We start from the raw sequence: 125,757 nt of genomic DNA, 5'->3' as shown, positions 1-125,757 counted from the left end.
AATATTTAGGTTTCATTCGCTTCACATTTTCCTTTTTGATACTCAGGGCTATAGACCATTGTGTTTCACTACAGTAAACAGTCCTGGGCAGCCTCGTCTAGGTGACCCTGCTTGAGCAGTGGGGTTGGACCAGATGATCTCCAGAGGTCCCTTCCAACCCCAACTATTTTGTGATCCAGCAAATATATTCTGGATCCTTGCTTTCAATCTTGTTTGCACTGCCTGATAATATTGTTGCACATACGGAGTTAAATATGTAACATGCTTCCACCATGGTTTAGATGGGGTTTGCCAGCAACTTGCTTCACAGAGGTTATTTATGAACAGACAGGATTATCATAGCTTTTTGAGAAAAGTATTGTTTAATCAAATCATATCCCTAGCAAACTGGTGCCTTACAACTTGCAGCTATCTAAGAGTTCAAAGCAGGACTTCCACAAGCTTTGTTGCCTAAAACAGATATTCGCCCAGTCTTACAGCAGAAGTGATCTAACTTAGCCTTATATATTTAATTTTGCACTGTGGGCAAATTAAAAAAAATCAGGTGATATTCAGTATAAACAATTACTCAAAGATATTCTTTTAAGCTTCAGTCAATAAAAACTTGGAAGTCTCTGTGAATAAGGTAATAAATACCACGGATCAGTGCTCATTCCTATTTAAAAAGTAAATAGCCAGGCTAGCTATATTAATAAAACCATAAAGAAAAACAGAGCAGCTAGCAAGAGACATATCTAATAGCCTTTACTATTTGATTTGAGGTCTCCAGTTTTTGGACAGCAGACCTAAAGAGGCATGCATGGTAGCATTGCCATGCATGCTACCATGCCAAAACTTTAAAAGATTCAGAAAAAAGCAACAAAGAATTTTAAAATTACTAGTAGAGCTAGTATGTAAGGCTAAACTACAGGAAGAAAAAACATAGTTTGAAATATGAATCATTACAAAACAATTTAAGTCTTTGCAGCTGAAAAAACAGGTAAAATATGGTCATTCTTCTTTCCCCATTTTGCAGTAAATGAAAGGAACCTGAAGAAATTAATGGCAGGCAGTTTTCAAAGGAATGAGGGGACTCATTCCCTTTGCGATGTTCACTAGACTGTTCAGTGCTTCAGAAGGTCATCGAATCAAAGGTCAGTTATTTTTGAAAGCACAGCTGGCGGCACAGCTGGTTTGGGTGCGCTGCCATGAATGGCAGACACATTAAGGGGAAACATGTGCATGTGTGTGTGTGTGTGTGTTTATATAGAAGAGACAGTAATCCAAACTTTCAAGTCTTTAATACAATTTCTTGCCAGCAGTGCTTTTATTGGACCTCCTCCCACACACTCCTCACCACAGCTAAAGGACTGAGGATGAAGGAAAATTGCATCAGATCACATGCTTTATTTTGCTCTTTTGCAGGCAATCTTCCTTGTGGAAGTGAATAGAAAGGGCAAGGTCAGCAACATACAATCACTGTACATCACATAATAGGATATAAATCTGAACCTTCAATTTTTTTCTGGTTTTGATTTGGTTTTGTTTTTAAGACAAAAATGTGGACAATGTAAGTCTGTTGCTGACTGCTATAATGCATCAAATGTAGTGCAAGAAAAGTGAGAAAAGATATGTTCATGTCTTAGTGAATTGCTCACTAGAGATGATAATCCAGTTCTTCTTTTCCTTATGCCCATGTGGCTCCATCAGTTTCGATAAAATTACTTTTGATTTGCACTGACATTAGCAAAATGTAAATGCCGTTTCTTATTGCAGATCTTCAGAAATAATTTTACAAAGTTCTGTCCTTGTTCTGCTAAGCAAAATGAAGAAAACAAGCTACCATGTGTGATAAATGTTATCAGCCAGTTGGGTTAAATGGATGGCCATATTCATGTTTTAAGCCATGGTCAGTTGGTTTGCTTTTTTAATCTTCAACTTTTAAGATTTGCTGACAACTAAACCAGAGGTGAAGGATTTGCTTGGAAGTGAAGTGGGCTAGTTTGCACAGGAATGAACTGTCTTTTAAAGGCATGTAAAAATGGAATTAGTGCTTCTAAACAGATTTGTTTTGTGACACAAGAAATTGTGCTGAAATTTGATAAAATCTAATTTTCCCATTTGTTGTTGTTGGCTTTTATTTAAACCTTAACAAAAACATAAATCTATTTTGTTGTGGTTCAGCAAATATTTTGATTTCAGTAGTTTCCTTTGTGAGCAAAAGTAGCTCTCACTATTGCACTGTGTGAAAGCACATGTTAACTTATCCATAAGTATTTAGGAGTAGTTAAATGTGATCTTTTACCTCTATTGAAGATGATTAACCTAATACAAGGATAACAGTTTTGTTAAGCTTTTGAACTATGGTCCTACTCTTGGTTCTAGTCTTCACAGTTAAGTACAAAAATATCTGACTGGTACCTGTTTCAACACTCCCTGGTGTCTATGCTGAGTTTAAAAAAATACACCACAAATTTGGCAGGAATTCAAGTATTATTAATGTCATTGAACACTCTGTGGAGAAACAAAACAAGAAACAGTAGAAATGACCAAAAATCTCTTTAAAGCTCAAGCAGGCTTATTCCACAGCCACTCTTTCAAAATCCTCTCTGATTTGTTTGAACAAGCCTATTGGACACCCTAAAATCTCATTTCTAATCACATTCACAGATAGTAGAGGTGAATATAGCAACGAACTCGGAGACTCTAGCAGCTCACAGCAGAGCCCATCACGTCAGAGGACTTTAGTGGCCTTCCTGTGTGTGGGTGCTGTGAGCAGGGCTGGGGACGGGCCTTACACCTGGCTGAGGGTGGATTGTGGTATTGCTGCATTGTACTAGGAAAACGAAGTGACTCACGGCCAATTTAGCAGCCAAGGCGGGAGGAAACCAGGATGCCAGCCCCCACTGCAGTCATTTCAGTCAGTAGGCACATCACATTGCATCAGAGAGCCTTTGTAGTTGCTTATCCTCAATTTAAATTCTGCGATATGAGCCATCCGTTTCTTTAAGCTCAACTGTAAACTTAGCTGGTGACTCCTTGCCCAAAATACACCACTGATTTGCAATGGCTGCAGTATTTTATATGTATTACTCTTAATTATTAATAAAGCTGAATGGCTGCAATAAGGAAAAAAATGTTTTTAAAGCAAACCTACTTCCCCAGGAGTGTTTTCCCGCACCGTCTTCCCTCTGCCACGTGCTGATTACAGAACAGGATTCACGCTCCTGGATAATGAGTGACTAGATCCTGGACACGTTTACTCAGAGGAGAACTGAGCATTAAAGTGATCTTTCTCACTAGCACTTTAGTCTCCATATGTTTGGAGCAGGCCCAGAAATGGGGGTGCTTTCATCATTGCCTAAATAGACTTTTCATCCTACTCGGTGACAGCCTGGCAGCTCACTGTTTTGGGTTGTTGTTACAGCATTAAGCAGTGCCACTTTGAATTCAAACTTTTCAAGGCTGCCTATCTTGATTCTCATGATGCCAGTCCAGGTCATGTGCAACTCAAAATAGCGGTGACTTACATGACAAATTTCATCAGTTATCTAAGTACCGTCCTGCCACTGTGCAATTTGTTATACACAGCCTCTGGGACCTATGGCCAGACATGGCTCAGCTACAAGGCCAATGGGTAAGTTTCTCAGACACTCAGATATACTGGGTACAAGGGTCAAAAGCAGAGCTAGAGGATGAGAAAATTACCCCAATTGCCCTTACTGAAGAAACCCCATTCCTCACACATGCAGACACAGACGCACACAAGAGTGTGAGCATGAATCAACAACCACAGATAGCAGAAAGTGAATTTTATAGGTATTATGTTTCCACGAGTGGTTGCTACACTCTCCCAGCCTTATCACACTTCCTGCCACAGCAATTCATTACACTTCCTTCCCACCCCAACTGCATCCCCTGGTCAGCCTTGAGACAGCAGGTGCCGTGTCATGCCTCTTATCACTAGCCACACTCCAGCATTTTCCTGAGACCATGGTCAGCCCACTCTGGGCTCAGCTGAGTTAGCGCATAGGAAGACAGGGGGCTTGGGCATGAACCAAACACATGAACCATGACTGCAGCACATCGTGCCTGTAGTCATGTGCCCTCCTCAATGATCCTTCATGAGTACTTGCAGCATGGGAGAAGAGCTGTCATTGTGGCTGATGCGTGGGTAGGTGCCTCTCAGGACACACAGTGGGGATGAAAACCTTGGCGGTGATCTCATCATATCAAGGACCACAAACTGCCGAGGTTGTGCTGTCATTGCAGACTCCTGTGAAGAGATAAGTTGGGGAATGGCTACACATAGCTTAAGAGAAGTCCTGCTTTCAGTGAACTTGCCAATTCCAAATTAGTTCCTGACCTAGTTGGAGATGAAGGAGAAGGGGAGGACTCAAAAAAGCAACATCTTTCTTTTTTTTGCTAGCCTGAGTTGTCGAGCACAGCAATAACAGAAACACCAGAAGCATGAGCAGGGTACAGTGATTACTGTGTATCAGACCGCATGTTGGCTTGGAGAGAGAATGAGAGAAAAAGGGGTCTACAAGCCCTCGTTGAGTATAAACAGTCATTGGGATACTGGCAGGAATCTGTATCTACCAGAAAAACAGTAAATAAAATTAGCGTAAAGGTATCGGAGCTTGGACTAAATATATTACATCACTGAATATCAGTGTCTATTATTTTTATAGTACTACTGAAAGCAATCAATTTTTTATGGTAAGATTTGCTCTTCATGATCTCTCCTTAAAGGATTTCTTCTCTTAATATATTTTCCATTAGTTTCCTAGGGATAGACTTCCTAGACTGTAATTGCCAATATTCTCTTACTTTTCATTTATGGACAGAAGATGTTTCAACAGATAGGGAAACTGTTTTTTTAAATATACACAAGCGAAGAACTCACCAAAGCAGAGGCCAACAAAGCGACTTCTCCATTGACTTCCCTATTATTCTGATAGCTCTCTACCTTGCTTGTGTTCCTTTAGCCCATCGACTTCTTTCTATAACCTGGACTTATTTAAAGCTCAAATAATTCTCTCAGCTAGACACTCCAGATGGGACTGGGGCTTTGCAAAGATGAAATTCATGAGAGAAAAAAAAAGTTTGTTTTGGAAGAAATTCAGAATAAAGCAAGTACTTCAAGAAAATGGCAGGAAACTTTATTCAAATTTTTGAGATTCACACAGACCTCACTGGCTCTAGAAATTAGAATTGTGCCCATTTCAGTGCTTGACTGAATATAAGAAATGTTACTATATCTTGGGTGGGCTGACCTGTCACATTTTGTACAATATGAATAGCATATTTGTAATATATTTGTTTATATGTATGCATCTATGTTTATATTTTTTTAAGTTTTCAGCACTTTTTTTTACATTTATCTGTATCTGTTTACTTTTATCTCCAGGAACTCTCTCTTGAACTCCCTGAAATGCTTTTCTCAATATTTTTTTTGCCATCTAGTTAGTGGGTATGGTGTCCACAATACCTATACACCTAACTTCTGTTATTTTTCTCTTGAGAGAAGACACTAATTCAAAAAAAGCAACCCTTATATGTCTATCAATCAACCTGTTATTGACACTATAAAGGATGTCCATGATTCTGTACAAAGTGAAGAATGTATATTTATCATCTATTTATGAAGACTCACTTCTAATCCTTTCTCACTGTTCCACAGTTAAATAGTTTAAATGCAGGCTGCAGTGGATTGAAATTACACTAGGTCCAACAGTACAAGAGGCTGAGTATACTAAAGAGAATTACATTTGAACCAATTTTAATTTTAATGTTTTAATTGATGATAATGTTTTATAAAGTAGTTCACATTAATTTTAATGAAAGCAGCAGCACTTCTCATTAAAATAGTAATCTTAACCTGCACCCTTAACACATAGCAGTGTGTCAGGAGGTCAAATGCTGCTGCACACCGGGACAGGACCGTGACGCACAGGTCCAGAACAAGTACCGATCCGTGGGGTGACTCACAAATTGAAAGGATCAGGGAGAAGCGAGCTGACTCATGCTCGCATAGGCAAGCAGCTCCCTCAGACTTTTACCATGTATTTTGAAAGCAAGCTGCTTAAGAACCAGGCTCAGGCAAGACTCAGTCTGTGGAGCCAGCACAGGGTCAAAAAGTTAACAGCCTGAAACGAAGAGGAAAGCGGTGATTCCTGCCCATCGGCAGCAGTAGCACCTAGCAAACCCGTCTGCGCTCACGGGTGGAATCGACACTGGCTGGCCGTTAGAAATATTGCAAGGCGGGGAAGAAGCACGGTTCATACTGATTGCTGCAGGTGGTGACACGAGTGTGGATAATTCTTTGAGTGTTTCACATGTCTGTATGACGGCAACATGTTACCAAGGTTAACAGCATGGGAACATACTGTTCCCAGGGAGGTTGCATTCATTCTCAATGATTTGAAATACGCAGAGCTAGATTTACATAAGGGAAAAAGAAAAGGGAATCACAACAAACACTTTGCAACAAAAATACACTTTATTTAATGTCAACATTTATATTATTTCTAAAGAAAATATGCTGTGTTATTCTTGGCACCTCTTAAACCAGTAAGCACTTCAAGAAACGATATATAAATATGCCACATTCGTGTGTGTATCTCTGGGGTTAATTACTCTAGTACGTATGGTTATCTCTGGAAAGAATATTTGACAGTTATGACTGCTTTGCAACTAGTATACTGGAAGCAATTTTTTTTGAAGTGGTGTGTTAAATAACATTTGTGGTGTGGATTCCATCTCAGTATAGGAAGAGGCCTCAAAATCCTTTACAGGTTTAGCTCTGGATCCTAATTCAAGGCTGCAAAAGAAGAGTTTTCACATGAATATGAGTAGTCAAGAAATAGATCAGTAAACTGTATAAATAACATGAACTTAGGTCAATTAGCTTCCATAATTTATGCAACCTGATGATCTGTCTGATAAATGTAACTTGCAGTTTCACAGAAAAAAAGGCTTGAAGAAATTTTGAGTCCCCCGTTTGTTCTATAGCCGTGAGGCAAGAGGACAGCTAGGAGACCAAACCTGCCTTGTGAGATGCCTGTCTCTCCTGGCAGCAGCCTGAGGGAGCCTGTCTGAGCACTTAACTTCCCACATAGCTGCGACTATCCTAATCTTTAAACTAAATCTCCCTTCCTGAAATTTAGACCCATTTCTTTTTCTTCTGCTCTCAGGGAAGATGGAGGGCTGACTAACATCTCCTTATAACAGCTCATTATAAAGAGGTAGAAACTGCTGTGTCTCTGCTCTGTATTTCTTTCTGTCTTTGTAAGGAAATTGAAACCATTAAATCTTTCTGAAATCTTTCACTTATTTTCCACATCCACAATCTCTTTTTCTAGAAATGTCCAAAATGGAACACGATACTGCACCTGATTCCCGACCAACACGGAACAGAGATGTGTAATTGCCTCCATCGTACTATAAGCACTCCCTTCGACATTTCCCTTAAATGGCATTTTTCTTTCTCACAAGAGCATTGCCTCTTCAACTCAGATTCAATTTGCTGTCCCCTGTAATCCTTGGAGTCTCTCCTGCAGCATTACTGCCATTCCATTTCCGTCTGTGCTTGTCATTTTTCCTTGTGCTTGTCTTCAATGAACTTTATGATATCCATTTCAAGCCATTTTTCTAATTTAACAAAATTTTTTTGAATTCTAATCCTGTCTTCCAAACTGCTAGCAAGGTCTCCCAGCTGGGCATTATTTGCAAATCTGATAAATTTACTATCCATTCTATTGAGCAAGTAACTGATAACAATGTTTTAGAGTACTAAATACTAGATAACAGCATTGTGGAAGTCTGTGGGAAATGTTCTCCCATTTTGGCAGTAAATGATTGTTCTCAGAGTCCAGCTTTCCAAGCAGCTGCACATCTACCTTATGTGAATTTCATTTAGTCCATATCTGCTCTGTTTGCTTGTAAATGTCATGTGGGACAGTGTCAGAAGATATGTTGTATCAATCACATCCCCTATATCTCTTATGCTGTCAAAGAAGGAAATGAGATCGACTTGATAGGATTTGTTTCTCGCATGTCCCTGTGCAAGTTCTGCTATCTCCTCTCTGTTTTCTAGATGCCTACAAATGGATTGTTTAATACTTTGTTCCAGTATCTTTCCTGAAAATGATATTGTGGCTGACTTGTCTGTAATTCCTTAGATCTACCTTTCCTCCTTTGTTAGACATGACATTATGTTTGCCTTTCCCCAGTTCTCTGAAAACTTACTCCTCCTGCTAATCACTAGTGTTTGGGAAATTGCTTTGGTTAAGGCATCGAAGGGTAAATTTCATTAGGCTGTGCCACCCCAAATACATCTAATATATCTCAGTATTCCTTAAGGTGTTTTTTTTTTCTTAATCCCTCCAGGCTCGTACTCTCAAATTTTTAATATTAACTGAATTAAACTTTTGGTCATAATTAACCTTTTTTTGTGGAGACTGAAATAAAAAAAGGCATTGAACATTTCAACCTTTTATATGTCAACTACTATTTGCTGAGCTCCCCTGTTAAGTGCTGCTTTGTATCTACACTCAAGTATAGTGCAGTTTGCTGTATAGTATTGTTTAACTCTAGCAAACCATTAATTTTAACGACACTATGCAGTTATGTACTCAAATATAAAATAATACTCATCTTATTTCAATGACATTGCTATACAATTTAATCCCAGACCACTCCTCAATTCCTTCTACTCTTTGATTTCCTCCCACTTGGAATTAATTCCATTTTAGTTTATTATATGATGCTGAAAAGTAGAATTATTCTATATTAGTAGTTATTAATAGAAAATCATTCCCCAAACATAGCCAGCTGATTATTCAAACCCTAAATTGTATAGCTGAAGCATCCTATCATATTTTTTTAGACAAAAATATACACAAATATTTTTTAAGGGACACTAAAGCTGTAGTTACATATTTAAAGTGTGACTGTAATGAAGTCATAAAAATAGTAATACTCACCATTATGGCTAAACAGAACCTCTTTCATTGGCAGCCTGTAGAAAAAAAGAGAAATAAAGAGTGAAAGCAAAATGAAGAGAATAAAAACTGCAGCATGCTATATAGGCATAGTTTTACAAACATTTTACTAGTGGACAACATCATACAGCACCTTTTCTTTGTCAAAAGAGAATCAAAATTTATAACTTTGCTTTACTGAACCCACTAACTTTTCATGCACTGATGTGTTTGAGGAAGCATACTGCACATAGCAAATTTCAATAGATAAAGAATTACCTCGAATTTTAAATGGCTAAATACACACTGGAGTGACATCTCATGTTGGGCTTCCAGGTCTTTTTCAGAATGCAGCCTGGAAGGAAGGAGCAGGTGCCCAACCTGGCATTCACATGGTATGTATTTTGTTTTCCTCTGCCTTAGCAAGGCTTTCGACACAGTCTCCCATAGTAGTCTGGTGCCCAAACTGAGGAGATAGTGGGCTACAGAGTGGATGCATAGCTAGCTGAACCATGGGGCTGGAGAGGTAGTAGTCCATGGTTCAAGTCTAACAGGCATCCAGTTTCAGGTGGTGCTACACAGATACCAGGGTCAAAGCCATTTAACATCTCCACCAGCGACTGGGGTGATGGAAGCGCATGCACGCTGAGCAAGTTGGTGGAGGTCACTCATTTGGAGGAGAGAGAGCGGCTGATATGCTGAGGGTAGGGCTCCCATTCAGGGGCATTTTGCAGAGCTGGAGGAATGGGCCAGCAAAGTTTATTTGCCTGATGAAAAGCTTTCATCCAGCTACAATTTTGTTCTGACTACCTGCTCAGAGCAAGCTCCTTCCCTCAAAGTATTATACATTACTTCTGCCATTATTGAAATGGAACCAAATGCAAAAGCTGTTCCTTAAAGCCAGATAGAATTAAATTAAAATGGCAGTTTAAATGGCATACGGATATTTCATACTTTCACTGTATCACATTTGCATGGCATATGCATTACTACCCTTTTAGACTTTTTAATGTAAACTTACTCTGAAGGATAAGGAATAGATTCACTGTACATTTTTTATAGAGATCACATCAGAAATAAAATCCTGTAAATCCATAAAATGCTTTTTCCTTGTTAATGCATGGTGATCTAAGAAAGTCCTTTTGTGCCCATGGGCTATAACCGAACTTTTTACTTAAAACAAGTAGTTATCACTGAAGCTGCCAAAAGTATTGTCCAAATACCTGCCCTAAGTAAAAATATCATGTTGCAAATATAAAGTATTACCAAGTATAAAGTATTATTAAAGTATGAAGTAAATATAAAGTATTTCCATTGATTCTTAAAGGATTCATTTGAGAATTTACAAGTGTGCACAGTTTGGACCTACCTTTTTATTTATAAATATCAGAAGACTTTAGGTTACTGTTCCCTTTTGGTGGCTCATCCATTTATGAGGTTAAAGAATTTGCCACAGCTAACACTTGATACTCTTATTCTTTTACTATAAGCAGTAGATGTTCTTACTTGTAGTGCTCATTTGTGGGCTCATTAAATTTTCAGTTAAATGAACTGTTCTGGTGATATGGAGAAAGCCTAGTGCTGCAGTCCTCGGCTGGGTCAAAATAAACTAAGGGCATTGAGAGTATCGCTTCAGAGAGGGACAGCTCATTTTGTTCCAAAATGTTTTGCAGAGTTAGAAGTCAGGTCTGCACAGTTCTTGTTTTGAAGGTAAGCGACATCAAAGGATTTTCTAATTTGCAATAACTCAGAGCTTTTTTTCTATGCATTACAGTTGCTTTTTGCCTCATTATTTGCTACCATATGCTACCCAAATCTCAGCCAGTGCAATGTTCTTTACGAATAACCTAATGCCTCCTACTTCCTTAGCTAATTTATAAACTCTACAAATCAGCAGTGCTGCAAAGACCATTCTGATCAAGGGGCCTGAGTATGGCAAATGAAGAGAGACTGGCTTCATCACAGCAGACTATCCTGTAACACACACATACTCTGAAGCCCGGCTAGCTACAGAGCTGGCATTGATATTCTGTCCTATTATTTTATACCAACTCTCTACTAATGGAAGGATGAGGCTGTAGTTTTAAGCAGGAGGGAAAGTGTGCATAGTGTGGCCAGGATGTGACAGGTGGAGAGCTCACATTTGTGACTCCAAGGAAAGCACAAGAAGCAGCTCAGTGTTTAGCCCCAGTATGTCCACAGGCGGGGAAAGACCTGTCAAATAGAAGGAGAAGGTGCCTGGACACAGGAGCCGACACTGGAGTCAGAGCTTACTGCAGAGCCAGTTCCTTCTAGATTCAGTATCTACCATACCCCTGTTCTTTGAGAGGGATCTTCTTTACAAGTTAAAAGGGTATTGAAAAGTACCTGAGTGTTGGATCATTACAGAATACCTAAACGTAATCAGCAGCCTGCCAAAGGCTGTAAGGATAACGGGGAGGAGAGGGTAGCCTGTATCACGCCCTCGTACCTTCCAAGCTAGGAAAGGACATCGAGCAGATCTCCATTCTGGGCGCATCATATGTTCATTATTTTTACCTTTAAGAACATCACTCTGCTTCTGAAATTGTCATTTGCTTTGGAGCTTTAGTCTAACATAAAACACCTAACATAAATTCTTTAGGACAAGGACTCTTTCATATTATAGGCACATTTTATCCTTATATGTAGAATCTATTAATGATTAACAATGTTGATCTCTGACCAGGAACACTCCTTAAGTCAATAAAGATTAAGAGCAATGTATAACAAGACTTTGGACTTGACTGACATTTTCATAGAATTTATACTTTCAAGAACTTTGGCTACTAAAGTTGATTACAGTGGTGCAGGATATATTAATTGTTTCCCTCCATAAAAAAATAGAGCTTCTTGTAATAAAAGTCTCACAAATTTACATAAAAGACTCTCAGTGAAAAATCTCTCTCCACTGAAGTCAATGAATCAGCATTTCCTCATGGGGTCTTTTTATGAATGTTTTCCTTGCATGAAAAGATGCCAGGTCTCAAATAATTATTGTAGATCTTTTAGGAATAATAAACAGATAAGACAGAGTAACAGCTGCAGCAAAAGATTAGGTGAACCTAAAGTAATTGTATAATAGACCTGGGACTTTGCAAGTTATATATGAATAAAGGTAATGAGTACATACACTTAGCACCTGCATGCAAAAGCTTTCCATGACTCTACAGGGACACATGCCCTATATTCTCTCTAAATATCCTGACTCAGTACAGTTCTGAGAGTAATTATAATGCCATTTACACACCATAACCTTGGCAAACACAAGGTTTACTTTAAAGGAAGATAATAAGTATTGGAAATTATGGATACATCTCTTGGCTAGGTTTTACAGGAGTATCTTCTAGATCTTCTCCAAGTAAAAATCACTCATTGTAGAGGGAGATTTCACAGGCAGGAAAAATTTGTATGCTTTTCTCCCCGATTTCACAGGAAAGTGGCAAATCTGATTTGCTTTGTGCTATTACAGAATGAAGCTGAAGTTGCATGAAGAACAGAATATTGTTATTCTGAATACAGAGGTAATTCCTTTTTTTCAGTGAATGTTTCTCTGTGAGGAAAACAATATAAATTAGTATGTAGAAACAAGCAACATCTTTCCTTCTTTCTCCTCTCTTCTTCCTTCCAAAAGGTCAAGGAGATGCATACTTTTCACAGAGCATCTGCCTATTAATTCTTTTTTCAACTGCACTAATCATACTAAATTTTTCTCACTGTCTTTAGCTCAGAGAGGAGCACGAGGGGAGGGGGTGGGGACAAGTTAAGTATGAGCTGACAAGTCATTTTAGATAAAGAAGAACCTGTTGGTGAGGGCAGAGACTGTGTAACAGAGAAACCTATGGTTCTCATTACAGCAGTAAGAGTAATGTTGGCCTTACCGCTTGACGGAATTTTTGCTAACCAGTTCCTCATCCAAACAGGGCTTCGCTAATAATAAAAGATATTCCAACTTAGGAGGAGCTTTGCAGGTTATGTATACATTTTGTTCAAAGAGCTTGTTTAAAATGCTTAGAAACTTTTAGAAGACAGCCCTATACATTTTAACTGCCTTGGAACACACCACATTGACCTCTGACCAAAAGAATTTCACACTTTCATTGTCATCATCATCAATCTGGTACATGACAAAACCTCACATTTTCAATAAAATGTCGGTCTTCATAAGTCTGACTTCACTATTTCACTATGCGACGCCTCACTTTCAGAACTGATCTTAACAATTCTTTAGTCAAATTATGGGTTTTATTGTTTAAAAGAGTTCTCTTAAAAAAAAATCTTTCTTTCCATTGGGCCTGCAAACATCTTTCTCAATATGTTGTTTGTAAAGAAGGATGAGAGACAGGAATCTACTTTCCTCTATCTTATTATTAAAAATAGGAAAAACAGCTGCATCAACAGAAGCCTGCAACTGCAATAAAAATATTTCAAAAAAGCTTGGCTATATATAATGTAGACTACCTATATTTGTGCTTTGTTTCTGAAAGACATTCAAGCATATGTACAGGGCAGCATGTTTTAAAAGTTTGTCTTTTAAACTGAAACATGAGCGTAAAGGTACTTAGAGGGAAATTGCAGATATTCACCTAAATATCCCAGCACTCTAAAATATATATATACTTTTTAGAATGCCTGATGTAGATACAAATCTGTTTTGTCTCAACAGCAAATTTATCCTCAAAACTGTTTATTTGTATCTTCCCTCTCATCCCCTCTAATGAAATATCATTATTGCAATAATATTTCAGAAACTTTATGGAAGACATGGGAAAAACAAACTGTTTATCTGAGAAGCTCAGCAAGGCCAAGTTGTTAATTTGCTAATTTATTTTGTGAAGGCACCTTGGTGCTTATTTTAATAACAATTGGTTTTGAGAGAATCAAGGAGTGGCTCTCGGGAGAAGGAGGAAGGGAGATAGACAGTGTAGAAACAAAATCACAGGATCGCAGAATAGCTGGGGTTGGAAAGGACCTCTGGAGATCATCTGGTCCAACCCCTCTGCTCAAACAGGGTCACCTAGAGCAGGTTGCTCAGGCCCCCGTCCAGTTGGGTTTTGAATGTCTTCAAAGATGGAGACACCACAACCTCTCCGGGCAACCTGTTCCAGTGTCCAGCCGCCCTCACAGTGAAGAAGGGTTTTCTTGTGTTCAAGTGGAATTTCCTATGTTTCAGTTTGTGCCCATTGCAAACAAGTAGAAAAGTCAAAGGCGAGGAAGAAGGAAGGGGGGCAGAAGGCTCGGGTGAAGAGTCATACAAAAAGAGTCGTTGACTCCTGGCCCATAAGGGCTGGGAATGCTCACGAAAATAAGAGGCCATGTTCGTATCTCATATGCTCCTAAGTGCAGAACAGCAGTCCACTGATCCACTGGAAGATCAGATGTCTACCTTTTTGGAACCTTTTTTCAGTGGAACCCTGTTGGCAGGGTCTGCCAACAAACTCAAAAGTCAGGCAAACCCTTTGCCTCCAACATGTGAAAGTCTTTCTCTCAAAACTCCCTCAGTATTTTTCAAAACAACAAGTCACACATTTGGTAGTAATTATTGGCAAGCACCCATTTATTTAAATACTCATTTTGCTGCTTTTAGCTAGACTAGAATATCATTTTAAAGCGATAAACAAAAAATAAGCTGTATTAATGGAAATGTAATTATCATTCATAAAAGGTCTTTTTTATATTTTTAAACCCATCTAAAACCTTGTGAAATAATTATGAGAATGTGCCTTATAATGTATGGAGGTCTCAGTAATAAAAATTCATTCTTCTGTTGTAACAGAACGCATACTGCTGTTATTGCTAGTAAGTGATGCCTTTTTATGTGAATTTCTAAAATAATGCTGAAAAATGTTCTTTAATTAAAGATTTTCTATTACATTTCAAAGCCTACCATAAAGAAAATGATAGTTAATTGAATTATATATGCTTATTTCAACATTGAGGTGATAATTCAAATTCATCTTCATGACCCTATAATAAAGAAGACTTGTCTCTGCTAGCAGAATGGTTTTAATTTCTATATGCTCTGTCTCAAGAGGAAATTAGTAACATGTAGCAGATAGCTTTAGCTCTTACTGAATGAATTGCCTAGGATGGTAACCATTTTGGTCCCAGAACTTTGAGAAGTAAAAGATGTAGGAAACTGGCCACCGAATTTAGACTTCAAGAAGATTTGATCTGTCTTCAAAGTCAAATAAAAGTGACACTGAATTTTGACACTGGGCAAATGCTGTATCTCCATGTGCGTTGTCTCATGTGTATTCAATAGTCCCTTATGAAATTCTCAGTAACTTATTAGCTTATGTCCTTTTGGTAGTTGCTGTGCCTGATAGCACAAACAGAAGCTGTTTGAACTAGTGGCTGCAAATTGTGGAATGTGTGATTTAAATGAAGCTAACTGTATAATTACCAAATACCATCTGTTAACATCCCAAACATTTCAGAAAGCACATACCAGAAACCTGAATTGTACAACATTAGTGTTTCCTCAAATCAATGCAAACTGCACAGTTTCAAAACAACACTGTTTTTTTTGTTCATTAGTCTTTAAGAATAATTAATGTTTATCTAGTCCATGCACTAGACCAAAAGCAGATCTGGGAGCTCAGTACATTTTTGTTCATCAACACTACACATGCTATGTAAATAAAAGACAAAGTTAGCTGGCATGCAAATGCTTATACCCTTTCAATGTCAACTGATTACCTCCTCAGAGCTGAGTGTTTCATTTTCTGGAATAGGCACTATGGGATGACTGGGCTGCCGAGCCAAGATGTCACAGGTTGGAGAGAGCATGAGGTTAAAAACAAGAAAAAAATCAGTTATCAGTTCAAATTTCAGTATAAAATATCACGAGCTTTAATAACAAAAGCCAATGCCCTCAGCTGTGCAACGGGTAGTGAAGCAATGACTTCCTATTTGCTTTCTACAGGATTTGCACCCTTACTAGTCCTTTTCTGTATGAAAATCTATTTCAAAGTATGGCCTGTTTTCTGTTTTACCATATACCCAAAATAAAGAGAAGGGGTAAGAAGAAATCATTCACTAATTTGAAGGAAACATCTCGAGTCAAAATCATAGCAAGGTCAAGCGAAAATCACAGCCTATATACACATACAGGAGATAATGTGCATTAAGTTATTTAAAATTGTATTTGTATTTCCACCACTTTGAATTTCTGTCTTCTTAAATCTCTCCAAAAGAGCTCTCCTTAATCTTATATTTCAGAGACACAAATCATAAAACCATTTAACTAAAAAATGCTATATAACAGTAATTAGTACGTATGGAAAGGAGTTTTACGTGTTTGTAATTTTCCAGTGTTTTTAGTATTATATGATTTGCATCTGAGTAATGAAGTTTGATGGATGTGACTCAACTGAAGAACCACACCAGTTTCAACAAGGCTTTAATCAGAACACAGGCAAATAGATAAGCGGGAGCTTAAGTAGGCAATGTTAAGATCATAGGTTGTAAGGTTTTAATATTCAAAGTGAAATAGAGACATCATCTTTTGGAGTAAATGCCTCCAAAAATATTGGGGTTTTGGTATTTTAGAGCTGTGGAAAGAGAAGGCTGGAAGGAGCCAGCGTAGCCACCAGCACAGCTCACAGACCCTGCATCACTTTGCTGCTGCGGCCCAGCCCGTCACAACAAATACAGGAGGTGTTTTACAGCCTCTGCAGGAGATAAACGCCTCATACCCCAATCCAGCATCCTGCAGCTGCTGAGGCTGGGCGATCCTTGATGAGTCACAAAGTTCTAGCAACACCCAGGGACATCTTGGCAAAGTTATTTCATGGAAATGAACTCTCGAAATGAATTATTTTTTGTCTCACTAGAACATGGCATATCCATTTTCCAGGAAGACCAATAAAGGTTAATCACAAAGAGAAGACATGATATATTAATCATTTTCTGTTTACTTTCTAAGCTCTCTAAGAACTGTCCATGGCTTGTAAGAAGGAATAGCTCGCTGGTCAGGTGGATACCTGAGAACGCAACAACTGTTTATCTCAAATTGCATACAGAGCCAAAAAATGAAAAATGTGCTTTTATTGTGTTACCTTGTCCTGGGCTTTCTTCCTGGTGCTCATTGTCTACTACATCCACCTGAAACGCCTCTCTGAGTCTTGATTCTGCCTTACCTTATTTCTTGAGTATGAGGTCTCAAGTCCCTCGCTAGACCTGACAAAAATAATGATCTTTTTTGTCCAAGACATTGCTTTGCTTCCTTTATTTTGGTAGTAGCTTATTTTCATACTAAAGAGCCATGAATTATCATGTCTTCATAGAGAGGGGGAAATATCTATATTTTTTGCACAGACAGTCTTAATACTGATTACTTTGTGGGGCTTAATTGAAAGAAGACGAGTGAGAGACAAACAAGGACTTAACTGATTAATGACAGAAAAAAGTCAATACAGGCTTAAGACAGAGGGAAAAACTGAACAATATACAGTCTTCTGAAGTCTGCTTTCACAAGGCTTTTCTCATGTAAAACCCCTAAGAATTGTCATAGAAGGCTCCCTACAGTCTACTAGTTGGATATTTGGAGACCTGATTTTGCAATGACATGCCTAACAAAGTCATTTCTGGCTAGATTTATAAAAGGCTTTAAGTAGCACTTTTGTGAATAGAGAGCACATAAGCCCAATACTGCATCCCTTCTGCTGAAATAATGCTTAGTCCCACAGGTCCCGAAATGGAGGTTGTCTTTTTTTCCTGGAATCTCAGAGCTCTGCCTCTGAGCAGGTGTGCAGGAACTGAGTGACTTGGTCCGGACATTCAGCTGAGAACATGAAGGCCTTTTCCAAGGTTTTTTTTAATCAAGAGACAAAGTACTGTGACGTGTAACTCTTGCTGTGGAAGAGGCCCCACGCCTGCCCTTCCACAGCTTAGCCAATAGGAGCTACAGGATCTTATTCCTTCCTCCCTGATTTTTCCTTACAAATATGATTTTTGTGTTCTTGAGTGCACACTACTGCAGTTCCGCAAGCAGGATGGAAAATGCTGTCTCAGTGCACTTGTCTTCTGTAGCTCAGCAGGTAAGGGCCAAACTCTTTCAGAAGAAAGGGAGAAGTCTGAACCACTGCAGGCTAAGAACGGCATTAAATCCAGGTATCTCACTGCCTGGGCAAATACTAAAGGAGGGCATCATCATCCTCTGTGCACTGTGCTCAGCTCAGGGTGTTCAGAGGACACTTAACAGAGCTTTTAGCCTAAACCACTAAGTTCAGCCTCATACCTGATTCACAGCAGAACTTAGGGACTGAAATTGAGGGGAAAGATTCCCAGAGTTTGAAGGTCATCTCTCTGCAAAGGTTTGCAATCAACCGCAGAGTAATCTGTTTAAAAGCACCAAAATAGGAAGAATGAGGTGGGATTAACAGTTCCTCACTAGACACTGTGTGACTGGTTATTGCCCCTCAGAGATGCACAGGAATGTGCCCATGTCTGCAAGATCTGAAGCATGAATGCAAGTTATTAGACTATGTACTATGTACTGATGTGTTGTCTTAGTGAGACCTCATCAAGCACAGTCACTGGCAGTCCTCCATCCTCAAGTCACAGCAGCTGGCAAGAAGCCCTATGTTTTTTCCACAAATTTAAAAGGACTGTGTCTGCTTATGGTTGAAGATGAGGACATTGTTTTTGTAATTTATATTCCTGTTTCTTTGCCAGTTATAAAATTGGGCATTACTCTTATAAGGTTAATTAATTATTCTTAGTTTTTCCAAATCTTGCCTAGTTTTCTGGTAATGTGACATTTTCTTCACTATTTCTAAGGATAGCGAAAGAGCAAACTAGGCAAATCCATATTTGTGGCTGTGAAAAATTGTACTGGGGGTGGCAGAATATGCTGACAATACATAAGTATTTTCAACAAGTAAGTTCAAAGGGTAATTATCTACTTGGCCTAAATACTCTTACAGGCTCAGCCAAGGCTCAGAAAAGAGACGGGTATGTAACATCTTAGTTAGACCTTTGTTCATTTAGCTCTGCAGAGTAATCAGCAAGACATATTTGCCTTTAAAAGGTCAGTTTATCTTTATTGTGCTGTGAATCACAGCTGCCTCTGAACTAACATAAAGCTTTCTGAAGTGTTCTCAATGTAAGACTTTTTCAAAAGTCTAAGTCACACTCCTGAGGGTCTGCAACCTTTGCTAATTAAGACACAGGTCTAAAACTCTTTGCAACCAGCGAGAGATAATGTACAGAAGAAATAACAATGTTTCAACTACAGTAATAAGAGAACATTCATGTATATACTATTCTTTTGATGAACTTCATTAAGTCTTTAATCCACTTTGAAAATAAATGAGGTACTCTAGACTGTTATGAAACATAGAGTCATTCTTCCGATGATAGGAAAAAAATACTAATTTTTCATTAGTCAAAGACTAAAAGTATTTATTTATGCAGGCATAGCAAGCAAACTTTTTGTATAAAACCATTTTACAGATAACTGCTTTTTCCAAATATAAGTTCGTGAAAGCTAGGGTATAAATGGTAAAACACCTACAGCAGCAGAACAAGAACTACCTCCAATTAAAGAGAGAAAAAATATCAAATGGAAATAGACAGTTCATAATTATGACATATGTAGTCTCTCTGAAATGACACACTAGAAAATCAACTTCAAAGATTCAGTCAGTTAAGCACCCAATTCTTCTGCACCTTTCATCTTACAATAAAACGAAATACAATGTATAAATGGTGATCACAGCAGAAATTTATATTGTGCCTTCACCAATATAACATACTCTCTGACTTGCAGATCCTTACAGATCCTACTGTTTCTGTGCAGTTTTAACCTTAAAATTTCAAAACTCTCTCCAGACATTGATAATTACCTGTACAAGAGCGATAACCCCCTCAGAGACATTATTCCCTTTCATTTTCTCATAGGACAATTCCCATCAGAAGGAGATGTGACTAAATATTTATATCTGCATATCTTGCCTCCTGTTTGCAGGAGTTACAAGGCTTTGCGGTAAGGATTCCTCATCTCAAAGGCAAGTGGGGTTGGTGGGGAGCTGGTTCAGATACACAGACCTGGCAGTACATCAGTTTTCCTCAGGCTACCCTTCCTCAGGCTGGGTTTTGCTCCTCACGCAAGGCTATGCTGAGAGGGAACTGACTGGGGATTTTCTGCCAAAATGATTTTCCAATGAAAAATATTGGTAAGAAAAAAAAATCTGAAAAGTATTTTGATTTCTCTTACATTCTCTAATTAGTTACTTAGAAAATTAAAGTGAAAAGTTTCATTGTAGGAAATTCTGCCCATAACTGGTATACTGTGTTTTCTGACCCCCCAAAATGTTTCATTTTGGATTACTTCAGTAAAATATTAAACCACATTTCACTAGCAGTCCTCTGTTTTGTGGAAATCATGGTAAGAGCCCCTATTTTCTGCTGTGGGCTAATTGAGCTCTGTAGATCTGTGTAGGACTCATGTCACTAAACGTGATTATGGGGGATGGTGGCCAACCAGGGTAACAGGCCCACAAGAAAGACTTGAGGCATGAGAATCCTACACTGCACCCAAATGGGGTAAGACGGGGGGGAGACAAATGTCTTCTAATCAAACAAATTGGAAGTATCTGCTTTGGGTTACTTTGTATAACCAAAATGATGCATTTTGATTTCAAGAGTATTTAAAAGGTTTTCAAATTTTCATTCATATTGGAAAGAAAGCAAATGTTTCAGAATTTCCAACAATGCAAAAATTTTAAATTTTTCTCAGCATATTGAGCACACACGACTTACTGATGTACTCATAGGAACTGAGTCACTGCTCAGGACAGACCTAAGCCTCCCTGCCCCAGGGTGCTGCCCTGCTCATTGACTCATAACAATCCAAGAACTTTAAAACTAATTGCTATCAAATTCCAGGTGGGAGTGTGAAATGGATTTAGTTTTCAGAGCTGAAATCTCCTCCACACATTTTCTTCCCGGATTAGCTGCAGAACGGAATGAGCCGTTTTCTGAGTAAGGTTCTAACGATTCTGATTCTTCATGAATATCCATATATAACTGTCGCCTACTATAACTCAACATTTGTATTAAGATTACATTCTGCCCAACTACTGAAATGAGAGCCAGTGTTTAAATAGCAAAAAGAGGAAGTTAGTATTATAATTTATAGCTTATAACATATGACCTCTTCATCAAAGTTCAAAACACTTTACCCCCCACACCCAAAAAAAAATCCACATGCCTTGAACATCTCTGTAATACAGGTAAATACTGTTTTCTTTAAATCAAGCTGTAAGTACATACTTGGAATTTGACCAGAATTCATTGTATTTTATACATTTTTTTTAACATAGCTGGAAGTAGAGTTAATTAAGGCCATATTTCAGAGTACACATTATATCAATACTCGCAATAAAAGTTAAGTGAATTCTAATTGCACCAATTTGTCCTTTGAAATACAGACTTTCCAAAGGTTCATCAGTTTTCAATGTTTCCTTTTCCTCAGTACCTCTGAAGAGTTAGTTACAATCTGAAAGAGCAGTGGGAAATTCTCTAGAAACATTGTGTTCAGTGAGGCCTAACATTATGAATTTTTCCTTTGGAGTCTGTGGGTTTGAATCTGCATCTTCTTTTCACTCTCAGTTCTTCAAAAAAAAAAAAAAAAGCATACAAATCTCCCTTTTTTTTTCCCACATAGGTCCACCAAATCCTGTCTGACATTTTTCACTCATTAATATATTTCTGCTTCTGCTGTTAATAGTAATCTTCAATCTGAGTGGCTTCTTCAAATATTCTCTTTTTTTATTATTACTATGTTACAAGAGATGACATTTCCCCAGCTCTCATTTGCCAAACCATTTTTATTACAGATTAATTTTAACGTTTCTATTTTCTGTGCTTTCTGATTCCCATAGAAATGAATCAATTGTACCTCTGTGGGTTAAGGATTCTAGCATCAGGAGCAACTTCCAAGCTGTGCCAAGTCTGCTCCCAGCAGCAACAGGCATCACGTGCAATCCCCTTTGTAAACTGACAGTCAGAGACATTGGAGGCCAATGTTAGGAGTGGTGTATTATTTGGGCTGCTGTGTTTCCTTTGGTTGTTCTTCTAAGATGCATGTTTACATATTAATATGAAGATATAGAAGGCTAAGATAAAGACAGTTCAGAGATAAATCATGAGCTGGGTTTGATTTTCTGTTATATTTGATATTGTTTTTTATATTAAAAATATATCTGCCTGAAATCCACTGTGTGTGATCTTCCTAGAAGACCAGACACAAGCACTGAACTGAAGTTTTAAACTAGCTAGAGACTTTTTAGCATGGACTAAAAGCATTTTAAGGCACTTTTTGATGTTTGAGTCTGTTTTAAGCTGTCCTAGCAGAGATAGCCCATATAAATGAGCAGGCAGAAAGCAAAAGCAGCAGCTGTAAATATTGTTCCAAGAGGAAATCTGGAGACTTCTGGGCACAGTGTTCACTGGAAAGCACATTTAGATTTCCAAGTTTGGAAAGTGCCTGCTGTGGTTTGCTCCTACCATGTTCAAGAAAACAACATTTTGTCTGCATGTTTTATAAATGAACAGAATTACACCAAAGAAATACCTGGCTCCCATGATCAACAGTTTCTCCTAATGGAAATAAGACTGCAAACCTCTCAAAATCACCCAACTGCCCAGGCCAAAAGGAGCAATAGAGTAGTCAATTCCTTTTTTCCTTCGGAAGAGCTGTCTCTGCATGTAGCAGAGCTCTTTCCAGGCAGTGCAAGACCTGAGATCTCTCCACGTTAAGGTACATGCTGTTGTGTCTCCTGTTGAGCCTAAGCTACCTACCTGCATGTTCTGTTGTTAACTTGATGGCCTTGAAAAACACAACTGATTACCAAGTTAAGATCCTTCTGAAGTGCTTTGGGAGAACTGCCTTTTTTTAAAAGAGGTACTAAGCAAGAACTCTCGAGGCATTTTTCTGCAGGCAATGCCAAACCACTTCCAAAGTCATAGAAATGTCATGTAAGCATGATATGATCAAAATAGCTCACTAAACCCAAGCAGTGCCATAACATCATATACAAAGGAGACATGACACTATTAAGAATTAATATTTTGCCAGCTAGGAGGTCCAGTTTGTAGCAGAGTTCTAATAATTGGAGGCCTTGTTTGCCTCCAATTTCCTCTTTCAACACTAAAGCAATTGTTCTGGATCAGAGATAGTATAAGATTGATCAATCACAATACACCTACACAAGTACAGACGTGGAAATTCAGCATTTAAATACCAAAGTTCAAAGGAGAGAAAGAAACTCTCTTCTAGAAATAAAAGCAGCTGGGATGATGTCTGGGGGAAAAGTGCTTTTCCATGGCAACCTTGAAAGGCTGCTGCATTCACAGAATGTCAATTCCCACTATGCTACTATTAATCAGAATACAAACTCCAGTGAGTGGGAGATTGGATGGTGAGGCAAACACCACTGATTCCATTTAAAAAAATAAAGATTACTTTTAAATATTCTTCATACATACGAGTCTGCAGACCCGTAAAATATTATGTAAGATTGACCCTTCTAACATGACAACACTTACTGATTTTAGCAAGACTCCGTTTAGGTACAGGAAAACAGATGAAATTGGCTTGAGCCCAAACTTGAACATTAAAGAAAACTTGTCCTCTGCAAGCCAGTCCTGTGACCTTTGTTCATATAAGTAAAATCTTATCAGGTTAAAGAAATGGATTTTTTTTTTGGCACTTTTCATACCTCTTTCAAAAGGCATATGCCCTCCAATCCATTTTCAAGACTTTGCCACTAAATATTTAACTGCCAGGGATATTTGCAGAGGGACATATCTGAACTGTGCTCAACCCTTGCTGACAGAAACAGAAAAGGTAGTTTGAAAGTCAACAGGGACTGAGTGCCTGTTGCCAGCTGTGACAGCTACTCTGTCTCATCCCCTGCCTTTTTCACTTGAATAGTTCATTCCTTTTTCCTTCTAAATGACTACGAGATTTCCAAACCTCATGCTCTTTGCCCTGACAGACATTTAAGATAATTGTGTCTGCACACACTTTAGAGCTTCTGCAACTGATCTGATGAACAGAAATAGTTGTGAAAATCTTCCTTGGCCTAACGCCTGGTACGTAGTGGATGTTTCAGGTGGAAGTTGTCAGGAGAAGGATCAAAGGCTGATCCTCTCCAGAGGCTCAACAAGAAGAATGGACACTTGCAAAAATGGAAGCCTGTGGAAGACAGCACGTTTGTCAGGTTGCATGTTTTCCTGATTTCTTGCATCACCGTGCAGTTACTCTGCACAGAAGATCAGCTGGCTGGTTACAACAGGATGTCTCTCAGGACCAGAGAGAGACAACCTGGCTTCCTTGGCACATCAGGGTATGGGCAGTGACTGTGCACTCCTGGGGCCCGTCTTCTCTCTAGGGAAGCAATACAACAAGCAAAGGCTCATTCTCCCTCTCAGGAGAAAGAAATGCGTTTTCCTTCTGGGGAAGCCCAGGAAGCACCAGAAGACACTCTCCTGCTGGGCTGTCAGCTTGTTTCAGCAGCTCTTCTGCCATGCACACAGTCCTCTGTTAAAGGTTGGAGGGATTCCCAACAGAAACATGCTTTGGGATTAACTATGGAGATAAACACTATCTCAGGCTCTGTATCACTGCAATAGTGCAAGTCCACCTTTCTGAGTTTTTTTTATCCCAATCAAAAGGATTGGGATAAAATTGTAATATAAACTTCAACTGCGAAGTAACTATGCTATTCCAGAAGACAGGAGTCCAGGACTCCTGCATGCTTAAACTGGTCTGTTGAGTGAAAGAAAAGGAAAAAGACAGATACACAAAGTCCATCATAATAGTATGACTAGTGACAGCTGTGTCAAAGGCGCAGCTTTTTAAGACCTCAGAGCGTAAATAAGATCTGCCTTGCCTGATGACAGGGAGCAGGAGGAAAATGAGGGAACAAGGGGGATGACAAGACTAGCAAGAACAGAATCAGCTCATTTGAATGAACAAGATGTTTTTATTTAGCAAGCAAATATTTTAGCGAGCAATCTATTTGCAGAGGAGAGGAGAGAGCTTTCTCCACTCTTCCACGAGCAGAAGGACAGACATGACACCTCGGTACCCGCTGCCTCCTCACATCAAAGCCGAAACCACATTGTGAAATGATCTAGGGCACAGCTTATGGAAGTCATCAGTCTGAACACTTATAATCTGTAAATGCTGCCAGTTCTATCCTTCAGCTCCATCTATGTAATTGTACCTGCGTATGAAGATCCAGGTAGCTCCAGATAGCTCAAATAAAAATAACCTGACACTGAGTCCAGTCTGCCTAAACAACACCCTTGTTTCCTTTTCAGTAAAGTATTTTGAATGGAGAGAGCTGTTATTTTCTTATGTCCTGAGTAAACAAGTTAAATGATACTGATTTTAGAAACTCACCATATCTAGTATCCCTAATGTAAGACACGGAAAGGTGATCATTCTGTTTTTTTGAAAAAAAACATTTATAATGGAATGCTTTTGTAAGGTAATTTTCAAGTGAATGTGCAGGCAAAAAGTAGCAATTCCATTCACTAAAACATCCTGTCCATTCTGAATAGTGTATTTCCAGCTTACTTCAAATGACAGAAAGAATTTATGATAGTGGGTTTTGCCCTCTAGTGGAAGATGAAGCAAAATACAATATATACCTGTATTTAGAAATTTAACTTCCTCCTTAATATTCTCTTGGACAGTTCATTGAGATGAAGCTTTGGGTACTTTGGTATACATGAATTTGACTAATATATGTATATAGATTGACCATCTTGACACTGACCATGTGTGTATTGGCTGGCTGGAGGGACTGCAAGCAAGTCGCAGCACACATTAACCCTTACTGTGGGGTAAGCAGTAGAGAGGAGGAAACCCTAGGGAATTTGCAGAGATGACAGTCCAACTTTACTAGAGATTAGACATAAATTCCCAAGATGCCAGTCCTCATTATTTATGCTGTTTACAGAGCAGGTCTAACAGTTTTAGATTTCAACACCTGATGCTGTGTCTAGTGTATTTTGTTTTCTGCTATTTCAGCTATTCTGTTTAATAATATCTGTTATTTCAACTATTTCTGTTATTTCAATCATTTATGTTAATAAACTAATTTTTTTTTAAATGAATAGCTTAATCTGTAGTTAGATGATGCAGAAGACAGGATTATAGGAGGAAATAATATACAAATCTTGACCAGGATTTTTATCAACATAAATTGACTCAAACGTTAAATATTGACCATGTGAAGAAAGCCAAAATTAATCTTCCTCTGGTCATGAAAGAATACTAGTACTATAGACCAATATAGAAACATTTGAAAAATCATTTTATGATGTGGTGAATATTTACTTCTTGGGTAAATAAAACTCCATTTCTATTAAAAGAGTGCATTGCTGTTATACGATAATTCTGTTTTGCGAAATATTGGGCTACACCTACCTACACGGTGACATTAATTTAGAAATACAATGCATTTTATTAAAGGTATTTACTTACAGTACAAGAAATGTTTAAAAATCTTACCTACCTCAGATAACTGAGTTGTCTCACTTTATATCAGCTAACCTTATCTTCATTGCCTAAGATTTTAAAATTCTTGCAAATGATTAAATCATTAAAATTATTTTAAACGGTAGAAAAAAATCAGTGATGTCAAAATGAATTATACTCAAAGTCCTCCCAAGAATTCTCAAAAAAGATATTCTTTTCAAAAATCATTCTTGTTCTTACCAATCTTGCTTTAGAAAATCTAATTATTCAATGTTTTATATTAATCATGGTTAAATTCATAGATTCCCATGGGTTTATGCTAAATCTCACTGAATGGAACATTAACTAAATTTAGGGATCTCTCTGGAGAAACAGAAGCATTATCTTTGTATGTGCTCTTAGCAGAGTCAGGAGCCTATTTCACATACACATAGAGAGAAATAATGGTGGGAAGGGAATTAGAAGCCCAAAGATGTGAACTCTTTTGCTTAAAAGACCTTAAAAGACAGTAGGTCAGTATTAGGGCCTCATCTAGAGCACAGGTGGAGACCTGTGATTAGCTCCCTGATGACCTAACTGCTTAAAAATGCTAGTACACAGTTATTTGAAGTAAAATGCAATGATCCTCTGAGCTTTCCTTCGGTAGGATACTGCACTCTGCAGTGACTAAGAATAACCTCTGGGCTACGGATGCAGCTACCCAGGCCTGGAAAGTTGCAGATTTAAATAAAGAGACTCAGTTCAAAATTAATATAGGAAGGATCTGCTTACAAATGTATGAAGCTTACAAGAAAACCATATGAAGTACTTTACCTAACAGTGGACAGCAAAAAATGACCCAAGTATGCTTTATATGGGAAATAAAAGAAATCAAAGAGATGATGTAGCTCTTGGATTTATACAATAAAGCAAGACCATGTGACATCAAAGAGGTGTGGTGATATTTATCAGTTTGCAAAGCTCACACAGATTGATTGGAGTAATGGAATTTATTTGAGATAAAAATTCTGGATGAAGAGGACTTCATAATTATCACAATGTGAAATGCAACTATGGAAGCTGGGCAATCCTATAGCCTCTCCATTCAAAGGAAGGGTTTTGGGTGCATGATGCTATGCAACAACAGAGCAGCAGCAAAGTTTCCTTATTTCAGTCATTATTCGGCAAGAATACCTCTGTTCAAGAAAATGCTAATTTAGTAAGCTAAAAAAGTTTACACTGTCTTCGCTGATTATCTTGAGATGACTTCTCCGTGCCTCATTCTCTTTCCAATGCAGATTGAAAGGACAGCATTTCTAGCAAGTTTTTGATTATCAATAGCAAATATCCATTTTCATTCCAAAGACTGGCTGCAGTGATATGATCTGTTTGTTTGTTTGTTCTTGTGAATGCCCTCCGATGAACCAGGAAACTTGCTGAAAAATACTTGATCAGAAAATCATTACTGCCTAAATAAACATGTCAGCCCAGTTAAGTAAAAATTAAAACTGAGGCGAAAAACCAGCCGAGCAGATATAAAAAGACACTTTTGTTCAGGATGCCTCAAAGACAGAATGGAAAGCTGTTTTTTTGTTATTATTATTTTGTTTCCATCCAAATAAATAAATAAAAAAGTATCATAAACGCTATAAATTCCACAGAACTGTAGGGGCTAACTTCAGACACCATTGCAGGTGCCTATTAATCTAAATTCCATTTCAAATCGATGGAGAGAGAAAGGAATTTCCAGACAGTTCTTCATAGTCTAACTACGATTAATATACGTGTTCTGAATCACTCCTTGGAGGTGCTATTTCTCTTCATAGTAGACTGGGCTCCAAATGTGCCTGAAACAAGTAATGCAAATATCACCCTGGCACTTCCTCTAACGAGGAAACTATGATAAGAAACAGCACTTAGTGCCTCTGATTTAACCTACTGCATTCCAGATGAGGTGCACCATACACCTCAGAGTGGGGTTATGTCTTGCATATATTGGTTTGAGCATTTGGAACCAGACTCTGTGTTAGGAAATGAAGATGTGGGAGGGCCGCAAGCAGTGAGGTCCAAACGGCATCTCTTTTTGTGGTCCTTCACAACAGATGCTCTGCTAACACCATACCAGGGGGCCCTCAAGGTATTGTAAAGACCTCATGCCAGCTGCTCTTTGGAAAGGGTGCAGTTAAGACCTAGGGCCCAGTTTAGGCCTTGCAGACCTCATCAGCTAGCCCTGTCAGCTGCATATTACCATGCAGATGCCTTCATATTTTTGCCATCCCTCCCTTGGACTACAGAGATTTTATCTAACTTCTTCATTATTGTTTTAAAAGAGATGGAAATGTCAATGAGGGTGTGATTCCCTTTGTATCAGCAAGAGACAGCTGTTTGTCAGGATAAAGCTACTGGGAAGAGCCCAGTTTCTGCTATATTTCTCTTAGGTTAGCCTCCCTTCAGTAAGTCCCCCAAGACAAAATGTAAATATAGCCCATTAGTGTAGGTAAATGCTAGAAGGATTTGAGCATGAGGGATGAAATAGATTATTTTTCCTTTAAAGAACAGTTTCAACAAAGAGTGATGATACCCTTGTCCTAGCCTTTATACACACCCAGTCTGGAAGAAGCAAGCCCTGACGCAAGTCCTGTGGAGCGAAGGAAAAGCAATATTATCTCCAGGGCCGCTGGAGGTGCTGGGCACGTCTGAGATACTTCCCCCAGAGCACCTGCTGGGACCTCATCTGAATGCTGCCAAGATTTAAGAGGATAAAAGCCTGACAAAAATCTTGAACTACAGCACACATTGCGCTCACCTTGTTGTACAAAGTGTTGTGGCTGTAAGGGCTATAGGAGCTGCCCTGAACGTTGCACAGGATGGAAGGGAAGCGACCAAAAGGCCAGGGGGTTAGACAGTCAGCGAGGGAGATGGACGCAGGGTGCAAGGGGGGCTTAGCTGGAGAGAACGGTTTAGTTGGATATAGAGGGTGGAGGAGAGCAGTCTCCTACGGAAAAAAAGAAAAGTATACAGAAACTTTGATTAGCGGATGTAAGAAAAGAAGCTTTGGATAGAAAGCAAAAGTCTCATCTTGGGTCTTGCTTACATTTTATAGGGTTTGATAATTAACTAGGAAAGGCACCTTACCTTCATGCCAATATAATTGCTTTACACTGAGCACTTTTATTGGCTCCTTCCTGTTAATACTTACAGACATATACACACAAAACTGCTGTAAATGTCCCATTGAAACTGTGACCCTTGGACTGGGCTGCATGTCCCTCCTGCAGCTCAAGTGATGTTGAAGTGCTGGCAAAGGAGAGCCCAAAAGGATCTTGTGCTAGAATACAATGGCCACATTTCGGGAGACTTTCTGAGAGAGTGAACTGGAAGTAGCATCTGAAAACAGCATCTGACAAATACATTACACAAAAGAAAGCCTCCATTATCTATCGTGTGGAGCATCTCAGGCTTTTTTAACAAGTTTCTATCAAGTTCTTTCAGCCATTTAAGAGTTAAATTGGAGAAGGTGCACACATCCCAAATTTTACTACTGAAAGTTGTCAGTGCTTAATAGAGTATGCCCAAAGAAAGAAATAATATTTATATGGTCTTTGCACCCAAACCAGATAAGATCCTTTAAAATAATTTATTTTAAAAAGATCTGGGATAGATTCAGGGAGGCATACCCAGCTTTTGCCACAAATCTCCTGCTTAGGTTTCAGCCAGGCCACGGATACACATCCCAGATTCGCACCAGCTTGGCCAGCTGAGTCTAGGCCAGAGCAATCCTCACTTTCCTCTGCCTTTGAACTCGAGACCCAGAAAATTTTTGACAAGAGCTGCAATTAATTCCAGCAGAAGGTAATGCATTACTCACAGAAAGAGCAGAGGCTTCAAAAAGGAAGAGCACAAGCAAACAATGGATCGGGGAGACGCAAGTGGCTGGGAGGTACCAGGGAACAGGCACTTCACAAAAGTCAGCCTTTGCCAGCTTGGCCTCCTGCAGCTCTTCACTGGACTCCCGAATCCCAGTTCCATTAGTGATAAAATCTGGCTAATTGTTCTTATGGCTTTATGCCAAGTTTAACAAATACGTCTTTAATTCATTCTTTTCTTACTTTTCCATATCCCAAAGTAGCTTATTTTTAACCACAAAGGAGCCTATGCACGTGCATGTCCATAAACATTTGTAAATGCATGAATTCTCTAGCATTCTTTATCATCTGTTTTCATGTTTTGCTATGATTTAATTCCCCAGTTTCAAATGGAAACTTTCATGAAGCCATCACGTCAGTGTTGTTAACAAATTACATATACTTCTGACTTATTTTATGGTGCTCTTTGTAACAAATTGAAGCATATTTGCAAAATTCCTGGAGCATCACTGAAATGTACTAGACAAGGGAAAAAATATTCTTTCTTCTGATGGGGTAATTATCATCTCCACTAAGGGTATCTAAAAATGTGGGAAGCTTAATTATGCCAGTTTTGAATCTCGGAAATATAAATTCTATCTGTAACAATGTTTGACAGGGGATATCCACTGAATAGGCAGTGCTACAAGTTACGTCCTTGGGAAAAGAAAAGGAAGACAGCACCAGCTATTATGCGAAAAAGCCAAAATAAAATAGGATTTTCCCCCGGTACCTAATTTTATTGGCACACTGGTGTCAGTCTATATAGAGCATGACCAAACCACAGATATAAAGAACTAGCTATTAGCTATAATTCTACATCATTTTCAGAAGATATTTACCAATTTATAAATCTCTTTTTAACTCAGCCTGGAAAAACAGTCGCACATCGTTTCTATATTGCTAACACGAAAGTTCATTCAAAGAAAAGCAATATATTATTTTCTCACTTTGCAGAGTATAATTCAAAATAAGTAGAGCAAAGGGTAACATATATTAATAATGAAAAACTATTACTACAGATGATCTGCATGAAAACAGCTGCCTGTTAAAGAAAAAAATAGTATTTTTGTTACAAGGAAAATGGCCTCTTCCACGCAGGGGGAGTTTCCAGCCAAGTGGAAAACAAACGGATTAGTCTCTGTCATGCAAAAACCTGTGTGTCCAACACAGGGTGGGAAGCTGAAGGTCAGCGGGTGCAGCTGGCTGCATCATTATGTCACCTGCATGGTCACCCGTGCTCGGTGTTAGACGGGGGGTGGGCAGGGACGGGAGGTACCGCAGAGCACTAAGGAAAGTCAGAAGAGAGAAGTTACTAAAACTAATGTCACTGGAAACCTCAGCTAATCCTCAAAGGTGTAATCTGGAAGGGGTTGTCCTAAAGAGACCTCCAGGGTGAAGGAGGGCAGCAAGCTGTCTTTGGAAGGGCAGTCTCAGGCAACACCATTAGAAAGAAAGGAAAGAAATGCAGAGAGAACAGAAATGTGAATCTTCCTAACAGCACTGGGAAGATTTCCAAGGAAAAACAGGTAAAATCAGTAACAGTATAAACAGTGTCATCCTTGGTTACATGGATGCCTGCTAAGTGCTTTCTAAGTGCTAAGGGACTAGCATCAGCCTCTGCTCAGAAAGCAGAAAACCTAACTGCTAGGTCTCCAGGTTTTAATTCACAGACAATTTACCTGACTTCTGGGCAGTCTTTGGGGGCACACCTCCCACTCTTTGGAAGTTAGCCAGTGGGCAGCCAAAAATGCAAACTACTGAGCCCAGGGGAAGGGGAAGAATGACTGTCTTTATATGCTAATAATCCAGTGGTTAGAGTTAACCACTACAATTTTCAAGCTGTTGTCTGGGCACTAAGCCCAATTTCACAGATCGGGCTGCAGCCTATTACAAGCACTAAAACCCATCAAGAGAGTTTCAGGCACGCTGGAAGATTGTCATCCTCATGTGGCACCTAACTGTCCTCCACTCACAATGAACTTGTATCAGCACCATGGATCCACTCTGAGAGGCAAGTGCTGAATGTGTAAGTATATGCTGTGATGGTCAGTACTTCAGTAAATTATTTTTTTCAGATCTAGCTATTAATTAATGTATTAGACTGCCACTAGAATCATATAATCATTACTCACACAAGCAAAATCAGTTTCTATTATGTCATTGAATCTATCTGAATGGCCTAGGTAGTGTCATGTTTCCCAGAACAGAGATCTCTTAATACAGACCTCTGAAAAATAACAAGTATTTTACAGCAATCTATGATATTTCTTGGTTTAAGATACAAACATTAATTTATCAGCACTTTAAAGTATATCAAATTGTTTCTTTAAATAAAGGAAGCAAAACTGAACATATTCATCATGAAACAAACTTTTCCTTCTAGCAAAGTCAATGAATTACTTGTTTAATTCATTTTAATTCATAGTTTCTATATAAAATAACTTTGGCTTTTGTTATAACAACCTCAGTATTCACTGTTTTATTACATCATCTGTGCTTCAGTGATGTATGCCATAAATAGTATATATCATACACGGTTATAAATTAGAGATCTGCAAAATATCAGGTTTTGTAGATATGTACAATAGCTCTGGAAAGCTGTAGAGCCAAGAGCTGATTTTTAAGTCTCAAAAATAAACCCTAGATTTGAAAAAGTGAAATGACACTATTAAGATGTATCTATTTTGAATCAAAATACAGCTCCTAAGAGAAGAAAGTGTGTACAGCTCAAAATGCACACCCTGGACTGATAGAAAGGTGGGTTGAGAGGGCTCCCTGGGGGTCATCCACTCCAAGCTTCCCCCCAGAGCAGGAGCACTGCTTGCAGGCCAGGTCAGCCATGGATATGGTGTCCCGAAACAGTTTCCCAAAGTGACATAAGTTAGACTGCTCTTCATGATTAGCTTCAAATGTCAGAAAGCTTCTGAGAATGGCAATAATATTAATAACATCATTGCCTTTGTCTGAAGGCACAAAGTTTGGCAACAGCATCATTCCCTCATCAGCAAAATTACAGCCTGTGGGATCTGTGCCCAGCCCTGATACAGGGGAGGTGTGAACTTCCACAGCCTTTACAGCGGGGCCTCGCCGAGGATGCCCGGACGGGAGCTTCTCAGGAAGTAACTCACAGCTTCTCTCCCCTCTCTCAGCCCCAGGGAACAGCAACACAGCAGCTTGGGATTGGAAGGCGTTTCTGGTTTTCAGTAAGTTTAAACATGAAAATCTCACCATGAATCCACGTATTCTCTGTAGTCATATATTCACTGTCACCCTCAAAAGCTCAGAAATAAATTGTGTTTGTTTTTATTCATTTTTCTGCTCTTACAGTAAAAAGGGCATGAAAACCTCTGACTTTGCACAAGAGGTCATCAGCCTAAAAAGACTGAAACTACTTGCTAACTGTGACCACTCCTTCTCCTCTGCCTGAGCACATTACCCCCAAGGGTCACATTTCTAACCGCCATTCAGCTGAAGCAGCTGAGGTGTAGCTTCTGAATGCGTGGAGTAATGCATGGGCTTACTGGCGCATGTGGATGGAGATCCCGGCTTTAAAAACGGCAAAAAAAGTGCTCAACATAGTGTTCAGCCCCTAAAAGCGGACAGTGAGTGAAAGTCTACAAAGTGGCTGAACAGAGCTACCATCCCTCTGCTCCGGAGAGGACTGGTCTTGCTCCTGATCCCTTCTGGACCTTCCTGAACCAGGGAGGACCCTTTCCCTGAACCAGTCCACATTCTTATATAGCCTCTCAGGAAAATTTCTCTGCTCCCTCACTCAGTCTCAGAAAATACTCTTTGGTTTGATTTGTGGCTGTTTTTTTTTTTACTGTTGTGTTGGGAGGCTGGCCTAGCTCCTAAAAACTCAGACCAGTGGAAGGGAGGATCTGAGGAGAAAGAAACCTTTCTGTCAGGAGCAGAGATGGAGTCAGGAGCACGCCTGCCACTTTGTGGGACAGTGAGCTGTCAGAGAAGCTCATCCCATTTTTGTGTCTTCTCTGCAAATATTAGATCTGTGCCTTTAGATATGGTAGAGTCTTTATATATAACTAAGATAATTCTATGGTTGGGATCAAAATAACTGGCTGAGATTCAGTATTAAAAGGGAAAAATGGTGTTTTTTATAATGCAGTAATTAAAAACTTTGCTATTTACATAATTTAATATCTAGAGAGCAACTAGAAATATTCTGGCATTACGTACAAAGATGTTCAGCACTCCAGCTGAGTTGTTATCACAAAGGCACTGGGAATGTTAATTTTCTTACAAGTGAGGATTAGGTTTTGAGTGTTTTCTCTCCCACTGAAGACTAGTTCTGGTTGCAAACACTAGCTGTAGTTAAAAATGCATATCTATATTTTACAGAAATTCTGCATTCTACAGAAAACTAATTCTGATACCACTCACACTTGTTGCTGGAACTCACTGATACTACATATAAATACTCTCCTGTTTATAACACTACAGGACTCTTGAGAAATACCAGGACTGTCCTACAGCAAGTCAGAGTAGGATTCAGCCAGTTATGGGGAGGAATAGAAAGTACTAAAATGAAAATCTATTTTAAAAAAAATTTCAATCATAAGATGGAAGAAGAGAGGACTGACATTGCTAATGTCTGTCTCTAATGTGATTGGAGAAGAATGGAAGTAAGAAAAATTCAATTAGATAGGTATCGTATTCACATTGTGTCTGGCAGGAGGACTATTGGCTTCATTTTACTACCCTTCAGAGAGAAGATTCAGAGCATATTGTGTAGGTTAACAATAAGTTCCTATAAAGGCATTCGAATTGCATATTGCAGCTAAGGATTAATTCACAATAATATACACAAGCACCTCTGTACAAGGTTATGCTGACAGAACCATTTACCCACAGTTTCTTTCAGATAATACTTTTTAGAGGTCAGCAAAGTTCAAGATTTTTTTTTGCAAAGTGATCTTGCTGCTTTATGTAGCTCTAAGTGTGCACCGTTCAGTGAATCATCTGGCCATGTATTTTCATTACAATTAACTTTCCAAAAACAAGAGATCAGGGCAAAATAAGGATCCAAGACTATTCTGTCAGCTTTACAAAAAATAGCAAAGACTAAAAAAATACTTCAAAGTGAGAGTCACTCACCTGCGCAGTATCTTGATCACTGATTTCTTCAAGGTACTTTTTAAAAGGGTTTGGTTGATAGGGCTCCTCCTTTTTCAGTGCACTCTTTCCTTTCACCAGCACTGGGCGAATGACACCAGGTTTCGTCTTGACCTATAGCACACCCAGGAAAAAAGAGATGGAAATAGAACGAAAAGCTTTAAAATCTGTGGAATATTTGTTAGACAAGTCAATTCCAGTGAGGCTATAATGACTAGATTTTTAAAATTTTATTAATATGCTATTTTACCATCCAAATTCTTCAGGTGTCATACTGCTTTTACTATAGATTGTGGACCAAAATGGCAAGAGCTGTTTTTATGCACAGCAGCCTCATCACTGGCATCTGTTTGTTTGTGATATAAAAATAGACACTAGCCTGTCAAACTATTGTTTATAGTTTTTGCTGGCTGTTTTTGCTAGCTGCTCAGCTGCATCTCGATAAGTTCATCAAGTCACACTTTATGCACAGCCATGTGTCTGCTTGCATTCTGCAAATTCCATTCTGGACACCTCAAAATGTTAACTGCAAAATAAGGAAGGTCAGTGTGTGATGCCGTTACCTTAGCTTATACTCAGACAGCAACATAATAGGGGAAAGCACTTCTGGGAAAACACCAGTTTTGGTACACTACATTTTGATAACATCTTTAAGAATACTTTCAGAAAAGTACAATTTAATAGAACTTAATCAGCATGGATGTGTGATACATCTCATTTCAGACAATATGATTATTAAATTAAGAAAAAAACTTCTTGGTTTGCTACCAGCTAACCAAAAAATTGTCAATTAACTTGTCAGTTTGGTACATCCATGATTTTAAGAATTCTTACAGCAAACTCTGACATGATGGATTGTGGCATAAACTCTAAACAGAGGTTAGAGAATGGTTTTAAAATAGACAACTTGTTTGGTAAGCAAAGAAAAGGGTGGAAAAAGTACATATTCTTGCTGGAAATTGGTAAGTACAGAAGTCCTGTGAGGGTCTATGATTGGAAGTAAGCTTTAAATAACTCAGTTATATTCTTCTCTACCATGGCTACACAGTAGAAAGTGGGCACTCTTTTGGCGCAACTGATAGATAACAGCAGGATTGCTACTGAGTTCCTGCTGTGGTTATTGCCCAGAGGGGCAATTCGCCCAAATGGAAGTGAGAAATAGGTACTGTCAGAGCTTTCCATACTCAGTGCCCAGCAGTGTATACAAATGCATAGATATATTTATGAGATTAGACAGTGTACATTTAATAGTACCTTGCTGCCTATTTACAAGCACAATGCAGCTAAGCAACTCTTTGGAACAAAGAGTTGCCACTAGGAGAATTTAGGTGTAAAACAAATGAGGCACAAGATATCCCAGTTCTCTATGCAAAGGGAGAGGGACAAAAATGACCTTATACAGCTTAAGCAGCCTGGCCATACATTCCTGCCCCATTCCTTGTGCCAGCAGTGTGGATCGTGCACAACCATCTGGATGAAAACTCTTTTCTTTGAGAATTTGGTGCTCAGCTGTGGCCCACTGCAGCTGCTGCCTGATAACTAGAGCTGGCACAAAGATGGCTTTGGAAAAAAGCAGCATGGGAAGAGCTGGAGGGAAGATGGCCCCTTGCTGTGGCAGCGTGAGCTTACATTAGCAAAAGCCAAACAGCAAAAGTGAACCTGCAAATGTAATGGAAAAATGACAGGTGATCTGACCGAGATGTTTCAGAGAGCACTATGAAATTAAGTGTAAAGTGATGCAGCTGAGATTGCTGGATGTATATGTAAACTGCATTATGGATTACCGTGAAATAAAATTTTCAGGCATCCAGAAAGGATAGGGCAAGAGGGGGGCCTGCTGGAGGGGGAGGGCACAAAAGGCAATAAATGTACCAGGTCTTGTGCTTTTGCCACTGCCTGGAAGAGAAACTGCAGAGCAGTGACAAGAGACTGAGCGGAAGACAGTAGAGGTGGGAAGGAGTGAGGATAACATGTTCCACATGTGTGGGAATAACAATGCCCAGGCAGCAAAATATCTCCCCTTAGCTTTGTGTTTTGCCTCTTCCTTCATTCCAAGTTTGGCCTTCTAATGTGTCTCATCAAATAAAAGAAAAAATATTCAATTGAAAACAAAAAACAAACCACGAGGTGATATTAATTTTGTAAAAAGAGTAATGACCGTCAAGTTGCATTAAAAACTGAGACATTTTGATTACACTATTCAGCTTAGTGAAAGATAAAATGCTCATTTAATCAACTTACATTCAGGAATTAGTGACTATTTCTTTGTATGAATCACCATAGAATATATAAATTTTTTTCCTCTTCAAGACTTCTGAGAAGAGTTTGCAAAAGTGAAAGACTCCTGACTTTCAACACAAAGGTAAATATGAAAATAAAATGAAAGCTACAGTTGTTGTCAAGTCAGCATTATGCAGACAAAGGACCTGCGGCCTTACTCCCCCACACCATGTAACTAAGCAATTAAAAGCCCACTGAGGTACCTGAAATCATCAAGGATAAGCTACTCTCTTTATGCAGGAAACCTCTTCCAAAAGCATGCTTTTAAGGAAGCATTTTCTAAACAACACTGTGCACTCAAGTGCTGAATGAGTCATACATTTAAGTCTGACTGCCAACAGAGTGACAGATACCAGCTAGCAACCAGAATCTGAAATACTTTATTAGCTACCTGCCAAGCTATGTGTATATATATATCTTTGCTCCAAAAGTAAAAATGTGAAGTCTTCCTCTGCTAGCAGATGTCACAGCTGGTAGTGCTAAGAGGCAAGCTGAGACTTAATTTTGCCAGGGAAGGTTTTGGCCTTCCAACATCAACACTGACAAATGATAAATAATTATTATTATTTAGCAATAATAATTGCTAAATTATTACCCTAGCAATGCACTGCCATGGCTATGGCCCTATTAGCAAAGTAAACACAATTTGCTAATATACACAATTTGCTAAGGCACAAGTTCAAGTACTGACTTGGAGTCAGTGTGCTCTCTGGCACCATCTTGGCCCAGGCCAGCAAGCACACAGCCGCCAGGGACAAACCAGAAGATAGGGCGGGCCAGGGCATCTCTCAGTAGGAGGTACAGATGTGGTCACCCTGCTTGGGGCTAGATAGAAGATATTTTGGCGACATGAAAATGAGCCGGGCTTGGTGTTTGTCCTGAAGGTCAGAGAACTGAGCTTCTTGCCAGCAGGTCTGTGTGCATGTTCACCTCTCATTTCCTCCAGTTATCATGGCACTAGTTGTCTCTCAGAGCTTGCTTAAAACTACTTCTTCCCAAGAGCCACGAGTGATTGAGGTCCCAGTTGCAGCCCCATTTCTCTCAGCTGAGATCTTCTGGGTCCCATGTTTCTCCTGCCTGATTCACTGTTGTTTCCCCTTATTCAGAGTAGATTCCCAAAATGTGCTGTGCCAGACACCCCTTTGGCACCTACCAATGACTGCACTGACTCTGTGTGATGCTCTGTGTCACTACACAGACATTAAGTCCCCCTGGACACCTGAGCAGCTGGCCTGTAAACAGGAAAGTTGTTTCTTTTGGCTTTATAAAGGATTGCCTTTTTAGTGTATTTTCAGTCCAGTGCTGTTCTGAAGCAGCTTGTCACCAGACAAATAATTAAGAAAAATGTGGCATGATCAGACAAAAATATTTAACAATACAGGAAAGCTAGCCTTAGGATAAAAGACATAGCTCTTTCTTTTCCATTCTACTCCAAGTCCACTGATAAATAGCAAGCACTGAGTTTGCCCGCATACCCTTTATATTCAGCTCTTCTATGCAGATGGTTTCTTACACTCTTAGCAGCCTTCTGCTTCAAAGGGAGTAGCTAAAGACTTGCCTCATGAAGAGCAACCATTTCCAGTCCTTTCCAACAAATTCATTAGGCAGTTTTGGGTAAAGGGAGCCTGGGGTGGACAGAAATGCAGGAAGCCCCAGCCGGTGCTGTCATCTTCTGTAAGTGCTGAGAAGCCCAAATCATCTGAGGAACCACCAAAGATCCTCTAAACTATCAAGATCAACTGCTTTCAGATAGTGACAAACTGGCTCCCTGGTCATGAAGGGGCATTAGTTTCCACAGTCAGCAAGAAGATGCTTTTTGCCCTTACAATGCAAACACAGATGTTTCATCTAGTTGAATTATGAATCACTTTAAAATGTTACTCTGTTATTTCTCTTGTGCCACAAACTAATCTTCACAGAAGGAAATATGTTATTGAACATATTAGTTTATATTTATGCACCATTATAAAAACTCTACATTTGTAATAATGCAATAAAACATTCCATGTAGTCACTCAGGCTACAGTAAAGTTCTCCTTTAGTGTATTTGAAGGTGTGAAGGCATACGGCTACAGTTAAAAGGATTTCATCTCCCTCTGGCTAAATTGTAAATTATTCACATCACTTTGAAAAGCCTAGGAGGGAAGGACAATTATTTTCTCCACTTCCGTGCTGAAGTAGCAGCAGGACTTGCACAAGGGCACACAGAACAAGGACGATCACCTCTTTGAAATTCAGATTGTGTTTATTTTTGTTCATATTGAAATACTTGCCTTTCAAGAAATAGAAGAATTTTTCAGCAAGGTGTCTACAGATGTATACTGTATAATGCTTTTCACTGACTCACTGTTAAACTAAATCAATATTAAAATCAAAGGCAGGTTTAGTCCCAATCCTTTTCCATTCCACTCATAGTGCAGGAACACATCTTTTCCTCTTTCAAAGAGATGGAGAAAAGGGACAGACTCACATTAACAGTCATGTGGAAGAGGGGCCCCTGCTCTCCCAGGGGAGGGACCGGCAAAGGGAGCATGTTTGTCCCTGCTCTGCTCCCTGTTCAGGCCAGTGGCAGGGACAAGGAGAAGGGCAAGCCCTTAGCTCTGATGCTGCTCTTTCTCTGCTCCCCTCTCTGCTTCCCTCCTTTCCTTTGGGAAACTTCTTCAGCATATTTAAGTTCCATTCACCTGCATTTTCCTATCAGGAATCTGCTTCATTTCCCAACTTACTGTGCGATGTTTCTGTATGGACCGCTCCTCAGCACAACTGAAACATTTCACATCAGCAATGCCTGTCTCTCTGTACTCAACAAAGTATAGATGTGGTCCCACAAAAGCAACTGCCTTCTAGAAGTCACTCACCAACGCTCAAAGCCTGTGAAATCCTGTTAGGTGGTCAGCGAAAGAAGAAATGCACCCCATGCCCTGATCATACACTGGGACTGCCAACTATATTTGATGCCATTCTGACCTTCAGCAGGTCTCAAAAAGTGCTGAATTTAGTACAATTTTACTTTAAAGCAATCATGCCATAATTCTTAGGGTTTAGTATTCTCAGCCATAGAGCCATGGAGCTTTGGGCTCAACAGCTTTAAATGTAGGAAAGACAGGGACCTCAATAATACATGCACTTCAGAATGGATGAATTGGAGAAAAATCACTTTGAGCTGTCAAGTCACATCCAAAACACCCCAGAACTGATTAAGCTGTAGAAATACATACAGATGTTAACTCAAACACTCCAGCTTTAACTCCTGGATCATGAAGATCATTACCTATTTTTCTCTCATGTTTCTCTTCCTTTTAAAACATTTAAAATCATTTTATTCCCACGCTCCGTCCAGCCTCAAGTCCCTATCTGCAATTCCTTGGCAGACAAGAAATTGCATTGTGTTCTTTCTGTTACTTTCATTTAAATCTGTTCAGAAAATACAGAAATACCATTCTGTTTCAGCTCCACATGTAAATACGACTCCTCTCCTACTATTTCTGCATATACATATCTTTTGATGCATCTTTTCATTGTGTACTCAAAACCAGAGATGACTGATGGAGCATTGTAATGAACCACAAAGGCCTGGAGAAATGGTACTGAGATATGGAAGACTGGCCCTGGGTGAATTTTGCCTTACTTGCCTGACATATACAGAAATGATAACTAGACTACTGTGTGTGGTGTTAGTGTTCTAGTATGGCCTTGCGCTTTGTTATCACGAATCACTCATAATCATGTTTTAAAAGGGTTTAGAAAATCTGTCTGTACAGATCACAATGACAAGCTCAATTACTCGTGTATAGGTTGGATGAAAGTCTCTTCAGTGAGAAATATGAAAACATTTTTAATCCCATAAATAATTGTTCCCTAGTATAGCCAATCAGAGCCTCCACAGGATGAGAAATAACTGATTGAATCATAAGCGCTGCAAAATACCTGACTCAAAATGTTACTATGGGAGAATCATCTGTTAATAGAGATCACAACATGCCCAGAGAAAAGCACTCCTACCTGAGCAATAATTCACACACAAGTGTGTGTAGTGATCTCAGTTTAAACAGTGATCTCAGTGAAACAAAATATAGGGTAAAATCATTTAAATAGTTATTAAAAATAAAAATAATTATTAATAGTTATTAATAGTTATTAAAAATAAAAGGAACATCCAAAAGGATTAAATGTTTAGGTGTGAACAGAATACTGCTTAAGACATTGGAGCTTCAGAGAAGGTGTGTATCAGTTTCTAAGAAGACTAAGAGAGAAAAAATTCTGGGATATTTAAAGAGCAGTATAAAGGAGGCAACTGGAAATGAAAAAAGGAATAATGGGTAAAAGGTTCCAAAGCCTGAAAGTTGTATTTGAATACGGTCTATGGAAAACAGAAGATCTGGCCATCTAAATGTAAAAACATAATAGATTAGGCCAAAAAAGGCTTGAGGAATACCCTGCTAAATTTCTTTAGAACTAAAAGCCTGCTACGCTGTCTGTAAGGCTGCTAGATAATCAAGACATAAAAAAATGCACTGAGAAGAAGAGACCAGGGCTGCAAATGAATTCTTCACTTCAGTCTTCTTCACAGAAGGACTTAGAGAGGTTCTCATTTTGGCAAGGAAACAACTCAGAAGAACTGTCTCAAGTATAGTACTGCACATAGGTCTATGCAAATATTGGTTTATTGCTCAATAGAAGTAAAAAGTACCAAATAAAATATTAGGAATTGTTAAGAAAGAAACAGAAATAGCGATAGAGAACTTTATCCCTCCATTGCATAAATAGGTGTTGTGTTCAGAGCTACACAAGAGCAGTTTATGGTTTTAGTCTCCCAATCCAAAAACAAAAACTTGAAAAAGATACAGAAAAAGGCACAAGGATATTCGAAGATATGAGACAGTGTCCACACCTCTCAAAGAGAGATCAAATGATTCCACCTCTTCAGCATGCAGAAGAGGTGACTGAAAGAGCATTATGGTTAATATCTAGAAAATCATGAATATCACTCAGAAAGTGAAGAAAGAACATTTAATTATTCACTGTTTTTCTCAGAACAAGAACTGAGAGCAAACAGTTGGTTTAAAACAAAGAAGGGAAGTACTATTTCACACAATGCATAATTAAAAAGTAGATCTTATTGCTACAGAATGTTGTAGAGACTAAAGTATAACAAGGTTCAGAAAGTAACTTGAAAGACAAATTGCTCAGAGATTACTTGACTGAAAAAAAATGAATCAGGAACTCCCTAAAATTCCATTAGCTGAAATCTAATGGGGAAAATCTCATATACGTTTCATTATTTCTCTATACGTTCATTAGTGGCCACGATCACTAGGACAGACTATGTGACTTCTCCTCTAACGCTTGTTTGGAAAATTTGGCCCCAAGGGGACTAAAATGTGATAAGAACTCAAATGAAAATCTAGTACATAATCTCCCTTTCTTTATTTGATTTTACTCTTGATTTTCACCAATCTTTGTATCTTTGATTTAAACCAGCTTGTATGAAAAAATAGGATGTCAGAATGTTGTTGGATAAAAACAAAATTGTAAAAAAGGGAATATTAAAAGTGGCTGATAAGCAGCAGTAGACTGTCAAGTTATCATATGTCTCAGGACTCAGCAGTGTTCTCTGGTTTGTCATTTGGTCTACTCTATTTACAAATATTCTCATTATATTAAAACAGGGCTCTATATTCAGTGCAGAGGAAAGCAATGCAACTCTGTAGGAGCAACACAACTTTATAGAAAGATATTGACTGCACCTTCCTTCAAAGGGCTAAGGAGGGAAATAATAATTACTATAGATTTTTTGCTTCTACAAATTTTGAGAAATGGCATAGCACAGCTGTGCAATACATACCTGCTGACTCTCTGTCACCATAGGTGCTGATTTGTAAAGACTGGCCTGCAAAAAGTAAATACATACAATATTACATACAATTTCATAGTGCTTATAGTAATGATGGAAGAACATAACCCAAAAGGGTAAGTGTTTTCACTGATGATTAACGGTTCCTGAATGAGAGCAAAAGCAATGTATTCAAAATTGTCATTACAATTGTAGTTTTGTGAGGCCTGTTTTAAGAGAAGGAAAAACACATAGACAACAGTATGTTTAGGTATAGAAGCTTTTATCACTGGTGCAATGACATGCAACTGGTAAGGGAAGTTAAAACATTATCATTCCCAGTGTATCTCTAAGTATAACTGAATATGAATAGATGTACTTTTTTTCAAAGTGAAACAAAATTTCACTTTTTCATCTTTAAAGAAAAAGTAAATCCTGACATTTCTGAACCCATGGTTGTTTGCTACTTTGCAACATCAATAATGTTAATACTATCCAGTCTTTTCAACCTCTGACTTTACAATATGAAAAACATAACAACCCTATTTGCATTTTCTGAGTATACATTGAACAGCAGAAGCCCTATTTTCAAAGTATAGGGAAATTTGTTGAATGCAGTGTGTTTATATGTATTTGTGAGATAGTCACACACCACATGTTAATTTTCCCTCACTGTTGTGAGGTTCAGGATTTCTGGTGCATTGATCAGCTCCCTCAAGCTCCATAGGATTCTGCTGGATAATCCAACACTTCTGTACAAATAACATGTCCTTCTTTAATGTATGATTTGGAGGCCTTGAGACTCTCAAATGTGAATATTCTCTAACACAGTGGTAAAAAAGCACTAGTTATAATGGTTAGGCTTGATGCAGCTGTAGTTGTAGTAAAGACAGGCCAGTGCAGTTACAGCCTGTGCCCTTTGTGGAAGGGCTTCTACAGTGGGATTTTGATTGACCCAGGTGTACTTTCTTCTGGTGGCTTGAAGAAGAAAAGCAGTTCTAGACAGAGAAGAACAAGCTCTTCCTTTGTTCCTCAGGGACAGAGGATTTGCAGAGATTTGGCCAAGGATTAGCCAGGCACTGCCCTTTTTCGCACCAATACTACAGAATCACAGAGCAGCTGAAGTTGGAAAGGACCTCTGGAGGATATCCAGTCCAACCCCTGCCCAGAGCAGGGGAGATCTCAATCATGTTGCTCAAGCTCTTGTCCAGTCCAGTTTTGAATATTTCCGAGGATAACATGAATTCCAGCTCTTTCAGCACCTCCTCATCTGTAATGCTCTCCATCACCCTAACTATTTTGGGGACTCTCCACTGGGCTCAAACCAGTATGTCAAAGCCTTTTCTTGTGCTGAGGGGCCCAAAACTGGACACAGAACTCCAGATGTGGCCTCACAAGTGCTAAACAGAGGTGATTAATGACTGTTTTGACCTGCAGGCTGCACTCCTGCAACCTTGATGAGAACAGTTTACCCACAAGTCATTATACTGAACTCCTCGCCGACGACACTCACATCTCCAAACACAACCACTGGTGGAGAAAAGTATCTCACTTGCACAGGGACAGCTGTAATTTAGCATTAAATCTGCAAGAAATACATCTGTCCTTGACTGGTTTCTCTTACATGCCGTCAATGAAGTATGACAGCCAATCTCCCTGTAAACTTAAAGACATCAAAGCACTTGAGAACAAACTGCAGACACAAGCTGCTGGAATTAAACTCTCTCACTTCCAATGGTGCAAATTAAGAGTAAATCTCATTTTAAAGGAGATGCCTGAAATGTATATAAGTATAGCAGACCACAGAAGAAAAAAGAGCTACTTGTTTCTGCATGTCTATGTGTATCCCTGAACCTGTTTAGCTGCTTCATGTTCACTCATTTTTCTCTTCTCAGCCTTTCATATCTATGACACTCAAAAAAAGACTTTTTTTTAGAACTGAAAAATAGAGCAAAAATTTCAATAGTATGTGTGATTCCAATTAACAGCTGGAAGCAACTTTAAAAAAACTGGAAGCAACTTCAAAAATAATTGTAAGAGGGATCGAATGACAAAATGATAAATTTTGCAGAGCTTTAAAAGTAAAGTTAAAAAAAGGCTTTTCTCGTTGACAGTAATTAAATGGAAATAAAATGACTAGATAAATATTAGGGCAATCAATACTTGTAAAAGTCATTTATCTACAGAATAATTATGTTTATATCACCACAGATCAGCAGTGTCATCACTAAAGGCAACAGATGCACCAGTATAAAATGGTGAATGGGACTGTATCAAAGACTTTCATATGGTTTAAAAATTGTTAAATGAAAACTGTAGTACTTGATTTTCAACTGGTACGTAATGCTGTAGCTTCACTAAAGTCAGGCAGCCTCTTTTGGTACTTTTCATACACTCTCTTGCAATTTTTACCGTCCTTTATGGCTATAAAAAAGACACAAAGTGGGTGTAAAGTCAAGCAGTCATTGAGCCAAAGGCAAATCAAGGCCATTTTAATTTTTCAGTGGCAAGCTATTTCAATATGTTTTTGTTGTCTACTACTCCATATAACACTTTAGCAGGATAATAGATTTTGCTGTCCCTGACTGATAAACAAATTGAACTTTTTTTCTTTTAACTAAGAACACACTCGAGGCTGCTTTTCAACAAGCACCCAATATCACACATCATACATACAAAAAGAAAGAATTATACTGATAAATTACCATATTAATCTTTTCCAGTAAAATGAATTCAGCTGAATAAACAAAAGCCTACTTCAAGAAAAAAAAAAAAAAAAAAGATTTTCTAAAAGATGACTGGCTGAAAATCATAGCTCCAAGCCAGCTCAATGACCCAGAGTGGGGTAGGAAGCTTCCTGGGGGAACTCACAGTTTGATGTTATGATAGCAGACATCCTTACAATATTCAGCTATTTCTACCACAGAAATTATTTGATTGGCTCAAAATAGACATCTTGTTTTAAAATAGACATCTTGCACTTACTATTAAGTAACATTGGCCCCTGGGCTATATCTCTGCTAATCAAGAAAAGAGAGCAAACACACAGGCTCAGGCTTTGGCCGGGATCGTCCTTTCTATTTAATTGTTAGCACACTCCCTTGCATGATTTTGGTCCACCCCTCTTCCAGAGGGTCCTCCACCATGGTACGGATGATACCAGGGAGCATACTGCTCCCCTTGGGCTGTCAGGGTGAAGCCACCAGGGGTGTTGTTTTGGAGGGTCCTTTTGAGGGGAGGGAAGAGGAAGGGAAAGGGGAGAAGACAGCGCTATAGAAAATCACTACCCTGGGCACTGACCCTCATGGCCCTCTGAGGAGGTGCCTGGCAGAGGACAACCCTGGCATGGTTTATCTTCTGGGATAGAAATAGTCTTTATGCGTTATAGCAAGGCGGCTAAGCAAGCTACAAGGGCATAAGTTAGCTAGCAGGGTGCTTTGGGTTGCCCGGCTGTCCCTCGGGCACCCCAGTGCCCTGCACAATGACAGTGGAGGCGAAGGAGTGGCAGGACCCTGGTGGGGCTTGGGGACCACCACACCATCGATGAACTGCAGCAACCTTCAGAGGAAATTACAGCTTGGGACTGAGGAAGAAAGGAAGCCACAAGGAAAGTGTCCCCTGGGCACAATACGGGCATGAAAGGCAAATTGTGTTAGAAACATCCAGAAAATCAGGCCTTTTGGCTACATAGAATTTACTGATATTCTGTTAGGCCTAAAAGCTCCCTTAATGACTGCAGCTGTTTTCCTAAAAATCATAAGTTATAGCAGTTATAGCATATATTTGTATATATGTATATGGAGACCAAACGTATGGAGACCAAACATAACATAAATGAACACAGGCAGAAAGGTTGTTCATGAGAATGGTTATCTAATGAGATGCTGGTAAAAAGCATATAAAAGATTTGAAGAGTCATCTTGTTTGCTGTTTGACATGAAAAGATTCAACGCATTTGTACAACTTATAAGAAAAGTTAGCCTGCCCACAACCCTCTCCATTATTGCTGCACAAATTTTTTAAATATTGATCTGTTTCAGTTATCTAGAAATTTCCAAGGTGGATTGGGAAGGAAAAGTTTAGGAAGGTGATTTTTGCAAGCAAAAAAACCCTAAATGTATCATTAAGCACATAAATTGGATGCCTGAATTTATGCTGTGTGGGTATATGTCAGGCAGTTCTTAGAGCTGGAGATCTGCACTAGAGTGGTAGCAGTATATATTCTCTTCTCATAGAGTAGCTTTGAAACATGATCTTTTATTTCATTAAAAAACACTCTTCCAATCTCCTTTCTAATTAATATGAGCCAGCACAATCTATCAAGTAAAAATCACAGTATGCAATAAAATATGCATATCACCACATTCAAGAAACAAAATTGAGTTGATCAGTCAAGCATTGTTCTGGCATAAAACTAGAAGGTCTCTGTTGCTTTTGCTGGCACTGCTTTGATCTGAGGTTCAATAGAAAGTCTGAACGATGAATAGGAAGCAGACATTTCTTACCAAATAACTAGGTGAGTTTTAAGTACAATATGGAACATGCAGTAACTGCTTGTGCTAGTCAGAATTAAAAAGATAACTGAGTTCAATGTTTTAATAATTGAACCGATGACTTAATATAGAGAATTTCTTTATACATTTGAATGTGTGTATATGTGACAGAACAGCTTCTATTCATGAGGCTAAACTGTGAGTTTTCAGCCAGCTCTACACCTTGGAAGGAAAAATTTGGGTCAACCTCAAATTCATATCGTCAATAACCAAAGGACTTCTGCCGAAACAAGTCCCCCGCAGTGCAGACTAATTCCCTACAATTAAGCCCTTCAGCACCTGTAATAGTCTGGCAAATATCTGAGCACTTGCCCTGAGCTCAAAGCCAAAATCAACAAAAAACTGTAAATTAATTAATTTTAACATCAAATTCACATAGGCAAAATTACTAACAGACACACACTGAAGAGATTATAGACATGATGGATTTAGAGCAGTGGTAAAACATTTCAAGTCTCAATTGCCAGTGCCTTGGCCTCCTCACTCCATACTAGAGGTATGACGTATCTCATGTCATGAGTAGATGCCAGTGTCTGTTACATATTGACTCCTCTAGTGTAGCAGCAAGATGAGGAGCCATACAAAATTAGATACTTCTGCATGCAAAACATAAAGTCATCATAAAAGTACTTACATATTTGGTTTCACGTCCAGCTGCTCTCTGCAGTGTTGTTGACACCTGCATACCAAATGACAGCAAAGAATTTAGGAGTAACTCAGAGAGATTTTCTTAATTGTGACAAATTATTAATTGCTCAAATTCCAGAAAATCTCATTTTGAAGTAGCCCAGAAAGTTTCATGAGATACATGAGAATAAGGTGATTAAAGTTTTTCCTTTAAATGTTTATAGTTGAAATTACTATCTTATTTTTACTGCTCGAAAACATGTGACAAAATTTGATCATGCTCTACTAAAGCTGACCTTTAAGTTATCTCTGAGGATGATCACAATAAAATACTTGTTAATAGACAGCCACAGGTGTGGTTGCCCCATGAGATTTAACTTACATTTGTTCACAAAATAGCCTAAAACCGACATTCTTTCAATTTCTCATTTGCAAGAAATTGCTTTCATCTGACTCTTCTCCTAATCCATGCTATTTCTAAGCATTTATATGTAACATACTTTTTTCTTCTCACCTGTGACTCTCTTTTACCCTCGGTTTAAATGCTTTAATCTCTTATTCTGAAATCTTCACAACCTTTAGTTTTGTACCTTACACTGCATTGTTAAGCTCACTTTTTTTTCCCTTTATTTGATTAACTTGTTGCTAACTGATTCCTTTCTACCCAAGGAAGTACACCCAGTGAAGAAGGTTTTGGCTGTAGCTCAAAAGTCCAACTTGCTAGTAGCATCTTAACCACATTGAATTCAGTGTGGGCCTTGGAAAACATTTCCTTAATACAAGTCTCTCTACTTTCTCAGCCACTGTCCTATATCCCTCTTTCAGCTGCCTGAAGCCTGATTCACCACTGCACACTACCTGAGAGAAGTAATTCCAAAACATGAAAATTGTTTGAAGATAAAAATAAACATACACATGTGTAAAATATACACACTCAAGAATGCCTCTTCTGCACCCTATTTTTGCATAGTGGACTGGACATTGTGTAGGAGAGGTTGAGTTTATTGACTTGGAAAGGTTTTTGATGCATTCTTCTACCAAATATTCCTTTCTTCCAATTTTCAGTTGTATTTCTGCCATTTTCACTTTCCTGTTGCTGCCCAGACCAAGTTAAATTTACCTGAGGCAAATAGAGTATAGGTCCATCCTCTCTTGGTTGGTCATCCTTCTGAACCCAGAAGTCACACCAATAGAGTTTATTTCAATGAGAAGTTTAACACCAATACAGAAAGTTGTCCCTGCCTCTCACTACCTGTTTCTGAGGTATCCAAGGTGAATCGATGTAGAAGACAGATTCTGCTGTGAGTGACCGGAGTTAAAGGGAAATCAGCACTTAACAGCTTCTATTTATTCATTTGAATGATCTCTGTATTTGAAAACTGATACCGAATATGAATAAAATTTTGTTCTGAAAGATGTTTTCAATCACTGAAGTTAGAAACCTTGCCTTCTCTGTAGTAATGACCCACAGATGGGACGAAATCTTGGCCAGACATTCTGCAATACAGAAGGCAAGGTAGGAAGCATTTCTTCCTCGTGGATCCTAGCCTCTGAAACTTTAATAGACAGCTTCTCTTTCATAATATGACTACTTCTGACTTCAGGAAAGCATCCTGCAATAGAGACCGCAGTGGGTCCAGGGTTTCAGCTCTGTCCTTCCATGTCTTTTAAAACACCAAACACTTCCACTGATGTGGCATCCTTTAACTGTAGCTTTCTGTTGTCTTTACAGTCATGATGTGATTTGCTTTGGTGACCACCTGGACAGATTTTTTTGGTGTGCAAGCAGTCTCATTCACTTACCTTGCCAACATCTGATTCTGTGGTCATCTGCAAGAAACTTGGAGAAGACTCACATCGGCGCTGAAAAACAATTTTCAATAGAGCGCAGAATTCATTAATGACGAGCAGAAAAGAGTGGAATAGAAAAAGTCAGTCTCACATACTGATGGATTACCATAGGCAATGGATCCTGTAGGACCTGATCAATGACAGCACACAACTCTTCTGTTTGTTGTCTGAGTTGGGCAGGGGAGCACATCTGACAAAGGAAGAAGCATCATTCAATTAGCCTTTGCTTTGTGTTTTCAAATAGAGATTTGGAAGAGATATAACAGTACTACCTCTGAATGAGTGTCCAAAGTGGTGCCTTCAGTCACAGTGGGTGGCTCTTCTAATGCCTACAGTCAAAAAGATTTCACTGTTACACTGAGTTCAGAATTAAAGCAAAGAAACAAACAAACACTTCTTGCAGTATTGCACTTCATATATGGACCTTTTCATTTGACCAAGGAAAGATGGGAAAAAAAAAAGAAATTGCCAATCTAGTAAGATTCTACAGGTTACCATCCTCTGATCCTGAATTAGAGGATTTTTTGCAGAGACAGTGAGAATTTTGTGGAAAGTAAAGCTGGGTCAATTTTCTCTAGGTTTAGAGATCAGAAACTACCAGGTTAGTCTGTCCTCTCCTTTGATAACACAACCCCTCCAGAGCATGTAGCACAGTGAATGTGAGCCACGTGCCATGGAGGCAGTGGGTACTGCTATGTGGTTTCGGAGGAAAGCTGCTAGCCCCAGGCAGGGGGACAAGGCAGGGGTCCAAGCACAGGGGAGGCCTCTTAGTTTCCTTCAGTAGTTGCTTTCTTTAAAAAGTGCTGACTGATAGTGATTCCATGTGTCACGAAATACAATGCTTCATGTTTTTGGATTTTAGCCTGAAATCAAATTTATATAAAGGGAAATGTGTGCTATACACTTGTTATACCCTGCTAAAACATAACTGTCCTGAGCAAGTACCTTATACAGTGTACATAAACCCTCCTAAACAAAGGTTTCTTTGTGTTTGAATGAATCTCCAGCCTTCCAACATCCATACTTGGATCAAGTTTGAGAATAGTGGGAATCAGTCTGCAGATCCCTCAGCTTTATCAGGAAATTCAGAACACCCACAATAGCCAAACTTCTCTTCAGCACTCAGGTCCCTTTTAATCTTCTTCCAGAGACTGTGAGGCACACTCTCACTGCCATCACCCATTTTTGCTTTGAAACCATTTTCAAATAGACTCTATGCCAAGACCAAACATTACTCTGGAATCCTGCTGATGCCTTAAGCTGGACTACAGTGGAGGGATTGGCAGGGTTTGTGCATTTTTTTTTTATTTAACACCTTATGTTTTTCTGAAGTTTCATTTTATTAGTTATATGCAAAAATAAATGATAATAAGAGCAAAAAAGAGTATTCCTGTAAAGCTAGGAACACTCCATTTTTTCAGGCATGTGGGATTCTGTGGCAACAAACTGATCTCAGTGTGGTGTGTATCAGGGCTGCCAATCACAGAAGGCATACACAGAGCTGAAAAGAAAACTGCAGAATCTTAACAAAAAGAAAATAAGCATGTAACGAAGCAACTCTTTTTGAATGTAATTTTACCGAGCACAGTTATTTTTCTTCTCTTCTTGCCCAGCTATTGACAGCATACCTCTAGGTATTCATAACTGAAAAGACAGTGATAGTTTACCTTTGTTATTATTTTTAATACCATCCACAAATAATTCTGCCATCACAGAAGCACATTTATGGAACATCATGTCTTATATATCAGAGAATACAGTAAGAAAAAATGATGACGTAGTTTCTTCCCAAACACATTTCTTCCATCCCCTCCAACTCTAGAGAAATCTGTGGCCCTTAGAGTAGTTGTAATTCAAAAGGAAAAAAGTGAAAGGATGATGTAGGTCCTTAAAATTATTTCTGACATGCAGAAATTAATTTTATCTCATCCTGAGACAGAAGATCTCTTTCTCATCTCTGCTATCTCATTGCTGCTATCTAGCAAAATTCACAGATCAATGAACGGATCTATAGAAGAGGACATTATGGAGGGCTCAATGCTACACTCCAATACTTTGTCCCCAGTTCAGCTCCAGCCTGAATGAAATCCTCCTGAAAAACATAAAATGACATTGTAAAATGTAAAATGAAGTGGAAGAGTCATCCCAGTTCTTATGGGCCATGGTTCTTATATGAGATGATAAGTCTGAATGTGAATGAGAACAACCAACCTATTTCGCTAAGAGGTTTTAATCAGTCACACATTCAGAATGGAGAATTTGCTAAGATTTTCAAAAAAAAACCCAAGATATCAGTAGGGTAATGAGCATAATAAATTGATCATTGAGAAAAAAATATATATTTCTCTTTATATTTGCTTCACTAAGACAATGGCAAAGGTTGAACACACTTGAAGATAGAAACAATTACCCAGAAACTACTAAGGAGTCTTTCTAGAAGAGTTATAGCCACATACACAAGTCTGTGTTAAGAACCAAGACTTTTTGGAGCCTGGATAGTTTAAGTACAAAATATCCATTGTTTTCAGTAGAAATTGGGATCCCAAATATCTTTGAAGTTTGGCGCCTACATTTACAGAACTCAGGTGAGTGCAGCAACAAGGAGTCTGAGCTCAGCAATCCCTCTGAAATGCTACCACAAAGCAGTGGCCATTCTAGAGAAATTTGCAGTGTTCTTTTTTCCTTTTTGAACCTTTAAGGGAGAAAAATTTTAAAGTTATCCACCTAGTTTCTTTCACTGTGTTTATCTCTTTCTTTCCATGTAAACAGTCTGAGTCCTCCAAAGAAAGAGAAGAAATAGAGAGAACTAGATTTCAGGTATAGCTAGTGTCTCTACAAGGAATAGTTCTGTTTAACACATTTGCAGCTTCAAAAGGCAAATCAATATTTTTTCCAACAGTGCATTCTTTTTACATTTCCACATAGAGAAAAAAGTAAGATTAAAAAAGCACTACTGGCATTTCTGAACTCATTACTGGACTTATCATACAATAATGTTATGATTAATTTAGAGTATTAGTGTTATCAGCAGTACTGTTGATTAGTGCTACCAACAGTATTCGAGCTTCGCTCCTTATGCTGATTGTCTAAGAATACCGAAAGTGGAACATTCCTGTTTAGACATTCCAATTTTTCGATTATATATGAAAAACGATAGTGGGACCACAATTTAAAAGAGTAGTGTAATTTAGAGAATAAAAATGTATTTATGATAGAATTTAAATGTGCAGATGAAATGGCCATTTGCTGAACTGTTAATTCAACCCTTGCGAAACGCAGCTTTGGGTGTGATGCATACATGCCATTGATGTCAGTGATGACTACAATGCTTCCTCCTCTTTCCCCCAAGCTATTTGATTGCTAAAGCTCTATCAGAGCAGAAATGTTACTGGTAAAAGATCTGAACACAATCTCCAATATTTTGGTAAAAGAGTGAAAGGTCTTGACAAAATGTAGAAAATGTCGAACATTGTTTTATCCACCAATGAACCACATCAGTTGTAAGGGAAAAAAAAAATATTGCAAGCCGGATCTGCCACAGCTTCCTTCTTACTGTGTGACTCACCAAAACCCTGTATTGAGCAAAGCAGAGGAAGTTTTTCTCTTTTATTTCTCTTGCATATTTTTCCCATCAAAATGTTTTCCCAAGCCCTCAGCACATGGAAAAATTCCTTCTGTATAATGGAACTTCACTTACCTTCAGTTCCCTTAACTATTTCTTAAAGATCCTGGGAAATGCTACTGAAAAAGCCTGACTACTTTTCCTGTTACAAAATAATTAATATTAAAAGCTACCACACCTTTGAAAGAAAGAGGGAGCTCCTACATTGGCAAGCTCTGCTATTATTACAGATGAACGAAGTCCAACTAAAGCCATCTAGGACTGCACAAATGATTTCTTTTCTTTCTTACCACTAGGTTCTACTCTCAAGAAGCGTTCTTTTTTTAACACAAATATGTAATCTTGATGCAAGAAATTCACCTAGTACACACACACCAGAAGTAACTGGGGGGAAAAAAATTGATGTATTTTTATCAAAAAATTCTTTACAAAATGTTGTCAGAACCTGACATACTCGACAGTCCAGCAACAGTCCAGCAGTTAGGTCTCTCACCTGAGATGGGGGAAACTTGGTGTCCAAGTTTCTGCTGTATGATTTTAAGGGGGGACTTGAATCTGCATTTGACTTGATCTATCCCTCTACCAGTGGATATTTAGTAATACAATAGATAAAAACTCCCTCAAGACAGGAACTTGAAGCTGGGTCTCCAAGGCAGTGGATCACTGCCACATTTGCTCAGCTAAATGCATTTCTATCTTTTCATGAAAAATAACTCATTTTTCTCCAGCATTAGGAGGAAAATGCATTTCAGGTCCTCTGAATTTTTGATGAGGAAAATACACTGCACTGCCAGCCAGTCTTTTATGTAGATAATGAAATGCAATTCCTAAATCTTTGGAGTTTTTCTAGAAGTGTAAAGTCATCTGGAAAGACTGTTTTAGACTTTCTTGAAGTTAGCCAAATGGCAATTTGACAAGAAAAAGGATAAAGCATAGCCACACAGAGACAAAATCAATGATGTAACATATTTCTTCATGAAGAAAGATTTCTTTTTTCTTCATTGTATATAAAACTGAAATCACAGTCATCTATTTGTATTTAGTTAATAAATACAGGCCAGATTAGTCAACAATGCTTTCATTTGCGCCTCCTCCACCCACAACCAGTTATACCTAACGCTTTTCAGACACCTTGGTACATGTGGGGTAGGTCTAGGCTGTAAGGCAGGTGTACCTCATGGCATACTATATCATCCTGGTTTCACCACAGTCCATATCTGGGTGAGCTTTGAGCAGAATACCATCAACCCCCCTCCCCAAGCCTGCATGTCCAGGTTTCCTTACCATCTAGATGAAAATACAGATGGGATGAATATCTGGACAAGGGCGGCAACCCCAGGTTCTCCTGCACAGCCCTCACACTAGCTGTTCAGAAAATACTTTTTTTATTTATAATCCCCAAAATTGTAAAATGGAGTTTTGGGGTTACACCTCAAATTTGACATAATCCTGAAGACAAAGCAGGATCTGGTTAAGGGACCATCTACTTACAGTTAGGAATCCGTCTTAGTTCCCTGAAATAGATCCTTCATCATAAACTATTATGAGTGAAAGATATTTTTATAGACATTTGATAACAAATTCTCTAAATGATACATATATTACTTTTTGAAAGGAAATAATTCCTCGTTAGGATTGGAGTTTTAAATTAGCTTGTCATTTTATATATGTATATGTAACTATATAAGACACTAAAGAGTGAATGTCAGTAGAGGAGTGACTCACTGATTCAACAATAAGCAGCCCAGAAGGAACCACAGTGATCACCTACTCTGACCTTTTATAAAAGCCACAGGACTACCTGGAATTACTGTCTGAAGTGCCAGAAAAGTGTTCTCTCTTGGTTTTCCAATGTTCGTGATAGAGGGCCTATTTCAATCTCTTAAAAAAATTTTCTGATGGTTAATTAATCCTCTATGTTAAAATTTTTTGCTTTACGCCTTGATTAAACTGTCCACCTTCCTCTTCTAGCCAGTGGATCCTATTGCCTGCAGGGCTGAAGTATTCATTATCATAATCTTATCCTTCTCTAGCCTGAGACCATAATTAGCCAAAATGGACCTTCTGGCTATGCTTCGAGATCCCCTTCACCCACAAAAACTATTGAATCTTTTCAACGACAGATTTCCAGGATAGAATTTCCTAACCTGTGAGCATAGCCTGAATTCCTTCTGAAATTACATGAACAACTATAGGCTACCCTCATTTATTGACCAAAGGCATGATATTTCTCAAGGGAGATGCACAATTTCTACTTTACACAGGAGAGAGGCATGTCCATTTATGCTGGCTTTGAGGAAGAATGGAAGTCCCTTTAATAAAGGGATCTCTTTATTAAGGAGTTAAGCTATGCTAGGGAAAGTAACTGAGAAAAAAAAAACCTACCACAATTTATTATGGCTTAACAAAATTGGATTAATAAGATTTTGTTTTGGTATCAATGTCAGTTTTCTATCATGTGATCTAATTAATACTCTGCAAGAACTGTCATCCTGAACGCTCATGTCAGAGTTCTGATCATTTCTCAAGACGAGTCAAATGAAATAGTATCATTATATAATTCATTTGACTGGTCATGAGAAACAATCAGAAACTACTTTTTCCACTTAAACAGTGGAAAAGTGCTGACTTCTGAGAATGTGCATTTCCAGTTCAATTGCATAGCACAATACTTTTCTAGCATTTAGGCAGATGATGTATTCCTAAGCACACGTTCAGTAATATCTGTGCATTGCGGAACTGCCTTCCTTGCTAGAAGAAAGGTAGTCCAAAAACTTCTCTGAATAGCCTTTATCCTAAAATTACATGTTAAGAAAACATCATTTATGTAGTTAAAATCTTGTCATCTGGAATCTCCCTCTCTTTCATCCAATGCTTGCATAAAATGGCAGCAACATAATTACTGTCATTGAGCTACAATGCGACATGATCTCCTTCCCGGTTCCTTCCCCTGATACTTCAGCAGAATACTTGGATATTAAGGCTTAGTACAACGGAGCTTGTGTGTGCGGTGTGACACTTAATGCTTCCTTTAAGAGCCATTCTATAAAGGTAAGTCAGCTAACACAATCAGGTTATCTTAGGAGTGGTCTGATTAGCTGCTGGTGTGAATCAATAGATTATCACCCATAATCCTCAAGATGAGAGAGAGCAGTAAAGGGGTTGTACACCAGAATTGTTGTAGTCTCTGTCCTGATGCCCAGAGAAATGCAGCTTATACAACAACTGTAGTCAGGCTATGCTGAAAGGTACAATTTACAAAGTAAATTAGTCAAGATCCTCACTTGGAGGCAAATTGTATTGGAAAAGCAAATTCCTACTAGTTTTGCATGACTGTGCTATCTCTACTGAAAGAAATGCCAAAGCTAGCATTTTCAGTAAAATAGTTGACAACCACAAGCCTCTCTGCAAACACAGATATCATTTGAGTCATTGCCTTCATTTTTTTTCTGGTATTGGTATTAGACTCTGATTCCATTTTTTGTATTAGGGATATGCAGCTAGTAAATGTAAACATGTAAGAGAGGGTCAGTGAGATCCTCCCTCAAATGGATTGCCTTCCTTCCAGAACTGTGCAGTCGGATGGCTGACTTTAACCCACCAGTTCGGATCACGTGTGGGCTTTCCAGTGAATCTCCTGCTCAAGCTCGCCTACCAGGCTTTGGTTTGCAGTGCGGAGTAGCCTTAGAGTGCACAAACTGGCCTCCTTTCAGATGAAGTCAACCCTGAAGATGCACTGCAGGAGTTCATTTGATGCTTCCAGCCACTGCCAGGTACTCTGCCCAAACAAAACCCTCCCAAAATGCATACCATAGGGACATAAGATCCCCTGATCCAGCTATTTTGCTCTAGAGTCATTTCTACTGGACCACTTTACATGCTAATGCAGAAATAGCTGTAGTCAGTGCATTCAAAATTTAAGTAAGGGAAGATTCAGGTTCCATGCAAATGGTGAAGAATTTCATTCAAGATTAAAAGAACATTGGAAAAGAAAGGTGTGTCTTATTTTCCAGAAAAAAAAATCTAATTTATATCAGTTAACTGATAACTGCTAGACCACAATTAATAATATTTCAAGGACAAAATGATCATCCTCAGAATTCTTTATGCAGAGCTAAACTCACATTCTCCAATGTCTTTAGGCTCTGCAAACTCCTAGTGGAATTGACTGAACCGTGCGTGCAAATACATATTTACATGTGTAGTCAGGAATGCTTGATTTTGTAGAAAGTTATTAGAGGTTAAGCTCCTCAACTAAATCCACAAAAAAGATTCTAATGATAAAGCAGTAATCTGGATGCCAGAGTCATTAAGTATGTCTCTTAGATATATTTGGAACTTCACTCTCATGGCTAATCATAGGAAATTTTTATTAAACATAATGGGCTATCCTTTGAGCAAAGCTCATTTGGGCAAAATTTTCAAAAAACAAGCATTAGTGGGTGCACTGATCTTTCCATACAAAATTTATATTTTCAATCGACTGCCAAGGTTGCATTATTGAAATAAGGACTATGCAATTCAGCCTTTATTGGCTAGGTCTATACTAGTAATCAAATGTAGTATCAAATGCACTCGAGGCTGATCCCTGAAACTATTCTCTTTCCCTACAGAAAAGGATTGTACTCCAAATTGCCTACTAGGAAGGGACTCCTGACTCACTCTAACTGTTGAACTGGTCCTGGCAGTTGTCTGTGGGACTGGGAGCTGGCAGAGGCCAGTGCAATGGCCAGGGCCATTCTCACAGTTTAACAGTATTCCTGATCAAAACCCAGTATTGGGGAACATTTCCTCGTGTTGTTAAATTTGTTAGGGTAAGCACAGCCATTGAATAATCATTAAGTAATACCAAATGACAAGCAGGTCCTGGAACAGCAGCGCTCCAGATATTTTCAAACAGCGAAACAGACTTTTAGATATTGCCATAAATGGCAATTTGCTGTAAAAAGTCTCTCCTAAATTAATTGTCATTTATAGAAATTCAGATTAGTGAAGACTTTGATCTCCGCTAGAAATGCTTGACCCTGAAAAATGGTTCAAACTATCATCCTGAGCAGTTAGTTCACTGAGCTTATATCCTGCACTGAGCTTATATCCTGCAATATCCCCAACAGACATGTTGGAACATGTACATAAAGTTGAATGGTCTCTAATACACAATGCAATTTCCGTGTCTTCGAGCAAACACTAACCTTCTGTTCCATTAGTAATGTGTTTGTAGGGATTGCTGCAAATGCCTTGTAGCTTGTCTTGATCTTGTACTGCTAAAAGGGGTAAACCAGAAAGCAGGAAAAGAAGTAAAAAAAGACAGAAGAGGCAGAGGGAGAGAGAGGGAAGAAAGGGGGAGGTACGACAGAATGAAAGACGATTCTAATTGTCTTGCAAGCACATTGCAATAATACAAAGTTACATATTACCTAGAAAAGTTCTTTGAGCCTAGCGTTTCTATCAAGATTTTAAAAGACTGCAACATACAACTTTGGCGTTTCAGAATGAAGTAGGACAAAGTGAAATCTTTGTACCAGTTTATAATTTCTTCAGTGATTTTGACTGCTTTCTACTATTATCCTTAAAGGAAAATCAGGAGACGCTGTGGGGTTTTTCCAAGTTCGCCTGTGATTTGAAATGATAATGCAAAGCTACTTCTGCCAGTACCTGCATCTCAAACTGCTGCTGCATGGTGTGTTCCTGGGCTGCTGAAGTCAGAGGCATTTCTGTGGTTGGCTTTAATGAGACTGGTTACGATCTTTATTTTCTGAATTACTTATGCAAGTGGACAGATCATTTAAGTCATATGGTACTGCCTTTCACCTCCTGAATAAGTAAATCTACCATGGAAATATTTCAAGACAAATATAGCAACTTTTATAGTATAACAGGTGTACAGAGCTGACAATCTACACCATATAAAATGTATGTTTTGGGATACAAAAATTAGGTTTAAAAATTATTCATTTTAAACAGTTTATATTTTAGAGTCTATTCATTTACCTGGTGATTTCTAACTCTTAGAAACCATAGTTCCTACTTTTTCTTTGCAATCATATATTGTAAATTCAGCTATTTTTAAGTGAACATTGACATTTTTCTATGCTTACAAGAGTCCAAGAGCAAGGACTCTTAATCACATGACTGCTGGAAAGCTTTCTTTTGTAAACACTTATATATCTATTTGCAACATGTTTTCCCCTTTCAGCAATATTCCAAAGAAAAATTTTGACTTCTGCAAATTCACACAGGAATAGTTTTAAGTTAGAAGTTGACTATTTTTTGTGATATTCCCCCAGAACTAAAGTTAGATGTTAACGAGTTCCAGTTTTTTACTGGACTGCTGTCTGTCTGTAGCTGTGAATACTAGTGATTATGAGATAAGAGGCTGAGCAGAATGCTGCACTTTGGGTTGTTTATTTGTCACTCTTTTCCTGTCTTGGTGACTGCTCTGGGGGGAGCTGTATTTTACATTAGATAAAGGAAATTAACCTAGTCCTTGTAGCTCCCTTGAAACATTGTAGGACACCACCTTAATTCTTTCTGTAAGTAATGTTATATTTGCTTGAGAGTTGCTCATATTTATTTTTAGTCAGAACTTGGAAACTGTCAGTCTTTCAAGAAGCTGATAGAATAATCACAATAATGATACTCAATGTACAGTCTGTTAAAGTAGATCAGTGTAATGTCAGAAATGCACCTTTTTTGTAATTTATATGAGATTTAGCCATTCTAACTTAGATATCTGCCTTTTAGGTGCTTCAATCAGACCTAATGCCTTTCATAGTCAAAGGAAAGAAACAAGTATTTCTACAGAATAATTCATCTCATCCAAAAATAGGTATCTAGAACAGATAAAATGAATCACCCTTAGAGATTCCATCTTCTCTCCTTTGACAATAATAGAATTGCCTAGGTTATGCTCAGACATCTAACTTTCAAATGTAAAAATTTGTATGAGCTGAATTCTTCTCTTTGGATTTTATAAACCAGTACTCTGCCATATACTTGTAGGTACTCATATACATTTATGTATATACAACTTCTATCTCTACGTGGACAGTAAACATAAAATACTGTGCACTGAAGTAATGCATAAGACCAAAATTTCAAAGACTTATTTTGGCATTTCCACAAAATGTATTTTGTTTACTTAAAATTGATATTTAATCCATCAAATGAACATTCAAATGAAAAGCTACTTCTTCATAAGCTTTTGAGTTTCTACATCTCTAATGAGTATACTGTGACTACTTTGATATTAGTCATACTGGTTTATGAACTAAACTAAGACATATTAGACTATTAAAATGTAAGGGTTAGTATTCTGTTTTAATTTGCTTTAGCACTTTCATGTACTGTAGATTCTGTAAGCAAAGTGCAACTATCAAAATCAAGGTGTCTAAGATGAATGGAAAATAATTAAATTACTCTTCTACAGGAATTTGTTTCTTAACACATTATATTGCCTTACTTGAAATAATTAGTGTCAATAATTTAATTTTCTTTATTTTGGTATTTATTACTGTTCAGAGTCTGGTCATGTTCACATGGCAATCAATACAAAAATATTGACTATTGCAAAAGGAGCAGAAGATTGGACCTTGAACTACTGGGGCACATGCAATTAAATGCAAGCCATATTCCTCTAACCTCCTTCAGATGCCTAACTACTGGCACATAAGTACAATCAATTAATAAAACTCAAAACCTGAAATTCCTAGTGAAAATAATTCCATTCATAATAAAGAAAGACATTACTTATTTAGCCATTGATATTATTCTTTAATAGCAGGTATGCTGCATGTAATGTTAAAGCACTCTGCAAATACTGGGTATAATTTTAAGAACCCAGGATTCTATCATCCATGCATTCTTCAATGTCTAAATATATTTAATAATCTGGTTCCTAGGAATCCAGTAGCAGTTTTAAATGGCCATGGACAGTCATGTCTGCTGGCCTGCACTGTGGCCCAAACAGAAGCAAGTAACTTCATAACTGAAACTGAGGCAAATATCAACCTGTGGAGTTGTTGCAAAAATGTCCTATATGCCGTGCTCAAATGAGCACTAAGGACACCCACAGGGCATTGCTACAGTGTGCTAGACACACACCTATAAAGGCTTAAAACCAGCAACCATGGCAGTGTAGAGCTCCTTATGACTACTCTTTCCTGCTTTGTGGTAGGTTTAGCAGCTGTGCTGAGTTCCATGCTGCTACAACTAGTTTGTTCGCAAGCTGGTTTGAGTAGCTGTGTATGCACTCCTGTGTTAGATTTAATAGGAAAAATCAAAGAATATATAGGAATGACATCCCATTTTTAAAAAGTACAACACTGGTAAACATAAGCATAAACGTCCTAATATATGAAGCACCTGAAAGTATATGCATTTGTATATACACAGATGCAAATACTTAAATAAGTTCATAGGCTATTCTTTGATTTCCATGAACTGGCACATGCATAGACATACACATATAAAAGCTTGCTGTGAAAGAATCCTTTTTGTAAGCCATGCGAAAGCATAATTGCTTTGACATTGTGCTAAGGAAATGGTTTTATGTGAATGCTGAAATATACATTCAATGTCAAAACTCTGGTTTAAAAGATTCTGATTTAATAGGTGTCTTCTGTGCCTACTGAGGCAACATTAAGGTTGCAAAATACACATGCAAAAGTCAAGCACTTCTAGATGTTACACTTTTCCCTTGACATTCACTTAGCAACACTGTACACGTGAATATTTTGTCATGCATCAGCAGTCATCTGATGGAGCAACCTGCTCTTCATCCAGTTCTAATGCTGGGCTGATTGGTACTAAAGAGACCTAAATGCTGCTTAAGATGTTAATGTTGTCTCTTCTCCATCTTTTCCCTTTTTTCCTGGAAAAATACTGAGATTTGAGATTGGAGAGTAAGCAGAGAGTCTGGTAACATGAACAAATGGGCAAAACAGAAGTGTGTTGAACTATTTCATACGCTACATATGCAAATAAATGAGAGCAGGAGGGAAGGGGAGTGTTGAATGCATGCTGTTATTAACTGTATAAACTCACAGCCTCACATTTTAAAGCCAGAAGTGACCTATCCTGCACTGAGTTCCTGGCTGCATTTGGTTTAGAGATTTCAGTTCTTCCACATCCCCAGTAGAGTCAGCTTTGGCTGTATGATTAAAAATTGCACCAGACTAACAGTCCAGGTCTGTCAAACTACCGGACGTTCTCCCAATCTCAAAGGGATGGGGGGGGGGGGTTTGAAGGTGTCACAGTATCATCCAAAGAGCAGAACCAGCAGGAAAATTGACAGCAGGGAGGACAGAAAGGGTGCCTCTGCAAATATAAATCTAGGCAGTAGCTATGGGTGTCACACGCGGACTGGAGGAACTCAGACTTTCCTTCTCAGCAGAGAGTCTGACAGTGCACCGTGCACTGACTCTAGCAGAAGCTGCGACTACTTTGCATACTGCAGGCCCAATCATGCCTCCCTGTTTTGTCTCAGGGGCTTTTTCTTGGAATTTCTACGATTTCATTTCTCTTTTTATTTCATTAAGTGATACTGACAGGGTGTAGCCACATGGTACAGCTGTGCGTGGTACAATGGTTTCTTTGGGGTTGTTTATTTTTTTAAAAGAACCATTTGTGACAATTGCTGCTTTGTGCTGATTTAAATCTCTCATTTTTAATTAACATTTTCCAAGCAGTTCAAGTCACCCCTGCCATGACCAAGCTGTTACAAACACATCTGACACAACCTGATGTGGCAGACCAGGCTGTACATTTGTGCTGTTACCAAATAAATCAATAAACTATGATAGCCTTTCTGTCTTGGCTAGTGTGCCCTGTCTGCCAGAGGAGAGCTCGGATGTCAGCAAGAGGAAACGTAAAGGAAGCAGAGACGAGACAAAAGAGGCTGGAAAGCCCTCTGCAGCTCTGCTGTCTTCTGCCACCATCCCCTCCTTTGTGCATAGCAGTTCCTTTTGTTTTCACAGGGACCTATCTGCTGCATATTTTTTATCTGCTTTCCTCTCCTTCCCCTGCTCACTCTTGAAATTTATCTTTATGCTTAAAACGTGGCTGGAACCCAAGCCCTCCTGCAGCAGCTGCCATCGTTGCTTATTCTCACTCTGCTGGGACTCTCCCTCCTCCTCAAGGATGACAAACAGTGGGAGCGTGGCTCATTCGCCAAGTGTGAGACTCTCACATTTGCAGTAGCACATGTCACTGGAAGCTTGTGGGGTTTTTTCCCTCTTGCTCTCTGTCTAGCACAAGATCAGAGAAGCACCGAAGAAAGTCAGTACTTTGCCAGCCAAGCCAACAGAGGAGCACACAGAAAAGGGGGAGCCAGGTGGCCAGAGCAGCGTGACCAGGAGCTCAGAGGCTGGCTAGCAATGCATTGACCACCTCCTGTGGCAGGACACGTGACCGGGGGACACAAAAGCAGGGCATGCAGAAGCAGAGCCCCTGCTGAGGCTGAGCTCCACGCCAGGAGGTAGGGCCGGCCCCGGAGAGGCAGAGCTGCCGGGGGCTCCTGGCTGAGCTGCCTCCAGGGCAGGGGGCAGCACCAAGGAGCACTGGCACAAGTTGGCACTTCGGGAATTAATTATCATAACAGCCAGTTTAAGTAAATCAGCTTAAGCTGCTTCTGATTCAGCCCTGCACCTAAAATCACCATACTTTCACTGTTTCCAGTGGGAATGTATGTGGATTTTCATTAGCTTGGTGTGTACAGAAAATGTTTTATGGTTTATTTTTGGCATACCATTGTATTAGGAAAGCTTCAAAAATAATGAAGTGCATGAAATGTGTTTAAAGCCACTGGACACAAATCCATCTTCAGTAATATCTCCTTCCACCCATTAACAATGTATTTTATTTTTATGCTGAATCATCCCTACAGTTTCTTCCTCCATAATGCGGAACATGTTGCTAGCAACTTCGTGTGGCAGCATTTAAAGTCTTCACTATCAAGATAGCAGCTCTTCCTTTTTTAACATTTTTACCCAGCTCGCTCATTTTGCTATCATTGTGCAACATGGATGTCATTTTTTCCTATGGGGACAAAGAACTTTCAGAAAATAAGCATGCACTAGGAGTACCTTGGGTTTGATGTTTTCATGTTCAGGAGGCAGGGAGAAAGATTGTGGTGAAGTCAGCTCTCTGGGTCTTGATAGCAGTGTGCATGGTGACTTGTCTGAGACAGGAGATCTGCACTTTAATACTGGTGAGGTGGCAGATTGCTCAGGTCTTGGAGAGTAGGAATTAGACCTATAATTTGTGTGCATTGATGAGGAATTAAGCTGCAGCGGCTGGTAATTAATATTATAAGTCTGGGGAATAGGTGAAGTAATATCAGGCCGTGAGGGAGACAACTGGTTTGAGACATTTGAAGGGGTAGGAGAGGAGGCACTCCGCTCCTGATTAGACTTGTGGGATGAATCTGTTTTAGATCTAGAAGTCGAATGTGAAAGACTTGGGGAGGGAGACAAGTGCTTTTCTAGGGTGGGAGAGACCATGCCACTCTGACTAGGACAAGAAAGCAAAGGATATGACTGACAGGTAAAGATGGGTGAGTAAGTGTGCACCCTCCGCGACATCTGAGGTCCTCGGGATCTGGAGAGGGGATAATGCATCCCTTCTGGAGGAGAGGGAGGGTGTGAAAGAGAAGAGTGTATCAAGGTGCAGGGACTCATGGCAGAAGTAGGTAGCATAGGCTGTAAATGTGGAGATGCAACTAATTTTCTGTGGGAAGCGACAGGGGATGACAGAGGACTTAATGAATCTGGAGAAAGTGTTCTGAGGGAAAGGTGCTTCTTAGGAGAAAGTGACCTAGCCCGAGAGGTGGAGTGAGGCTGTGAGGATAAAGGCATGTGGTGAGCAAATCCTGAAAGCCAGCACTGCTTTCTGCTTAGAGAGTCAGGCCCAATAGAAGGACTTGAGAAATGTTTCTTTGGGGTTGGAGGAGTTGTTTTGAATTTCTGATCTATTGCGAATGTTGAGGAACCAAGGGAGCTGGGAGACAATGTGGGACAAGGAGCGGGGGAGAGCGGTGTCTGCTGAGAAGAGCCTGACCTCAAAACAGCAGTTAAGAGAGTGAGTCTGGTTAGCAGAGGGGTTTTAATTCCTGACTTTGCTGGATTTCCTCTAGATGACATTTGTGTGTAGGACTCACTTAAACTACCTATGGTTGAAGAGGAACCATAAAGAGAGGGTGGGGACAAAGGTTTAGGGCTAGGAGATAATGAATGTGTTACTATATGTACAGGGATGGGACATAAAGCATTCAATCTTTTGGAAGAACTGGGGGATAAAGGCTGAGCAGGTGATGCTTGAATTTCAGCTGAATGTGGAAGACCTGAGGAGGGATTTGGACTTTTTGCTGGAACAGAGGATGTGGTGAATTCTGCTGTTTTGTAAACACAGCCAGGGGTATGGAGACTTGGTGTTTGTAGGTTATTATATAACTGAGGCCTGGAGTAACAACTGCTTGATGCAGAGGAAGATATATTAGACATGGAAGGAGGTGGACTATGAAAAGTAGACTGAAAGCAGAGAGATGAATCTTGTTTAGAAGACCCAGCTGGTGACTGCCAGTTGTTATGGGAGTCTTCCAGTGAAGAGGCTTGATTCAGGTTAACCATGTCACCACACTCTACTTTCGGATTAGTTGGAGAAATTAAGTGGACAGCAGGTGTTTTAGAGGAAAGATGATCAGAGGTGGAAAGAGTAGAAATTAACTGGAGAAAAAAGAAAAACAGAAATGTTAGCATAGACGGACTCTATGGAACTGTTAAGCATCCCACATCTCACTTCTGTGGTCGTGCATGTAAAGTTTTCATTAGTACTGTTCTGTGGGTTAAAAGCACAGGGCTGTCTTAAAACACGTGATACAGCCTGATGGATAACTCTCTCACGGGAGGTGACTGAGTATAGCCAAGTTACATGTTACTTTATTTTTACGAGATCTTTGTTTTGCTGACACCAACAAGGTCCAAGGCTACTGTATTTTTTATTTTAAGTAAAACCCAAGGCAGCTGTGCCATCAGTGGCCAGAACTCTGATACCATTTGCATTGTGTAAACATAACTTTAGGTGAGAAACTTGTAATATCATCCCATCTCACTCTACTAGTTCAGTGGAAAGTAGCCCTTCTGTAAATGAGATTCAAGTCAATACTCATTTTCTTATTCAGTAAACAACACCTTCTGCAGCACTGTGATATCAGAATGAGAAATTTTCTCGGGAGCAACTTAAATCAGAACATCCAGTTTGTTTCTCATTCTTCTTGTCATTTATAGAGCAATGTGTCTGACAGTTTACAGGCATATAAGAGCCCTTTTCCCCTTCTCCACAGTCTTACAATACAATAATAAAACAGTAATTAGCTCTTTCATGAGTGCCTTTTTTCTTAGGTCTATTCTAATCAGGATTTGGCAAAACTAATTATAGTATGCAAGTATATTATCAACCCTTACACAGTTTTATGCTTTTGAAGAAAGCAATTATATTCCAAGTTATTGTAATGTTGAGGTTAAAAACTGGGGAAGACACAATTTGAATAAAGTATATCCATGTGAAATAGTGTGCTAAGTTGAACTTGAGAAGCTACAAATTATTACCTAACTTTCGACTAAGCAATTTGAAAGCAGGGAAATTGACTCTATTCCCTAAAAGCTTAATGTAAACAGAAAAACATCTATTCATCTATTATTCGACACCCTGAAAAGATTATACCACTCTGTAAAACAAAATCATACCATCCAGTTTCCACATACATGACTTGCACATGGCTTTGGCTTAGATTATGTATCCTAATTTTTAAACACAAGTGTCTTCTTCAGGAGAGTGAAAAATTATTATAATTTGATATCAGGTAGTATTGATATGTCACAAAACAAAAATAAGTACGAAACATATTTATAATTCTCAAGCAAGAGCATAAACGTGCTAGAAGAAGCCATGACAAGACAACAAGACATACAGATTTTTAAGGGCTAAACTATACCCCAGGAAACCCTAAATACGCACAGAGTAAAGCTGTTAACCCTTGTAGCTAACAACAACTGAGCTCTTCCTGCTAAATGATACCGTACAAATTGCAGGCCTTGTAACCTGAGGAGACTTCTTGTATAAGACACCGTCAAAAAGGCCGAGGGAATGCCTTCACTTATTGCAATAAAAGCCAGCCTTTACAATCACACCAGCTTCCCCAATCTATATGTGTGATAAGGAAACCTAAATTTAAAGTGTTAAGCCAATGAATGTATACAATGCAACTATAAAGACTGTACAAAAATGAATAAACATGATATCATCATAATATATACTCTCCTGGATTAAGAAATTATGACTGTGTTGAAAAAATTGCTCATAAAGAATAAGGAGAAATACTGGAAATTATTCGAGAATAATTGACCAATACTTAACTACTATGAAAAAGCATTATTAAGTACGTCATAAAGTAAAAAATTATTGAAAAAGTTGAAAAGGAGGAAGGTAATATTTCTGATAATTTGGAGCAGACTGCTGGATTTAATAATGAGTTCCAGAAGCTCATAAACCACCGAAACAAAATTGGAGGAGGAAATCCCTATATATGAAAATCAAATAGATAAATTTCCCTTACAAAGGCAATGGATTAAAAGAAAATGAGAATGAATATCAAAGTCCAGAATGAAAGGACAGAAGGTGAATGGACTTATAATTAGACAGAACTTAATAAGAAAGATTTAATAGCAGCTAGGAAAAGTTTCATGGTAGCAGATAACTGTGCTCCTGGAAGCATGAGAAACATTTCGCTGTAGTCTTCTTCTAATTCGAATACCATTGAACATTTATGTGCTGAACTAATTGAACTGTTATTCAAGTCTTCTAAAAAGATTTTGCTACTGTTTTCAATGTTAACTACACCTGTGGATGATCATCCTCTTATTTACAGATTCATAGAAATGTTGGTTTGAAGTGACTTCTAAGATCATCTAGCCTCCTACTCAGAGCAGAACTATCACTGACACCAACAGGTCAGGTCAGCCACGGCTGTGTCTATCCAAGCCTCAAAAGCCCCTGAGGACAGTGGTTCCACCACCCCTCGGGACAGTGTGGGAGGTTACCTACCCAAAACAAATCCATGCTGCTCTGCTGCCTAGTGAGGAGGCTTTTCCTAATGTCTAGTTGGGACCTCCCGAGCCTCAATTCATGGCCATTGCTGTTTTGCCTGCTACTGCGGAAAAGAGTTTGACTCTGTCATCTGTCTCTTTCCTTCGAGACGTTGCAGGCTGCTCCTAGATGCCTCCCTAGCTACCTCTTTGCCAGAATAAACAAGCCCAGCTCCCTCAGCCTCAGGGGTGCCCCTGGCCATCTTGGTAGCCTTGCGCTGGATCCCCTCAGGACAACAGAATCAGGAAGGCAAGATTTCTAGAGATTTCTCTGCAGAGCTATGCACAGGACAGGGGACAGGAAAAATGTATTTTGCTTAAAGCAGTTAAATGGCTACCTGTAAACCCAAAGAAACATTGTCCATAGCTATGCCTGTTCACATCACCAAGGGAAAATCTCTGTTTCACCACCTTCTTCCGAGATTGCCAATCATGGTGTAAGTGCAAAAATAAAAAGGGAGCAATCTTTTCCCATCACTTTTCAATAAATTTCACATTTACTGTATCTGTATGTGCACATGAGGAGGCAAATAAGTTACAGTGATAAGCTAGGGCATGAACTGGTATCACATCACCAGCTTTACAATAACTGACCTAATGTGTGTGTGGCCAAGGGTACAATAACTTTAGGATGATCCATTCTGCAGGTGTTGGCTGTAAAGGAGGTAGCAGGAAAGAGCCTACATTTGGTCAGAGAAACCTCAACTTGCATGAGGTCTTTTGACCTCAGCTCTGAGGGCAAGTGCTCTTTCATACTCCCTTTGCACCTGACATTTCTAGTATACTTACTAGACTGTAAACTATATAACCTAAACATAGCCTTCCTTTGAGGTAATTAACTTCATTGTTGGAACCCAAAACACCATATGTGCATGAATTATATCTTAATTTTATCCAGATGGGATAAAGAATAGTATGGGAGGGAAGTATGGATAATAGAGGTAGTATTCACATCTTTCAAAATAATTTTATTACTCACAGTCCTTACACTAAAGAACATGCTCTATAATGCTGAAACAGTCCATGAATATTGCCACCGTATCAATCATGCTTTTTTGAATAGTAACAGTTAGAAATGAGTTTTAGAGACCAATTTATCTTACATCACAAAATATGTAAGACATCTCCTAAAGGCATACAAAAGACATTACCATTTGGTCAAAAGGGTTTCTGGTTTACTAGTGAGAAATTTATTTTGCCTTTTTATTCTATTCAGTTTCTTTACTGTTTTAAAACACTTTTTTTAGTTCTATTGGATTAGTGCCAAGGAAGTGAGTGACAGAAGTGTATTCATGTTCATGCAGTCTATGATTCAATTACAAGCCTTCTTCTCTACTCAGGACCATCTCAGACACGTGTTTCCCAAAGATTTATAAAGTCAAAATAGGTGTGGCAATCTTAACACGAAAGGAAAAAGGAACTTGAAAAAGGTCCTGATGCCTCATAGATCCCAGAAACATTAACCAGGGATTAATCTTCTTCTCCCATCTTTCCCAGGAGACCCTCAGCATATTTGAAATGGCAGAACTGAGCTGGACACAAGATAACTGGTCTTTCTGGTGAAATCACACTTCCAGCAATGCTATGGAAGAGCACAGAGGAAATGGCTATTTATAACAGCAATGCCCCTGAGATGGGCTCGTGAAAGAGGAAAAGGGCATAAAACTGGCAAAACTGGATGCCCAGAAGGTAAAAATATGTGTAGGAGAAGATGTGGCTTGATGAAGTCTAGAGATATTTAGAAAATAAAAACTGAGACAGTATCGTCCTAAGGATTTGTGACTTACAAATAAAAGTGAGAGATACATCAGCCACATTGTATACTATCTCACTTCACATTCAGTTGAATGGTTACTAAATTCAGATTTTAATTACTTGTTCAGTGTAAGTATATCTGTATTTTCTGCTACTTAGCCAAGCAAATCCCTGTTTACTTGTCAAGTCATCAAAAACTTGTTAAGAAAGATAAAGCATATGATTTTATTCCTGTATAGTCTTCTTAAAAAAAAATCCATCAAATTTTTATAATACCTTTTAAAGAAATCGCCCAACTAAACATAATTGAATCTACATCCTGAAAGCTGCCAAAGTAAATTTGCATTTCCCTGGAACAATTATTCTTTTACTTCTTTTGCTTCCCCTAAATAGATATATCTATCCCTTTACTTCTTATTTAGGTAAAATTCTCACTGACTTCATTGGTAGTCTGCAAGAAGATATGAATATTTCATAATGCTGTGAAGCTCAGAACAGAGTGCATTTCTCATTCAGGATTTCCTCAATCAAAACTGACACTGTGAATTTTATAAAAACACTGAATAATACAAGTATTTGAGCACAAGATGGGAAGTCCTATTCATTTTCAGAGACAAAGTACATGCTCTTTGTTTTTCCTTAAAATATCGGTGAAGAATTGCATTTTCAACTGCAAGGAAACTCCACCGAGGTCAAAGGAAATGCCTGAATCTATACTCCATGTGAGAAAGATGTTGCTGTTTTGCCTAAGAGAGATTTTCCATTGCATATACACCCTGAGAGAAGGATATCAATGCCCTCTCCAAGACGTGAGACATTAACTTTTTATATAGTTAATCAGATTCATTCATCTTCCAAATGAAATATTTCTAAGATTGTTTTTTGAATTCTCCCTTTGGGGATTTGCAATTTCAATAAGTGGGAGATCTTGTGTCCTATATAGATCTACATAAAATAGACATTTCATACCTTTCATCTTCGTTTGTGCTTTACACCTGTGCAAAGTCAGTGCTAACTAACACTTAGAATAATAGGATTTTACAGCCCTTTCTCTAGTGTAAAAAGCTGCACCTGGTGTTGAGAAAAATCTAGGCTTGGGAAGCCAGATGCTAATAATTCAAATGATCTCCAGGCTCTATTGATTTCAATGACCTGGGCCAATTTAGTCTAGCTAGGAATCTAACACCATCTGATTAACTTTCTGTCTTGATGAGCTGCTCGAAACAGAAAGAAAGGAAAGAATAATAGATCTGCATTGCCTGTTCCATTTATACATCAGAGCTGTAGAGAGAGGCAGTAGTAAGTCACAAGGGCAGGAACTATTCCTTATTAAAGAGCTGACTAATAAAAATCCCAATGAAAAACAAATTGACCAAATTGCTTTAAAAAGTGACTCAGTGTCCATATCCTGAAAATCTGGCAAGCAAGGGTTAGCTGTAGAGTTTAAAGAATAGGTTACCTGCTGTTTTTGCTGATCAGTAGTGCTGTGGAAAGGCGTAGCACTTGAACCATGCAAATCACCGGGAGGTTTTCTTGCCTCGCCGCCAGCAGACACATGGGATGCAGCCAGCAGCCGGGCACTGATGGGCCCGTAGCCATTGGGAGCCTGCTGAGCACTGTTCGAGGCAATGGCCACTTCATCTTCTTCACCGGAGTCTGTAATCAGGATAAACTCAGCCTTAAAAAGGTCATTCTCCTGCATTTCTCCTCTATTTGAATTACAGCTTGGGGGCTGGAAAATCTTTTGGGCGCTGTCTGTGTGAACAGTGGCTCCGCTCTTCAAGGACAGCTCATCAGAGGCTGTGTTTGCCTGCAAAGGACATAAAGAAATAAATCTAAATTAGCTGCATTTCTCATTTGAACTGAGAAGTAATTTTGGCTTGCAGCAGTGGCTGACACCATGCTACCAACAGCGCAGAAGGCGAATGAAGAATTTGGGCTTCAGCCCTGAGCAGACACTGGCTACCTTGCTGTGCACCAGCACACCCCCTCTTCCAGGCCCTCTGTCCCTCCTACCACCCGTCCAGCCAGTGCTGTAGGTTTGTCTCAGAGGGATCCTCCGGCTGCCTTTCTAGTGACATAACGCAGCAGCAGGAGGCTTGGAGCAAAATGATAGCCCAAGTCTGGTGTTGGGAATCACGCTGGACCTGAAAAGAGGGGTGCAATCAAGCCGAATGAGCTGTCAGACCTCACTACACCAGACACGATGGGAAGGAATCATGACTGTGGGATCCACGGAGTCAGACAATACTTCTGAGAGGAGTCTGACAGAAGAATCTGGGACAAAACCTATACATATTAATGAAGAAACAAAGGCCTTGAAGGCAGGGCATTCTCTGAAAAGGGCAAACAAAGGATCTGAGGTCAGAGAGCTTTACTGTGTATTTAAGAGTAAGCACTGCAGCACAGACCACAGTTGTTCTACATATTTCTGTGCTTTCCGTTACCAGTATGAAACCTCTCAAGTACGCTTTGAATAAGAGCAGGAATAGTGCAAGCTGGGCATATGATACGTACATCATCAAATCATTTGATATTGAACCTGCCAGAGCAAATAAAATTTCTCCTGGAGGAAGAATCAGGCAAAGGAATAGAAATATTGTGTACTGCAAAAGAAATCCTGTAGATGGGGCTCAAATTTGAATCCTGCTTGAAGAACATATAAGGACAAATTTCCACTGACAGCCTCAGGAGTTCCTGAAACTTAGTTCTTTAAAAAAATAAACAAACAAAACCCCTGGAATATAAGGGTAGACACCACAAGCGTGGGTTTGGGGGTGTTATTTGCATTATCTGTTGTTGTCGTGGGTTTGTTTTTTGTTCTTGTTTTTTGAAATATTGGCCAGGTTCTAGACAGTTTAGAAAAGAGAGTAAAAGGTGCTGTGAAGGTCTCAGTACTGCATTTCTCATTAGGAAAGTTTTCTCTCTCTAACCACATGTTAGAAGAAAAAGAGTGAGACAAATGTCAGTAATACCTGATTTTGCTTTGCCTGCGACACTGCTTATAGCAGAATCAATACTGAACAGTGGGGATGTAACTAATGAATGTGTTTATCTCAAGGATAATATTTCAGTGTATGTCTCTTCAAACATGTCCACTCCCTGCACAGACTTAATCCCTTTTTAGCAAGATGGGCCTCTGGAAATGCTGAAGCACATTGAGGTCAGAGGGCTATAAGCTCTTGTGAAGCTCCCTTTACGTGGGAGTGCAACAAGAACTGCAGCCCCAGCTACGTCCCAGGGAAGGAGCTGTTACCCAAGAGCAAAAGAGCACCGTGAGCATTAAAATTAACATGAGGGTTCTAGTTTCCTTTTAAATAGCATGGAACAAAATAAGAGGCAACACGTGGTGTGAGACAGGAAAGAATGAAGGAATAACAAAGACTGTGGGCTGGCTAAAGGCAGGAGAACCAGTAATGTAGTACTGTTGGTCTTGGGTTTTGCTCTCACAGGAAGTCATTGGGACAAACTTTCAGAAACAAAAAACAGGCTTTCTCTTTGACTGATGTATTACTACGTGGTTATGAAAGGGACTGGCACCTTAGCTGGCAGCCGCAGCACTGGCATTTACTGAGAGCAGGATCGAGTGACCAAGTCGTGGTGGATTCCCGTGTGGTAGTGCTCCCCTCACACCACCTTTGCACCTGTGGAGATCAGGAAGGCACCCCCCTCTCTGCCAAGAATATAGCATTGCGTGACTGACAGAGGACATTATTGAAAGGGGGACGGGTTTTCTTCACCCCCAATGTAAGCTCTTCTGAAGGGAAAGCAGAGTGTTGAGCAGACATCAGCCTTCTCTTGGGCAATGTTTCTGCATCTCTGGTAGACATGGAATTTGAAATCAAGCACAAGCCAAGAATTAGTTCAAGGAAAAGAGCATCAATTCAGGGATGCTCAGGACAGAATTTTCCATATCTTTTCAGAAAGTGACAAAATAAACATAAGTAAACCAAAATAAACATAAGTAAAATTCTACCTTATATGTAACTTCTTGATGGCTCAGACCCTTTGGCTCCTCTGGGATTCTCACAAGGAACTTAGAGACATCTACAACCTCAAAATGAGTTGGAAGTTGTCCAATAGATGGAACAAATGTGAAGGTCAATGGCTTGGTTCCAGATTCATGGGAAGAGACCTACAAAATACATAATGAATTCAGCTTTTTTGCCTGGATAAAGACTATTTTGAAATATGAAATAACATATCGCACTTGTATGAATTAGTTCTGCTATATAACTTACAAGTCTATTATTAACTATATTGGTCAACAGCTTTTGTATCAGGTCAGTGTATATTATATATAAAACATAAGATCTTTTTTACATAAACCAAAATACCCATATCCATCATACCTTGTCATATCCATCAACACCATATATATTCTAGTGGCCTGGTGCAGAGGACAGGAGAAAATTTGCTCAGTAATTTGGTATTTTTTACATCTCCCTGATCAGAAACAGAGAACCAAATTCTGTTCATTTCAGACTGCTTTTATCATTGTTGAACTCCACTTTAGTAGACCAACGGGATAAACACACTGCTGTATCTGGAAGCAATGTAGCCACCTAGAGTATTTTGCTGCACAACTTATAACAAATTGGAAAAACATTTCATCAACAAAAAGAAAGGAAAACTTGTTTATACCTTGTAATGCAAATGCAAATAATTCTGAGCAATATCTGGGATAAATTCTGCTTCAAGGAAAACATTTCCCTCCATTTTCTTTAGGCCATCCAGCCACATACACCAGCTGTGCGTGTGTCTGTCTTCTCATTTCTCCTTCCTCACCCTACATTCCCCTTAGGACACTGACTACAAAGAAAAGAAGAGAGACCAAGAGAAGGTGCCTTCACCTAAACATTCAGGTCAACATTCACAGCACTCTCCAATCACTTTTCCCCCCTTCACAGAAGATATCAAACTGGAAAAATAAGTCAGTGCTTTGCCAGTTATGAGGGAGAGGAACTGTGAAGGGCCTGACAAAGTGGCAGGTATGGTGAACCACAGCTCAGCCCAAACTACTGAACCAGACCCACTGATTTTCCCACTACTGGTTGGGGTATAAAATCTCTCTTACTGAGTCAAAACTATGGAATTTTTACCATTTTTCCTTGTTTTATCAGCTGATTCAAAGTCTGTAGTTGTTAATTTCTTTTTCAAGAAACTCAAAGATGCAGAGCCTTGAACTGGGTTGAGTTACACTGTTACAGAACAACAGGACTCTATTGCTTTGACTATTTTATTTGCTTCTTTGTTTAAAACCAAACATAAATTTGAAAACTCTGGCTCTCATTATGCTTCTTTGTAATTTGGATCTATATGCAAACAGCAATTATGGAACACAGTGAAATACATTCACATGACTCAGTCTTGTGGTGACTGGAATATTAAAAATGACAGGCACAGGTTTTCAGATTTTAAAAAATTAAATGAATGTTAATTCCACTATCTGAAAGCTATCTCCTAGAGGGCCTGTGTGAAACAGAGGCAGGTTATTTATGCAAACACTGCACACGGCTGTTTTCTCTACAGTTTGGGAGAAAATCTTGTTCTCTGAGCCACACACAGAACAAATTTCCGGGTGTCCACCTCTAATTCTGAAAGAATAAATTGTTACGATTTTTGAAAGTGAAATAAACATCTGAATAAATGCATCTCAGTTCTGAAACTGGGCACGTATATTCACAAGCTCACGTGAATAAGTTACTTTATAGACATAGTTACAGATGTAGATGAAGTGATAGAGGGAAAAGATGGTCTCTTGACTTCCTCCCCTCACCTCACACAGGCGGCCAAGCACAGGCGTGCATGATGCACAGCCTGAAGCAGTGGCAGAGTGGTGTTTGCTCCATATTGCCCTGGAATGGTGTTTTCCTGGAATGGTATTGTATTCTGGATGACGTTTTACTCGAGGGAGGAACAACATAGCTCTGTCCTTCTCTCAGCAGCCAAGGTACCCAAGTCTGACCCATGTTTTTCATAAAGCAGTGATACAATTTTCAAATGCAAAGCTGACATGGTAAATACATCGTCCTTGCTCATGCTGCAAGCTCGCAGAGTACCTTAAGTGCTCAAGCACATACTTATTAGCTAACAAGAGCAGGTCCCTGGCATGGAGCCTGGGCCACAGATGCCACCCTACCACCTGCTGTCCACAAAGGTACTCCCAAAGAAGCAGGATTACCTGCCCTCAAGCAGCAGCATCTCTCATATTAGCATGATTTATGTACAGCTCACACCATCCATCATGGTCTCACATCACACCTGTGTCTCCACTGACATTAGCTGGAGATGGCCTTTGATTTCCTGCCGCTCTATGGCTGGTCTTTGATCTCCCAGCTCCAGTCAAGAAATGCATCTAGTGACTCTGGCTACCTCAGTCACCTTCATTAGCATTTTCCCTTCCTACCTCCCCTTCTTTTCACGCACTTGTTTGATACTTGACATTAGCTACTTTGTACCAGTGAGTATTCTTGTGTCAGAGGGTAATATCTCCCAGCACAAAATATTCCTTACAGCAGAAAAAGGAAGAGAGAGAGGAAAAAGTGTGTAAATAGCAAGCCTTCACACAAGTAGAATTATAGAAAATTCTAATCATCAAATGTATTAGTATAACTAAACTCCCAGCACTTTATTTATATATTTGTAATGAGGAAATGCAAACAATAAAGTCAAGTTAAGAGGATCCAGATTATTGAGAGGGGTAGATCTTGCCAACACCCCCCCCCCCCCCCCCCCCCAGAATTCCCAAAGTCTAATTCTGCACTGTGTATCATCCTGCACTCTTAATTTTATTGCTTTGGTAGAAAAATGAAAGAGCACAATGAAGAACTTCTTACTGCATTCGTCCTGAACACATCAGAGAAACAGTCATCAGAACTGATTCCAAGCTAAAATTAAGCTTGAAAAACATATATAAAGATGAGGAAGCTAGAATATTTTTTTCAACTGGAAGAAGCCATTAAATATGGCATTAGTTATATCCCCTAGTATATTTTATTTTTGTTAAAGTTTAAAATGTTTAAAACAACAAATGGAATTACTGCATTACAGAAAGTTTTAAGTAGCCAAATACTGTGTGAAGCAGTGTATAGATAGTGCACTGCTCTTAGATTCACCCATACACATAGGAAACAGGGACGTCTAGCAGGTAAAACTGGTGATGCAATCTAGGCTGCAGCACAGAAACCTAGACCATGAGCAAGTATCACAAGACTAGTCAGAAAACCTAAATGTTTCTATTACCAGAAAGACCAAAGAAAGAAAAGACCAAAAATAAAAAAAAAAGTTTAAAAATATCTTTTAAGTGGTTGTTTCCATTTTACTGATTTCAGAAAAAAAAAATTTACCAATGCTCTGTTACATTTTAATATTTAAAATGCTTTTATATTTGTAATTCTTTAAACTAAAAAAGTGGAACATTTTTCTATTATTTGTTTTAAAGTTTTCAATAGATTTTAGCCCTATGGCCTTTAGTTTTTACTCATTTCTCCTATTTTTTCCAGAAAATGAAATAAAATGTAAAAATGAGATGGTGAGAAGCAAAACGATCACTTACTTACATTCTTCTTTTTTCTTTTTTCCCCTCAGAAGGAGAAAGGCTTTTGCATCTTTTTTTGTATAATCATTTCATTTACTGTATCTTTCTAGCTGATGTTTCTATTCTTGAAGAGCTGAAGGAAATGATCAGGATGGACTTTATTTCTTTGAAGAATATCAATTATAGGAATTAATATAAATAACATTTGAATATCCATTAGGGGGATATAAGCTTCTGTATGATATGCTGCTTAGTAGTTTCAAGAGGAGAAACTTATTCTAGTTGACTTCCATGACTTTCTATGTCATTAATTTACAAACAGGTTTGTTGCATAATTCATGCCTTCAATTTACAACTGGCCTAAGAGTAGCAAATTAAATTATATTAAATATTATTTTTATTACCATGGCATCTATACTCCTCACTTGTAGAGCACATTTATTGTCTTGGGTACTTTATGAAGACAAATGAACACTTTTATCTAATTCGCTCAGTCTTTACACGTTCAGCATACTGCCTGTTTTGGGATTTAAACTGAGGTCCTATCGTGGATTTCCTTCAGGAATACAGATCGCTAACATGAAATTGAATCTGCTGGTTTGCATTACCACTTCTCCCACTGATTTTCTAATGCAGGTAATTTCACTAATAAAATAACACCCTGAGAAAATCTTACCACTGAGGTACAAAGTGCTTCCTTTTGAGGCTATTTATTTACTTGCTTAAAGGACAGAAAAAAGGAATATATGCAAAAATAATAGCAAAATAACAAATGTGTGTATCATACCATGGAAACATGCTGACTGACGTGTGGTTTTGGTCAGAGCTCAAGTTCACATGCCTGCAATTCCTGCGCGCTAAACATAGCTCCGACATACAGAGCGCGGCTAAATCCTCACGCACAGCTGGCAAGAGGAGCCTCCCTGAAACACGCCCTGCACCGCGCAGCCTCCTCTCAGGCTCCTCTCCTGTATCCAAAGTCAAGTCAAACCATAGACTAGATCTTGTCTCCTCCTGGAGGCAGAGAACAAGGCCGGTCTGTTACAAATGAAATTACCTGCTAATGAAGTGTAAGAATCTTCAGCATATTTTCATTTCCTGACTTATCATAGCTATCACAGTAACATAATACAGATTAGCCGATTATTTTGTAATGTGAGCTCTGGCTCATCTAAAACCTTTTGCAAACAGCCGCAGATGATCATCTGAACACCAGCCTTATAGCTCTGAAACTTCAGTGGAAAAGTTAAATCCATTCCAAAAGTCCAGGATGAAATTACAGCTCTGCTGCAGTTTGTGCCAAAATTCCCATTGACAGCTGTGGTCCAGGATGTTTCCCAAGCCGTTCACCTAGCTCTGTTAGGTACGCATTGTATTATCTTAAATAAATCACTTAGCCTCTTCCCGTACAGCAGAACACACTGAAACTCACGTGGAGAAAAATATTTTTTGAAAATTCATGTGTATAAAGTTCTAGAAAAGGACAATGAAATAATGTAGTATAAAATGGTAATCTATTATTTGAAATGCAAGAGTTCATGCAACTGAAATGTTTCTTTTCAAGAATCACTTTAATTAGCTCTTCAGCACAGCAGACTTTGTACAACCATAATTGCTCTTTCACACTGGTCTGAACAGATGCAAGTGAGCATGGTGTAAAGTAAGCAAATATGACCTTTAATTTCCTCTTTTGCAATGGGGGGGTAAAATATCCTGCCTGTCACATTTAATTAACTTAATTAAGTGCAGCTTGACTAAATGCTTGTACAACAGTAGGCCTTAAGAGGACCTGGATGTGTGTTTTAGGTACCACTGAGATCCTTAAAGTCCTTAGTCACTCTAGTCTCCTAAAACTCCTAGGAAGCAACGTCTCCCAAGCTAAAAACAGCTCTACAGTAACAGGCCCCACCTGCTCTTGGCCCTCACTCATAGGCAGACCCCGGGGCAGGCTCCAGGTGGGCGCTCCCATGCTGAGCCTGCCTCCAGCCGCCCCTCGGCGGGGTCACGGTCCCCTTCGTGCCATCCGGCATTCAGGTTGCTGTGCCGATCAATTGGAAATGACCCAGAGAGGGTGCTTCTGAGATTTTGCCCAGTTTTTCCATGGGGCAGCCAGGCTTGCCACTCCAGTCTCATGTAGAAGGCAGCGAAGGATTGAAAAAAGTAGATTGGAAAAATTTGGAAGCTGATTGCCAAAGAAAATTACAAAAATGTGGTGCTGTCTAGCATGCCTGTTGCTTATCGGATAACTCGATCTTCTGTCTAAGTTCAGTGTCTGTAGATATATAAAAATAGCTACACCTACACTTAGGTACTGGATATAGGAGTTCATATGTACAGTATATATACTGGCATATACACATACATACACACACACAGACATGCTGATATGACCATCAGAAAGACTGCACACTGCTAGCAGCCTTAGCAAAACAGCAGCAAGGTACAAGTGATCCCAGTCTTTCAGCCCTTTTGTGGGTAACTCCACCTCAATTATTCCGTAAGAAATCTAATGTTAACCCGAAACGATGGTTTTGCTGTAAAAGTTGCTTGTGATCTCAGCCCCACAGCAGAGTCCCAGACTGCTGCTGTCCTACTCACAGCATTCTCTGAACACGGTCTCCTAAAAGTGCATGACGTAATTTCCCTTATTTTCTTTTCCCAAAAGCTGCCTCTATCAGTAAGCGGATATAATTACCAAATCAAGCACTGCGAATAGAAATAAACTGTGCTTGTAGCTGTCAGAGTTAAGAGATCAGTCTTGGGGGATGATGTTAACAAGGAGCCTCAATTTTATGGCATCAGCCATGTGCACTTTGGTTGCTAAGGCACTGGAGGAGCTGAATGCGCGTGGGGTTTCAGCGCGACCGGCTGCCTGTCCATGGAGCTGCGCACAGGGCTTGTCCGGGCAGGCGTGAGACAATCCTGCCCTGACACACAGTGTCTCTAGCCTGCACGAACTGCGCAAGGCATCTGGTCTTGTACCCCACCCTTGGGGCTCGGTACTAATTCGGATGCAGCAGATATGAGAGGGTTTCCCATTCACACAACATGCCTGATCATTTTTGAGGGACCACTTTCCTGCTTTATTTATACATAACTGAAAAAAAAAGTACTGGTACATCTTCACTTCAGCAGATAAGTTTTTGAGGGACACTTTAAATGGCTCCAGGTTTGCAGTGGTGTGAAATCCCTTGTGGGCTTCAGTGAGGGTGTGCTGGGCTTCAGGGGGCTCTCCATGAGCTGTGTCTTACAGCAAACTCGTTGTTCGCACAAACTCTTTAGCAGTTTTGCACATATGCTGCCGTGCTGACAGTCTCTGTAAGCTTTCCCAGGTATAATTCTCTCCACGATACCTCAGCACGGATTTTAAATGCACCTGTGATCCAAGTCTGGGCTTTCTGCAATAAGAAACGGCTAGTCACGACCCATCATGCCACCGTCACCAGGCACAGTAGCCCTTATCCTAAAAGTATGTGCCTCAGACCTGAAGGACCACAGGTTTGGGCTCGCATTCATTGTCACTTATAGCACTTTCAGCAAAGCAAACGGCCCCTCTCCAGGAGGGGTGCAAGACAGAGTTTAAAAACCAGGGAAACTCTCCTTGCGCTGAGACTCCAGCTACCTCCAGATGACTTGAATATGTCTGTTCTCTCTGCAGCACATTCATAGTTCCTGTCACTGCCTGCCACCCCCAAATACAAAAAAACAGCTCCACCTGTGCTCACTTAGGTGAGCACAAAAAAGCAGAGATGCTGTCACTCCTGTACATCCTGTAGACGCTTACACATGCGCTTCCCACTTACAGCACTCGCCTTTATTTTGGCTGTCTCTTGTTGCCTGAAATTTTCCCTTTTCTCTCATTTCCCTCTTTTATTACTTTTGTTTATTCTCAGCTAAACACTGATAAAAGCATATTTAATTTTTGGATATCTTTTTCAGGTCCGGCTTAAAAAAAAATACCCAAAACACATTTTCATTTTTGAAAACTTTAAAAAGTAAGGTTTTTTGAAGGTTAAACCATTTTGGCCAAGTCTGGTTTAATTGGAAAGAAACTTTTCATTTAAAACTAATTGATCTGAACAGAGAAAATAAAATATTGATATGATTTGCTCTTGGCAGCACAGATTCTATCGAGTTGTCTCCTGTGTTCAGATTCCTCCACTGTTACAAAACTTCCATTTTCATTTCTTTTAAAACACTGAAGCATGACATTTTCAAAAGATACCGCCTTTCCCAAACTGCTACATCTTGTGTCTGGGCATTTTTCTCACTAAAGGGCTACATTTTAGAGCAGGGAACCAACGGATATAAAGAAAAAGGTACAGCTGTACAGCTTAGATTTTCGAAGGTGATGCATCTGACACCCACATATCTATGACAGATAATAGTACAGCTTTCACACTTAAAAGTTATCTCCCTAATTGATCACAACATATTCTCAGATATGATTTTCAAGAAAGCTATCTGGTATCTGGATTTTTCAGCTTTTTGATCAACCAGAAATTTGTATTAAAAAGAAATCAGATGCTTTAAGAGATTTTATAAAATGCAAATTAAAAGCTTCATCTTGATCCACTCTTCTATGACCAGACTGAGGAGTTCAGTTTATCCCCTGCCATTCCACCGGGCAGCAGTGAATGTCTTAGAGCACCAACCAGCCCAGATCCTGGGACTCCATTTCATGGACAAGAGGTCTGAACCTGGAGATATTCTCATTGGTGTTGCATTGGAGACACACAGAACATTTTGGAAAAATGCCAGAGGATAAATTTTCAGTTAACTGACCATAGGTGGAGGCAGCTGGTGTTGTGCTCTGTTAAGGAATGGGTTATGTCCCCCTGTATAATCAGCAATAGAGTTCATATGAGAAACCACACCACCCTTTAAGTTACCTGTCCAAGGGATTTCACAAGGGATGAATAGGAGCCTCTCCACAAGCACTCTTACCTGTTCTCTGCCAGGAAAACTCAGTGGGCTGATAATACAGATGTTGCTTTCCCCGTCTGCTGTTTGCAATGTGTAGAGCCAGCTTGGAGGAAAATGGGAAATGAACTTTCTAGGCTGTGAAGAAATATGTGTGATAAAACTGAAGAAGAGGTCCTATTTTTCCCTCCTCAGCAATGATTTTTCAGAGGTCCTTTTACGAAGCTATTTTCTGAGTAGGTCTGTGTGGGCCCAGAAGAATGCTGGCTACAAAGAGTAATTATTCAAGCACTCAGCTACAATCATACAAAATTGTAAACATGAGTAGCTGTTTGCTTCTTCCATATGTTCACAGGAGGACAGGGTGATAAACTTAGGATTTTGTTTTCTTCTCTTTGCTGATCATTAAAAAGCAGCCACCTCTTAACATTTAACCTGAGCTTTAATTTTCCCAGATGCCAAATATACTGCATGTTTAACAATGGCAGGGTCATATTCACAGCAATTCACATCTACTTGGAAGAATAGCTACACTTGTTCTAATTAAATCTTTTTTTTTCTTTTTGACAAAAGCATTTCTGTGAAGAACTGTCATTTTACAAACTTCACTTTGTCTCATCAAAAAAATTATTTTCAGTTTTGAACACTGGAATAATCAGGCAGCTAAATACAATCATGCACCATTCCTTGGATACTTTAGAGTGTAGGAGAAAGAATAGAAGCAGATTTTCCACAGGAGACTGTACATTTTGTACCAGGAACAAGCATAATTTCTTTAGCTGATAAATCTAGGCAGCCTGCAAACTGAACTGAATACTCAGCTCTGCCTCGGGCTTCCTGGGCAACCTTGAGCAAGTGCCTATAGCCTTGTCTATATTAAAATATTCTGGCAATCCATAGCTAACTGCAACTTCAGTTTTCACCATATATTCCCAGATACCCTACATTCACATATTTTTTGACTACTTTAGATGAATATATCATACAGAGTTAGCAATTGCTAGCCTTATAGCTTAGAACAACTTTCACCTCTCCTGTTTCCTTATCTAAGAATGACATATGGCACCTATCAAAATCCACATTTGAATACAACGAAGAAGCTCTTCATAACTAGGATAATTCTGTTATGATTGTCATCTTTAGCTTTGTCAAGTTCTAGTTTGATCCTCCAAGCCATATTCCTGCAAAAACAGAAGTGTAAATGATGATGTTAACTTTCGCAATCGTGTTTTTCTTCTGCCTAGCTTTATGCTCTTGGTCTTATATTTCAGTGTCTGTTAACATGCCCACTGACCAGTAATTCTTTCCTTTCTCTTTTTATTTCATCTCTCATTACCCAGGTTTCTCTTGGTCACTCATCTCTCCACTACCAGTTTGCAAACTACATTTAAATTATGGTACCTAAAGTTTTCAGCATCTGAAGCAGGCCTCCAGAAAGTGAGAAGATACAGTGTATTCATGCTCATTTTCATGATCATGTATGCTACTAATGCCAGGGTCCTAAAGAAAAATCTTCCAAATTTGAGCAAAATCCAAAGTTATCTTTCAAAGTGTTCTTTCAGCCAAAAGACTTTCAGCTGAAAATGTGGAAATAACATTGTCTCTAGAGATACAATAAACTAACAAAAAGGATCACAGCATCATAAAAAAGGCAGATGACATTTTTAACGAACAGAAACTACACATTGTCATTCACTTCCTACCCAGATTTTCTTCTAAAGGTTTTAGTATGAGCATAGAGCAGACAATGTAGCAGAAAACACTTTTCCATGTAGTAACAAAGTAGTTTTCATGTAGCAACAAAGAAGGATTCAGTGCTGATTCCTATGAATTTCAGCTTTCATGTAGCATCTTCACTCTAAGCTATTGAAGGAAGTCATGGGCAGAATAATCATAGTTTTAGATTAAAGAAGCAATTTAGTTCATTTGTTGCCAGCACTTCTATCTGAGAGATTTTATCAGCATTTTCATCTGATTAAACATTTCAAATATCACATTTCCTATAATATCCCCAAATAAACTCAGCACTATCAAAACTGATTCTGAAAGCAATTCCAATCTATTCCATACAGCTCCTTAATCTACCTTCCTCACCAGGGAAAACTGGTTGCCTTCAAGTTGTGCATTAAATCACATAGCTAACATATGTCACATGGGATGTAGTCTTTCTCTCATCTTGTCGAACAGTTTAGCATTTTGATTCTTTCAGGCGTGTTTTTCAAGTCATAGTTATCTTGGGCAAAGCCTTTGTATTAGCTAAAGCCAAAAATGCATACTCTGTGCTTTATATTACAATCTTTATATTCTAAAATTCTGCAGCCTGTCAAACAGACATTTATTCCTTTAGCCTCAGTAGTGGACGACCTTGTGGTTTCCTGAAAGCGGAGTTAGGGAGAACATTGCTTGCTTACTGAGATATTCTGAAATGTAGGGATTGAGGAGACCTGCCTCCATCTGCCGAAAGACAAAGCCCTGCCAGACTTCAGATGTGCCAAATTGTTACCATTTGGACAGTTCTTTGCCGAGAGTTACTTGCAGTAAGGCAAATTTTACCTGAGAACTGAGTAAAAATGGATATGATTTCTGAGCTTAGCCTTAGCTTTAGAAAAGAAAGAAATATGTCTTGGATGCCAACTAAAAATTATTTCTGTCACATTAGAAATAGAGAAGAACCATTTATCAGCATGTTCACAATTATATCTACATTATTATGATAAGAGTTTGATTTGATTGAAGAACAACTAAAATCCTCAATTCTAAGGAAGAGTCAACTTCAAAAGCTCTGAAAAATGATATTACATTCACACAGTTTGTTGTGAACAGAGAAAGCTTGCTATTTTTCACCCATCTCCTAAGAAGTGTATTTTAGATGGAAATGAAGATTGCAATTCTAAAACAGAAATCAAGAGGTAAATTCAAATGTTAAAAAACTTAGAATGTTTCAGTTATTCATTTGTTATTTTGAGATATTATTCAAAGTTTTATTTTCCACTAGCATAGGTCATTAAACTAGACATCAAAAATAAATCCTTGATTTAAATTCAGGAGCAAAGACCCTATAACTCATATATTACTTTCTAACTCAATGTTTTGACAACTTAGAAGATTTACAGATGATAAACATACTTGGACTTATGAAAGTCTCCTTCCCATGTTTCACCCAAGAAGTCTTGCTAGAATTCTTTATCCCAGATATTATATATCCTATGAACAATATCAAAAAATCACAAGTGGTTGTAATAAAGTTTTCACATCTGTATGCACAAAGTATGCAGTCTGAAAGCTCCATAATGAATGTCTTGTGAAACAGTTTCCAAAGGTTTACAGAATATCTAAGCTCAAAGTATAAGTAATAAAAAGACCCCTAAAACTGTAAGTCATGCATTAAGAACATCTTAACAGTAAAGTGTTGGCAATTCAATATAATCTTATTTGTGTATGCTTTGTGGTAAGGCTTCAGGTTATTTTTAAAAATTTGTCTTAACTTAGCTTTTAAGAAAAGGGCTTTTGTGTACTGTCTCTGACAAATTCTGTCTTTTTCATGATAGTAGATTTTACATTCCTTCTGATTACAGCTGTTTCTTTGGGGGGAAAAAAGTGATTAGGGGCTCAATCTTGCAAACATTATCCAGCTGAGGTATGATGTACATCAGAAGCAATGGGAGAGCTCAGCCATGCAAGAAAAGCTCAAGGCACTTGTATGTGCAGGATCAGTCCTTTTCTCTGAAATGTCCTTTCTTCAAGTTTTAAAGGAAATGTAATAAATGGCCACTGCAGTTTGTCAAAAAAACAGTTACCTCATACTGATAAGTCTTTACAACTGTTGTCTCTGATTTTGCACGTGCCCCACTTGTTAGGTCTTCTTTGTTAATCAGCCAGAAACTGGCACTGAGAAAAAAAATGTGAAAATTAAGGAAATGAAACAAGTTATTTTTGGAAGTGACTCAAAAGCCCTCTTGTACCAAGTACTTACTTTTTCTCTGCTTCCCAGAAAAGATCCTTGTACAAAATTACTGAACATACTAGTAGCTTGTAACATTTCAAACATTTCAAAGATTGCTTTTAATTTCAGTAGAATTCAAATTGTGTTCACTGTATGTAGTATTGCCTCAGATGACTCCATATTGCCATTATACATAGAAAATCTCATCTCCCTTGCAGTACTGAAGTGGACCAAGAATTTTTCATTTAAGTATTTTCTTCCACATAAAAAGTCAGTTTGCTTGAACACATTTGTTTTATTTGTTTTTTTTTTATGCAGAAGGATCCTTGAATGTAGGATGGACTGACTAGTGGGGAATGGGCAGGAGGAGAGACAGAGAAATAACTGCTTCTGTAGATGCCACTATTTGAAAGACAAGGTGATGTGCCCCAAGTTCCCTACAGTGCTGACGAATGCCCCAGCTACTTGGTAATTAGCTGTTTGCAGATGTCTCCCTCTCAGACGTGATTTTCAGTGTAAGTTTAAAAAGATCTCATCCTCAATTAACATCAGAAAACAAATTTCCAAAGGTTGAAAATTTTCTTGAGATAAAATTCTTATCCTAGCCAGAAATAGCGAACCCAGCCACTGAACATTATAACGGCAATATGACCTCTGAGGCTGGGGAAGCAATCAGTGCAAAAATCCTCAAGTTGAGGCCTTGGGTGGAAGATGTACACTTGATGAGCAATCAAGGAGTTCAGACCTCTCTTGAAAGGACAGCTTTTGTTCTGCAGCACTAACTGGCCCCCACAGAGCAGCTGAGACCCACCGAAGCACCTAAAGTTCACAAATGAGAAGGCTGCAGGTGAAGTGTTTGAACTGAGAAGCTGTCATCAGCCTGCTACGACTTTATTCTTCCTGCAAAACAATACATTTGAGAAGCACACATTGTCACACATAGATTTCAAGTAATTATCAGGGGAATTTTGTTTTGCTTCTTACTAGCGATAAATAAACACAAAAGTTAAGGCTGTACATGCCCTTAGCTGTTCTGGCAGAATTCAGCAGAAAAAAGGTTGTGCAGGGATTTCTGCAACAAAAAGAAATTCATGTCTGCTTCAGAGCTCCTTGTCAGCTATCCAGGACACAAACTATTTCTTAATTATTACATTTTCCCCATGGATTACTAGGACCTCAAGCATTCATCAGAGCATTCAGGATTAAGAAGATTTATCATCCTTTCTGTAGAAAGTGTGTGTATGTGTGTACCTAAAATGAAAGACAGGGGAGTGCTAAATGGGTGGAAGGGAAGTGTCAAGAATTTGGGATCTGCTCTTGCAAATACCCATGTTGGCAGACTGTGTACTTGTAGGAAGTCATATTAAAATAAAGCAGGCTTGGCTCACATGAAACTCTAGAGGGTCCTTTTAATTACTAAGGAAACATTTAGATTTTGAGCCAATTTTTATGAAGTTTTTGAGTTCATGTAAAAAAAGAAAAAAGTTTTGTGAAGGCAAAAATGTTTGCACCTGCCTACTTGAAATACAGCCTTCATTCCATGAAGACTCATCAAGGATGCAGTCCCGCAAAAAAATACCAATTCATGTCAAAAGGCCCAAATCTAAATGACTGGCATGTTTCCACTCGTATAATTACCTAAATGGCACACTTCAGAAGTCACTTTTCTCATCCAAATTCAGCTTAGCTATCTTGGACATGTTCACATGACTCTGAGTGAATGAGTCTATTTTAAAAAATTATTATCTGTCAGCTGAGGTACAGATAGTGAATCCACTATCTACGTACTGTTGGACACCTGCAACTGCAAAAAAGAAAAAAATGCCTGGGAAGAAAATGGGTGTATTTAAATATAAAATTTATTTAAAAACCTTTACTTCTACCCTAGGTAGGTTGAAAGTGCATCTCTGCTAACAAAGGGTATCTCGTTAGAATGTGCTCGTCAAGCACTCTCAATCTTGTGACCTTCTATAGCTGCCAAAACAAGCCTGAAACATCATGAAGGACTTTCTTGCAAGATTTCTTAGTCAGCAATGTCAGCCCTGCATCGATTTTAATGTATTCAGTTTTTTTGCTGTTTGTCACCACTTTCAGATATGTGGTGTGCAAATGCACACTTGGAAAATATAGTCTCTGTAAGAATATCTATCTGTATGCTGCATTCTTCATAGTCACTTCTTATCAAGATAAACAAACCCTCTGATAAAGCTTTGTATTTCATTTTTTTCTGTTCTGATTCAATTCACCCCTCTGCAGCATCAGTACAGTGTCTGCGAACCTAGTCTTCACACATAGACCTTGCAGGAGACTAAACAGTGCTGATTCAGTGCACAGATATTAATTTTTTTCCTTGGAAACAAACAGCATATGATTATAGAAAAACTGTCTAAAAGACAATGAAGGCACAATATTTCTGAGGAGTATCCAAAGGTAGGCCAAGCATTTTAGGTAAAAGCAAATAATACAGCTTACTTATATGGCAGCAAAAGAGGATGTACAAAAAAGTCATCAAATATTAGTTTGCTGTTGGTTCCTGCTATCATATGTAAAAGAATTTTGAAACACTCAACAGAGGTCAAGCTGTTGGGAGTGGGAACACGTACATGTTTTTATATCCATCAGCTGGGGGTTAGGTCCTCACCTGGAGGACAGGAAACTGTCACTAAATTGCTCTTCTAGGTGATCTAGAATATTAATTCTTGTATTAGACAGGAAGTGGACAAAGGCGATCTCTTCATCTTTAAACAAAACAGTCCACAAGATGATGAGTCACCCAGGAGGTTAAAATCTCGTTTTCAAAATGGCACTAAGGGATCCTTATGAAGAGGTGGGACATGGAAGCTGGGGCAGTTGTGGACCCAACCTCGCACCTCCCGGGCTCTTTGCCCTGTCCTGGGGGATGCAGTGTGCCTCTAGGCAGCCTCTGTCACCACCACAGCTGCATCCCACCGCATCATTCTTTTGGTTTAGATCATGGGCTTTCGTACTTGCCAGGTGAAGTCCTTACCCATCAGTTTATGTGGTATCTCAGGGTGAATGTCACAGATAACTCTGCCAAACTGATTTCAAAGTAGATTATAACTGGTTAGTTAATGACTGGAGCAGGAATTAGAAACTGGGTATCCCAAATCCTGAATTTGTGTCCTAGACAACAGATAGCAAACTCTGTCTCTCACATTCCTCCCTGGCCCAGTGCATTTTCTATTATGCAAAAACATGAAAGACACTCATTAGGAAAAAAACACTCACATGCTCAGTGCCTAATAATAAGGTATGGTAATTCTGAAAACTGAGAGATCTGACTTCAAGTCGCCATATGCTTGTCCTGTTGTCATACTTTACTCCAGGCATCAGCTATTGGCCACAGTCTGAGGGAGGACACTGGACAAAATTGCACTCTGGTTGATCCCGTATGGCAGTTTTTATTCTCCTAGGGAACTGATATTTTGTTTAGAGGCCTAAATTAGGAAGGAATCACAGCTGAGAATGCCAAGCAGGACAAACTGCTTCCCCATGGCCCGGAGGTAGACTTACTGCCTTTAAGGACCAGGATTCAGGCTCTTCTTTTCTGTAGCTGGCATCTCCTCCCTATCCTGAGCTCCCTGAGGCAGCTTCCTATCACTGCTCCATCAGGGTAACCTTCCTCGATGACGCCTGCAGACAGATGCAAGTGAGTCCTATCTAGGCCAAGCTCAGGAGATGTGAGCCAGCTTGAGGTCAGTAGCCAGGTGAAACTCAAGCTACTCACGTAATGAGTCACTTAATTTAATCAGTATGGCAGAGCACTGTACGAACAAAGCTGTTCACCTTCCAGACCAAAGTGGCTCGCATCCAAAGGCTGTGGAGCATGGACAGAGGTGCTTGCACCCATCCTTTTAAAGAGGCACTGCCCCTACGGCCCCAAGTGCTATAAAGGGAGAATACATGCAGCACCACCTGGGGATTGCAACAGACCCCAAAGCTCCCAAAAGTTCACATTGCAAAGGCAATGCAGCACTGAACTAAGGCCCTCAGTGGGTCTACCCCGAATGACTTAGGAGCACATGTGCCCATGGACACCTTCCAGTGCTCACAGAAGATCTTTTCTGTTCAAATTTCTTTTGTTCCTAGATCGTATCTGTTCTTGAGAAAGTCCCACGCTTATTTTATTCTTCCATAGTAGCCACTATGGAAGTGGCTGCAAATAAGTTTAAGATCTATGGCCAAATGAATTCCAATGAGACTTAGAGTAGTAAGTAATCATGGATTTGTGTCAATTATACCATTACAGCTCAGATTCTCATTATCCATTCAGAGTCCATGTCAGCTACAGTCTCTCCAAATTCCTGTATTTTGATGCCTTTGGGGTCATGCAGTTTGCAGCATGTTTTTTTCCAGAATGCCCCTGTTAAATCAGCCTACTCTTTTGATATGCAATATTCAGCTTTACAAGTTAGCATATCCAAATTAATTTTAAACTGCTATCGAATGACTAGCACATTTTAAAGACACATCAGTCATTATATTTTATAAGTAATACCACAATTCCACTGTCATTAGAAAATGTATATTTTTCCAAATATTTAAACCTAATTTGGATGGAAACATTGGAAATTGTTTTTCAGTTCTTTGGAGGAATAAGAAGCCTTGACTGTTGGATCTGTTTGTAACACCTTGAATTTTTGGCAATTAATTATATGATAGTCTCATAAGAAAATGTTAACCATGAGGCATTTCATATCCAAACCAATAAATGCCACCTCTATCATTTTAAAATAAACAATTAAATGAATAAATAACCATCGGATTCTTGCCTTCTGAAACAGAATTTGAGGGCAATGCCAACAAGTGAAGTGTAGCAACATGCAGTAATAGCATTACAGTCAAGGAATATGTCATGAAGAAATCAATGTGGTATGTACATTAATATATACCAAATTTATTACAACATCAAATCAAGAGTTCTAGGTCAATGTTTTGAGTAGCTGATGATAAAAGTGACACTAGTAATAGCAGTATCACTTATCAAGATGCATTAATGTCAGCTTGCTTCTGTCACTGTCAACAGCTAAAATGTATAGCAATAATGCAGTACATATGCTATCCATCTCTCTCTGCCAACATCAACCTAACTCATGTCAAGTCTTTCTAGAAAACACTTAATATGGTTTTCTACAGAAAGCTAGGATGCCAAGGTTATCTAACTTGAGAAGGTGATGGATAAATTAAAAAAAACCAAAGATTTTGCCAAATTTAGATATTATAAGACTAACAATGACTGCAGTTAGACATCAAATCATTTTTATTAGGAAAAGACCTCAGCTTCATGGTAACACATATAGTACCTATTACTGTGATGATAAAATTCAAAATGGCAGAGTAATAGCAATATTTGATTACATACACAAGAACATTGAAATCATTTTACAGATTTGTTCCCTGTGAAGTTTTTATAAAACTTAAAGAATCCCAGCAGAAGCATCCAGGAGACATGCTTCATTTTTCTGAATGAAGGAGACGTTGCCTTTTGTACCATTATTCTAGCTTAACTCTAATTTCCAGCTATGACAGCTGTAATAATTTCCTTATAACATTTCTTTATAAAAATAGAATTATCATTTAAAGAATCAACATACCTTTTCTGAACCCAAGATTCACCTTCAGGTGAATTTGAATTTAAAATCCCTGTCTAACAACTCAGAAGTACTCCTAGCTATTTCACACCTACTTATAGCAACTCCAGTGACCATTCACTACCTTGGTGGTGACGATAGCACATGTTGTGGTCACTGAACACCATGCTCTTGTCTCAGAGTGAAAGGTATGGACATACTGAAATTGATGAATGAGTTCTGAAGTGGTAGAGAGGTGAGATGGAAATGCTAGGATCAGCGGTGCCTCTGAGATTTTTGCTAATGATTTCAGTAAAGAAAGCACATGTCCTGAAATTTTGTCCAAAGTACTTTAATGAAATGTTTATGCAAGGTCTGATAGAGACCTATTGCTCTTGCTTTCTCCAATAAGGGGAAAAAAAATAGGGTGGACTTGGATTGTGTTCACTGTGTGATTCCTCCCTACTTACATATTAAGTTTTCTTTAACTATGAAATTATTCTAGTGGGATCTTCTAACAGAAACCTAATTCAAATCATGAGCAAGATCCTCCCAAATCATGAAACGGAAGACTACACTGTAAAAAAAGCTAGACATTATTATTACACAATATTTGGCATTGATTGTACTATATGCAGAGACACATTACAGCCTATTCTTTGCAAGAGACTGCAGGACAATTTTTTTTTTTTTTTTTTTTTTTTTAGTGGATATCCAGGTGCTAAAGGATTTGATGTATCACTGATAAAGGTGTTAACAATATTATTACCTCAAGAAGCTGATGCTTTAAAGAGTTTAAATGTAGTCAGTTTGCAAGATATTTTTCTCTAGGCTGTCCAAAATTATGCCTTGTGGCAGCTGAAAGTGCACCTTAAGTATCATAGATGGTCAGAAGTAATATATTAATTTGTCAGATTCTAATAAGGCTGCTTAACCAATCACTACAAAAATCACTTATTAGGCCTGTACAAATTAATTGCATCACTAATCTCTATACTAAGTGCCATCTGAGACTGGGTTTTGCATTTATAGTGGTTAGCATAAGGTTAATCTCTGTCAGCCATCTGCAATTGTAATAAAATACACTGAGAGCTCTTGAGCTTAATGTATGCAATATTACAAAACCAATTACATTTCCCTGCCTATTATGGAAGGGAAGTTTTTGTGATGACAGCCAGCCAAGTTCATTCCTGGTGATACAAGATGCCAATGGTATAAAGGCAATAGCCTCAGGGATTTATCTATCCATTGTCTCCAAACAGAATCAATTTAATGTTCATATATAATGTGCGTGTGTGTGTATGTATGGTCATATTTACCACACTTTGTTGAACTCTAATTCTGCAAAAGCATTTCCAGAAAATGTACTTGGTCCATGAAATGAGTACCACAACACCACAAAACAAAATTAAACCAAATATCCTCAAAAATGATAAATGACACGACACTGAGAAAGGGAAATGCTAATGATTCTTTGATTCAGGCACCATAATTTATAGGCAATTCCTAAACTATATATCAAATATGTGATACAGACAGAAACTAGCAAAAAATTTTCTTACCAAAAAATCACCTCAGTATTAACCCCTTTGGGATGGATAAGTCCCAAAAGAAAACCACTGGTCGTTAGCACAAATCACTGACAATGTCTGATGAGGGTCAATGTTAAGCTAGTGATCACCTGGCTAGTGCTAGGTTTTTTATCTTTCTGTGCTATGTGGTGATGTGTAGTCCCATATACATCATCGTATACCATAGTGCACCATTCCTGTACAATACTACAACATCCACAGCAGAAATTCAGGATCCTATAAAACACTGCTAGTTTCTTATTCCTTCCTTAAAGCTCTCCTGATATATCACCAGTAGTAAGCAAAAAAGTAAATATGACAGTACTTTTATTAGAAGAAAGCATTAAAATGTTGATGGGACAAAGTTTATGAGAACTAAAAATGTACAGTTGGACTGAACATTTCTTAAAGTTTCAGGAAGGCATAAATATCTGAAGTATCTGAGGAGGGATTCATGAAAAAGCAAAAACTCATCCAAGGCAGGATAGAGGGGCTACAGCTGCTTCTCCAGCTGGTGTGAACTGGCACACGTCTGTTTGCCTCAATGTGGTTTCACTGGTCCACGCCATAGAAGCAACAAAGCACAACTGAGCAGGAAAGTATTTCAGCTGGGTATCAGGAAACATTTCACACCAGTGATATCTATGACTCTATGAAATAATCTCTCAGGAGAGTAATACAAGTGCTGTGTTAAAATAATTTAAACCCAGACAGTAAGGATCAGTTTTTCAGTAACAGGAAAGTAGGCAAGACTCAAACAGGTATTTTTTATGTCAGATCTTCATGAATCTACAGTAAGGGCTATCACTTACTTATTAAAATGTTTTCCTTTAGCTTATACTCTATTTCTAAATACCTTCCTAAATCTTATTTAGCATACAATAAATATCTTTCCTAAACTATCTATAACTCATTTGATTCCATGAGTATTTTTAATGCTCAGGTATTCTTTTTATTACACCAGGGACAAGGCTGGCAATATAAAGGCTGTAGCGCTAAACGTTAAGACAGATGTTGTGATAAAGGTAGTGGATTTTGTTTTAAAACAGGCTTTCTGAGTTATTTTTTCCTGAAGAAGCTTGAACTCATACACTTCGCGATGACGAGGCAAGAGGCCATTCTAGGGAGAGGTAGAACTTGTTCCTTCTTCTAGAGGAGCCACTTGATAGTGCAGAAAATAATTCAGCATTTATGAAATATTCAGCAATTTGCTGTTCCCTGACAGGACACATTCTCAGTAAGGGGTGAGATCTCGGTTTCAGGATGCATCTTAAGGACTGTTTATATGATTTATTCAATGACTAGGTCTCCAACACTCTGGAGGAGCCATCCCCCGGTCTTCTGAAGGGGGCCAATAGCTCCTTGTTCGCCTTTGTGTTGAACAGACATGACCACCTGGTGCATTTCCTTTCTATAAGGCAGGCTTAGCTCAAACCCATAAGATCAGATCAAACACATCAAAATAAGTCACACTTTCTGCAATCGTGATGGGACCGTGGTTTCAGTTTGGTGCCAAAATACTCAGGACTATAAAACTGAAACACTGAAGCAAAAATTGATGGAATTGGAAAATTTCAATATGAAAAATCCCTGAACGTCCCTATGTTGAAAGCGCTCCAGGACTTGAGGGGAACTAAAAATGAACTTTTCCAGAATTTGGACTGAGGCATTTAAATTCTGTGTAAATCTTACTTCACATGCTAAAGGTTTTTCGGCTTGGGTGCCAGAGTAAGAGAGCATTTCTTACCTTGCTCTACAGTAAGCCAGCTCACAACTGCGCATCAGTAAAAGATGTTTACATTTTTGTCCTTTGCAATTGCTAATTAAAGAACTGAAAATAAACAGGAAGACACTAGAATTGTTTTAGAATAAACAGACTAAAAATAATCTGCATGCCACAATATCATGTGGGCTCCTTTGCTAAATTGCTGATACCTTATCCTAAGGTTTATGATCTCCAGAATAGTTCTTTCATCTTGAAAAAAAAAAAAGGAGGAGCAACTTGACCCCCACAGCAAATCAGTCTGTGAACACATCGTCTGATATGAGAAGCACGGAGCACTTCTGACTGCTGCAGCACAGCAGGCCCTGGAGGTACTCAGTACCTCGCACCCGTTAGAAAACCAGTGCACACATTGAGATGGATGCTTGTAGGCCTCTACCCTAGCAAAGTTATTCTCAATGCCCTGTGTGGAGGAAGGTCTGTGGTACTGAGCAGCAAAAAAGCTGTTCAGCCAACATTTTCATCTTACTTATCTGTGAAAGCTTGCTAGGAGATTTTGCATGCCTATGAATCACCCCTCAAAAAGATGGCAGAGGTCTTTATTCTGCATGTACGTCTAAAGAAGTGATCCTCAAGCACAGCCACCAAGGGCTGCAGCTGCCAGGTGAATATTTATGTGCTCGCGGTTTGGCTTGAACTGCCAAAACTGATATCACTGCGGCTCTGCTGCTGCGGCGTGTGCCCTCTCCTCTCTTAGATGTTTCTTTCTCTTAACATGTCGTTGTTTCCACTGCTGTGGAGCTGAGTTGAATTTCATTACCAAAGGCAAGGATTTGAATGCACAAACCCTGCTTGGGAAAGACCGTGCTGGAAACCCTTTCAGTGCCCTGGAAGTCACTCACCAGGCGACGGTGTTCATGAGTGGGAGCACGGCACGTTAGCACTGACATTAGCGTGGGCTTGGGACAGTGCTTCTCAGCAGCGTGGCACAAGCTGAGCCTTTGTGTTAGTAAGGTTCAGGTTGGAAAGGCAGAGAAAAATGAAGATGTCCTTTAAAGATTTCCCTTTGGGTCTGTGAATTCAATAAGGGTTGATCTCCTCTTACAAAGAGGTGTGCATGTGTGTAGGGAGGTGAGGCAGCCACCTTTGAGGTCTCATACACATTTAGGGTCAAGCGGGCCCACAAAAGTTTCTGGAGAGCCTAGAGTGTCTCCACATCAGATTTCAGCAAAACCGAACAATTTTTAATAGGCTCTGACCAAAGCAAACTGAGGCTATACATACATACATATATTTACATTTCCACTTCATCCTACTTATCCTCAGGTAATTGCTTGGCTGAGCAAGCTTGATTTGCAGGTGCTGGCAATCTAGCAAGCAATGTGAGAGTGAGCTCGTGGTTGAGAGAGGAGAATAAGCTTTCTCTCCAGAAAGCAAGCCGAGCCTTTATACACAGCTCCCTCCTGTTTGACTCCCCTGTGCACAAAGGATGTGTTTTGTTTTCTTTGTGCTCCTGTCCAGCACTCTGCCTTCACAAAATTAAATCATTCCTAAAGTAATGCAGAATTTCCTTCTGAAGAATTGAGTTCCCTCTGTACAAAGCAGTCTATCTAAAGAGTACTACCAGAGACTCCCAATTTCCCTATGAAAGAATAAACTGAAAAGGAAATCAGACAAATCCTAGTATGACAACTAAACGGGTTCACCTTCCCTGGGTGTGATGCTCCAGCTCTTTGCCTGGGAGTCAGATCTCCTGGATTTGCACTTGTTTCTTCCACTGTGTAACCTTGGGTAGGTCACAGCCCAGTTTACCTTTGCATATAACATGTCTCATTTTGCTTGTTGGGGAGGTTTCAGGTTTGCAGAGCGCTCTGAGACCTTGCTGATGCCTCATGGCCTGGCTACGTGCATTAACAAGGTCTATCAGGTGAGAGGCAACCCAGTTCCTCTCCCTTCCTGGCTTCTCATGAAGGAAGTTCCTTACTTGATCATTAGTAAACTGTGCCTTTGTGAAGTTTTTTTTTTTTTTTAATTAAAAATACCCTCCTCTTTCTGTTATGATTTTGTGTTGCAGGATGCTTTTTGCTAGAAGAATTGGACTGTTCTGCATTGCGCTTTTCTAACAGAAATGGAAACCTAATCGCAAGCACTCAGGCAGTTCTTCCAGTGCTGCAATTCTAGTGAATTTGTGCAAGAAATTATGCAGAAATCATGCAAAGTTTTCACATAATTTTACTGCCTCAGTTTTTCACAAAATCCATGAAGCCAGCTATGGAGTTAAAATTTAAGCAATGAGAGTGGGACTTTTCCACATATTTCTGTTCCTCATTTTCATGAAAAAGGAACAGAAACCTTCACTACATCCCAGCTTTCATTATTCCTTTGAAGGAAGATGGAATGACTAATCTGATCTGTGAGTATGTTTTTGTTAAGTACTTTGAATCCACTTTGATAAATTGCTACCAGGAAAAAAGCATTTAAGTATATGAAACGCATCCCATTAGCATTAAGACCTTTTTCCCGTATTTCTTAACTCCATGTTCTAAAAATAGAATACAGTTTCAAGGAGAAAACAGTTAGTTCCCTTTAGCACTAGCCAAACTTTGTCTGAACTGTCTCTCTCAGGGCATGTCACATGCCTTCAGATTTTTGTCTCCCTGGGATAGTGACAATTAAATCATGGACATCATCTTGCATTCACAAGTACAGCAAAGAGACTAACCTTCCAGGGGTATTCACTTCAATAAAATAAAAGGATATATAAACTGTGCAGACGGACCCTACCATAGTAGTGATGCCTAAATGGCAATGTTCCATGCTAGGAAGGGCTATGACTATTACAACATGGAAACCGCAGTATTTCAATCTGCATTATTAACGATATAAATGGAATGCTTTCCTAATCATCTTATCCTTTATTGTACAAGTGAGAAACACAAAAAGAACCTTTCTAGTTTGCCAAATGTATTGGAAAGTATATTCAGGACATAATAAAAAATGTATCCAGCTTGTGTGAAAGAATGACTTCAGAAGACATAAAAGGAAGACAAATGTGTGTAACATAATAAATTCCACTGATATACTTAATGTGCTGAAAGTCCTCTTTCAGATTTAAAACCCCTATGCTATCCATTAAATAGTGTGGCTATTAAAATATTCTAACACTTCATAGGAGTGGGAATATCACCGGCTTTTTCTTGGGACTCTGCCCAGATTTCAGTCTACATTTTCCTTATATTTTCACTTGTGCATGATATCTTGAACTTTCCACCTGAAGCACTTTGGTGTGTGATCTGATACCTGTGGTCAAACCAAAGACAGCTCTGAGTGTTGAATGCAGTCATTTGAAAGGCAACAGGACAGCATTACATTAGTCTGAAGAGCCAAAGTTTCTGCAGACCTAAATTGATGCAGTTTCCCCGTGTTCAAAACCCATTGCGTGTAGTTAGGGAAATGTAAGCGCTTGCCACATCTACATTTGAGCATGTCTGAGGCTCCCTCTATAGTCAAGGAAGAGAGAAGGAAACAACTCATTTCACCATCAGATGGGCACCTACACTACATCAGGAATCGTGCCTTAGAAGTATCCATTTCCATCCGATTATAGCGGGGGTCTGGACAACCTGTTCAGATGTTAATGATGACATTGTAGCTGTCTAAACTTCAGTGAGATGAATCACTCCCCATCGACTAGCCATGCTATGAAAAAATAGAATTTTTATATTCGAGTCTTAAGGAAAAGAATATTAGGTAATTAGAGCAAGGTCAAATTCTAAAGTAGTAGAAGAGAAAAGATTGCAACTCTGGGCCTACCAGCTCCCTCTTTGATTATTCCTGGAGACCAGTAAGTAGAATAAAAATTGAAAACTGCTGTAGGGCTCCAACACTTGGCATCCAGCTCTGAAGTTCATGGCATAGGTCTATTCCTTTAGACTTAAAATGGTACTCTAGTAGTTTTTTTCTTAATGCATATAATTGCTGTATCTGAAATCTCATGCTGGCACCTAAAATTTCTGAGGGAAGGAATGCTAAAAAAACTAGAATGACCAAGGAATGGGCATGAATTTCTGTTGTTTGCTTTGAAGAAAGTGTAGCACAAGAATACTAGAAGGCACTACTAGAAATAAAATGTCATTTGCTGTTAGTTACAGAAAATGCAAAACAAGGATAACTCAAACGCTACACGTTCTTGAATGCTTACCCATGGGCCCGGCTATGAGGATTTATGTCCTTGGATCAATTTTCCTCTACTATCTTTTCACTGGTAAATAGCTAAAATCAAATATCATTTCAAATTACCTAGTGGAGTCATATACTAAGGGTTTGACATCAGGATCAGCAAAGATTTGACATCAAAAGTGCAAAATCAATTGCAAGGCAGCGTGTTTGTACAAACATGTGATATGGCAGTGACAGATTCCTCCGCTGCCAGGGAGATCAAATTTTTGGAATGGATGTGGGATGGCAAGCTCTAAGCTCAAAGAATGCCACCAGGGCTTTTGCAAGCTGACGCTCGCTATCTCATGGGTACAGACACCAACTCCCCGCCTCCCTGGGATCATCTCTTATTCACCAGTCTTTTCACTGCAGGTGCTCCTGAGGATAACATTTACCTTCCATCCTGCTTTAGTTAAAGAAGCAAAATGTTTTTTTCATCTTGCCTTGTTTTTTTCTTCTCTGTTTTCTTCCCTTTTGTTGTCTGCCAAACGCAAGCAAGGTAGCATTGATCAAAAAGTTCTGGGTGACCTTTTAAGAGATGCTGTGCTAGGAACCTTCTTTACAGTCCAGATGAAACACTTGCATCATCCCAGAAACAGCATCTCTTGAGATTATAGACAAATCTCTCTCAAAGAAAAAAACATCATGGACACAGATGATGTCAGGCATTAAGAAAAAGTCTAGTCTTAAGAGTGCTTTAAATTGGATGAATTTTCCTTGCCATTGCTCTCTCTACTGCACTAACATCTTACCCACCCATTTGCCTAAAGGATCTCAGAGTAAGGACAGCAAGTAAAATACACTACAGCTTATTCTCTGGTGAGTGTTTTCCTAAAGCCCAATCATTTCATGGGATTATGTATCTTTCTTCTTCCCTAGTGACTGACATTCACCTGACCAAAGGTAAAGATTCTCCACAGTAGATATCTACATCTGAACTGTGCTCTCTCCATAGACAACACAGAGACACATGCACTTCTGAGGCACAGTTCATCCTAATCAAGGTACAGGTCTAAAACAGATCAGATTAATCATGCTCTAAAATTTGTGGGCGGGGTTTCTAAACTGACTGCAAAATAAACCTAAGGTGACTTGCTCAGACATCTAAAAGAGGAGAAATGAATTCCAGTCTAAGCATCATTAATTTGACCATTCATGCATAAGTTTGCCTCTAAACATGGAGCCTGTGGTACCTAGGACAAAGCTATGCCTACTGCAACATTTTGTAGAAAAACACAGATATATATAAAGCACAGTTTTCACTTTGATACCATGAATTCTTGGTATAAGACCAAAATTTCCGTGAGGCACCACACAAATTTATCAGACAAAAAACTTCTAGGCTTTCATATAACACATAATGACATTATGAAATACATTGCCTCAGAAAGTTTCAGATGCCAGAAAAATAGCTGAATTCAAAAAGCAAGAAAACACATACATAGAGAATAGATTCATCAAGTTAAAACAATGGTCCAGATCCAACCTCCAGCTTAGAAAGTCCTTATCCACCGATGTAAGGCTGGGAGGATATAGGAGGAAGGCATAGGAGTATCCATCCTGTTTGCTATGCCTTTTTTTGTCAACTATGAACAGCAGGTGACTGTTGGGGACAGGACACTGGGCTAGATGGACTTCGATTAAGCCAGTATGTCCATTCGTATTTTCTGACCTAATATTGCTGACACATTCCTTATGCCAGAGAGCCCAGCGAGGACTGTTACAACCCTGCCTCACACCTACCATTTTTCCTAGGATTGCCGAATGCAGGTGAAGCCTCAGGTTTACACCAAGGCAGACATGAAAATCCCAAATACAAAATGCAAGCCATCATCCCACATACTTTTACAGTCCTACTTCACAACCCTTTTGGGGGTCTAATTCTCTGCTACCAGCATGTTATTTTGGTACAGATATTTACTTGTGAGGACAGTGTAGGAGCCAAACACCTACTTGACATTATCTGTTCTGTTTATCATCAATGTGACTCATCAGCAGCAGTCTCATCTTTATCTGTTTGGGCAAGGCTGAAAAATTGCTAAGAATAGCAGCAGAACTTGACTGCAGAGTGTTTTTCTGGGGAACTCAACTCTCAGAGTATGACTAATGCTACTAATTAAATTTTTGCTTCCATTTTGTTAGAGAAGGATACAAAAAGCAAGAGATAAGGCTGCTTCTTACGATGTTTCTCTTTCCTACTGTGTTTCCCCATCCCTCCATTTCAAGGCAGTGAAATTATTACAAAAAAAACCCTCCTAAAACCCCTGCAGCAATTTTTCTGAAGAATCGGATACATGGGGGGTTTTCCAATAAAATTGTGGAGCTCAGTGGTGAGCTATCATCACAAAACGAAAGAGCACGTAAGCTCTGGTGAAATTCTCTGAGCTGTTTGGGACAAAAAATATTTCAGTTTTTTATGTTTTGTATATTCTTTTTTTTCCCCTCCTTGTCCTCCCTTTCTTTTAAATTAGCCATCAGATTTACTACTCTGTCACAGCATTGACTGTTGCTATCCACAACCAAATCTGAATTTTTATGACAAACTGAAATGGACACATGATATTTTTTCACATTAAATACTTCTCCTAGATGACAGAGAGAGGTAAGCAAAGGAAGAAAATTTGTGACATTAAGCTAAGACAGTCTCTTCTGAGCCCTCTTATATCAGCTATACTGGAAAAAAAAGAAAAATTCAAACAAGTTTAAGAATCCTAACAATATTTTGCACCAAGTAACTATCATTCAATTCATCACATACTAATCCAGAAAGCAATGAATTATCATTGTCTTCCAGCATGATCAGTGTAAAATAATTATTTCAAAACTGTGTAGAAGTGACCAGAAGTGACTAACTCCCTCCCTCCCTCCCCAAAAAGATAAGATAGAGGAATGTTCCAGTGCTGCCCAAAAGAAGAGCTAGTTATAGCAGGTTACAAGAAAATCCTTCAAAGCAAAACCAAAGATAGCTTCTTCTCTTTTCACTTTTTTTTTTTAAATCTATTTTGACTGTGCTTACTGCAGCCAAACCTGTAGAGAGCCCATTGGAACAGACAGCACAGAGAGCAGTAAAAGTTGGATATGCAAGCTGGCTAACTAGAGTAAACCTGTGTTCAACAGTGGTACGCTTTTGAAAAATACTGGAAGTTTTGGCTGTTTTTATCAAAGCAGAACACCAGTGTCGCAGTTGCCGTGGTTGCATTTGTAGAAAGGGAAACATAAAGCTGAGCACCAGCAACTAGCAGTAAGGGCACCTTTTCTAATGACAAATGCAGTCAGAGCATTTATTCATCTCTCTATTAGCAACCCATCACACAGTGGTTACAATCATTACCATGGAGTTATCAAATTTTTCAGACACAAACTCTGATCCCTACAGAGATCATAGAAGCAATCCGAATAAAATCAGTGGAGTGCTTCAAATTAAGCGTGTGCACAGATCTGTGCAAAGTCTTTGCCTTGAGTGTTTTTTCAGGCAGCAATCATGCTGGTAACCAGACACCAAAAAAGCACATAAAATGTCAGAAATTAAAGACAATTTCAAACTAGTCAGTTTGTCATGATTGCAAATAACAGCAGAAACCTGAAAGCAAGATGAAAGAGAACAAAAACATAACCTTGTGAGATCCCACAAACAGGGCAACGGCACAATTCAATTTATCTGATATTACTCCAGGCTTGTTTATGCTGAAAAAGCAAGGTTATCTCTAAACTCAGCTAGAGAGCAGACCACTGGACTGAAGAGAGCTGCAAGGCTGTTAGAGGACAATTCTTATTACGATTATGCATGAAGCCTCAGTCAGGCTGGGCGATACCAGCCGCTGTGCAGTGAGCCCAAGTGCCACAACGTTCTGGAAACTCTTAAGAAGACACAAGAGAACAAGAAGTCTACTGAAAATGTGATATATTGCCTTGTGCTGATGTGCTGATGAGTGAGAAGGCAAATTTGGCACTGAAAGAAGAGCAGCAAAGGCAGACTGCCTCCTCACGCCAGAGAGAGATTAACCATGGAAATAGCAATAGCAAAATAAATCAAGCAAAGAGCTGAAGCATTCTCACTTGAAGATATGATGGAAAGTTTCACTGCTGACTTCCTCAGTAGAAAGGTGTCTTCTGGTTATACGGCCATCCTGGGACATAGCAGCCTTCTTTATATCTCTCTACATCCACAGATATAGATATATCATATATGTATCAATATAAAATCATTTATGTCTAGAAAGATTCTGGAGACTGAATAACAAGTGCAGTCAAGCGCTTTATATAAAGTGCCAGAGGGAAAGGAGGGAAATCTTGTTTACAGTTCAGTTAGGCTGAGGTACGAGCGTCAACAGCAAAACTTGCTTGTTTGGAAGAAAAAAAGCTGTCTCTAGTATCAGTATCAACCCACACGGAAAGCTGTGCTAACAAAGCCAGCAAGCAAATCCCCGCAGATTCAACAGCATGAAGACTTTAGTCCCCTTACTGAAACCCCTCATCTTGCAAGATAGGAAAGTGCGGCTGACTACACTTTACAATTAAACTTTTACTTGTAAGTGGCTTGTGTTTAGTGGGGCTTTAACAGATGTTACAAGAATCACTTTATTGATGTGATAGGTTGTTATAAACACATTAGTGGAATGAGTTTCTAGGTGATGATAAGCCATGCTTAACCTAACGTTTCCGGCAATTAACCTGTGAATTCTACAAAATTATTTATAAAATGTGCGAGAAACTTTAATACTAAGTACAAATAATGAGGTAGTAGATAAAGTTCATCCGTTCACTTCACATGTCGCTTCTGACAGAGAATAAGGCTGTGGAATATTCAGCCTATCAAATCCCCTATTTTTGTTCTCTTTTCCCACGTATCTTGAATTTTTTCTTCACAGTTACCTACTTAATTGTCCCTCCCACCACCTTTTTCCTCTTTCGTGTTTTTACTTTATTATTTAACATTACTTTTTTTTTCATTTCTTTGATTTCTCCCTTTTCTGACTTCTATCACTTCTTTTCCTCCACCTCTCCACAATGATTTGTAGGGGTCACTACCTCTCCTTTCTTACCATCAGCTTTCTCCCCAAGCCTCGTCTTCTGTGTGCAATACAAATATGTCTGTAATGTGCAGTGCAGTGCTAAAAAAACTTGTATATAGCTAACTGTGCTGGACTTTAGCCAGATTAATTCATCCACTAGCACTGTAATTTTCACATCTAGCCACAACACTGCTGTGAACCAACACCGCCCAGACTCAGCCCAGTTTTACATCACTGGTGTTTCTCCCTGCAGTACTGGTTTCACTGGCCCACACAGGGAAGCAGTAAAACAATTTGGCCAACCACCGTTGCTCCAGGAAGCAACCAAGCATTGAAACTCCCACCGGAAAGAATTTAGCAATTCTGAAAAGGTGTTTATGCCTCAGAAGGGCTCCTAGCTTTGGCTTTCTAACCCCTCCTCCTGCCTTCACCGCCCAGCACCTTTCAGCATTGGAGATCCCACAGGAGCCTAAATTTGGGGGCTAAAACTTCCCTAGGTACCTGCACTACCACAGTTGCTTGTCTGAAGGTACTCCTGCCTTGGCTCAGCTCCACACCACAGTGATTAACTCATGCCCAAAGCGGGGCTGTGATTTATTGATCAGGCGTCCCAGAGCCGTGTCTCCTAACAGGCAATATTCAGCGATCTCACAGCTGCCAAAGAGCGTACATCACAGTACGAAACCAGGTGCTGGGGAAAACACCTAGAAGCCTGAGGCATTTTGTAAAGTATTGTCATTGGTATTCAGCTGGAGGAGGTCAGAGCTTGATACAACTTTACAGCAATGGACCAAAAACATAAACCTAACAGATGAGAATATAATGAAGCAAATTTGAAAAATAACAGACAGTGTTGCGAATAGCCTCCATTAAGAAATAAATGCTCGTGCTGTCTCTATCTTTCAATGTTAAAAAGTAGTTTTCAATTTTTTGTGACTTAATAGTTCCAAAGACCTTACATACCAGGTCACATAATGCCTAGCTAGTCATTCTATAAACCACTGACTTCAGCACACAACTAGCAGACATAAACACACTTTGCAATCCTTTTTCTCCAAGTCAGATAGGTTCAGTCCTTTTGAGCATGAAAGTAGTCAGACAGCATCTTTAACTGATGATATAATTTAACTTAAAATCCTTCATTAAAACTGCATTAAAACATAATACCTCATTTTCCAGCACAAAAACATAAAATTGCAACTTATGACAATACTTAGTTTATAAAATTTAATTTTTAAAAAATTTTAAAAATATATGCATACACATTTAAAATGCTTATACCCACATTTAAAAATAAATTAGACAACTATTTCTTGAGCATAAGAATATAACAAATGTTGGGATGTTTAGTCATGAGTTAGAGAGAAAAAAAACTGCCTACAATCTTGCAAAGATTGTTTCAAGATCACATGAAATAGTGCTTTTTCTCTAAATTCAATAGAGCTTAAACATCTGAACATGACTTGAAAGACATCTACAAAAAAAAGTATGTAAAGAACTAAGTGAACTAAGGCATGTACAGTGTATTTTGGAAAAAAGAGTAATCACTGGTTATATATTTGCTCATACTCTTCAGCAACAGGCCCTGGTGTGGGTGATTCATGGGTGAAATTGCAACATACCTTGTACAAAATTACAGTAATAGTAATGATAATGATGATGTTAAGAATATTAACGTATATGCTACACTATGCTACCACTTCTAGATAAAAGGGACAATATGGGCAGACCGTGCCCCAGTACGACGCGGTTCTTTTAGAAGATCACACAGTCTCTGAAGTGACACGGTCTCTTCTTCTGAGAGCAAAAGCTGCAGCATTGAACTCAGAAGTTTCTAACGATATTGCAAAATACTTTTCAGTTCTGCTTACAAAGTGAAAGTTGGTTCATAAGACAGCTTATCAGCCCTATTCACACTTTCTTCCACAAATGCTGCTCTATGTCTGCATAAGCAAATGCAGCAAAACTATTCTTTATTGGTTTACATCTGTATTCTACTGTAAGGCAGTATTTCAGACTTATGCCACATCACCAGTTTACCTAATGCAATCCATATGCAAAAAGACATGTATATATAGGCAATCAGGTTTACTGGAAAATTATCATCAACTCACTCAGACATTGGTTGAAATGGGTTATCTGCTTTTGGAAGGAGTTAATCGTTTGGGGGTCGTTAACTACACATCTAAAGCATTTGCATTCAGTGAATATTTGATAAGTTGTTGGAATGCATGTTTACCTTTGGAAATCTGTTTAAAATTGTACCCTCTCATAGACATTAAAAATAAGATAGCTACATTCCATTGATATATAAGACCACAATAAATCTCTGCACTTTTTCACGATGCTCACATCTGCATTATTCATGCATTTCACAAAGGCAGTTATACAGGGCACCTATGAAGTCAAGTGGTCTGATTGTTTCCATTTTTTTAGAGAAAGAACTAAGGTAAAAAATGAGTAATATCCACAAATTTTGGACCAGCTTAACCATGTTCCTAATTTAGTAATTATGAGAGTGCCATCCACGCCCCTTCCTGCCAGTGGCTAATTTGTTAGAGCACTTTGCAGTGTGCAGAACCATTTTCTGAACTCATTCCTTTCAATTTAGTTGTGTGGGAGGGTGGAAATGCCATGTTGCCTTTTCTTTGGACATCTCAACCCTTTGACTTATGTTTTCTGCATTTGACAGAAAACAAAAGTCCTGAAAATGCAGAGGTATTTAATTGGGAACAGAATGATGAAATATTACACATTATTTTTCTGTATTTTATTTATAAAATCAATGAGGGTAACTGCTATTTTGCTCTGATCACATCCTATCCCGATGTAGCTGATGGTGATGATTCCTAAGCAAGCCCACAATGGTCATTCAAGAAGAAAGAAATATCCCAATTCTTGTTATCAACACTTGGGTCATAACACTTATGAATTAAAGGAAAGGGAAATTAACTTAGCCCACATAATCCTAATTACCAAACTTTAGAGCACAATTCTTCAGATGCAGACTCTTGGAAGCTAAAAATACTTGAGCTCCTGAAAACCCTAGACAGGCCATCACATCACAGCACTGAGTCACCACAACTCATTGGCAAGGCTGGGAACCTTAGACCCACAGCTCACACTTCTGCTCCTTAGAAACTGGAGAAGAACGGCTGGTTGATGTGGTTACAGGCATAATTTATCCTTTTAATTCTTTGGCAGACAGACTTTCTGTTCCAAAAAGATGCCGTAGATGAGGATAGCTTGCAACAAATCCCAGATGCTGTACAGCACATATGCACAAAAATCTTTAACTGCTCCTCTCCCAACAAATAAACCATTGAGAGTTCCTTGTTTTTTGGGTTTTTTTAACTGCAAATACCAGTGTCAATTTACCTAACAGGGTGTAAATGACAAATAACTAGAATGAAATCTGCTGCATTTTCAACTGAGATTGGTCTTACTAATATTAGTGAAAGGATTATCTGTTAAACAGAGGCAGACAAATTTTCTTTGTTGAGATTTCAAACACAAATACTTATCTTTGCATTTTGCTACTGTTGTCTTAGACTGAAAGAGAGAAGATAGTTTTGGCTCAGGAATATTGCCAGGAATAACCTCTTTGTTTGATTATCACCTAGGTCTGTTGATGTCTAGATGTTGATTTGGATGTATTTCAAGGTGTCTTCTAAAGAAGGATATTTCATGATTTAGTTACTGCTTCTGGCTGAAAATCTAATGAATTTTTGTAGCATGACAATTGTGTAAAATCACCACCAACAGCTACATTTGTAAGTAGCAGTAAAATGGTGATAAATGTGCTGTCAGTAATTTTTTGTGAGATGTATGGAACTTCTATGAAAACAATTTTCAACCTATTCTATAGGGAAACAAGTTTTGATGGCTCTTTCCAGAATCTCTAATTGCAAGCAGTTCAAGTGAATCCAACTGATTTATTTCACATCATTTAAAAACATAGCATTTCGAAATCCCTGTCATTTTTCTGATGTTTGATTTCCAAATGTTGTTTCATGATCAAGACAGAAAACACAAAAGAGCAAAGACAGAATGCTAATGGCTCAATTTCTGTTCTATAGAGGCAAATATGAAATCATTTTTTCCAATTTCTGTAAATGTCAGTTCTGGAATATGAATACATTCATTTGTGTACAAGTCAAGATATGAAAAGCTTCAGCCTGTTGCTTTCACCTTTCATAACCCTGAACAGCCTAAAAGCCATCGAGCAGAATTAATTTTTCATCTAAATTCAGCAAATCTGCTTTCATCCCCTTTCATCAAGAATGGATCTTAATTAGTTCAACCTATATTTAATTAATCCTTTTAAGCCTATCAAGAAGAAAGGGTAGGGAAGGACACAGTAAAAAAACTCCATCAGAAAGTATTTTGCAGTATGTACTGCCTATCACCATTAGCTCTTTGGAAATGCTACCAGGTAGCTCTCAATAATGAAGTATTTAATGCAGAAAGGTTTTCAGGAGAACCATTACATTCAAACAAGGTCAATCTTGTCTTAAAACAATGTAGCAGTGTCATCAGATCTCTGACTATAAGGTGCAGTTTTTGCTGCTGGACATCTGATAGTTGGACTAGCTATCTCATGATAAAATAAACATAAAAAATTAGATGTGAACAAAAATTTCTGGTAAAAATTCAGGACTATTATGGAAAGTCTGCTTCTTCTGAATAGACCTTGGCCTGCAGATGTGGCTGTGCAATATGCTTTTATGATATTTCCAGGTCTTCAGAGTGCTTACAACAGTACTTGTCACGTAATGCAGTGGGTTGATAAGTTGTCACACCTTTTTATTTTTTCTTGCCATAAACAGCCTTCTGGTCACCTTTCATGGTTAAAGGCCATTGTGCCAATGTCAGTTAAGCTGAAAAATAAATCCCTTTGAAATACTTTTGAAAAAATTAACTTTCATCTAAAGCTGCTGTGTCAGTGAAGCCACCATGTTGCATGAACTCATGGGGATTTCTGTGATAACTTCATGAGAAGAAAAGGGGAGGCTTTACTCTGTTTTGTCTTTTGCAGAAGGCAGGGAGACAGAGAAATTGTACAGGTCCAGTTCTCTGTTCTGCTCAATTCCACTACAATCTGAAGTGATGAGCTCTGTTCCTCATTAGCCTCATTTCCCAAACCAGGCCCTTGGCCATCCTTCCTGCAAATATCAGAAACAGTCTGTATCCTTCCCTCCTTCTGGCATCATAGTTCAACACTCTCCAGATTTCAAGGGAGAGAGAGAGATTTGCAGACACAGTTCCATTTTCAGGAAAAATAAAAAGTTGTTCTGAAATCTTGAAAACTGTTGCAGAAAGGAACTATCATCTTATCCACAGCCTGACTCATCCCTGCATTAAGGCAGCCCTGACAGCTCACACCTTTCAGAGCCACTATGCCAGGCACTCTGCAGCCTCAGGTGGCTTCACTACAGTACTCACACTCAGGTCTCAGTCTGAACCATCTCTTTGCAACCACAGAGGAGAGAACATTGTCATTGTTAAAATGAACGCTGAGATTCTTGTGCTAGTAAGTGATTCCAGGACTTGTAATACCATAACAGATACCTGTGTTACAGGATGACAGCTCTAACAGCAGTCCCAGCTGCGGGTGGCCTATGGAAGACCATCCTAACAGTGCTACAGGTTGATAACAGCATAAAAAGAGAATGATGGCACTTGTTCCACTTCTCTTTGCCCAGCTTTTATGCTTAGATCCACTGATAGTAAATTAATAATGGCTGTATAATGAAGAAAATGACATCTTCTAATGGACACTGACTCAGCTGCAAGGACAACCACAAAAGCATAACAGCATTTCCCTGGCTTTCTTCAAATTTTCATCCAAGCAAAAAGTCTTAGCTTCATCTTCAATGAACGTGATGGCCTCGACAGCAGATGTCTAAAAGACCACTCAGGAAGGAAGAGCTACAATTCTACTCCCTTGATACAACAGAACGTAGGCAATGAGGGTAGTGCTCACCTCTACAGGAGAAACAACAGTGGTCAAAGGTTTTGGATGGTCCTAGAAACTGAGGACTACCAGAGGTTGCTCCATTTGCAGTCCTGCTAGGAAGTGGTGGGTACTTGCCACAGGGCCTCGTTAGTGGCCTCGTCATTTGCCTGCAGCCCAAACACATTCCCCACACAGGCTGTGTTTCTCCAGCCTGCTTTCTCTAACATAAATGCGTAGCAGTATAGCACAACTGCTAGAAAACAAATCAGTCTCCTCCCTTTCCTCCTTATCTGATGGAATCCTCTCCTCATGAAGAGATGAAAAAAAACAAACATCATCTGGAAGAGATTTGATGCATTATTCAGAGTTCCTTTAATAATTATCAGTGCAATGTGAGGAAAACAAACAAACAAACAAAAAATTACTCACTGCCTTCCTTGGGAGATTTTTGATAGACTGTCTTGATAAAGTTAACAAAGTTCCCTTTTTTGGAGAAATATCGATCAAGTTACTACATCACCACTGCCACAATACCAGCATTACTTCAGAGATAACCAGAAAAACAGATGCCTTGATATTTCAATCTTTTTCCTCTGGAAAAGACTGCTTTTTCTGGATAAGTCAGTCCATAAGGTGTTTAGACTCACTGTCTAAAATTCATTTAGAAAACTCATTTTGAGAAGCAGTCATTAACCTTTGGTCTTTAAAGATAATCTAATGCTGTATCATCCATCCAAAGAGGACAATCAGGGCAAAACAGACTGAAGTATTATGCATCTCACAGTTGATACAAAGTAAACATGGAAACATTTTTATTTCTCATCTGCTTGTTGCCCTAAAAGTCTAGTTCATTTAAGGCCCACCTTCTTTCTCCCTTTCTCATTAATCACTTCCTTCCTTTTCTTTTGTTCATTCTCAAGTAACTCTATTTCCAAGAATTTGTATAAAAGTAACAGACTTAATACCACTACTGTACTGTTCAGTGCTTTTAGAATTCAAAGGACAGCAAATTGATGACAGTAGGTTTTTAATGCAAGAAAGAGCAATGATAAACACAGTCTCATTGTGTATCAGTGTTAAATACGTTGAAAATATCTCACAGATGGAAAAAAGGGCTTACCATCTTTCTTAACAACTGCAGTAGTGCACCTTCAAAGTCAAAGAATGGCAGAAATGTTGATTGGAAGGAACATCCAGAGGTCTAATATCCGACCCATAGCAGGACTCCTGCCACCCTAAGGTTGAGTCAGCTGTGGCTTTCTCTAGCTGAGTCCTGAAAACCTCCAAGAACAGAGATTCCACAAATTCCCTGGTTGTTCCAGTGCTCCACTACCCTCCTCAAAGAAGTTTTTCCTAATGTCCCTCTTGAACTCCAGTGTTAGCATCAGCAGTGGATAGCAAACATCTTCCCAAGCATCACTAGTATCTCACTCACTCACTATACCCGAGGAATATCTTTTGAAAACATATGATTTTTCTCTATAAGGATCTCTGTATCCAGACTGATTCCTGGGAACTGTCTCTGGCCCATTCTAACTCTCAAGTCACACCTGAGTAAAATTCAGGCAAGCATCAAATCAATACCACACCATGGACCATCTCACAATTTAACTGAAAACAAGAGAGTTACAGTGCCTGGAAAAATTTCCCAGAACTGTTTAAATTCATCAGCACAGCAAAGACTGATAGCTTGTCTCTTTCCTGTCTTCCCCAGAATGCAGTCATTTGAATTGTCCTGCATGGCTTTGCTGCAGGAGATGACGCAGCTTTTACAGTGACTCTGATCCTTCCTCACCTCAAAGAGTTAAAATTTGCAGCTGTTACTCATTCCTAAAAAGCCTCTTTTACTATCACATACAAGTCTCTGCAAGAATCTGCTTCCTCTCCTTTTGAATCCTTGCATAAAATTATGTGGTCATGTTTCAAATAACCTTCTGCCAAAAATGTGCTGGTGACATCTCTCCAAGACATCTTTTTGATTGGTGCAACCAAAAACTAGCTCAAACTTTCCAGCAACAGCTATGTATGATAGGTGCTAGATTAAAGAAGAGTTAGCATAATCTCAGGTGAGGCAAGAATAAGTGATGGAGATTAAAAAGGAGGCTAAACAAGAATTTTGTGCTTCACAATTGCATTGGTCCTGTTTAATGTTACATCAATAGTGATACAAATATGCTGCTACTTGCAGCTTCCAAGTTTATTCCTTCCTTTCTGGTGATCTTATCAGTCCCTTCCTGTAGCCACTACAAAGCTTCAGTCCTTATCTTCAAAGCCCAGAGATATTTAAAAGCGACTCTTATGGCAATTTCTTTCAATTTAGACTGCTGTAACTTGGGACAAGGTAGCTCAAAAAGCCTTCAGTATTAAAACTGATCTCAGCTGCATAACAAAAGCTCCCAGGTGAGATCGCAGACCACCTTTAGAACAAGAAATAAAGCTTCCCTCTTACATAAAAAGGAATAATTTAAACACATATGTACACAAACTCTTCTCTGACTATATAGTACACACTGTATGTCTGCTTTTTTAGTTTCATATACTATGCTGGTGCTCATGCTTCACTATTAAACTATCAAACTGAGGAATGGATTCAGGCAGGCAACATATTTCCAGGAACTTCTCTTCTGGATAGATGTGTTCTTGAAGGAGACGGAGATAGAAAAACCAGAGAGTAAAAACCAGTTAAGAAAGAGGATTTCAATATTTTTTCTCACTTTATGTCTCACCTTTACCCTCTTGTCTTAAAGTTCAGCAGCCAGCCAGCCTGTCCCCTGCTAAGGTGGAGAACAGATGAAGGGGACAAGGGTTTTTTATGTGATAACCCTTTGCACATGTGTCACTGATGTGCTCATAGTGACCTGCTAAGGTACCTATGTGTTCTACACTGCAGGCAGTATCACTGTGTTTCATTACTTCTGAATCTCTGTCACTTACAGAGATACCACTTTTTCTGTCAAAGGAGAAAGACTAGGCCTGGCTGCCTTCAGCAGTGCTACTAAGTGATCTTACCTAGTCATCCTGACTAGACACATACAAGCACACAGACCCTGAACCATACACGGACATGAGATATCTAATACACGGGGGAGCTGTGGACCTGTCCCTCTTACTGACTGCAAAGCAAGTTGCTTTCCTTGAGCAGCAAGCACCTCCCTCCTGTCCTGACCTTTCCAGGCTCACTTTGGCCAGCTGTCACAGCAGATCTGAAAGGGCATTTATTTGCAGATGCCTGGCAAGAGAGGCTCTTAGGCTGGTATTGCACAGTAAAGGTGCAATTCCTCTCCAGTGCTGTGGGTTGGAGTTACTATCGCTCTTCTTTACTCTGTGGAAGACACGTCTGCTGTCGTCCAAGGCAATCCAGGCATTCAACTCCCTGCATCTGCTGGATCAGCTCAGAGAATGCTTTCTCTAAGCACTGAACAACCGTCAGAAAAGTAACTGCGTTGGGACTGCTGGAGATAGGGCACCAGCTGTGGGCAACAGCCCTGCCCTCCCGATACACTCCTTTCCCTGCTACTTTGCACTAAGAGCTTTCACTGTGCTTCTTCAAGCTGCGCTGCTGCCACCGCTGCTCGCTAAACTGCCTGTTTCGAGCCCGGCAGTTGCTATCAGACAGCTGGCAGTGCCTGCTATATGTCTCAGGCGTACCTTGAGATAACATAACAAAAAACATACTGTGATCCCACTTCTAGCACAGAAGGGACAACCTGAACTAGGAGGACATGCCTCCACCGCTGCCTGGACACAGGCCCTGGCCAGTACAAAAGCAAGAGTGACTTGGCAGAAGTCACTGCAGCTCCCAGGGACCATGGAGGGACGTTTGCACCCGGCAGCGCCTCCTGTTGCGCTTCCCTCCAGTGTCCACCCAGTTCTCCCTCTTCTTTTCTTCTTCTTTTCAGCCAATCCTTACCACTCTATATTCACCATCTCCTCCAGCCTAGTTTACACCTAGCTGAATGAAAAAAAACAAGCCTGAAAAGCAGGATCAGCCATCATCATATATTCCACCCCTTACTTACACTCTTTATCCGGTTTGGGCTCCTTTAGGTGACAAACTTCAGAAAATGGGTTGTCTTTTCAGAGGAGTATTTACTACTGCACTTAACACAGGGCTTCACCTTGACAGGAGTCTTGCTGTTGCTACCATTGTACAAAGATGAATCCTTGTGTTACTTTGGTGGGTTCAATTCAAGCTGTCTCAATTTGTATGAGCTGACTCCACATATTATTTGTGAAAAGCAAACAATAATTCTCTGAATTAAATCCTGTAGCCCTTTCTTACAGAGTACATCCTGCCATCTGAAAATTAATCTTAATGCCATCTCAATCAATACATGGCATTTCTTCTGACCCATATGTTCATTTGGTTTAATTTATTTTCTCTTGATGACTGTTCTTTCCTTTACCACTACTTCATGCAACAAGAAATACTAATACTAACCAAAGCACCCAGATTGAACATTCCTGCTAAAGATACCAATGTAAAATTACCTTAAACCCAGTGCTTCATGTGCTGTATTTTCCTGAAAAATAGGGGAGAGCAGAGATCGAATAGAAAAAAGACAAATGTGAAGTATAATAAAAAACATTTCAAATAATGGAGGCAATATGCATCAATGGATGAAGACTTCAGAACGTAAACAGCCTATTTTGAGCTCAGCCATCATTTCAATAGGGAAGCGCTAGAATTAGAGCCTCCTCCTGAGCTCTTCTAAAATCAAAACTATAAAAAGAAAATTCTATTTATCCGCTTAGTTCAATCCATTTCATATTAAGAGTCACTTTATTTTCCCATCACCAAATGGGACCTCCATTATCTTCCATTTTCACAACAAGCTCAACAGAAAGAACCTTTTTAGGATTCTTAACACCAGAAAGTCTTCCTCCAACAAGCAAAGACAAGGATTTTTGTAACAGTAAATTTGACAACTATTAAGTGAAATAGCCTGATGTCCTAGAGAATTTTGTATTATTTATCTCATCCAACATTAAGCAGTGAATGTAGAGGTACATACAGTACCTTCTATCAATAAAACTGTTAGTGAGGATGTAACTTGGGTATGAACTGGTCTCTATTTAATGGACAATCTGCAAACAGAATATTTTCAGAATTACATAGACTAGATTAAGCTTTTGTTCTTCCGAAAACAGGTGGAAATATCTGTAACAATCAAAGTACACAAAATCAAGATTTATCTCACATACATACACACACATAGGTAAGTCACACAATTATAACATCATAGGAATAAGCGAGAAGTGGTGAAATAGCTTGCATGGCTGGAGTGCTGCAATGGATGGATATGGGCTCTTCAGGAAAGATGAGGCTGGGAAGATGAGGCAGGGAAGATCCCTCTATGTGAAGGAGCAGCTCAGACGTAGTGAGAGGGGTTGGACAACAGGCTGGGTGAGAGCTCATGGGTCAGGATCAGAGGACAGGCTAGTGACAATGGCATCATGGTGGAAGTCTGTTACAAACCACTGGGGTAAGGAAGTGTATAAAATCTTCTTTAAGTAACTCAGAGTTTCTGGATCACAAACCTGGTTCTTTCAGGGAACTTTAACCTCCCTGACATCTACTGGAAGGGCAATACAGCAGGATTTCTGGAGGGTGTCAGGGACAGTTTTTTGATACAGGTGTTCTGTTATTCACAAACAAGGAAGAAGTCGTTGGGGATGTGATACTCAGTGGCAGTCTTGACTGTACTGACCATGAAATAGTGGAATTGAAAATCCTGTGAGGCATAAGGAAGGCAAATACCAGAGTACAAATCCCGGACTTTAGGAGAGCAGAATTCGGCTTATCCAGGAACTGGTAGGTAGGATCCCAGGAGAGGCAGCTCTGAAGAGCAAAGGAGCTCAGGAAAGCCGGAATATCTGTAGGTACAACCTCCTCCAAGCACAAGGATGGCCCATCCTGATATTCAGGAAGACAAGCAGACTTATAAGGAGACCATCTTGAACAAACAGGGAGTTCATGACTGAGCTCCAGTGTGAAAAGGCAGTACAGGAGGTAGAAGCAGGGACAGGCAAAAGGAGGAATTTAGATGCATGCTTCTAGCATATGGGAATGGCATTTGGAAAGCCAAAGCTCACCCATGTTTGATGTATTCAAGGGACATCAAGGGCAACAAGCTCTTTTTCCTGCAACTTTGGTGGTAAAAGACTGCACAAGGAAAAAGTGGGCCCTTTGCCAAATGGCAACGATTTAGTGTCAGCACTCACAGATAAGGCTGAGTTTGCCATCTTTGCCTCAGCCTTCCCTAACAAGGTCTTCCAGGTCTCTATGCTGAGTGGCAGGCAACAAGGAGGAGGAGAATGACCAGTGGTGGGTGAGAGTAAGGGCAGGAATGACTTGAGAGAACATGACCCATACACATCCATGGGACCAGACGGGCTGCATCTGAGGGTGCTGAGGGTGTTAGCCCATGGCCACATGACAAAAAGCATTTTTGGCACATTGAAAAGGGTAAGTCATGCCTGACCAGCCTGATTGCCTTCTGTGATAAAATGCCTGGATTTGTGAATGAGGGGAGAGCAGTGGATGTCATTTATCTCGATTTACCTTTGCCACTGTTTTCTACAATATTCTTGTACCAACTTAAGACTTCACAGACTAGGTGGGTGGACAAGTAGATTGTTAAAAAGCTGGCTGGACTCAGAGGGTCATGGTTAAGGGATTGCACTCTTAGAGGACTGTAACAAGTGGAGTACCGCAGGGTTCTGTCCTGGAACCAGTCCTGTTTAACATCTTCATCAATGACCTGGAGGAGGTGAGGGAGGGCACTCTCCTCAGGTTTTCAGATGACATCAAATTAGGAGGAACAATTGATATGCTTCAGGGCAGGGCTGCCATTCAAAGGGACCTGGACAGACTGGAGGAATGGGCCTACAGGAAGAACAAGGAAAAATGCAAAGTCCTGCATGTGGGAAGGAAAAGCCCCTTGGAGTGATACAGGCTGGGGACTGACTGCCTGGGAAGCAGCTCTGCAGAAAAGGATCAGGGGTCTTGGTGGGCAGTAAGATGAGCATGAGCCAGCAGTGTGCCCTGGCAACACAGACAGCCAACAGCACCCTGATTTTGTTAACAGGAGCATGGCCAGTAGACCGAGGGAAGGGACTATTCCCCTTTACTCAGCACTCACTAGACTGCATCTAGAATATGGCATCTAGTTTTGGGCCCCCTAGTAAAAGAAAGATTTTGACAAACTGGAGCGAGTTCAGTGGAGACCACCAAGATGGTTGGAGGCTGGAGCACTTGCCCCATGAGGAGAGGCTGAGGGAGCTGGGCTTGTGCAGCCTGGAGAAGGGACGGCTTTGGAGGAGACCTAAGAGTAGCCCCCCAGCACCTACAGGGAGATTATCGAGGAGATGGAACCTGGGCTCTTTACAGCAATGTATGCTGGGAGGAAAGAGACAGCTGACAAACAGAAATGAGAAGATTTTGACTTGGTATGAGGAAAAACTTTTTTGCCATGAGGACAGCCAAGCAGTGGAGCAGGTTGCCCAGAAGCTGAGCAGTCTCCATTCTTGGAGGTTTTCAAAGCCAAACTGGATAAAGCCCTGAGCAACCTGGTCTGACCGCATAGCTGATCCTGCTTTGAGCAGGAGGTTGGACTATCCTCTCACACCTGAGTTATCCAACGATTCTATGCAAAATATAGATGGACAAAATATCATTTAGTTCATACAACGTAATACTGAGAATGAACACCTCATGAAGCCTATAATATTAAATAGCTCATGTATTTGCTATACTGAAGTTAAATATGTGGACAAATATCAACAATAACATGTACAAGTAATGTCTGTACTAAAAATTCACACTGCTCCCATACAATGTTTAAATATTGAAGTGACCCGCACATAGCAAAGAGAAAAGGCCATGACCAATAAGAGCTCTGGAGGGACGGAACTGGGAAAAGGGGGGGGGAAAAGTGTAATTCATCTAACAACCTGAAAGAAAAGCATTTAGAGAGGCACAGAAGTGTAAAAGAAAGAGGGAATGGAGACCAGGATAAAATTAGACCAAAAGGGGACAGAGAGAAAGGTGCACGATAGCACAAGCGTAGCCATCAAGACTGGCATGAGGTGAAGATGCCAGAGCCACAGCATTTGTCCGCTGTTACTGGAGAGCTGTGAAACCCACCAAGGACCGAGCATGCCTCCTCCGCACCTAGTCCACATGTAGAAGTAGTCTACTACTGCTATCGGTGGTCTCTCAGCTCAACGGGTTACGAGGATTCAGTTTTGAAACAACCAGCCAGCTCCATGGATGACCTGGCACAAGTGTTAATATGGCTCCAGTCAGTGGAGTTCATGTTTTCTCCAGTTTGCGGTTCTTAAATTTAGAAAATTATACACACAGAGAAAACTCAGCAGAAGATCATTATGGTCCCAAATGAAGCGCTCAGCATTTAGGTAAAACCTCAATTAACATTGCCTGCTCAGTTCTTTGTGCAGTTTCCAATTACATAATCACACTATTTAATGACATTGTCATACATTTTCCCCACACAGCAGCTAGAACAAAAAACAAAAAACAAAAAACAAAAAACAAAAAACAAAAAACAAAAAACAAAAGGTTTTCTTTGACATTTTTCCTGAAGCCTTAGTGAATAATTGCTTTTACTTTTGATGAGTTTTCCTTACATTTTACCTATCAGCCACAAATGAATTCAGAATGAGATCTTTTTCATTGTCTGAAGTATTAATTTATTAATGAGAGTATGAACACATAAAATGTTAGATAACATTCATGTTGTGACTTCGTGCTGAAGCTTAAGCAATACTCTCTCAGATTACTCTTTAAATAAATACATCCTATATTAAAAAAGAAAAAGTATTTTAAGGCCAAGTCATTATTTTGTCCCAGAACTTCCTGGAGTTCCTTCCAAGGCATGTTGCCTTAGTGAGGTTGTATTTAAAACTATTAACTAACACACAAGCTTCCAAAAAGTCTCACTTAAATGGGTCTACTAGAGGAATATGCCACAACTCTACAAGAGTAAATGCTGGCCTGCCATGAAACCAAGACAGTGCAGCTCCACCATTACTTAAGATAAGTGCTAAAAATTTCAGTGCTAATTTGTTTCTTAACAAAAATGATGGTCACCTTTCCTCACAGCTTTGAAAAGTCAAGAATAAACTGCCCTTTGCACAATGTAAGTAAAATAACCTTGTTAATGCAAGGCACATTAGAAATTCTCTTTCAAGCCTACATTAATTACTAATAAGCTGTGTTTTGACTGCTTTCATTTTCTGTTAACAATTTGTTTTAGTGATATCTATTTTCAGTGAGTTCCAGACACTGTGCAAATAATTTCCAGGAGTAATCTGCCATTTACTGATTTAATGTTATGGAAAATAAGGTGCAAGGACACGAACCACTCCCTCAAAATAATCCAAGGAAAATACAGACTATTAGCTATAGATCAGGGTTATGATTTAAAAAAAAAATGCAGTTGAACTGTATGTTAGTTTTGCATTTCATATGTACACAGAATTCATTAACGAAATTCCACAATTTCCACTGAAAGATATCATTATGATTAATTTAACACACATGAATGAAGTGTTAATCTTCAAGGTCACTAGTTAAAGGAAGCATGGAAATATTCCTATAAGGTGCAACAGCTAATTTGCCCTTCCTTCTTATTATAAAATTAAAAAAAGAAGTCCAACATTGCTCAACATATCTTACCGTTTGCTTTTCTTTTAAGCCTTCTCTTCCTGAGACTTTTCTTTCATGTTTTCCTAACTCCATCTCCCAGGGGGAAAAAAAAATCCCTCAAGTCCTGTGCAGAAGTGATTTAATCTGACTACATGTTAGATATCACTGCACTTTTCAAGGCGTGAGACAGAAGCATCAGGCAGCGCTGGTGATAATTTCTGGTTAGCTAGTGTTTCCATTTATAGATGTCGAAAACTCACAAATAGAAGCCGGGAAAGACAGCAGGCAGCTGCCCTCAGATAACAATAAATGCTGTTTTGGCATCAAAGCAAATTGTTTAACGAGGATTTTGGTTACTGGCCCCATTCCCTCTCCCCTCTCCCCTTCCCCCTGCCTCCAAAAGTTTGTATTTAAAAACTCCATGAAAAGTAATGGCAAAATATCACCTGCGGCTAAGTCTCATTTGCACTAACTCATGTTCACAGAGGTTATTAAGCAAGTAAAGCGACAAATATGCTTAGTTGGTACCACTTGACATTACGCAGACAGAAAATATACAGAACACTGCTTTAAAATAGATACTTTAGTCTGGCTATTGATCTTTCCCTGTCGAGTGTTTGGAATTGAGCTATCCTAATTTATTTTCATGCAGAGTGTATTCTCCTTTTCTAATACAGGACATGATATTTCAGTATGTTTTGTTTTTCTGAAATATTGACAGAATTGCAAAGCTTTCAGTCAGCACTGTGAGCACCCATAAATACCAGAAGTGATCACTGGGCATCTAAAATGCAGCTATTAGCCACAAAGACGACGGTTGTGGTGTTTGACTGTTAGTTAACCGTAGAAGAACAGCCTGGCCCTGGCTCCTAACGATAAAGTCAGGCGTCCAATATTAGAAACCGCAATGGGAGGGGATTCGCTCCTCGGCTCGGCTCCAAATGCCAGGGTTCGTGGCGCACCCGCCGGCTGCCACCTCAGCTGGGCTAACGCTGGCCTGGGAGTGATTCACACCCACGGCTTGTTCAGCATACACCAGCACGGGATAGGAAAAAGCTCACTACAGAGTTACACAGCAAATATTTGCCACTGTTAAATGAGGATTGCTCTCTTCTAAGTCTAAGGTTTATTAAGAAATGCATATCCCTTTATAAACCTGGCAGTTTAAGCATCTTGTTAAATCCAGAAAACTTCCCCTGCTAGTAAAGACACTTCCTTTCCTTTTCTTCCTCCCAGCACACCAGTTAAAAGAAGCTTCTTCTAATAAAAAACCCTTTTTCGTTTATCATTTTTCAACTGCATATGGAAATGACAGCCAAAACTAGGCATGCTCCTTTCTGCTCTGCTTGTTTTTTGATAGATACTTCACTCACATGATCTTTAGGGCCTCAAAGAGGAAGAAAAGGCAACTGAAGAAGTCATCATGCAACAGCCAATACAATTTACATATGAAAACTTGACAAAAAACAACTTGCATTGCTCCTGCTCTGAAACTTTGTTCAGAACAAAGAAAAAGTTACTCCAGTGACGTTTTTTTTCCTTAGCCTCTCTTCTGCCTTTGTTTGTAAAGTGTAAATCAGCCAGCAGAAGAGTGAGGAAAGGCAAATATTTAAAAAAAAAAAAGTCAAATCTACAAGGGTTGCAATAGCAGAGGAAATAAAAATGTGCTTGATGTCGCAAGATTAAAAACGCGCCCCACTGAGTCTCCTGGAAATGCTGGGAAAAAAGGAACAAGAAAAGTGACATAATACCCAGAGGAAAGTTACAGTACTTGTCTGCTCTTCAGCAGAAACACCAACAGTAGTAAGGAGCTCCTATCTCCAGAATCTTTCCTGAGAGGCTGAAATATATCCCTGCGGTGAGGGGGAGGGCTTGCATAATGCCTTTGTACCACTTATGCCCTCAAAATAGGTCTTAAGTGGGATTCGAACAACAGCTTACGTTACACTGCTGCAGAGGGGTGAATTGGCATTAATCCTGCTGTGAAGCAAGCTCCCAAAAGCAAGCGCGAGAACAAAGATGTTCCCTGTTCTCCTCCAGGCCTTTCCCCAGCCTAAGCAGTCACAACCAAGAGGATTAGAAAACTGTACCACCTGGGTATCGACAATTCATACAGCCCAGACAGAAAACTGAAGCACCCCAACTACTGAAAATCTGCCATTCTGCAGCAGTTTTAAATCACTGGAAAGGACCAAAGCATCTCAGATAGAAACATTCAGCTATGTGTTGCACAGAAAATAAGCATGTAGCAATTTAATATAAGCTCCGCCTGAGACTAGAAATTACAGTACTGCAGCATTCTCAGTATCACGGTGGAAGCCTCAAAACTAAACCCACCCACACACGGAGAAGCTACCACGCTGCTCGGGGAGAAGGAGCAGTCGCTGAGGGTCACGGGTGCGGTGAGCACCAACACGGAGCACCCGGCAGAGCACCGCACGGAGAGCAGCTGGCTTCAGCTGGGTCCAGCTCAGAAGCAGCTCTTCAGCGCACGTTCTCCAGCCTTGTAACATAGGTGATTGTTAGTACACTGCTAGTAACTTTATATTTCCTATTTTACTTTGCAAGGGAAAAACATAGTAAATGGGTGCTGAGTAAAACACACGCTATAAACAGTTCATTGCCTAAATTACTGTGCTATTTTCAGTGATTTTCTCGTATTACAGACATTCGTCTCTTCACACCTGTTTTTCCTTTCAGAGAAGGACCTAACAAGAGGCCAAGAGATGAAGTTGATAGGGGGGTTTTCTTGCAATTTTTTTAGTAAGTGTTGAAAATCCAAAATAGTAGCATTGTGTAAATAAACAATTTAAGCAGATATATTTTCTATGCTCATTTAGTCTCCCATTCTTGAAAAAAGAAACAAGCGATATCATAAAGTTTGTGGGTCACTCTAAGCTATGTTTTCACCCACATAGCTGCTACTGCAATTCTTTTACTTCACACATTTTCATTCTCAAAACGACATCACTGTAACCCTAGTTTGCCAGCTGATATATCACATGTGATAGATTTGCACTGCTTCTCTCTTAAGTCAGTATCTTTCATTTGCTCAGTATCAGACACTCCATTAGTATTAAAGGGTTGGACATACTAATTATGAACCTGACATCTTCAATCTTATTTTACTCAGTTGAAAGCCACCTACTTAAATCACAGTTATCAATTAAAAGGACTACGACCTCTCCAGAAATTACATCTGCAGTGATTTTTAGAGGTCCGATCTGGAGAGAGAGTTTCCACCGCGTATTTGAAACAACAAATCAAAAAAGTTAAAAAAAACCAAAATTTAAAAAAGTAAGTAAAAAAAAATTTTTTTAAAAAGATGATGCAGACTCTCTCACTGCTTTGTAACTGCCAGTCATGAAGAAATTAAAAGTTATGCTTTCCAGCTTCTTTCTGATGCCCACCCTTCTCTCAGCCCCAGGACGAGGAGCCAGCCAGGGTCTGAACCTTACTCCGGCACGTCTCTCCAAGGTCACATGCACAGCTCTGGAAACGCCAGGACTTCAGAAGCTTTTCTAGCTGATATTTCATAGTACGTTCAGAGCAGAAACGAAAAGCCTGCTGGAATCGCTGCCATTATGCCCTGAGATAGCTTACCTTTCAAGCGACACAGATCTGGGGGTGGGAGGCCGATCCCTTCGGGAGGTCAGCGCACATTCCTGCCGCAGCACCCAGCAGCTGCTGCTGTCACTTCTCGGTCCACCCAGCTTACTCGGTAAATACTCGAGGAGCAGGAGATAACAGGCATGGAAAAAGAGGGAAACACTACATGCAGGGCAAGTCACTGCTTTGTATAAGGGGCAACATTTATCAAAAGCCTATATATATCCTGTACAGGGCACAGCAGTTTCCTTCACAAACTTTCCAGAGGGACAACTTTGAATGCATTAATTCCAGGACAAAACAAAGAAAAGTTATTTTTAACATTATGTTATGATACTAGGAGATCTGGAATCATTAATAGACTAACTACCATAGTGCCTTTTTTCAAATTCTGTCTCTGCCCATTCTTATCTGCTGCAAAAAAATCTAAAGAGACCTTACTCAGCGCAGATAAGGGTATCAGAGTCTGGCCACCTATGTCGCTCTTGTAAGGAACAGAGGCGCAATATCATCACGGACGCCAGGAACTCGCATTGAAATGGGCTGAACGTATGTTTAGCGGAGGCTTCAGGATTCCGTTGACATATTTTGTGGAACGGCATGCCCATTCATGGAACTACTCAATAAAAATAAAGCACCGGTTTGTTTGTCTGGGTACTTCTTTCACTGTCCAGGCTTCGTTTGTCAAGTTGCGCTCAGGTCCCCTGCACTGTAGGTTTACACACAACAAAACTCTCTACTTTGCAATATGAAGTTTGTTTTTAAAACAAATTCAGTTGAAAAGGACAGATAGAGGTCTAAATGTTAAAAAGTTTTCTGAATAC

General features: G+C 39.3%; 1 protein-coding gene across 2 annotated transcripts; it reads right to left on the bottom strand.

Annotated features, from left to right (window-relative positions):
• Positions 1-6,465: 6,465 nt before the first annotated feature.
• Positions 6,466-121,451, bottom strand: MLIP (muscular LMNA interacting protein). Of its 2 annotated transcripts, XM_064508579.1 has the most exons (14): positions 121,355-121,451; positions 75,148-75,306; positions 72,631-72,981; positions 65,361-66,998; positions 59,469-59,540; positions 50,927-50,983; positions 50,761-50,844; positions 50,607-50,666; positions 48,811-48,855; positions 43,636-43,680; positions 35,493-35,618; positions 15,687-15,740; positions 8,970-9,004; positions 6,466-6,805 (listed from the first exon to the last, which is right to left on the bottom strand). In XM_064508579.1, the coding sequence occupies exons 1-13, from the start codon at positions 121,415-121,417 to the stop codon at positions 8,978-8,980; spliced, it is 2,781 nt and encodes a 926-aa protein (XP_064364649.1). In that variant the 5' UTR covers positions 121,418-121,451; the 3' UTR covers positions 6,466-6,805; positions 8,970-8,977. The 2 variants fall into 2 exon arrangements, with proteins under 2 accessions (XP_064364649.1, XP_025958831.2); XM_026103046.2 differs by lacking the exons at positions 59,469-59,540; positions 65,361-66,998 and having other exon boundaries at positions 35,493-35,624.
• Between the last annotated feature and the right edge of the window lie 4,306 nt (positions 121,452-125,757).

Source organism: Dromaius novaehollandiae, chromosome 3 (genome assembly GCF_036370855.1).
Source record: "Dromaius novaehollandiae isolate bDroNov1 chromosome 3, bDroNov1.hap1, whole genome shotgun sequence".
NCBI lineage: Eukaryota > Metazoa > Chordata > Aves > Casuariiformes > Dromaiidae > Dromaius > Dromaius novaehollandiae.
This window is presented reverse-complemented; position numbering and strand designations above follow the sequence as displayed.

Excerpts from the sequence above, each read along its gene's own strand:
- MLIP (XM_064508579.1), bottom strand. The coding sequence starts at position 121,417 with ATGGAGTTAGGAAAACATGAAAGAAAAGTCTCAGGAAGAGAAGGCTTA. Across the intron at positions 66,999-72,630 it reads CTGATCAGCAAAAACAGCAG|TTAATTTCTACTCTTTCCAC; the intron begins GTAACCTATTCT and ends TTTTTTCTCCAG. Across the intron at positions 48,856-50,606 it reads CAGAATCAGATGTTGGCAAG|GTGTCAACAACACTGCAGAG; the intron begins GTAAGTGAATGA and ends TTTGGTATGCAG.